The 121896-nt window shown below is 41.3% G+C and overlaps 1 protein-coding gene across 1 annotated transcript; it reads right to left on the reverse strand.

Annotated features, from left to right (window-relative positions):
* Window positions 1-24196: 24196 nt before the first annotated feature.
* Window positions 24197-99163, reverse strand: PXYLP1 (2-phosphoxylose phosphatase 1). Its single transcript, XM_063132229.1, has 6 exons — window positions 99071-99163; window positions 73735-73867; window positions 50567-50728; window positions 45979-46105; window positions 28717-28856; window positions 24197-26695 (listed from the first exon to the last, which is right to left on the reverse strand). The coding sequence occupies exons 2-6, from the start codon at window positions 73811-73813 to the stop codon at window positions 25764-25766; spliced, it is 1440 nt and encodes a 479-aa protein (XP_062988299.1). The 5' UTR covers window positions 73814-73867; window positions 99071-99163; the 3' UTR covers window positions 24197-25763.
* Between the last annotated feature and the right edge of the window lie 22733 nt (window positions 99164-121896).

Genomic DNA, 121896 nt, shown 5'->3' on the forward strand with positions numbered 1-121896 from the left:
CATTATTTAATAGGAACATCACCTCCAAATCTTCTCAACTCACAGAAAACTACAGCCACCCCCACTACAAACATGCACATGCATTCATTCAGTCAAACAACCAGGCATCCCATTCAGACATCAATACACTCACACTGCCAGAACAGGTGTGCGTGCACACACACACAGACTCAGCATCACTCACTCCAAAAACACACATGCATGCACACGTGCATTCACTCAAAGACCCCATGCACCCCATTCACCAATACATTCATTCTCTCCCTCCCTCCCTCCTTCCCTCTCTCTCTCTCTCCCAAACACACAAACCTCAGTCTTACCTCCTACTCGCTTCTTCTCTTTCTTCTTCTCCTCCTCCTGCTTGCTGCTGCTTCTTGCTGCTGCTTCTTCCTTCTTCTTCTTCTTCTTCAGCGCTGGGGGTGGGTGGGTGCTGGAGGCTGCATTGCTGGAAGTTCCTGCACGCAGCCCCCAACCATTCACCTTGCTCTCACTGCCCATCCCTCGTGGCGGCCACCTTGAATCTCGCCCGAACTCACGCGAGACCTCAGCTGTTGGCTGGGTCTCGGGAGAGTTCCCAGCCAGCTGCCGAGATCTCACGTGACTTCGGGCGAGATTCAAGATGGCCGCCGCCACCCTCCGGGAAAACTTAGGCCCGGTAAGTTGGGGTTGTGGTTGCTGCAGGCCCAGTAACCACAACCCCAGTATTTTGGGCCCTAACTCCAGTTCCTCCGGACCCCCAGGTCTCCCAGGAGGTTTCCGGAATTTTCCGGAGGGTATGGGCAGCCTATGCACCACTGCTCAGCTCTGGTCAAAGGTAGGAGTTACAAGATGACCCATAAAAGCCATCTGCACACCTAAGAGACAGACAATGGTGTGAACCTTGACCTCGTGTATTTCTTTTTTAAGTGGGACAAATAGATGTCCAAAGAAAACTTGCCCTACAAAGAACTACTCTCAACTTTTTCCATGGAGGAAAAGGAAGGTCACAAAACAAGAAAGAGAGCACATGCTGTCAGGAAATATTCATGCAAGGTGGGGGGTTGGGGGTGGGGATGCCAGATTCTTCCATACTACCGTTTTTTATGGGTTCTCTGTAAGCCATTTATTTTTCCACAAATAACTTCTTTCCCAACTTTGGGAACTGCTCCATGGCTGTTCCATGAATTCAAGACACAACATTGTTATAATTTGGATCTGGAACCATATAGCCACAACAAAGGTTTCATGCAGAAAAGAAAAATATAAATAAGGAAATTAAAAACAACTTTAAAATGAAAATAGTGGACGCCATTATGGAGCAAACTGTGGTGAAGGAAAGAGTGACATTTCACCTCTGCCTTCTCGTCGCCAGACCATAACAATCCTCTGCCGTGCTCAGTGGGGTATTAAATTTTATAGCCATTCAGCTTTTATTTTTAGATATTGAAAACCCTCTTTGAATACATGGGCTCATGGTTTTCTTAATTTCTTTTGTATGTAATGTGTTTTGAGAGTTTGTAATGAGCTAAACAGCCTTATATTATCCCAGGCAGTGGAGGTCGTCAGAAAAATGTTGCCATTTAAAATCACCAGCATTCATAAAATGCTTTTATTACCCTTTCAAGGTTGGTGGAGCGGCTGGAAGCTCGTGCCTCTGACTTGGCACAGTCATCAGCATAATTTTGAAAGTCAGCGAGCCTCCCGACACCATCTTGTTTTAGACATTTGAAACAGAGAGGGGAATCAAAGTACACTCTTCCCATAGAGCGAGTGTTATTAGTGTCATAAAGTGTGTGTGAAAGAAAGCAGCAAAGCCATCACAGGGAATTTTTTATATGGAAGAATCACCATTGTTGAAGGTCAATTGATGCCTCTGACAGAAACATTACTACACACCTCCACATAATACACCGCGACTTCCAGGGACAGGAGGTTGTGCTGAGTGAGTGCTAAAGCCCCTGCAAAAGAGACAGTGTTACCACTCCCATAATGAATTGACTGATGAATTTTCATCTGACCTGCCAACCACAGAAACAGAAATTATTCCATCCACCAGAGCTTGTGATCCGTATCCAAGGATTCAGTCAGGGCCAGCGAGAATGGACAAAATTGTTTTATTAAAAGAGAGAGAGAGAAAGAGAGCTAATCTTATAATTTATGGGCCTATTTTAAACTGGGGATGAAGTTCTAAATCACTGTAATAGGCAGGATTTCATAGCCACCCGGGGAAAAAATTGGTACTGAGCCTTATTGAACTGAAGCCAGTGATGGGTTTCCTTGGGGTCAGATTTAGATAGGGTGAGAAAAGAGCCAAGACAAGGTAAGGCTAGTCCTGGGTGTTCAGCCTGGTCATTTGAGGGCTCAAAGGGAGATGGGACTTAGTGGGCTCATTGGCCCCACCCCCAGTGCCCTACCCTCTCAGGCCCCGACCTTCCCTTGTTGAGTGGGGAGGACTGAAGGGACACCTGAAGCAGGGTTCCCAATCTCACTGGGGCTTCTACCTCATTCAAGTGAGCGCAAGTACAAACTACTTCCGATCTTCCCCCTCAACACACAGTGGTCAGAGACTACACAGACACAGATGTGAGTGTTAGGAGCAGGGAGGTGCAGTCCTTGTGTGAGCAGGCTACATGCCTGCACAGGGCTTGTTGGTCTTCTGAGCCAAACATCCCATTACACTTTCAGCTCTCTAGAATTGTAGCACAGAATGGTCTCCAATACTTATTCTGTGTTTTCAGTACCCAAACAGTGGCATCTCATCCCACCCTCACCCCCAAACTACATATTGCCTTGATTGTAAAACAAGCTGAGTGCTCTGAAAAGAACTGTTGACAGAACAAAACCTGAAAAAGCAACTAATGATGTTTGCATGAACTGTCATGACAAGAAGAACTTTCTACTAGCTTCATGGCTACTGTCATTCTCTTCAAAGGAGGAGCTAGGGGCATCAGCTTTGCATCCTGCTGCTGTCTCACAATAACAATGAACAACTTCCTCTTTCTTCACATGGGGAAGAAAGAGGAAGCAAGCAATGATCACCTGACCCATTCAGTGTGTTTTATCACGCTGCTTCTCCTGCACACAGCAGGAAATGGCAGCCAATTTCACTATAGCCCCCAAAACTGGACTTTCTCTGTCTTATGTTATGATGGAAAAAAGACCAGAAGGAGCAGGAGACACATGGGAGGTGGATGTCATCGTCAAAGGAACCAGTGAAAAACTGTGAGGGGCCAGTAATGAGTGTGCTGTAAAATGCTTATCTGATCATGCCTGAGACAAACAGCCCATGCCAGAAGACCAAGAGGAGACTGGGCCCTCAGGGAAGATGGCTGCAGGTCCCTTCCCACAAGAAAAGGAGAACTCCACCTGGAGTTGGCACTGATGCCAACATCTGCAAATGAATCTACACATAATGCTAAACAGTTTTGCCTTAAGAAAGTAAAAACTTCTTCATACAGCACATAGTTAAAACTATGGAATTCGCTATCACAAGATGTAGTGATGACCACCAATTTGGGTGACTTTAACAACAGGGGGGTTAGATAAATTCCTGGAGAAGGCTATCAGCGGCTACTAGTCCTGGCAGCTATGTGCTACCTCCAGTAGCTGAGGCAGTAAGCCTATGTACACCAGTTGCTGGGGAACATGGGTGGGAGGCTGCTGTTCCACACATGTTCTTCTTGTGGGTTCCTAATCAACAGCTGGTTGGCCACTGTGTGAACAGAATGCTGGACTAGATGGACCCTTGGTCTGATCCAGCATGGCTCTTCTTATGTTCTTTATGTATAATGTAGATATCTGGGTTTATAAAACAGATATCACACACACACACACACACACACACACACACACACACACACACGGCAGAAAGCTTTGTATGCTTACACAGAATAGTTGTTCCATCCTTGCAATATTCCATTCACATGTACTTAAGACCACTGCTGAACTGGGAGAAATGACTGAACAAAACATTGAGTTTCCATTGAATGCCCTTTCACAAAAGATCCATACATGTTCACTGAATGTGGAGCAGGGTCCTGCTGGCTAGCCACCAGTCCCCTCTCAACATCAGTGTGACTCTCTGGCCATGACCCCCAGATGTCCAGTTGCATGTATGAAAGACGTCCCTGCAGGCACAGAACTGCACAATCCATGAGACTGAGAACGCTGCGTAATCAGCTTTACTGTCATTAAATTTGTCTTCTTTTGTACAATGCTCAAACTATATCCAGACAAGAAGCCATCTAAATATAGGTATTCATTTTCTGCCCTTTATAATGGAATAAGGAAAAAATGGCAAAGTGAACTATTTGATGGACAAATAGGTCACTTTATGAATTCTTCACAAATATATAAAAGTACATTATTGCACAACAACACAGAACAATAGGAAGGCTAAATAGGCTACGAGGGTATTTAAGACAGTCACAAGTTATTGGCACAGATAAGACACTGCATAATAGGATGGTCTGTGACATAAGTGGTCAGATTAAGATCCTCTTTCTGCAGTGAATTTGCAATTCATGTTGAATGCAATTGCTTTCAACCTGTCATTTCACATTAGAAGCAAATTTTCGTGCTATCGATTCTTTCTTGGCCTGTGCTCTTTTCATTTTTCAGTACCCCCAAGGATTTCCAAAGAAGAACAAGAAATGTTAACGGAGCGTCTGAATCACTGAGTACATAATGTTTGGCATGGAGCTCCTCCTAGACATGCTCTTCAAGATGCAATTCTTAACGATTCCATGTAAATTTCCTGTAATGCAGCAACATATTTTGGATGATGGGTCTGTGCCTGGAAAAAAAGGGCGAGGCTCTCCAATCCAAGAGGAAGTTTAACTGAAAGGGAATTAAAGATGATCAGATATGACTGTAGCCTAACAACTAGTACAGCAAAAATCCTATACTAAATGAACATGTTACAGTGCTACAACTAAGCCTGGGTGATCATATAGTTTAGTCACCCATACAAACAGAGCACATAGCTAGATGAGGCGAAATCCCAGGGCAATCCCCGGGATCGTCCCTGTGCACTCACATGACATACAGGGGATCCCGGGAGCAGGGAGGGATGATCACCCCGGGATCTTGCCCTCCCCTTTCAGCCTGCTTTTTCCACGGTCTCGGGATGATCCCAAGACTGTGGAACGTGTGGGTGGGCATCGTGGTTTGTCACGGTTTCTCATGGTTCCTCATGAGGAGCTGGGACCTGAGCACAGGGTGCAGAGCTCCTCAGGAGCTCTGCGCCCATCAGGGGTGGGAGAGCAGGGAAATTAATTTTACATTTTTTAAAAAAACACCTTTTGCACACGACTGTTTGTGTGCTCTTCTTCTTTAACAAAAAAAAATGGCGTCCGTGACGTCCTCTCCCTCTGGGGTTGTCACGCACTGTGTGTAAACAGAGGGGGAGATCTCACGATAAAAATATTCGAGATCCTCACCCCTCCGTCGCGCTAGACCCATAATTCACATGAATTAACTAGCTGCAATGATGCCCCCTTCCAGTAACCTCATTATCATCTTCATCATCATCATCATCATCATCATCATAAATATTTATATCTAACACAGATTCCAGAGCCATGAACATAGGTATAAACAGTAAAAGAAAGAAAATTTTAAAAGCAAATTAAAATTGTTCAATTTTAAAACAAGGGAACCAGAAAAATGGTGGCTAGTCAGTTGAGGAAGGCTTCTCAAAACAGAATTGTTTTCAGAAGATACTGGAAGCAGCCTAGTGTTGGTGCCTCAGGGGCAGAGAGTTCCACAGAGAAGGGGACACTACACTAAAGGCTCTTCCCCTGGTGGATTCTGATCGGGCCATTGGTCCACGTGGAACCACCAGGATGACCTCAGTGACCGGGCAGGATGGTAAGGGAGAAGGTGCTCCCTCAGGTATCCTGGTCCCAAGTACAAGAACCTTAAACCTGGCCTGGTAGCGAATAGGCAGCTAATGCAGTTCCCTCAGCACAGGAATTACATGCTGGAAAGGGGCAGCTCCAGACAACAGCCGAGCTGCAGCATTCTGCACTAGCTCCAGCTTCCGGAGCAACTTTAAGGGCAGCCCCACATAAAGCACATTGCAGTAATCCAATCTTGAGGTTACCAATGCCTGTACCACCGTGGTCAAGCTATCCCTGTCCAGGAGAGATCATAGCTGGCGAACCAGCCAAAGCTGGTAAAAGGCACTCCGAGCTGCTACAGGCACTTGTGCCTCCAGCAACAATGATGGATCTAGGAGTACACTCAAACTACAAACCTGATCTTTCAGAGGGAGTGCAACCCCATCCAGAACAGGCAATGGGCCTATTTCCCAGACTCAGGAACCAAGGCTTCCACCTTGCCAGGATTCAGACAATGTTGCAATTTCCCCCAAAATATGACCCTCCTTATGGACAAGAAAGTCTGAAGGCCAAGGGGGGGGGGCAAAATACATCCACAAAAAAGAACCCACCATATTGTAGCTTAATATGGTTCTTCTCCGTGAGCCCCTGCCAAAGGAAGTGAGGCAGGTGGCTACCAGGAGGAGGGCCTTCTCTGCTGTGGCACCCCGGCTGTGGAATGAGCTCCCTAAGGAGGTTCGCTTGGCACCTACGTTATATGCTGTATGAAGACCTTTTTATGCTCCCAGCATTTTAACAGTCTATAAACAATGTTAACTTGGTGTTTTAAATTTGTAATTTTGCATTGCTGCTGTTTTTATCTGGTTGAGCTTTTATATTGTATTTTATATTATGGTTTTATACTGTTGTTTTATACTTTGAATGTTTTTAATTTTTGTGAACCGGCCAGAGAGCTCCGGCTATTGGGCGGTATAGAAATGTAATAAATAAATAAAGCTCTTACTGACAGTAACTCAGCCTTAGGAGAGGCATTCCAAGCTTTTAGAATGGGGGGGGGGGATGCACGAAAGCTGGGAAACCACCCAATGATAGGTGAAAAGAGGTGGGGACCAGGGAAAGGGCCCATGACCATGTGGGGAATCCAGCAGGGCTAGATTTGGCCCCTGGGCCTGAAGTTGCCCATCCTTGGATTAAACAAAGGGACGAAAGCTCGGGATTCAGCAAAGACAGAGCTGATGAAAGTGGGGAGGCAACCTTTGGGTCAGATGAATGGCAGATTCAACAGGACAAATGCTTTTCCCAGACATTGCTCAATTTAATCAAGACATGGTTTCCTTGAGATTGCTTCGCGCTTGAGGGTGGGGAATCCCTGACTGGTTGGTGGGGAATCCCTGACTGATTGCTGTACTTATCAATAATTATGCAACACCCTGGAGGAATTATTCTTAACCTGAAGGTGTAGTCATATCTAATTTCCTATTTCTATGCCCGACATAATCGTGAAGCACTTAATCTAGTGCTACTTGAGTAAATTGTCGAGTTAAATCTCTGTCCTGGGTATGTAACCCAATCCTAATGACCTCATGGCTAAATCTCAGCTAAATGCTTTCCCCTTTGGCTGGTTCTGTACATTCACCAAGACTTAACTGACTCCATGCTAGGCTGAATTTCTTAAAGTGGCAGTACCATGTCACACACAATATTAGGGTAAAGTATATCTCAGGCATTATGGTCAAGTGGCCATGACCATCAATGCCCAAGACCATTTGTCATTTTATATGTAAGGGGGAGGAATGTTTCCTTAATCACTCCTAATTCAAGTATTCTCCCAGTACCAGGTGAAGTGACTAGGTCTTACACATGTGGAAGTAAATAGGGCTTCCACCTGTGTGTGTTGGGCCAGATCTACACCTTGTGGCAAATAATTATGGATGTGGAATAAAAAGCAGGATATAGCACTATGAAAGCAGTATATGGAATGTGGATTGTGTCCCAACAGTAAACTTCAATACTGTTATAAAGGAGTAGTATATATCTAGCCTCCACTTTGATGGAGAGTAGAAGTCTTATACTTCCTGGTTTCTTTCCCCCTGACTTTTCAGGAAATGAAGTCCTTCTTGGAGTGTTTTCTTAGGGGCATCCTCCTGTGGCATTCTTAAAATAATGAACTACATTTGCAATGGTGTGCCATCTATGCAAATTCATCAAGCTGTAACAGGGAGGGGGAAAGCATATTTAATAGGTTGTGATTTCTGTATTTCTTGATATTTGTAGGAGGCCAGGCTATCACCCAATTAAAAAAACCTTAGCTGATTAATAGTATGAATGTTAGCCAATTAATAGATAGATAGCTTGATTAAATCTGCATAAATTTGCACATGAATAAGATAATAGTTTGAAATGGAAAAGTTTCCTTTGTTTTCAGATCAACTTTGGCTAAGAATGGGGGAGAATTTCATTTGGTGTGCATTTTTAAGCTAACCAACCAAATTCACATCTCCTCAACTAATATGCAACTCAGAACACACTCATACTTAAGTTTGTGCACTTTTCCAGATTCTCTGATGCTGTTCTCGGCTCAAAGGTTGCATGAAAAAAATGCATGTTTTAGGAAAAGCTGCATTCAAAAATTTATATGTTAGACAATGTTGCATACAAACAATAGGGGAAATGGCATACAAACTGTGACTGTTATGGGAAAATGTGTGCAAAGATAAATGCTAAGTTTTGTATGGATTTAAAGGGGGGAAAACCCAGATTGATGCAGACATTAGTCAGAACTGTCCAATGGCTGAATGCATGTGAAGCTGACATGGACCAGAAATGGACTGATCCGTCCATCCCTAGTGATGGCACAGTAGATATGGAACACTGAACCATTTCAAGCTGAAAGGAAGATCCTACACTGAAACTCCGGATGATCAGCTTTGCTTCTCCTGGCAACAAGACTGCAAAATGCTTCAGATCAGGCATCTGGGGCATTGTGCTTTGCACTATCTAAGGTGGCTGAAAATTAGACACAGGGAATGATACACTGCTGGTTTTCTATTGTGTCTGGGACCTTAATTAGATCTCCTATATGCTCTTTTAATTAATTTTATGTATTTGGTTTATTGTATTGTTGTACTAATGTTGTTCCCACCTCAATCCAAAAGAAGAGGCAGGTAAGAAATAAATTATTATTATTATTATTATTATTATTATTATTATTATTATTATTATTTATTGAGAAGTGGGGGAACAGAGTCCCATCTCAACAAGGCCATGGATGTATTTCCATCATTTCAGAACACCTTTCTTAGCCTTGGCTTTCTTGTGTGGCAAGCCTCTAGTACAGTATAAACTGTCAGAGCTGAGGAGCGTCTCTCAGGATGCAGCATAAATGAGAACCATTCTGGGTGGGAAAGGAACCCAAACAGGCAAATTTATTTATTTATTTATTTATTTATTTATTTATTTATTTATTTATTTATTTATGTCATTCTTATACTGCCCAATAGCCGAAGCTCTCTGGGCAGTGCACAAAAAGCCCTGCCCAAAGCAAAGGGGGCTGCCTTCGTGGCACCGGGTTGCCACTGCCTCCTTTCTCAACCCCGCACTTTCACTCCCCTGGGGCTACCCGACACTGAGCAGGGAGCAAGGGGTTTCTAGGCGGCCATCCAAGCCCTCTTCCTGGTGGAAGGCAACCAGGTTGGTGCTGGACTGGCAACAGAGTGACATTACATGGGGGAAGCACCGTGTTGACGTTACTCTCTTTGAAAAAGTCGGGGTAAATCCCTGACTTCTTCAAAACACAGCATTGCTGGTAGCTGTGACCCTGCACCTCTGTCGTTTAACTGACAGGGCACAGATCCACAGCCACTGCAGGGCTTTCCCCATGTGTAGACAGAGTGCCCAGTCTGATCAAAAACATTTTATTCCTTACTGTTCAAGCAGCATTCATGTTCTCTATTTATGGAAAGAAAAGCTGAATGGAGGAGTCTGTAGGCGAGTCCTGTTTGAATTGCTACAAGGAAGGTAGAAAAATGTTGTCTTCTCTCCCTTCACTCATAACCTAAATGATCAGCCTTTCCCAATCTGGTGCCAGGGAGGCTGGTGGTTCCGGGGCCAGTGGGGTGCTGAATTCTAGGCATGTGCTCCGCTCCGATTAGAGGAGGAGAATCAGAAGCGAATTGGCCTGCTTCGCCTTGCCCAGAGGCGGAGTAGAAGCGGACCGCGGGTCCCTAGAAGCAAGGCGAAGAGAAGCGGCCATTTTCGGAGCGATCCTCTTTCCGCGGACCGATCCGATCACCATTTTGAAACATTTCGCCCATAGGATTGCATTGTGGAAAAGAAAAGGGGATAATTGTGTTGTTTTTGAAGCTATCTTTCTGAAACTTCTTGTGCTTAGAGAGTCATGGATGGGGGTCATTTTGAGCCTACTCTCAGCTCTCTGCGTGCTGCGATTCGCTTGCTAGAATTTTTTAAAAAGTACGGTAAAGGTGAGAAAAATATTACCTTTTCGATTGCTGAGGGGCAGAGTCAACTCCCGGTCATGATCACATGATCCCAAAGTTGGAGGAGGGGATAGGCAAAACGGGTAACTTGGGATTCTGGGAACTTCTCTTTCTTAGTCTGAACGGACTTTTCCCAGTGTTTTTTGAAACAGTAGCCCCACCAAATGCACAAACACAACCTGAAATCATATACTAAGCCAATAATAAGAGATAGAAAAAACACAGCACGACCCACCCTAACTTTGGGGAAAAACTGAATAGATGTGGTGCAAGGGGATGAGCTCCCCTAGGGCATGTGGACGTGCCCTCACTCTCCTGTACTTGGAGGGCCATCAGAGCCCTCCAAAGAGTAACCCAGTGGAGCAATGCCTATCATGAGTTGAAGTGATTGTTTGCTTCTTAAAGACTTGTACCTAGACAGGAACAGTCAAATTGGCAGATGATTCCCTCTTTGAGCACGTCCACCACCACCCCTCTTACTGATAAAAGACATAGCCTTTTTAAAAAAGTTCTTCTTGTTGTTTATTCAGCAACACTGCTGCTTTTAATTCCACCCCTCCTTTGTTTATTTATTTATTTATTTATTTATTTATTCCATTTTATATGCATTACTGGCTTATCCTTGGCTCACTTCCTTATGCCCCCAGAAATGTCTGCTGCCTGCCTGCCTTCCCTCCCTCCTCCCCTGCCCGCCTCGCAGGGTTGGTTTGTGTCTGGCTTTGACTCAGGGGAGAAGTCCTTCCTGCGCTCAATTAGACTTTTGGAAGTTCCAAATCCATTTTTCAAGTGTGGAAGAAAATTCATATTTAGGTTGATCTCTACTCCCCAATTCATGGCATCTTGGGATTTCCTTTGAAATGGCCCCATTGAGCTGTCTGCAGGTTTAAGCTCCGCCAAAAATCAGGGGATGATGGGATTGCCTTATACCTTGGCATGATTGTGGGACTAGATGGCATCTGTGAGTGTGCCCACTTCCCTTTTTTTTATCTGTCCAAATGTCAGAGAACAGTCCAGGTCTGCAAATGGGGCGCCCGATTTTCATAAATTCCCCCAAAATCAGGGGATGATGGGACTGCCTTGAGTCTTGGCATGCATGTGTATCCCTGGATAAGCTATCATGGTGGTGAGTTTGAGGTTTCTAACGTGCAAATTGACAGAGCTATCAAAAGGGGTGTGAATGGGGTGTTGGATTTTCATAAATTCCCCCAAAATCAGGGGATGATGGGACTGCCTTGAGTCTTGGTGTGCATGTGTATCCCTGGATAAGCTGTCATGGTGGTGAGTTTGATGTTTCTAACATGCAAATTGACGGAGCTATCGAAAGGGGTGTGAATGGGGTGCCCGATTTTCATAAATTCCCCCAAAATCAGGGGATGATGGGACTACCTTGAGTCTTGGCGTGCATTTGTATCCCTGGATAAGCTATCATGGTGGTGAGTTTGAGGTTTCTAACATGCAAATTGACGGAGCTATCAAAAGGGGTATGAATGGGGTGCCAGATTTTCATAAATTCTCCCAAAATCAGGGGATGATGGGATTGCCTTGAGTTTTGGCATGCGTGTGTATGGCTCCTCTAATAGGATTGGTGTAGCAGTCAGAATAATTTCATGAAGACGTCAATTTAAGCTTATTTCGGAATGTGCATACATGATGTGCGTCAGTGAACAAGCACCTTAGCCCTGCTTTCCCTCTGGCGTTTTGAGTACAAATGCCTTTTTCTTCTTTCTTTCTTTAGCTTCTCAGTAGATCACTCAGGAAAATATGTGGTTTTGATCAAGCATGAATGTCTCAAGAAAAACTCCATTTTACGTCTGAACGTGCGGCACCTCTAGCATACATTTTACTCACACACCGCAAACTGTCACCGGCTTAACAGGAAATCTCTCTCAACCTCTTTGGGAAAGTGTGAGAGAGGAAATCATGAAAAATAGCAGGTTCAGCCAGCCTTGATTTTTCCCTAAAGAGATCTCTGGCAAGAACCCATGGAAGAAACACAGACTTGCATGCCCCTGAGGATCCTGAGGCTGGAGGGAAACCTCAAGGCTGCCAAAAGCTGGGCCTTGGTTTTGACAGATGAAAAATCTGCATGGAGCTGTCTATGACTCCCTGTTGTCCACTCTGCAAGCTTTGAAGAGCCGGCACCTTTGTGAAAATGAACAAGTGCCCTGCCAGTGGACCGTTACAAAGGCCTCAGAGCTGCATTTTATGCTACATTACAGTGACCCTATGAAAAGGAGGAAAGGGCTCCAGAATCTTTACCAGTTGTATAGAAAAGGGAATTTCAGCAGGTGTCATTTTTATGCATGCAACAACTGGTGAAATTCCCTCTTCATCACAACAGGTAAAGCTGCAGGAGCCCTGCCCTCTTGTTTGTCTGTTTGTTTGTTATAACCACCCTAAATAATATACTGTCATCAGCTAACTTGGCCACTTCACTGCTCACTCCTAATTCCAGATCGTTTATGAATAAGTTGAAAAGCATTGTTCCCAATACAGATACCTGCAGGACCTCAGTTTACATCGCTATTTACCCGTTTACATTCATCCATTGGGAGAATTTACCTTTTATTCCTACTCTCTACTTTCTGTTCTCATGTTATTCCATGATGGTTAATTTTGCTTCAGGAGTCTTTGTTGAGGGACTTTGTCAAAAGCCTTTTGGAAGCCCAATTCCACCCCCTCCCCAATGCATGTTTTCATTTTTTTGCCTCTGGGAGAAATGCACAATTTTGGGCATTTGTGTGTGTGTGTGTGTGTGTGTGTGTGTATTTTTGTAGGGTGCCATCCTAAATGGATGATACCAACATGGACCATGACCACTGACTCCACTCCAGCAATATCTACAAAGCTATCTAGATGGCATGTGAGATCCGCAACCTTCACACCAGGCACGCAATTTTCCATGCAGTCTACGTGCTCATCACAAACCCTCTATGTGTCCAATGATAGAATTTCCCACTACCACAAGCCCCCTGCCCCCTGAAGGCAGAGGACACAGCTATTAGGTCCCCAAAGTTTTTGTCCATCATCCTCTCTGCCTCTCTTAGCTTCTCCAAGTCTGGACTTGGATTGGAGCCAATTGTGTCACTTTCTTTTGATTTTGTTGTCTGCTGATTAAACTCAGTTGCAACCATGTATTACTAGAATCATAGCAGATAGTTTTAGTAATTGAGGACTGTTAATTCAATATATCTACTTTCCATTTATTTATTTATTTATTTATTTATTTATTACATTTTTATACCGCCCAATAGCCGAAGCTCTCTGGGCGGTTCACAAAAATTAAAACCACAGTAAAACACCCAGAAAACACTCATTTCTTTGCAGAATTGAGATCTGAGCACTACATGATGAACATTTCCCTTAATACTTTCCTGCTACATAACCTCTAGATGGTGCTGTGCTATAGCACAATCACACATGGGGAAATTTTTTTTTCTCACTTTCACGAATAATCCCATATTTCCCCAGCTCTAAAAAAAAAAAAAAAAAACTCACTGAAACTACTATTAAAAACAGAAGTGAAACTGAAGGGTCAAGATGTCATCTAAAGAACCTGTAAACAACTATGAGTAAGGAATGAGGAGCACACAACAAATGCCTTGCGTAGAAAAGCACAAGATAACCAGATACAGATGTATATGTAACACAGCACCAGATAGAAGTGAGGTTCTGCTAGGGTGTCTATGTACCCTACATTACAGAGGGCAGTCCTCTATTTGAAGGACTGCCAGAAGACACTTCAAGCTGCTCCTCCATGTGCTGGCCAAATGATTCTTTGTGTGCTGCTCACCGTCTCATGGGAAGTGCACGAAGGAGGCATTCCACTTGGCCAGCACTGAGAGGAGCTATTCTTCCAGGCACCATCTGAATCCCTTTCTCATGCTGAGAGAGGCACACAGCTCCATTGTTCTTTTAGCACAAAATACAATGTCATCTGGCCTGCTGGATTGGTCCAGGAGAATAATTCAGCTCCTGGATCAAAAACAGTTCACTACCCCACAGTAAAGGCAGCATGTTTCTCTTGAAGTTATTTAAGGGTATATTTCAAGAGAGGGAGAGTTCTGCATCTGCAGTATCTGCATACACGAGGTTTGTCACCCATACTGAAAGTGTTCTGTGTACACATTGTACTAAGGTTACATTGGTCCAGATTTTTTTCTTTAATTACATTATTTGTTTGCTTGCCCTTGTTAGAGTATGTGTGTGTGTGTGTGTGTGTGTGTGTAGTAGTAGCAGTAGTAGCCCTCATGCAGAACAATAAGAACATTTCAAGCCTTGTTTGCTTTATAGTGTAAATTAATTTAATTTTCCCCCTCAATGCCAATCTGCCCTAGGAAAAAGAAGAAGCAATTAACAGATTTTTACGTCAAGGACAACTATTCAAACTAGACTGTTTATCAAATTAGTTTATCTGCTTTTCATGTTTGCAAATTATCCATAAGGAGACTTGGGCTTTAATAGGCTTGCTTTTTTGCAAATATTTAGGAGGACAGATGTTAGCCCAAGGCTTCCATGCACACAGCTCATTGTTCTTCTTGCCTTGAATTGACACTGTTTCTAATTGGTACTTTTTGTCAACTAAATCACATGGCAGAGCTAGTTTTGCATGCTATCAGACTCAATCCTGAAAGAATGTTAAGGACAACCATTTGAACTTTCTTCAACGGCCAATCTCCATAGCGATGTGAGGGAAATCTTCGGCAGAGTGAAATGATTTCAGATTCTGTGAATCCAACCTGTGCAGTCTGCAGAGGACTGGTGTTTTCTGCATTGCATGGATTCCATAGACTTGTGGACTGGCTCTTTATGTTTGGGGGGGGGGGGTTGCGCTAATGCATGCTAGCTAGGGTGACCATATGGAAAGGAGGACAGGGCTCCTGTATCTTTAACAGTTGCATAGAAAAGGGAATTTCAGCAGATGTCATTTGTATGCATGCAGCAACTGGTGAAATTCCCTCTTCATCGCAACAGTTAAAACTGCAGGAGCCTTGCCCTCTTTTGTATCTGGTCATGCTAGTAAAGCTCCTGCAGCTTTAACTGTTGTGATGAAGAAGGAATTTCACCAGGTGCTGCAGGCATACAAATGACACCTGCTGAAATTTCATTTTCTATACCACGGTTAAAGATACAAGATCCCTGTCCTCCTTTCCATATGGTCACCCTAACACTAGTGCTAATGCACATTAGCACAAGTTGAACAAAATTGTAATAATGTCCTTTTAAAAATCCAATTAGATAAATGAGCAAACAAAAGAATGAAAGTTGCCTGAAAATCTACAAAACACAGATGGATCCGATTTCACAAATTCCGCACATCCCTACATCTTCATATTATGCTCCCTATAACGATTGAACAGCCATTTCACATGAAGTGAAGAAACTGTTCAGCAAACTCTCTTTTGGACAGACTTGCTTCCACAATAGTTGAGCTGAGGCAATTGGGAAATACAGCTGACAAAAAAGCACACTGTTCCAAACACAACTGATGCAACTGTTAAGTGTTTGACTTTCTGGGATTCTTTTTTTGATCTGTGCCATATGAGGGGTTGATAAATAACCACAAGGCAAAGTGAAGACACTGTGCATGTGGTCCTCCATGTGGTTCAGCTATATACTGGTGTCTTTAGTTCCATGATGGCAGTCAGTTTTTTGAGCTGTCCCATCACTAAAATCAGAAAGGGTTGTTGACAACCTTCCAAATTGCCTTCTCCTGCATTGTAAAGCCCAGCCAGTTCCTGGATTTACTAGATAATTGGAAGCAATGAATGAAGCAGGACAGTTACCAGAACAAAGATGGAGCAAGTCTCATAGACCAGAGACCACCTTCTCATGCCTACTTTGTGGCAAGGAAGATGGCGTAGCAATTTTTTTTCTGCCTCCCTTGCATCCTCATGTAGCCATCGAGCAGAACTCTTTCAAGCTCTAGGCACTTTTAGGGTGAAGTTACTCATCTTCACTCTGATCTAGCCATCATCTTTGATACAGTTCAAGGAAAGGTATCTACAGCACCATCTGGTCTGGTGTTGGAGGATCTTTTTCAATTGTTGCAGCCTGAGGATATGGATAAGATACTAGGATAGATTCACCCAGCCATCTGTATATCTTGGCTTCTTACATTGAGGTGAAGGGGATTGGGTGGACAGCTCTAGGAGGCTATTAATACCTCATTGATACAGGAAATATTCCTAGCTGCCTTGAAAGAGAAAAAAGAAACACACTTAAGAAATCCTCATTGAACCCAGAAGATTCTAACATCTATCAGCCACTTCGTAAGAAATCCTCACTGGACAAGGAAGATTATCACCTAGTTGCAAACAACCCTTTTTGGGATGATTCTTAAGAAGGTGGTGGCAGCCCAATTTCAGGCACTGCAGGATGAAATGGATTATCTAGCCCCATTTCAATTTGGGTTTAGGCCAGACTTTGGCACTGAAAATTAATCACCCCAATGTATGACCTCTGTTAGGAGAGAGTCAAGGTGAGTGTGTTCTGTTTTCTTGATCTCTCAGGGGTTTTTAATATCACCCATGGTACCTCACTGGTTTGGCTCTGTGGATTGAGAGACACGATGATTCTACTCTTACTTCCAGGGTTGTTTTCAGAGAGTGATATTGGGGAATTTCTGCTTGAACTTGTGGCATTTGATCTGTGGACTCCTGCAATGTTCCATCTTATCAGCCATGCCTTTTAATAACTACCACATGAACTCACCCATTTATGAGAAGCCACTGGATGAGGTCATCCAGGAATTTGGAGTGAGGGGTCATCATATTATGCTGAAGACACCCAACTCTATTTTTCTTTGTAACTGGAGTGAAGTTGGACAGCGGTGGTGCTGAACTGAAGCTAAATCCTGACAAGACAGAGGCACTGCGGATAGGTGGTTTCCACATCCAAAAGGTTCGTTATTACCTATTAGCATACGCAAACTTCTCCTTTTTTAAAGATTTTATTTGTTTCCAAAACAAAATCAACAGAGAAAAGAAGAAGAAAACAAGAACAAATTGAAAATAAATTAATATATAAATTTAATTTAAATCAAACTATTGACAAAGGCTAGTAGTTATGCAAACCTTCCTTCTTCTTCTTCTTCTTCTTCTTCTTCTTCTTCTTCTTCTTCTTCTTCTTCTTCTTCTTCTTCTTCTTCTTCTTCTTGTCTTTTGTACCTTTGTGGTAATGGATACATGAACAAACCTGCACTTTATCATGCTTTTGATCTTACATATTATTGATAAACTCATATTTTGCTCTCTCTTTTTTTATAAGTGAAATTGAGGCAACCCCACATGCCGAGGAAAGTTAGGAGTGGCCAAAACAAGGATGTAAAGTCCTGTACCTGCCTGAACCTATTTGCATAAGCCAAAAAGATGTGGACCAATAAGAAGGAGTTAAAGATGATTTTGAATGTTTCTGGGAACAGGATGAGGCTATAAATTAAACATGCTAATAAAAGAAGCCTTGCTTCCTCCCCACAAATCTCTTCGCAACCTGTATGGAGAACTACAAGAACAAAAATGGATGGTGAAAAGACCCCCCATGTTCAGATTTAAGATGAATAACTTTCTCTTTTCATAAATTCACCTTCCTGACACCCTAAGGAGATAGCCAACTGTCACAGAGAGCATACTAACACCTGGGCCCAAGGTATCTGCCATGGGTATCTACCATGGGTAGCAAAGACAGACGGAATTTCCTTTGTTGATAAGTTTCCCGCCCTCTTCTGCACCCTCCTTTTGCCATTAGGATCTGTCGAATAATTTCTCCTATCAATAAGTTTGCCCCCTATGGGCTGTACCTGCCTAGACTTATTTGCATAAACCTAAAAGTTGTGGGCCAGCAACTATGAGAACAATCAAGTTTCTTTGGTAAATACAGGATAGGAGTCGCAACTCTGCCTCTAAACAACTATTAAGAATTCTTTGGAAGCTTCTCTTTCTCACCTTCTCCCAGGATAGATTTGAAATTCTTCAGACGAAGCAAGAGGGTGAGTTGTTGCCAGAAGAAAAGATTGCACCTCCTCTATGGGAGCAAAAGCTAGGGACCCACCTAGATCTGCTATCTAAAATTTAGATAGGTGAGCTAGACAAATTGTTCGTTTTTCTTTTATGCCATCTGCCACTTCTTTTTAATCCTGTATCCTGATCTTAAATAACCCTACCAAATTGTTTCCTTCTGAGTTTGCAATCTAAGGACCTTTGCTTCCCATGAGCCTTTTGGGGGCACAAGAGTAGAAGAGATGGAAGCAAAACCTCAACCAGCCACGGACTGAGAAAAGTTTAGTCTCACTTGCAGCACCCATTGCTCCCAAAAGGTACTTCCTATGCAAATGCAGTATCTATCAGTTTCGGGAAAATGTAAGGGGATCCAGTTAAGAGAACATGGAACAATGCTGGTCCACAATTTTATCCACTGGAAGAGTTTTAAAATCTCTTCCATTTGTGCCTTTCACAGAATACAACAATTGCATACAATGCATAAACTTTCAGGCAAATATTGTCCCAAACTGGGTTCTCTAAACAGAAGAACATTAAGAATCTGCTCATTTAGAGCAATCTGTTAAGAGAGGAATACTCATTTCCTGCCTTTCCTTCTTGGTAAGAGAATTAATACAATTACTTGCTAAATAACTGTTTTATTATGTTTGGCCACTAGAGGGGAGTCTAAGCCTTCCCTTTGCAGTTTAGGGGAACCAGAAAACTAAAAGTAAAACCATTCTTCTATTGCCATGGTAGTGCCATTGTGCTTTACTTGCTTGCGGGGAATGGACACACTTCCTAGAAAGTGGATCTGAGTCAGAATAGCGTAAATGTGCAGCCTGATAGCAATGATGATAATGGTGGTGGTTCAGAGACAGCTGAAAGAAACTGTAAGAAGAAAAGCATAAGTCTTGCTGTCTTTTCTCCAGAGTACTCGAAGCTGCATCTGAAAATGTTTAAGGACAGAAAAGAACTGCTGCTGATTAGTGGTACAGTATGGACCCAAAATAACAATATACCAATATAATGTGTGCCTAATTTCCTTTTCTTTTTAACCATAACTGTGGGTTTATAATCCACTAGACATACAAATAGCATATCCCCTAACAGGAGTATATTCTTATGTTCTCCCATTTGTGTGCTCCCCAACCAGTCTGTCCAATGTGGATACACCCATGTTTGTTTATTTATTTATTAAATTTATATACCGCCCCATAGCTGAAGTTCTCTGGGCGATTTACAAAAGTTTAAACAGTGAACATTAAAAAATACACAAATTTTAAACCATCAAATATATATAAAAAACAACAGTGTAAAACAGTATCCATTTTAAACAATGACAGTTCTGGGGTCCATTAAGAAACAAACAAACTTAGCATATGTTGTTAAATGCTGTTAAATGCCTGGGAGAAGAGAAAGGTCTTGACCTGGCACCAAAAAGATAACAATGTTGGCGCCAGGTGAGCCTCATCGGGGAGATCATTCCATAATTGGGGGGCCACCACTGAAAAGGCCCTCTCCCTTGTTGCCTTCCTCTGAGCTTCCCTCGGAGTAGGCACTTGGAGGAGGACCTTAGATGTTGAGCGCAGTGTATGGGTAAGTTTATGTCAGGAGAGGCATTCCGTTAGGTATTGTGGTCCCAAGCTGTGTAAGGCTTTATAGGTTAAAACTAGCACCTTGAATTGGGCTCAGGAACGTAAAGGCAGCCAATGCAAGCTGGCCAGAATCTGTGTTATAAGTTCGAACCTTCTGGTTCCAGTTATCAATCTGGCCGCTGCATTTTGCACAAGTTGCAGCTTCCAAACCGTCTTCAAAGGCTGCCCCACATTGCTGCAGCCATGATAAATAAATAAAATATCCCATGAATGCATTTTAACATGGAGCAGTGCTACGTTCTCAGTTCTGTAAGGCAATAGGTAGGTTTCAGCTTTGGCATTAAAGTGTGCAACTTACTTAACTGTAGACAAGTGATGGCAAGGAGGATCATATGCAGCCAATTCATTAGAAACTGTCGCAAAGGATAATTAAAAATTAGTCACACTATATTTACAATCTCACTTTTCACTGGGATGAAATGGTTATGTTGGAACTGGAGTGCTACCTAACAAGCATGCAGAAGTAACAGCATATAAGTAGCATTGCTAGTTACTGGAAATTCTGTTCTCCTTGAATTTATCCTCCTCCAAAGGTGTCACTGCTGTCCCTCCCCATATTCTGTTGCATATTCTAATGCAAGTCTCTTGCCAGGATGTGTAATCTTTTGTATCAAACACAGATCTTTATGCAAAAGTTTGCAGGAGTGACAGACAGAAGCTTTCATTTGACTATGCTTTCTTTGAACACACTGCTGTTTGTAATGGGAACTGCCTGAATGGCAGTGATCTAGCATTATACCTGCCCAAGGTGAATCCTTATTCTTCAGGTTCCGAAAATAGGCCATTGCACCATAGTGGGGTTTGTGATGATTTGGTTTCTCCATCAGCCTCTGTGCTTTACTTGATAGATCCCATTCATTTTGCTTTGGGATATGTTCGTTTCTTCCAACAAGGAAAATGTCTTTCTCTAGGGGTGAACGGTGCTGAGGGAACCGTGTCTGTCATAATTCAGTCACTTGTGGGTGTAGGCCTAGAACAGAGATGAGAAACCTCTGGCCTGAGGAGGTTCTCCATCCAGTCCTTCTGGAGTTTACCAGGCTTGTAGAGATGGGGAAAGCAACCCCTAGTTATCTCCAATCCCACCCCTGCCATGAATTATAATGGTGGGAATCCCCTTATTTAGCTTAATCATCTCCAATTGGGAGAAGGGGCAGGTGAAACTGGGTGGAGGACCTTGCCAAGAGGAAAGAGGTCTGCTTCACTGTGGGTGGAGAGGTGAGCTGTCTCAGTACCTGTCATGTCTAGCCCTGCTCCCCTTTTTGGAAGAAGGTGTTTCAGCTAATCAGAATCGGACTCTGAAGTGGAGGAGTCGGCACCAGACCAGCCTGTATCAGTGGGGGAGATACCTCTCATGGTTGCTCCTCCAGCTGGTGATCTCTCTCCAGAGCTTATCTCCTCAAGGGCAAATCCTACACGTTCAGTGGGAAGTGATGGCTCTTCTGGAGGAGAGCGCCCCGACAGGCTGGCTGATGCTAGGCTGCGCCGCAGGATAATGTGCGTGGAGCAAAAGGAGGGCGTGAGAAAGTCGGCTCGGCACGCATTGCGCCAGAAGCCGCCTCTGAATCAGCCTCTCTGATGGGCTTTGGGAAAAGGCTTTCTGTTCTCCTTGATAGGACACTTGTCTTGCTTAATTTGCATAATTTTGCCTAGGGGGGGGGGTTCCAAGAGGCTAGACTCTCTTCAGGTGGGAAGAGATGTTAATTGCTTAATAAAGGCTTTGTGGACTACTTAGCAGGCCTCGTCATTTGTCTCCCATCGAAAGCAGGAGTTCCTGAGAAACACGACAGTACCCTTCACTCCTGTTGACAGAGGACTGGAGGAGACTGATTTGGCTTGGGTTCCACTGGCCCTCCATCCTTCCCCAAAAGGGAAGGAATGGGACACGCAAAGGTGCCCTGGCCAAGGGGCTGGCTTGAGGAATGCTCCTCCACCCGGTGCTTTGGCCAGGGAGACTTGAGCACATACTGAAGTCCGGTCTCTAGCCAAAGTATCAGCTGGAGGAGGTCCAGCTGGCACTTTGGCTAGGGACCACGATGTCAGGGAGTGTGGCCACAATATGTCAGGCTTGTGGAACACTGGGTAGGTGGGTTTTTTCAGCCTCCCACCTGATTTCTATTTTTCCCCTCTGCCATAGTGTACATCTGCCATTTGTCCTAAGGGGTTGTGTACTAACTCTTGAGGAAATTTACACTAAACATATTTTCTGGATTTAGCATTACAGCATGAGAACAGGCCAGATCTTGGAGTAGACCACAGTTAATCCTACCAATTCTTCCTTCTTCATACTTTCTCTACCTGTTACTTGGCCACACAGAATCACTTACAATCCCTGAAGTGCTTCAACGTTTAGCCCTTTAGCTGCATTTGTTCAATCCAGTGACTAACTGAATTTTGTTAACCCAAGACTACCTGTGTACAGTTTCATACATTTTGCAACTTCAGCTCACACAGATACTATCCAGTAGAGGTGCATACCAAATACAAGATTTGGTTGGGATCCTACTTCAGAAAGTGGGCCAATTTGACTCAGACCACTTCAAATGATGTCCACTTCAACTTGGGTCAGAATCAGAACCTCACGTTGGAAAATCTGAGGATTTATATTTCTTCCCATTGACTTACATAGGGAAATGAACAAACAACTTTAATCTTTTATACTTTTTGGCAAAATTAGCTGAATTTGAAGAGCTGATTGCCCTATTTTGAGAAAACAATGCCTGCAAAATTTCAGAAAATGGCACAGAGGTGCCCCTATATGTAAGAAACCTGCATAGTGTCAGGATAGGTGCAGTGGTTAGGGAATTAGTGTTTCTTTTTTCTGCTCAATTGACATCAAAGTCACAGAAAGTGCTTCATTGTTGATGTAGTGGATGGATGACACTTCAAGAAAATATACGGAAGTGTACACTGTAGAACCTGTGTGCATTATATAGTGCAGGGGGAGGCTTTACATTTAGAGTATCCATAAATGGGATTCCCGTACACACACACACACACACACACACACACACACACACACACACACACACACGTAAAAGTGGGCCCCTGCTATAAATTGCCAGTAGGGTACCATATTTAGCAGGAAGGAATGCTGTACCAGGTAGCCAGTGAGAAAATGCTGAGGGTTTCCAGTTGTGGGGTCTTGATTGAACCCACATACCTGATTCCCTTAGAGTTGCTGTCAGCTAGCCACTGAACAGGCAGCAGGAGAGGGACACCAAGCAGATATCTCCAAGTAGTGCTGCTTCTCAAGCCATTTTTGTAAGCTCTATGTTCAGTGTCACAAAATGCAGTGAAAAACAAAAGAACCACCTCTGGTAAATTCCTTCTATATCCCTCTCAAAACCATTGTGACTGGAAGCAAAAACAAAATCCCTGTTCAATTTATTCCCTGGTTGGAAGCTAGATCTGTCAGTTAAAGAACAAAAGCTCTTCCTCTTCCCTTACCCATTTCCCCACATGGGCATTTTCTACATGGAGAAAATGTATCGATTTTCACTGACACGGTCTGGATTCCTCAAATCAATCCAAAGTTTCAGAAAATACTGATTTGCTTCAAGATGCTTCGGGGGGATATCTACATTGCCTTTGGCAAGCCCCAAATCTATATGAAAGAAGACTTCCATATAGAATTATTTCAAAGTGATTGGTGCTACGTTTTCCCTTTGTTCATTTCTTGCCCTCCTTTATAGTGGAAAACCACCCCAGGTATAAAACTTAGAACCAATGCACAGAATTCTCCTTTCCGTGGCTGCTTTTTTCTTCTTCTTTAATCCCTGCCCTTCAGGAACAGGTAGTCTGACTGGTTTACCCCAAATGAAATCACCTCAATGCACCGAAGAGCATTGAGGTTTTACAGGGTTGTCTAACTGTACCACAAATATTGTAGTAAACAAGCTTTATATTTGAAGTTTCCAGCTTTTGTGAAGTTACTTTTTTTCTTAAGCTGGGTAGCTGGGTTCCCCAAGGCAGACTTAATAAATTCCTTGCGAGATCTGTGGTTACTCTAGGACTTACTTCAGTACAAACTGTTTTGGTTGTAGATCTAATGTGATAAAATACCAACATTTTAATATTCTTGCAATGACTCCCAGCATCTCTACTTAAAACCAATTAAATTATAACAAGCATTATGTAACAAGGGAAATTTAACACAATCAGTTAAGCAAAGATCAATTTTACAAATAGTATTTTCAACACCAGACATCAAAAGATTAACGTTGAACCACCACTAGCACAATAATTCTTCAAAACTTTATTTATAGAAACATTCAAATGCATATTTTTTTAAAAGGGGGCTGAAGTACCAATAAAGTTAGAACACAAATCACAGCTCCTTTTAATTGCTAGCACCATTTCAACTTGTCACACGCTAAATTATGGTGTTTGGGTGTGTAAAAACTCCAACATTACAAAATGTAGCATTCCAACAGTAACAAAAATTTCTCCCAAGCTGTCTAAAAATACCATATGAAGAAAACATTTTAAAATTGAATTAATATGCATTATTAGTTTATCCAGTAAAATTAATCATAAGATCTCCCCCACCCCCATAGACCTATGTACCATGGTTAAAGGAGAACTGTCTGAAAACGGCTTTTGGCATCTCTTTACAAAGAAGGTAAAAAACACTTAATACACTATAGTACAATCACATACTGTAAAAAACAAGACTGAGCTTATAAAATGTCTTCCTAGTCTATAAAAGTACTAAATGGACTACAAAATTAAGCATTAAGTCAAGTTCTCTTTTGGCCACATGCAGCCATTATAACAAACTGCTAAACACATTGCCAGCACAAATGGATTGAACACATATACAGAAAGATCCTAAAGAAGTGTATTAAAAGTCAGATTTGAAGTTTTCTACTTCCTATGTAACTCCTCTACATTTAGTTCTGAATCCTTTTCTAGCATCTGGCACAACTTGGAATTTGTGTTCAAAGTACACATAAAGTGCTAAAAGTGCAAAGAACAGAACTAGGGGTTGCTTTGTATATGATATGGTGGTTTGGTTTCTAACAAAACCCAAAATGCTTCCACATAATAGGGGATCCACAAGGAGGCTGTAATCCTTGTAAATGTCTTCCTATATGGATTGGCCCACAATGGCATTTCTGACAATGCTGATACTTCCCAGGAAGTCAGTGCATGCCGGCATAGAGATTTTCTACATGCTCCAACCAAACAATGCGAGAAGCCATGTGAAATACTACAGCCTGCACTAAACAGTAGTAGACTTCACACTATCAACATCATATATGAAGTAACTCCTGTATAGTAGCGAAAGGCCAAGTGTTCCAGAGTCTTGGGCGCAGAAAGCATTTGAATGCAGGCACCTCGGAGGGGGAAAAAGAGAGTGGTTATAATTTACTTTCGATCAAAGAAAAAGACCTGACAGTTCAAGAATATTTCAATTGTAAGAATGGACCTGTGGAATGAAGAAATACTTTCTGTTATGGCAGCTATTAGAACTGTTTGTGTTGGCTTTATGTTGGCAACCTTTGTAGTGGAATAACAACGAACCAGAATATTTCCATTCAGTTCTTCAAGCAATATCCATTTTTACAGCAGCTAAGAGACAAATCAAGTTGAGCACAAAGAAAATAATTCCTGTCCTGCCAGCACTGACAGTCGTTATACATTTATGACATTTTAAATCAATCCAGAATGAGGTTTGGCAAAAAAAAAAAAAAAAAACATTTCAAGCTATATTCATTTGCACTTAGACACACTAGAATTTTACAGTGTCAAGATTTCTCAGAGACAGACTCTGACAAAATGTAACATTTTATTTTATTTCTCCCTCATTTAGAATGGTCTCCTGCGACATGCATTGTAATAATTGGTGCTATTAAAAGGTGAAAACATGTCCTTCTTAACAAAATGAACAAATTTCTCCAAAGGGCACATCAGCTTGCTGTAATGTTTGTTATAATCCCGGCAGAAGGAAGTCTGGAATGTGACATCAACACCATTATAAAGGATGCGAATAAAGTGTTCCTTATATTTCTTTCCATCTTTCCATAGCTCAAAGACTAGTCTAGCTGCAAATCTTGGAAACCGGGCCTCAGTAATGCCTAAGGCACTAAGAACAGGTGACAAGGTGACATCATGAGCAGAGTAAAGGACGAATAATTCTTCTCTCTTGCCTTCTGCAATGCGCTGCATACGATTAACAGTCTGGTTAAGAATAGGATGAGTGGCCAGTAGGGCATACAAGTAGTAATATTTCTTCTCCTGCCTCTCCTTTTCATCTTCAAGTTGATGTGTCTTGATTACTTTAAAGTGCTCAATGTTGATGCAGCCATTCTTAGTACATGGGAAACTGACGTTATGGCAAAAATGGCACAACAAAGAATCTGTAGGGTTAGAAGCCCTTAACTGCCTTGTGGGTATGCCAACTATTCTTGCCATATCTGCATATGTTTTCTCCAAATTTATGTTTTTCACCCGTAGGCTATACTGACGCCGTTGCTCTTCCTCTAGGTAATGGTTTCTTATTGGGCAATCACAATTTCCAGAACAAAAAATTGTGCTCCATTGGTTCCTAAAGTTAATTTTCTTCCAGTCAAATTCTGGCAGGAAGGAATAGAGTAATGCTAGCCCACTCTGTAACGTTCGACTCTTTACAGTTGTTTCTAAATACAAATGTTTACTGGTCCAATCACTTGGTACCAAGTTATGCTTCTTTATATAAATATCCCGTAGCAGTTGTCCATTTTGCAAATGTTGTACAATCCCTTTAAAAAAAAGGGAGGGTTGGGGAGAGAGAAAGAAGGGGAAAAGTTAATCATAACAGTATCTAAGAGAGTGTTCGCCCCATCAGGTCCAAGGTAGCTAGGTATGAACGATCAAATTTTGGCTCCACTTTGCTTTTATGCAGGACAGCATAAATAGGGACACATTGCTAAGCATATATTAACAAGCCCCAAATTAGATGTTAGCATTTCATATTGCTCAGTAGAGTAAGAAAATGGAACAGCTGCTTCAATAACTTCATCATAAATAGCTTAGGCATGAACAGAATTTTAAGAGGTATTAAAAGGGGAAGTCAATTCTGACAAGCTATGAAAAAATACAGTAAGCTATTTTCTCCAAAGCTGATCAGCTATCAGTTGTGAGATCTCAGTTTAGTTTCTAAGAAATAATTCTGTTAACACTGTGCTGCCCACAGAAATAAACAAAGACACAGAAACGGCAACTTAAATTTCTTGATTGATACTGTATCTTTTGAATACCCATTGGGCACTTTCCAATAATAAATCAAAACCCAAACTCATGCAAGTTACATGACAAGCCATATTGGCTCTTCCTATTTATTTTTATTCATTGCGAATGAAGCTGGTTGAGGCAGGGCTACTACTGTCAATTCATATGACATGGTACCCATAAGACTGCTGTTCATTCCCAAGTAACTTTATTGGAAAGGTAGTATTGCTAGCTGGCTGGGCCTCCCATTAGGCAGACTGAGGCAAACGGTTCACATGGCGGATCGTGGAAAGATGGTGGATTGTGGCTAATCCCTCCTTCCATCCCACCGCATCCATTTCTGCTTGCCTAGTATGGTGCTGCTACAGGAGTTGGATTGAGCGGGAGCAGTGAAAATTTGTGGCCCTTGCCTGCCACCTGCTTGCCAGTTCATCATCTGCTGATACTGCCAATCTTCTGCTCCCACTCCTGAAAGATGAGCCCCTGACAAGGAAGAGGCTGGCACAGCAACAACTCTTTTTTTTTTCATGGATTGAAGCTACAGCAGCCACCTCACTGGACTGGAGAGTCCACTGTGCCTGGTTCTCTACACATCCCTGGCCATTTCACTGACGCACCACTGATATGATTTTCTCTTGCCAAAAGAGCATGCTTCATCCATGTCTTATTTTGAAAGAATGTCTTTCTAAAACTTAGGATGACCTAGTGAATTTGATGTAGCAGAGCGAGGATAGACAAAAAGAAAGTTCTTCTTTACATACAAAACATTCATTTATGTGCAATTTATTGTCACCAGATGTTATGACCACTGGTTCAGATGGCATTAAAAGGGAATTAAATCATGGAGGAGTTTAGCAGATATGAGTCATGAAAGACAAACGAAATCTCCAGATGCCAGTAGATGGTGGGGAGATACAGCAGGGGGCAGATATTGCCTAGGTGACTACTGTGAGAAGCAGGAGGATGCTGGACCAAATGGATCCTTTGGTATGATCCAGCACAGAAATTTTATAGTCCCTACAGTATCCCTTCCTTTCCCTGCCCAGCCAGTTTTAAGAGCAAGGAGCTGAGCTGAGCCATTAAGTTGACATAAGAGGCTGCTTTGGTGCTTCTGTTAAGCAGGCATTTAAATGCACTTCAGGGCAGACTAGTATTCCCTTCCTGGCATTCTTGCTTGAATGAGGCTGTTGTGATACTCCACTTCAGGCAGCAAAATATCTTGGGCCAGCTTGGATATCAGAGAGAGTAATATGAAAAAGCAGGGCAGAGGTGGGCAGAAAGTAAAATCTTTTTTTTTTATTATTGAATGAAAGCTGCACAAGGCTTAAACATCTGTACAGGCAAGGAGAAAAAATGTATTTTTTCCCCTCACAAAAACAGCAAATTGGAGTACTGCTATTATTCTTTAGAAAGCGCCAACATGCCCCCTGGCAAAATCATTTTTTAACTACTTAGTGAGCACCTATGAAGTTTCAATTAAAAGACGACTAAAGAACCCCCTGGTATACCAGTCTTTGCTGGAGAAGAAAATAAAATGGCTGCACACACTCACCTGTCTGTGTGAGTTCTCCCATTTCACACAGTGAATGGCTGGGGTAACGAGGCATGCTGCCCAGAATGCCATCCATTTGGGCTTCCTCTCCTTTAGACATATGGCTAATAAAAGCTTCAAGCTGAGAATGGGAAGGCTTTCTAAAAGAGACAAACCAAAACACAAAAACTCTTAAGTGCATGAAAAAACTGTAAAGATTAAAGTCCTCCAAGTATGTCAATTCACATAATTGTATGAGAAAGGCATACGTCCTGCTGGGGGTGGAAAACTGCTCTTAAAAATGAAATATGCAGCCATGTGAATACACACTAATGCCTGAAAAAATGGTGGGGGGGGGGATGATGGGGGACAAACAAGAGCTAAAAATATTCAGGACAGCCCTGAGAGACATAGTTAGATATCATTCTAAAGTCCATGTGGCTGCTGCTCTGATTAGCCACTTTGATGGCAAGTCAATATTAGCTTTCTAAGTATTTTTTTATGTATAAGTGTATGTACATCAGATGACAGAGAAGCACCATACTACCATGCATTGGTGGGATTAGTCAACGTACAGTTCAAGTCCAATTGCGGTACTGAACAACAGTTAATACCATTTAGTAAACACGACATCTCTGCACCCTCCAGATGTTTTGAACTACAACTCCTATAATCCTTACCATTAACCACACTGTCTGGTGTGGTAGTCCAAAGCATCTGGAGGGTACAAGGTTGCCTACTCCTTAATCCTTCAAAGATTGTATCAAACCATCCCCTAGAGTCAGTGTTGGTATGTAACTACCATGTGCTCTGTTCAAAAGTCAACATCCTAACTTCTGGAAGTCAGGGGAAATATTTAAAAAAATCTCTACAAACATGCCTTTTTCAAATGCATGTGTTCAATAAGCATGAACTTTCAAACCAGAACAATCAAGATGATTTTAGTTTGTGACAGTTCTGGCTGGATCAGAAACACCTGGTATTTCTCAAATACATATGTCTATTATTGTATATTTAAGGCTATCACCAATTTTTATAAGCACTTATATTAAAAATATTTTTTCCTAAAAAGACCCAGTAAGTTGCCAAATTAATCAGAGCATTTTAGTTGATCAAAAAATAATTGGTTTAACTAATGAATTAAACATTGCAGCCTTTGAGATATTTTATTTCAGTAATTCTAGAATATTTCAAACCTATTCTGACTAAAACAAGTATCATTGACTGAGCATACATACAACTGCAAATGGGTTTTTAACAGCAGTCTAAGAATTAAATTCAGAAAAATTAAACGATTATTTGATGAAAGGTACAAAATAAGGCCACATTACCACATCAAAAGTTAAGGTAATAAAGTCAAAGGAAGTTTATCACATCAGTTTCAGATGATAAGTATTTCCATTCAAGGGGCTGTCTACATGCATGCGAAGCCCCGCAGTGCCTGTGGATCTGTGCCCCGCCGGTTAGACAATGCAGGCGCAGGTTTGCAGCCACCATGGGGCTTCCCCATGATGCTGCATTTTGAAAGTCAGGGATTTACTTTCATTCTGTCGCCAATCCAGTCATAAAGTCATTCTGTCGCCAATCCAGGGATGGAGCCTGGTGTAAGAGGGCAGGGGCGGCTCCAGAACCAGATGGCCACCCAGAAACCCCATGCTCCCTCCTTGGTGTCAGGTAGCCCCGGGAGAGGGAAAACGCAGAGTTGAGGAAGGAGGCGGCACCAACTCGGCACCATGAAAACAGCTCCCCTGTATGCTCTTGTATGCTGATTGGAGAAGCACCAGCAAAAGTTCCAGTTTTCAATAGCTTATGCTACTGATATGATAAAATAACCAGATGATATTACCATGTCAAAAAGTAATACAAGACTTGGGCTTAAACAACACATGAAAGTATTTCTTCAAACAATGTTGACCTTCTAGATTTAGGGGAGCTATCTAGTTTCTGGGATCTCATAAAATGGTAAAAGCAAATTACCAATCCCTAAAAACAATATACTGGCTTGCCAATACTTCCTTTGGCATGGTCTGTCTGTCTATCTAGTATGTCCTTTAGCCTTTAGGAAAAGTTATACTTTGTATATTGTCAAAGTAATTTTGATGGCTATAATATACATCATACAAAAAAGCCAAATGAGACACAAGCAGAAATATTCTAGCATGAAACAAGGAGAGCAAATGATCAATGTTAACTAAATCACTGCTAATCTTTCTGTATGAAGTTTAGGCCCAATTTCTATGACCTTGTTTGATGTAGCAAAATCTTTTTGGCGTAACATTACATTTTACATATTACTTTGAGCCTCAAGTTGGTTAATAATAATGGGTTATATCCATAACACCTTAGACATGTTTCAGGAAATAATCCTAAGGCCCCTAGACAGCAACTAAGGGGCCATAGGATAGCTTGAATTCCCAGATCCGAGGTTGGAGACAGCACTCTGACCTCAGAGCTGGGAATCAGAGCTCCACTCTCCGTCCCTGCTGGTGCAGGAAGAACTATGCTAGCTGCCTCTCCAAGGTTGAGAGCACACCCTTTGTTCCATTGATGATCACGGATCCAAACCAAAGTACATCAATTTGCATTATTTAAATCACACTTATTTATTTGAGATTAATATCCCACTTAAATTTCTAAAACAGATTTTATCAGTAAAAACAAAATTAAATTTAGTAAGTTAGCACAGATACTGGCTACCATTCAGAGGGCGGCAGGAAAACTTAGTGATTTGTTTTTTTAGAGTGAAACACAGTTGGGTGATTGCTTTCATTTTCACCCCCAAAGCTCCCCACTAAACTGCAAACTACATTCTAAACTGGAGGTAGGTTAAGGCCTGCTTTTGGACAAATCAGAGGAGAGCAAGTTGCTGGAGTGAAAATTGGAAACAAAAACACCAAGCAATACATGTGGTGGGGCCTCATTGTATCAGTTTCCATTAATAGATTTGCCCTTTCATGCTGCTTTCCCATTACTTATAGAAGTGTTTGTTCTTACCATTGCAGCCTGAACATCTTGGTTAATATCATAACACCACAAGGCACTTCACAAAACTTAAATAGTTCAATACTCTGTTTTGTTTTGGGGTTTTTTAAACAACAACAACAACAACATACAACCACAGTGTAAATCAATTACTGACATCAGGAATAATCTTGATCTTTCTGACACGACTTCCAGGTAAAAGGTGAAAATATGAACAATGTCTGCATATTTATTGAGAGGGGTAGGAAATTTAATATTCTTAAGCTCTTAAATTTACTGTTTTGTACTTCCACTCATGTATAAGATGTGTAGCCAATTCCTAATTCATCTGCGGTATCTTGTGCCCCCTTTAAACTGAAACGACTCTTTAATTACATACAACAACGATACAAAGTTACAGAAATCGGCATGAATTACTTAGTGGAAGTGGTTAGGAGGCCAACATGAATATAATACAAGATGTCCAGATAGGCTCAAGTCCTACAAGCTTCAAGATATGAACAATCGCACCTGGATATCTGGAGTATGACTGGCACTCAAATATAAAAAATGGTTTTGAATGGCTCTGAACAAGATCTTCAAACTATCAGGAAAGTACAATTATTACAAAAAGTTGGCTATTAAGTCTTACATTTTAACAGAGGATTTAAAAAACATTTTTAAAAGGCAATTTAGGTCTAGTCTTGTGGCTAAAGACTAATTTATTACAATGAAAGCTTTCCTGGACTTCAGTCCACTTCATCAGATGCATCCTAAGCTGACAGAGGGTTGTGTGTATGCAGGCAGGCAGGCAGGCAGGCAGGCAGGCAGGCAGGCAGGCAGGCAGGCAAAAGGGGTTTGTAACCAGGGTGGTCTTAGGGAAATGAAATGCAAAATTCACAGAGTGATAATTCTGTTAAAGCTTAACAGTAACCATACACAAATAAATAAGTGTGGGTGCTAACATGAACATTCTGGCACTGGTATGATGCTTATGTTAACATTGACATGAATATATCTGTGAATAGCCAACATTAAACTTTATTGTAATTGTCACACTGTGGTTTTTGCCTTTCTTTTTCCTCTTTCCTCAGTGACTACAATCCCTCAAACTGTGTGTGTTTGCATGTGTATGTCAACTGAGGACAACACTTTAGGTCTTGTAATTAAGTGGATTCTAGTCCACAAAAGTTTATGCCATAATAAATCTGTTAGTCTTTAAGGTGCCCAAAGGCTTTACTATTTTTTCTGCAACAAACTAACTAGCACTCCGGAAAAATGTCCATTCTGACTTTTGAAACTCTTCCAAATGAACTGGCTCTTTGGATGCAGCTGTGTAGAGTAAATAACATTCACACAACACATCCAAGAATGCAGGCATTGCTTCCCAGTGGCAATGTGCTTACTCACGCAAATTCCCACTGGTGCCTGCATATGTGGACATGCCAAGTCAGACAGTGCTTCCTTGATGCAATGCTTTGTGGGGATGAGTTTCAAGCAACTAATTTGACCCATGTGGATATACAATTTGTAGATTTAATGGTTCAGTTTACTCAGTATCTTTATCTCTGCCAATATAATACAGTCAAGATAATATAGACATATCTCATTGATCCTTTCGATTAACAATTTTTCAAATTCTGATTGAGATCTATTAATTTTGCTTAATGGACTATGACTTAATTTGACAACAAAAGTTCTGCTCTGTTCATGGTACTGTCTACAAGTTAATTTGTGCAACAAACTTTTAAATTTTAAAAGGAAAATAATCATCACCATGTTTTAAAATAAAATGCTCTTATGTTTTTATCTGTGCACTAGGCAATACAGCCAAGGAATCTTAAAAAAAGGTTATATAGGTTCTGTTCAATGTCTTCCACAAATGAATTCCACATCTGTCAAATACAGACAATGTCATGGCTTCAGAATGCCTATAATATCTACCTGATAGTATTCTGAAATGTGGAAATAACAAGCACTCAAAAGAAGCCTATCAAAGAAAAGGCAACTGTTGATACTTTGTTCCGAACTTCTCAAAGCTACGTAAACCACTAGGGGGCACTAAACAACCACTGCAATATAAACATATTACTAAACTTTTAGGAATGATCACCTCTCACTATATGAGTAATCAAAGGATCTCCTGAAATACAAAAGAGTTGTCTTTGTGAAAACTAACTTCACAAAAAATACAGAAAAATCAAGAAATGATAGTTTTGCAGGCCTACAAGATCTTGTCAGAAAAATAGAAAAAGAAGTATTTCATTAATAGACTTAAATCTCAAAAGTAGTTTTCAAATTAGTCATCTGTGGACTTCAGTATGGACAGCTGAAAAATCATTCAGGCTTTTCTTGTTATACCAATCTGTCCCATACACCACACAGCTTCATTACTTATTCATCCAATACATTTATATCTCACTTCTCAGATCTTTATCCTCACAAAGGGGCTGGACACAGGCGCACAGATGAGGAAATTAAGCCGACTGAGGTTGTTGAGAGCAGAACTACCTACTCAGGAAAGGGCAGTGTGCTTATATGAATGTATACATTTGAAACAGATGTTCCAAATCCTTTCTTCCCTCTTTTTCTATTAATGGTGTTGTAAATGATTATTGTGTATGGGTACGATTTATGTTATATTCTTCCTTTTCTTCTTCTTTTTCTTCTGTGGCTTCTACATGCCAATTCTGTTGTTATTGTTACATCTGCAAATTTTAAAAAATCTGGATGTACACTTACAGCACAATTCTATGCATATTTAACTGGAAATAAGTCCCACTCTGTTCAATGGGGCTTAGTCACTGGTAAATGTGTACAGGATTGCAGCCTTGGTGTTCTTGTTATATTATTACAGTTTTTAAAAAACAACAACCCAAAGATGATTGTCCCATTTTACATAAGTTTGCCATATACATTTCCTTTTTTTTTCTTTCCAGCACAATAGCTGCAGCGATTCTGGGGTACATGTGCTGTCTTGCAGCCAATACACAATTTCATACTTTGTGTTCACATATATTTGTTGACAGTTATTGATATCTTTAATTCAGTCAAAGCAGAGTTATGTCCCTCACACCCAAAAACTGGCTGCAATACAGAGACCGCAGAGACCTTTCTACATGTGCACACAACTGACTGATTCCTATATAGTAAGCAATAACCTAATTCTGTCAAGCTTCATGCTCACTAACTGCAAAGCAAATGTCAACTTTACCATCACACGAAAAAGGTAACTATTTCCAGAAATGGTTAAGTACAAATACTTACCAAAAGTGCCATAACAATTCATAAGATTTGGGATACAAGGCAAACGCTAAAGCTATGCTAAGTCTCAGCATCCTTGACCTTGGGCCATACTGGCTGGGCCTGCTGTGTGTCAAAGTCCAAAACACCCAGAGGGCATCAGGTTGGGACTGCACTAAAAGAACGAAAGTAATCTAATTTATTGTTAAGAGAAAGCAGCTTCCATGACTCTTCCATGACTCTTACCTCCCAAATAAGTGAACATGATAGCCACAATAGACAAGTTTCCTCCTCTACAGTTTTAATACTAATACTATTTAGGAGCTTCTTTTCCAAATAAAAAGAAATATATGCAGTTTCTTCAAAAGCAGAGCTAATCTGAATAGATAATCTGAATAGATGTTTGAAAAAAACATTCAAGCGCATAACTCAAGATTCTATAGTAATGCTACTTTTGACCAGTGGACTGAAGAAGAACCTCAATGAATTGAAGGATATGGATGGTGGTGTTCTATCAGGAATATCTGGAGATATGCATGAATTTAAGTATATCATGTTGGTCTCTGGTTCTTTCTTTAGCATTCAGTTTCCATTTCATCTTTCCTTTTCCAAGAACACTAGGCATGATATAGTTGATTGGCTTCTGTTTGAAAATCTCCGTGTGGGTCTGGGAATGGGACTTTGGAGGCAATCCATTACCACACACAAACATGTGCAAGGATGGCCAAAACCAAAGAAAACAACAACCCTATTTCACTTATAGGAAATGGCTATTTCCCTTATAGGCAATGGTGCTAGAAAAGCAGGAAAGTGCTGTTGTTGTTAACAGAATTTGAATGAAATCATGGTGATACTCTATCAGTTCAAGCTATCTGCAAGTGTAAGTACAGATTCCATTTGTTAAGAAAAGTAGATTTGGAAGCTGCAATTTTGAGTGGAAAGGCTGGGGGAAATGCTCTGGTCTAGCTATGTGTCCACCTGGCAGTAATGTCACATTTTGGATAAATGCTGGGTGGCACAATTTTATATCTTCCAAAACTGAATGCAAAATAATGATGTCATGTGTTTTGAAAACTGTAAGATGGCATCTGCTCAGCTCTCATTCTAAAGAGCCGCTGCCACCAGTTGAGTGAATGCAGAGTTTAATGGCTTGCGAGGGGCCCAAGTGCCAGTGGCTGCAGGCAGCAATGCTGGGTTTGGGGCTCGATGAAGGCAAAGGCCTAATGGGGCTGGGGTGCCAGGCCACAGGGAGGGGTATCAGAGGCACTATGCTGAGGGCTCCTGCAAGTCTGACATTTGCTCTGGAGGTGCTTAACCTGCTCCACCCACCGTTTTCCATTTTAAGCAGCATCCTCAAGCTGCTTTCCCACAGTAAGTTTCCATATACAGCCTTACCCATGAAAACATGCAGCTAGAACCCCAAGAGGAAAAGCAGCTAAGGGGCCATTTTGGGCATGAAAGGGATTAACCACACCTCTCCCTGATGCTTCTCTACTCACAACAATGAATCTGGCTTTCTTAACAAAACAACAACAACAAAGCCTGTGGAATATTGTTACATTCATACAGGTTTAATGTTTAGTTGCGCCCTAAGAGAATTTTTCCTCCATGCTTTCTCTCAGTTCCTACACAGTATTACATATACACTCACACCACTACCACTGCCTTTCAGTTGCCTTGTATTTCTCACCCCAGAATCCCTTCTCTTGTGAATAGTAATGTCCAAATGGTTGTCCATGTCCATATGTTTATTATTATTATTATTATTATTTATTTATATAGCACCATCGATGTACATGGTGCTGTACAGATAACACAGTGATGCTAGCAAGCAGTAGTTTAGCATGTATTAAAATATAATTTCCTGGGCTTCCATCCATTTCGACAATCTTTGGGATACAGCAAGTGTATTGCATCCCAAGCAATACTGTGTAAAAATCTACAAATATTTTAAGTGTTTCTGTTACATCCCTGAGCATTGGCATTTACAACAAACTCTGGGAATGTATATTTTGAAAACTCACTATTGTAGAGATAGAAAGCTTCCTGTCTGCCTGTCAACAGCCAAAAACTGTACAGCCAATAAAATCTGTTCTCAAAATCCAAATGTGAAGGTGTTTGCACTTTTAAGGAAAATCTCCTGCATGCATGTATTCATTCACATTTTATTCTTTATAGCCAATAGCCATTACTGGTATTCTACAGGTTGCACTGTGAACCATACTATTCACAAGAGAAGGGATTTGGGAGAGAAATACAAGGCAGCTAAAGGCAGTAGTATTTAGATTCTGGGTTGGCAAAATACTTTTCCCAAGGATTTTTTAAAATTCAGTTTTAGCAATTTTGCTGTTGAATTGGCCAATTTACAGATGCCGCAGGAGACCTAGTATCCAGGCAACACATTGGAGGTTGCTGGGACTGTGCAGAATGAAAGAAATTACACTGTTTAGTTTGATAGATTAAGCCTTGAGAGAGATTCTTAATTTCCATAAAATCATGGAAGAATAAAATGCAAATTATGCAACTTGGTCCTTTTTTGATAACTCTGTGACATAGGAATGTGGCCAGGGCTAACTTTTCACATGTTTAAAAATAAAAACAAAATCTTATTTCATAAATTGCCAGTATGAAGTGCATTATTTCCAAATAATGCTATAACTTCATGTTTTTATTAAAGGATGCTTCTTTTTTAACTAATTGAGCAATATGTTTACTTTTTCATTTTAGAGGATTTCCAATGCATTGAAAGTGTTGAAACTGATCAAATAGAACAGAAAAACCTCCATCAGAATCTTCTACCAATTAAAGTCAACAGGTCTTTGAGAATAAATTGTTAGGAGCCTGCTGCTCTATTTCCCATTTCTTGTCAGAATTACTGCTTGGCTTTTATGCTTCTCTAAATGCATGGAATAATGTGTAAATTCATATGAAACCATCAGTTTCTCTCACTAGGGATGGATGGACCAATCAAAATCTGGTTCATGTAATTTTGCACGTGTTCATAATGAAGTCTATTCCATCCTGTTTCTGAATTAAATGTTCACTTTTCTAAAAAAAAAAAAAAAAAAAATCTGCATGAAATTATCTGCCTAAGGGTTGCCTTTTAATGTAATTTACCTTCTTATTTTTTTTCTTTATAAGTAATAGACATTCCAAATGGCTAGAAAACCTGAGTGCTGGTCCAACTGTACACACTGAAAATGGGACCACAAATGCCAAAAGCAATGGGGCATGAAGATTTTATTATTATTATTATTATTATTATTATTATTTATTTATTTATATAGCACCATCAATGTACATGGTGCTGTACAGAGTAAAACAGTAAATAGCAAGGCCCTGCCGCATAGGCTTACAATCTAATAAAATCATAATAAAACCCCTCTCTGAGACACTGGACTGGTTCACACAATTATCTAAGCCATGTTGGCCTGTGGTGGATGCTGGTAGCCATTTTAAATAATCAAGCCATAGCTGGAGTTTGTTGTGTCTTTTGAACTGAAGGTTTAACACTTCTTGTATAACCCAACAACAGATCATGAGTTATGCCCACAATCCCCAGGTTTGGATGACATAATAAGCCATGGCTATTATGGCTTAAATATAACCCAATGCCCAGCGCATGTCAGCATGCACTGGAGCTCACCATGGCTTTTTTTCTTTGTACGGAAATAATATATCACCCCTATGGACCCATCTACACAGATTGCTGATATTCACTTTTGTGTCTATACACACACGTGCACGCACACACACACACGTCTCAATAGGACTAACTAGGACTCAACTTCATAGGATTGAAATATGACAGAAGAAATCTCCAAGGTCTTCGTTTATTTCCTTACCTTCATTCTACACTATTTATATTGCCACAATTCCTAATTCACAAATATTTTTTCACGCCTGTGGCAATTCATTCCACATGCTGTTAGACGTTCTACAATAATATTTTTAACCTAGAAATGAATAGTGGATGTTTTCTACGAATTTAATCATATGCCATTAATGCCCCAGAACGTATCTGTCAATGTTTACTGCTTAGTAATGCAATATGGCTCTGACTACTGCATCACCATACTAAGGCCTGATCCAAAAAGAGTTTGATGGCTATTCACAGCACTTTTGTGTTCCAATCAGGGCTTCCTTGTTTCTTTTTCTGACTGCAAATTTATGTACTGCAGGCCAGTCTCAAAAGCAGGAGCTCTTTTCAAAGCTCTTTGGGAACTTGTTGATAAAGCTCAGCCCCACATTCATCTCTGATCATCTTGCAGCCACATCTGCTTACCTATTTTCTGTTCCCCTTTTGCTGCCTAGAATTTTCTGATGCCTTTAGCCAGAAGGGATCTTTACATTTTTAGCCTTCTCTACCTTGAGTGCTCAGGGCACATAGTATCACCCACTGCAGCAAATGGACAAGTGCCACTTTGTATCATTTTTGACAGGACCTTTGGGCAAGCACCCTATAGCTGCCAACTTCCTGCCTTCTGTAGCAGCAGCAGCAGCAGCAGCAGCAGCAGCAGTTTCTCTCTTCTGTACAGGCTAAGAGTCTTTCTGGTTTATACAAGATGGACTGGGAGAGTAGTTGTTAAGAACAACATACATGGGAAAGCGGGAGCGCAAGGGGAGTTTAATACTATCTCTTATGAAACTCAGTTATGGGAATCTAAACAGATTGTAATCACACACTATATTTGTTACATTTGAAACTAGCATAAAGCCAAGGTATTATGTACTTGAATTCTAAAAAACCCCACCAGCCACTGCAATAGAAAGTTAATTATGCAAGTGAACAATTACAAAAACAAGTTTTCTCTATGGAAATCTACCATTATTTGAAAATGTTAATTGAAATTTGACAGGAGAAATCTCCAAGGACTTGGTCTATTTCCTCACCTTCATTCTACACTATTTAAATGCTACATTTCTTAATTCACAAAACCCAAGCAGGACCCCCTAAGCTATCTTGCATTCCTATTAGAAGTCCATAGGGCTGCAGCATAATCTGCGTAATTAATGAACTCCATCTGTGGAATACTAAATGAAACAGAGAATGGGACTGAATACAAATGAGATACTTATCACAAAACCAAGTCCAAACAGCTTCTACAAATACGAATTTCGATGGGGAAATAATTAAAACCTAAATAGCTGCCAATCTATATTTAAAAAATGTGCGGCAGTTCTTCTATGTTTTAATTCTCATTACAAGCAACTGCACTTCCATAGAAGCCACATCATCACTATTAACAGAACATTACTGCATTGCAAGCCCAACTAAAAAGGATTCCTAAAATAGCCATACAATTATTTAGGGACATATTCTACTCAATTTGCTTGTACAGCTGCTGATCCCCTCTTTCCCATTCTACACATACAACTCTGCCTCTCTCTCTTCTAGCCTTAGAGAACCAGGATGATCACGGGTCTGGAGACAAAGCCCTATGAAGAGAGACTGAAACAACTGGGCATGTTTAGCCTGGAGAAGAGAAGACTGAGGGGAGACATGATAGCCCTCTTCAAATACTTAAAAAGTTGTCACACAGAGGAGGGCCAGGATCTCTTCTCAATCCTCCCAGAGTGCAGGACACGGAATAAGGGGCTCAAGTTAAAGGAAGCCAGATTCCAGCTGGACATCAGGAAAAACTTCCTGACTGTTAGAGCAGTACGACAATGGAACCAGTTACCTAGGGAGGTTGTGGGCTCTCCCACACTAGAGGCATTCAAGAGGCAGCTGTACAACCATCTGTCAGGGATGCTTTAGGGTGGATTCCTGCATTGAGCAGGGGGTTGGACTTGATGGCCTTATAGGCCCCTTCCAACTCTACTATTCTATGATTCTATGTTAAAGAGACAGAACGGTGTATGCAGCCATCATAGTACTTCATTAATGCAGTGCAGATCTTTACAACCAGTATGCAAGTATGCAAGGATATCCAAAGAGAGCCTCCTGTCTGTGGCAGGTACAGTTTGCTACCTGGATGCTTGTCCACTAACTATTACCAGAAGGCTAGCTGTGTTAGTTTGTTGCAGAAATGCTGGCAAAAAGTATTGCAACACCTTCAAGACAAACAAATTTATTATGGACTAGAGTTTACTTCACCAGAGGCATGAAGTGTGCAGGGTTATATATAAATGGATGAAGTTGGGGGAGGGATTTGTGAATAGAAGTGAAAACAATATTGAAACGCAGTAGTAGTAGAACGGAGAGAACTATATAGTAATTCATTAATGTCTATGACAACTGGCTTAAAGCCAATAAGTGGTGTTTCAGTATGTATTTGTATGTGTACACACACATTTAAACACACACATGCAGGTATAATTGCCTACTGAGGATAACATTTTGTGCATCAAATGAAGTGACCTTAATGCTACAAAGACATGCCACCATTATTAATTTTTCATCTTTAAGGTGCTATATTTTTGTTGTTTCTGTGAACATTTAATATGTGTGGATATTTATGTATCTATATATACAGTCGTGTGAAAAAGAATTATTTTACATATCAGGACATAATAACAATCATCTGTTCCTTAGCAGGTCTAAAAATTAGGTAAATACAACCTCAGATGAACAACAACACATGACATATTACACCATGTCATGATTTATTTAACAGAAATAAAGCCAAAATGGAGAAACCATGTGTGAAAAAGTAAGTACACCCTTACTGCTTCCATAGGAATTAAGATGCTAAGTAGCAGACAGGTGCTGCTAATCAAATGCCTGTGATTAATTGATCAGTAAGTATGACCACCTCTATAAAAGCCAAAGTTTTTTCAGTTTGCTGGTCTGGAGCATCCAGGTGTGTGTTAACACAATGCCAAAGAGGAAAGACATCAGCAATGATCTTAGAGAAGCAATTGCTGCTGCCCATCAATCTGGGAAGGGTTATAAGGCCATTTCCAAACAATTTAAAGAACATCATTCTACAGTGAGAAAGATTATTCAAAAGTGGAAAACATTCAAGACTGTTGCCAATCTTCCCAGGAGAGGACGTCCCAGCAAAATCACCCCAAGGTCAGACCATGCAATGCTCAGAGAAATTGCAAAAAACCCAAGAGTTACATCTCAGACTCTACAGGCCTCAGTGAGCATGTTAAATGTGAAAGTTCATGACAATACAATTAGAAAAAGACTGAACAAGTATGGTTTGTTTGGAAGGGTTGCCAGGAGAAAACCTCTTCTCTCTAAAAAGAACGTGGCAGCATGGCTTAGGTTTGCAAAGTTGCATCTGAACAAACCACAAGACTTCTGGAACAATGTCCTTTGGACAGACGAGACCAAAGTGGAGAAGTTTGGCCATAATGCACAGCGCCACGTTTGGTGAAAACCAAACACAGCTTATCAGCACAAACACCTCATACCAACTGTCAAGCACAGTGGTGGAGGGATGATGATTTGGGCTTGTTTTGCAGCCACAGGACCTGGGAACCTTGCAGTCATTGAGTCGACCATGAACTCCTCTGTATACCAAAGTATTCTAGAGTCAAATGTGAGGCCATCTGTCCGACAGCTAAAGCTTGGCCAAAATTGGGTCATGCAACAGGACAATGATCCCAAGCACACCAGCAAATCTACAACAGAATGGCTGAAAAAGAAAAGAATCAAGGTGGTTCAATGGCCCAGTCAAGGTCCATACCTCAATCCGATTGAAATGTTGTGGCGGGACCTTAAGAGAGCTGTGCATAAACAAATGCCCTCAAACCTCAATGAACTGAAGCAACATTGTAAAGAGGAGTGGGCCAAAATTCCTCCACAACAATGTGAGAGACTGATAAAGTAATACAAAAAACTATTACTTCAAGTTATTGCTGCTAAAGGTGGTTCTACAAGCTATTGAATCATAAGGTGTACTTACTTTTTCACACATGGCTTCTCCATTTTGGCTTTATTTCTGTTAAATAAATCATGACACGGTGCAATATGTCATGTGTTGTTGTTCATCTGAGGTTGTATTTACCTAATTTTTAGACCTGCTAAGGAACAGATGATTGTTATTATGTCCTGATATGTAAAATCATACAATTCCAAGAGGGTGTACTTTCTTTTTCACACGACTGTATGTGCATATGTATTATATACACACAGAGAGATATGTACATGCATATACATATTTTTCTCACACTAAGCATTTGTTTTATTTCTATTTCCCCCTTTCCTTCCTCCAATATATTCCTATCAATACACATTCCTTTGTCTATGAGAAAGATGTGCAGTAGAGCAAAGACAATTAATTGCAAATGATTTTTCTGCCTAAGTGTATATATTCATATGGATCTTTTTGTAATTGCAGGAAGAGTTGCATGCAATCTGCAGCCTCCAGTTGTTGTAACTAGAAAAGGTTGTCTTCAGTCCATCAGATATGAACAACCTCTTGAAGGAGTCTTGTTCACTGACAACTATACCAAGTTTGTTTCTTTCCTAAGAACTCTAGTTTTTCCGCTTAAAAGACCTATAAGGGCACACTCCTATTCATGTTTAGATTGGGGGGGGACCCTACAACTCCCAAAATTCCTCAGGTGAACCTTCCTGAGAAGGCAATTCAAAAGACTAAATATCTCTGCCACAAGTCACCTTACTTCAGGTGGTATGAAGCAGGGCCTCTGAGGCAATCTCAGCAGCAACATAAATTTTTTTTAAACAAGAATGGCATAGCTGGGATTGAGTTTGGCTTTTTTAAAAAACAACAACAACAACACAGTTCTCCAGGCTCTGGGCTGAATACATGGAATCCCATCCAGCCTCCTCCTCATTCACTGAAATGTTAGGTGTCATTCATGAGAGTTTAATGAATACGTTGAAGCACCCTCATGTACAAGGTACCTCTAGAATTGATGGGATTTTAATATATTACACATTATAAGAATTGCACCCTACTCAGCTCAGAAAATTTCATGGTTGAGTCCCATTTGCTGGGAAGAGCAGCTAAGGAAGGAGGATCTGAACAAATGTTCACTAGGAATTTCCTTGGACTTATCCAGAAAGTTCTACCAAGTGCAGTTCATGGTGGCGATCTCTTTACAGTGTAATTAGCTGATTTTGCTTACAAATTTTAAGGGGTGAAAAATAGTTATTTAATTACCACCATCCACACTTGCCAACTCTGCAAAATGTTTTCTTTAATGCTACACTCTATACATTTTTAAGCTTAAATTGTCAACCCCTGTAGGATTACCAAATAGCTTTGAATTATCTCTCTTCAATTAATGTTTCATTCCCTGGAGTAAGTTCATTAAAAATCCTATCATTGCAATTAGCAAATTACTCATTGCTTATCTTATTATAGAATTTAATTGCTTACTGCAGCCAGTGAAATTTGGTAGCACTCAGTAAGTGCAATTTAGAAACTTTTAATATGCCCTGCTTCAGCATACTAACAATTTGTTTGTGAAAATGTATTCATTACCACAATCTGCTGTTGGTTGCCCTATTCTCCCCTTGTCCCCCAAACAGTAATTCCATTATATATTTATCCATTGTAATAGTAAAAAGATAAGAGGCTTACATGACTGAATCATGTTAAATTCCTGACCTTTATAGAATTCTGTACATTCACTACAGGGAGTTAAAATCAGATTTGGTCTTAAGTGGTACCTTTACACATTATGACACAACATAATACAACATTTCACTTGCCCTGCTTTGGTAATTCTACTTAACCTTTAAACAGTAATTCTGCACCATTTAGTTCTGTTCTTTCTTGTTTTTTAACCTCCAAACATTAATTTTTGTTTTCTGGTAGGCTAATTTGATAAAACTATATTGGGTAAGAAATCTAGACTCTAACTGTAAAACCAGCAAGCAATTTATGGTGAATCTCTTTGCTATTATGTTTCATGAATGTATTATTTTAACAACTCTACAGAATTATTAAGCAGCACTAACAGCAACCACCCATACTAAAGTTGCATAATGCCTTGTACTAGCATCTCAGAGAAGCTTTGCAGCTAAGGAAGAGCTACACAAAGTAAGAATTCAAAAAATGGGGGAAATGCAACTATCCTCAAATCAAGACAGTCACTGAATCTAACATTTGCTACAGACAAACAGAGCAATAAACCAAACTATCCTTAATCAGTTCTTAGGTTAACTTTGGGTTGTTTAACCCATGAATAACCCATGGTTCCAGGTTCACATGAACAGATCCAGTATGAGAAGGTAAATCAGAGGGTGAGGAGATGTGATTCTGCCTTTCTCAACACACTTATATTTATGTAGTGTTTCCTGCCATAGTTTTCACATTCTTCTGATAAGATAAAAGAACATTTCCTCCATTCACCCAACTGTCAACACACCCAGCAGGATAGGGATGGGAATGATTCTAGAGAGCAATTCCACTAGAATAGGGATGGGAGTGATTGGAGGGAGAGTGGGCAGGGACCTCTGCTCTAATGAGGAAGTTTCTGGACCTTTGTGCGGGGCTGGGGTGGAAGCAGGGGGGATAAGGTTGCCTTAATTATCTGTGCCCCTCCTGGAAGTTCTAGCAATTCCTGCTGAGAGATGGAATCAAAAGGGAGCAGAAAACAACCAGTATTTTGTATGAACAAAGAGGCTGAATGCTTTAGGTGTAAAAATAAGAAGAATCCCTTAGTGAACACCTTTGGGTTTCTACTTGAGCATATGGAAACCCAATACGTAATGTCCATGGACTATTGACTACTCACACTCCACTGAACTTCTATTTATTATTAGCATAATGACATTTGGAGAACAGCCACCATCTTTGTAAGCTAGCTGAGTTTGTTTGCAGCATTTGCATTTAATAAGATTGCCCATGACAAAAAATGCCCAATCTCTGGTAAGTGTTAGGCTTAAATAAACAAGTTTCACTTGGGCACCTCTGAGAACTCATTCTCTTCTTGCTTTCTGTTCATCCTGGGTGCCTCCCTTTTGGGCTTTTTTTTATCATTTATATACCACCTTATCTGCTAAAAAGCCATCAAAGTGGTATACAATCATTTAAAGCAATATAGCTGAAAAACAATAAAACAAGGACATTAAAAATGATAAAATGATTTATACTGGCAGTGCACAAGTAACAGCTAGAAAGAAATGGTAAAAAGCAAACATGTTACCTGTTAGGGACTAATGTACAGTCAATGTCTGGCCTTTTCGTTTTGGGAATGGCATAAAGAGGATATCGGTCCCCATGGCGAATCAGCACATGAAGAGAAATCAGCTTAAAATAATGAGGTGCATGACCTAAAAAATAAAAATTGCTATTATGAATCAATCAGTTTTAGAACTTTAATTCAATCCATGTTCATAATAACCCATACATTCAGCCACATGCAAAAAATAGACAAAGTGACTGGTCCAAGATTATACACATTGCTCTGATATGTATGCCACAATTAAATTCTACATGGATTGAAAGATACAAACACTAAATTAACAGTAATGGGTCTCGCAGGTATTGTGTTCACTGTATTGGCTTCTTTGCCACAAATAAATATTGATGTTACTTAAATCTCCCTTCCCTTCTCTGTCCTGTTTTCTTAGAAAATTACTAAGTTAATCATGCATCTCAATGACAGGTTTTATAATTCACCTGTCCATGATGCTGCAAGCATATTTTAGGCAGTTTATTAAGATTTATCAGTTCAGTGCCAAGAAAATAGGGTACTGATAAACAATATAAAGTTATTTCAGAAATTGTCTTTTTTCAATTGCAGCAGCATTTGCATTGGAAAAGAATGTGACGAGACTCTGATCATTTCTCATAACATTGCTGAGCCTCCAAACTATTGTGCATTTGGCTCCCGGATGTGGTCTGCAAATGTGGTTTGGAGACTAGGCACAAATCATAGCTTAGCAATTCAGATTTAGTAACAAATATGCTTCATGCTATGTAATCATTTAAAGAACCTAAAAAGCAGCCCTACCAGATCAGACCAAATGGTCTATCTAGTTCAGTTTTCTAATTCCAAAACTGACCAGTAAGTGACTTTGGAAATGCACATGTAGGACAGGGGGCAATAGCTCTTCGCTGCTGTTCATCCCCAGCAATTGGTATTTAGTAAAGATGGGTGAGAATGTTGTTCTGTTTGCATTTTGGTGCAAACTTACTTCATTTTCACTACCCAGACTTCTCCATCAACTAGAACGCAGTTGTGCTCTGAAAACTGAACATTTCTGAACATTAAAATCATCTTTGCCAATTAAAAAATGCACCCTAAACTGTGTGCATTGGGAGGCGGGAAAGTATGCACTATTTACTATGGGGAAAGTGTGTATATTTGAAAAAGTCCATGCAAAATATTGGGGGAATCAAGTCCCACCCTCTGCTCATGCAAGAAATCCAAAGAGAGAGCATCCACAGCAGATGGGTATCCAGCTTCTGCTTGAAGGCTTTCATCAAGCAAGAGAGCTAACAAACTTTCTAGGTAACAGATTCCATTGTCAAATCATGCGAAGTACTGGCTCCCCTCTATTCAGCACTGGTTAGGACTCATCTTGAGTATTCAAGTTGGGATGCAGACAAGCTGGAGGGGGTTCAGAGGAGGGTAATGATCAGGAAACAAAGCTCTATGAGAAGAGACTGAAAGAACTGGGCATGTTTAGCCTTGAGAAGAAAGGATTGAAGGGAAACATGATAGCACTCTTCAGATACTTGAAAGGTTGTCACACAAAGGAGGGACAGGTTCTCTTCTCAATCATCCCAGAATGCAGGACACGGAATAAACGCCTCCTAAAAAACTACTTCACTCAGATTTTCCCTGGACGGTAAGATTTGATTTTATATTGCACTTTTACCTTTTAACGTTTAATTTGTTGCATACTTATTGTATTTTTATGGTTTCTGTGCACTGCCCGGACAGCTTCAGCTATCGGGCAGTATAAAAATGTAATAAATAAACAAAACAAAACAAAATAAATAAATAAATAAATAAATGGTTCAAGTTACAGGAAGCCAGATTCCAGTTGGACATCAGGAAAAACTTCCTGATTGTTAGAGCAGTACAACAATGGAACCAATTACCTAGGGAGGCGGTGGGCTCTCCCACACTAGAGTCATTCAGGAGGCAGCTGGACAGGCATCTGTCAGGGATGCTTTAAGGTGGATTCCTGCACTGAGCAGGGAGTTGGACTTGATGGCCCTTCCAACTCTACTAATCTATGATTCTATGCTCTTACCATTAAGACGTTTCCCTTAATGTACAACCAAAATTTATCCTATACCTTAGATGTTTTAAATTCAGTCCTGCCCTTTGGAGCAGCAGAGGACAACTGACTACATGAGACCTTTTGCCACCTTGAAGGAGATTGCAGCAGGTCATGAAAATGTGTGTATGGGGGGGAGGGGGCTGGCAGTAGACCTGCCACAGAAAGGAGCAGCACCAAAGGGGGGTTGCCCCTTTGGGGGTGAATGATGAAGACCATTCTGACTGTTGGGACCCAAGGAAGAAGGGAATGGCCTGCCTGTGCATTTGCCTGCTTGTTGTACATACAGTGTTATTATGCCTAGAATTACTGCCTACTGGCAGGAGAGATGTGTTTTTAAAAGGTTCAGAGAGGTGGAAGGATACAGAAAGCAGTCGCTGAAACTGTAGAGAGCAGAGGGAGATATGGTATCAAGCTGGGTTGTTATGGGTGTGGAGAGCACAATAGGGTGTTGGATGCCCCCAAGCTGTCTCCCATATTAGAGAGCCTGAGTAGCCAGGGTGACAGTCGCCCTGGGCTGAAGGTACTGCTGCTGCTGAATGCTGGGTCAGTGAAATGTGAAACAAACAGCCATCCAGGACTTGTTAAGTGTGCTGATCTGGCCTTTATCACAGAGACCTGGTTGAGAAAGGCTGGGCAAATCAATCTCTCCCAGCTTTGCACACCTGGGCTCTCCATGTTGCAGCAGGCAAGACCTGGGAGTGGAATTTCAGCGTTTTATCCCTCTGTCCAGGTTCCCCATCCTGCAGTCTTCCATTTTTGAATATACGTATCTGAAAGGTGGGTGTTTAGGACAAAACAGGGATTCTATTGGTCTACTGCCCCATCCTGCTACCCAATGGTTTCCCATCCTGAGCTAGCTGAGGTGGTCTTGAGATTAATACTGAAGTCTCCTCGGCTTGTTGTACTAGATTTCAACAAACAATCTGAGGCCACCTTGTGACAAGTGTGTCAAGACTTCATGACTTCCATGGCAAAAATGTGTCTGTCCTAATTAATATCTAGCCTTCCTGGTGTATAAAAGCAGCAGGGGCAAGGGGGGGGGAGAATTTGCTGAGAGGGTAAGGGTAGCGGTGAACATCTCTTTACAGCAACGTGTGGTTCCATCCTGCCTAAAAAAATGGTGGTAAGACCTCTGTGTTTTGTTTTTGTTTGTTTGTTGTTGTTGTTTTAAAAAACTTCCCTGAACCCAACTCTATTGAATAGTTTCTGGTCCATCTCCAATATTGCATACTTGGGCAAGATGGTGGAGCATGTGGTGGGTTCTCAGCTCAAGAGATTTCTAAATGAGGCAGATTATCTAGATCCACTTCAATGTGGCTTCAGGCCTGGTTATGGGAGAGAGACTGGTTTGGTTGTCTTGGTGGACAATCTACATCAGGAACTGAATGTTTGCGCAGTTGAGGCTAGCGTGCCGACTGCATTCATTCCTAGAGATGGCCATGGTCATGCATGCCTTAGTTACATTCCATTTGAACTACTGTAACATATTCTACATGTGGCTGCCTTTGAAAACAGTTCACAAACTCCAGCTGGTACAGAACCTTACAGCTAGACTGTTGACCAGGGTTGTTTACAGGGAACATGTGACTCCCTTGTTACAACAGCTTCACTGGCTACTGGCTTATTTCTGGACACAATTCAAAGCACTGTTTATTACCTATAAAGCCCTATTTGGCTTAGGACCAGACTACATAAACAAACACCTTCTCCTATATGAATCTGTCCAGGTCTTAAGATCTTTGGAAGAGGCCCATACCACCACCTTCAGAAGTGTGTTTGTTGGTGACATTAGAACAGCCAATATGGCACAGATTAGAAAAGGAACAAACAAAATCAACAGGACACCAACGTGATTAAACTAGCAGGGTCAAATAAACTATAAAAAGCAAGAGAACTTCCTTACTCACATGGAAAAAATCTAAATTGACACAAACTCTGGCAAATGTAATTATAAGACAAGCAAAAAAACAAACCACAAACATTTCTTTAAACTCATCAGAAACACGAAACCAGCCAGTTAGAAGGTCAGACCTTTAGAAGTGAAAAGAGTAACAAAGAGGCCAGGAAGACTACAAAGAAGCTAATGATTTATTTATTTATTTTGCATCTGTCCACTGAAGGAGCTGTTGGGCAAATAGCTACACCTGAACCAGTTTTTCCTGGAGAAGGTGTCTGAAGAACTTTATTAAACAGCGATAACAACAGATGAATTTCTATGACTAAGTGACAAGTTAAGCATTACCAAATCACTGGGTACAGATGACATAAAACTGAACTATGTATTGTTGACTTTCTAAAGTAAATATTCAATTTGTCACTAAATATCAGCCTGCTCAAGGGGAGGGTTGAGTTTTGAATTTTTTAAATTACTATTTCAACTTTATTGTATTTGGTAATTTTCTGAGAGCACTCTGTATTGGGAAAGCTAGAATTTAAAGATGGAACACCATTGATTACATAGAAATAAGACAGACGTGAACAAAATAATATCATTACCTTCCATACTGCGTTCAGGTACGTTGGGAATATTACAGTAAAACTGTGCTTCATAAATGGGATCTATGGCAGGCGGTTCTGTCAGTGGATTAGGCATTATTCTTTTTCGATTCTTGGAATTCAGACCATCTTCTTTAACCGGATTAACAGGGATCAAGTGTACTAAAAATATGAATAAACAATATTCATGGTAGGTTGGTTTTGCTGGATTATTTTAATGTTATATCATTTATTAGAATAACTCAAAGCACATAAATAAATATAAATAACCCTGATTCTTGTTATAAAATCTATTTCAACCAGTGATTCTACTTGTATTCATCTAGTAATTTCTCGACATTTTACTATACTACATATGGTAAAAATTACATATGGTTAAAATTACAGAACTATGAAATACATAACATACAGTACTGAAATGATAGAAAAATAGGAGCATGTGTTGCAATGATCTGTGAACTGAGCAATAAACGTATTGTAGTAGTAATTTCTCAATGTCTTTCAAGAAGAGTGCCAATCGAACAAGTCTTTAGTAAAAAATCCTACTTATACTAAAAATACAAGATTGTAATTAAAAATTGGTTGAACTGCTATCTACAATTGCACTGATTATTTCTTGAAGCTACTTTAGTCCTTCATAAAAAGAATATCCTTCAACGTTTCCTTAATTGTAGCTTCTATTTGCTCAGTTTCTCCCAGACAAAATCTATTTGATCTTGTTCCTCTAACAGAAGATATTCATAAAGCACACACTTACACACACACACAATCTTTTTGAGGACATTCCTATTATACACAGCATATCATAAGACATGCAACATAACAAGGGTAGAAATCAGTAACAAGGACAAAACAGACACATGCAGAATCTCCACTATCCACATCCTGTCCCCCACAAATTCCCCCCCCACTAGAATATTTAAGACTGCTGTTTTCAGCGGTGCACTTCAAACTATCTGTATATTTCAAAACATATCTTGTATTTCTCCCCATCTATTCCACAGCCTTATAATAATAATTAAAAACATGCTAGGTAATAGGCTACACATTCTAGAAAAGTCACATAAAAATTTCTGCGCTTTTAACAATAAATGTTCATATATCAATATTAAGAATATACACACTACAGCAGATAGGATAAAAAGAAACCCTCTTCTGAAGAAGGAAAGACCCAATGCAAGAAACCAAATCAATGTTAGAAATGGTTGGATTTTATTATCTCTAGCTCTTCAATATATTTTCAGTGGACTGCAAAATGTTAAAATAAAATATATTTTCTTTTTGTTTGGAGCATTGGTATTAGAATAGCAAGCATTACAAAATAAACAAAAGAAAAGTGCTGCAGCAAAATCACCAAGTTCAGACCATCATAAGCATTTACCTAGAATTAGAAGGAAAGAAAGCAAATCCATTTCCCTTTTTCTTTTTCCTTTAGAACCCCAAAGAATACCCAAAGAGTATGTAACGAGAGTGGCCATTTTAGCTGGAATTTTTTTCTGAATGTTAGCCTTAAACACAGACAGTTCTTTCAGCTCCATGCAACCAAACTATTTAGAACTGTTTTCACTGACATGGGAAGTAGGTCATACAGCCAACAATTTTTTTTAAAAAAAAGGTTACGTGGCAAATTTTCTTCACCTTGAAAAACAAGATACACACACTATGAACTATTCAAAGTTAATTACCCCTCTTCTCACAAAAAAGGGGTACTGTGATCTCTAAAATCTTTAAAATAGTTGTCACGTAAAGTACAACATACAAGTAAGGGACTGATAAATATGGAAACACAGCAAAAGGCTGAAATATGTTGTATAAGGAGAGGGTGAAAACATGGAATGGTTAAGAAAATCCACTGACATGTACAAAAACCAGCTTGGAAGAGGCAGTTAAGTTGCATGTGGAGTTGTTAGTGTATAATTTTGCCAATCCATAAGCAAGGAAACGAACTGCAAGAAATCTTGCCATCTGCAATGCCTATTTAAGAGATGCTGCCTTCGTAGACCCATTTTTAAGGTGATATCTTCATGATTGTTTAACATCTTCCATGTTGATTGTAAGTATAATATAACATACAACTTTAAGTCTTGCAGTTAGTACTAGTTATGGAGTATGGTCAGCTCCAAACTCACACTATGCTCCTGAAAGAGTATGAGCATTAGGGAAAACCTATTTGTGCATATGGACTACATAGCACATTTCATTAGGGTGTGCCCCCAGGGATTTTTTTTAAGGGTAAATATTTATTGAATATTTAATCATAAAGAACTTTATTTTCATTCATCAAACCAACTAAAGAAACTTATTAGTCTGGCAGGAGGCGAGAGGGAATTACTCACTTTCCAATTGGAGTGAAGGAGGGGATATCACACTTTCCCGCCCTCCCTGCTTCAATCAAGGCCTTTCCCACCTACATGCCCCCCCACACAGATTGGAGCAGTAGGGGGTGGAAAAGCAGGTCAGTCTTTCCCCACAACACTAATGGCCCTGACTGGGCTTGGATCAGAGAAAGGGAAAGGGGGGGTTGCGGAAGAGCGTTTTCCATCCAGGGCCTCTGGAAATGGCCCCCTCCCCTGTGCCCTCTCCCTCCGCAATCTCCTCCCCCCCTTCCTTGCACACCCATTGCCCAAGAAAGATACAGCCACTGAAAGCAGGCATCACGCCTTTTCTCGCCTTCCGAGTCCCGACCCTGCCTGCCCACTGCCAGGCAACTTACTTTCCCACTGTGTGCCTGTCCAGCGAGTGGTGCCTTTCAAGGGCCTGTTTCAGACACACTCACACAAGACCTGCTCAGGCTGCCTTATCCAGAAGAAGCGCAGGGCAAAGCAAAGACCCCTTGTGCCCTTCCGCGAGCCAGGTCCTTGGGAATAAGAGGGCTTCCTTGTGAGGAGACATGCCCAGGGGAGGGCAGCAGCGGTGTGTGGCTGGGAAGCCCCCTGACTCACTTCAGGCCTCTCTGTGGGATAGCCACAGCTTCCCATCTCCGCTTTCCCATCTGCAGCACAAAAGATGGGGAAGAGAGCACTGGGCATTTCTTGGTGGCACCCCTGGGACAGAGCCATCCTCGGCCCCCTGTTGCTCCCATGGTCCCGATAGGCCAAAGTCCAGTGAGAAGGAAACGTCCCTCTTGCCCACCCACTCAGCATCCTTTGCCAGGGTGGCTGTTTGAGGTACCAGGCCCATGGCAGCAGGAGGTAAAGGCATGCTGGCAGGTATGGGAGCAGGAGGTGCTGCACATGGTTTAATTTTGGAAAGCGCTCAGGCTATCGCCAATGGGAGCAGTGGGGGTGGGTGGGAAAGTGGAGCCCCCTGAAGATATTAGGGTGTGCCTGGGCACCCTAGGCACACTCCATGCACATGCCTATGGTGGACTACAACCAGATATTATGTAGCCTATCACTACATTGTTTCAAAGGCTGGATAAACCTAAACTCTCTTAAATGTTATCATTACAAAGCTGAAAAGGGAATCCCAGCAAATATTAACTGAATATTGTAGTCTGTATTCATTAGAATAGTGAGAAACACAAGATATGGACAATATATTATTATGTCAGATAGTAACACAGCATACTCTTCTCGGAACAGCTGCATAATTTTTAATTCCACCTCCAGTATGGCTTCTACATAATTCCTACCTAATATATTAAACCTTATTTAGCCCATATTGACAAACTGAAAACAAACAAATCACTAAGTCCAGATGGTATCCATCAGAGAGTTCTTAAAGAACTCAAAGTGAAATTACTGATCTTCTAACAAAAATATGTTACATGTCCCTAACATTGACCTCTGTACCAGAAGACTGGAAAGCTGCCAATGTAATGCTCATTTTTAAGAAGTGACCTGGGAATTTGCAGACTAGCTAGCTTAACATCTGTTCCACGTAAATTGGTCGAAAGCATTATTACATATAAAATTGTCAAGCATATTGAAGGACAAATTTCGCTGAAAAATAATCAACATGATTTCTGCAAAGTTAAGTCCTATTTAAATGTTAATAAGCACATAGATTTGGACTTTTAATTGGCTTTTGACAAAAAAATTCACCAAAGACTTGTGAGCAAATTTAGCAGCCATGAGATAAGAGGATCAGTGTTAGATAAGTGTTAAAGAAAGAAAGTAAATAATAGGACTAAATGGTCAATTCTCGCAATGGAGTGATGTAAACAGTGGATTTGCAAGGATCTAAAATTCTTCATAAATGATCAGGAGTTTAGGATGAACAATGAGGTGACAGTTTGCTGATGACACCAAATTATTTAGGGTAGCAAAAATAAATATGGACAATGAACAACTCCAAAAGCGTGTTTCCAAACTGGGGAAATGAGCATCAAAATAGCAAATGTGATTCAATGTAAGTAAATGTAAAGTGTTAATACATTGGAGCAAAGAATACATGTATGCTGATGGGGTCTGAGCTGGTGATGACCAACCATGAAAAGGCTCTTGGGAGTTATAGTTGATAGCTCAATGAAAACATCAACCCAATGCATAGTGTCTGTGAAAAAGGGGGACACCATTCAGGGGATCATAAGGAAATGAATGAAAAATAAAACTGCCAGTATGCAAATCTATGGTGCAACCAGACTTGGAATTAGGCATGTTTAAGATATTTGTTTCAGTTCATTCTTGATCAGGATTTACCTAGTTCACACCTTCTAAATTAAACAGAGAATGTGATTGTTTGAGCAAGTTATGAAATTTATGAGATTGCAGAGTAAATTATTACTAGTAAAACAAATACCTATAGTTACACATTTGAGAGTATATTGAACAGACATTCTTAACAAAACAGTGCTTTTAGGCAACAAATGTATACTAATAGCTTTAAATAGAGGCCTTTAACTTTACAGTAACTAGTTACAAATACCGCAATATTATGACAACATAAAAGTGCTTCTGTATTGTAGCAAAATCAAAAAATTCTGATATCGTCTGTAAAAATAAAAAATACAATTATATTAAAACTAAATCATCAACATCTTTCAGGAGTTTGAAAAGCAGCTTTGTAATCCTATCCTTAAGCAACTAGCACTGTTGCTGACAGTCTAGTATTAATAATTTGTACATGCTCGAGTATTCTTATTCTTAGAATATTTCTAGACAGTTTTGAGTAAAACATTCCTAGAAAGCTTTCTGTATTTCTAGCTAAAATCATTCAATTCCTGCATGATTTATCTGTTTCTGAAATATGAAGCAGCCTAAAGAGAATGATGGTCCATCTAGTCCAATGTGGTCTATTCTGCCTGGTGGGCTTATTTCCCAAACCTAAGAGAGGGCTGTTTGACAACCATACCAAGATCCTTTTAACTGGAGATGTCAGGGATTGAATGCTGGACTTTCTGCATGCAAAGCATGAACTCTGCTTTCTGCCAGGCATGGGAATAGCCAAAGAACTGTCCACTTATACTCCATTCCCTGGCTAATGGATAGACACACGCATCACATTCTGAGTTTTCTGCAGGCACTGTTCATGTACTTCAAGATCTGATGTAGGACATCAGATTTTCTAAAATGGAAAACTTCCCAAGAGATGTTTCAGTGCTTTATTTTTCCATGGAGGAAAAAATCCATTTCCTAAGTTCGTTTGCCAAACTATATTTCCCAAATGCAAATATAGTATTTCTTGTAATTAATGTTTTTCAGATTTTTCATCCATAGGAAGTATGTAAGAGAATACAAATATGTCAATGATATATATATATATATGTGTGTGTGTGTGTGAGAGAGAGAGAGAGAGAGAGAGAGAGAGAGAAATGGAATTAATAAGTAGTGACAAGCAAAACTGAAGGTGCTCCAACAGCCTCAGGCCTTTGCTAGACCTACCAGAAATTCTGCGCTGGATGAGGGGAGACCCCACGATGCAAGTATCATGGGATGTTGCCCTAGTCTACACGTCAGGCACGACGAGCTCAAGGAGAGACCCATCGTGTCCGCCATATTTTTTTTTTAAAGGAACGGAGCACATGAACGCTCATGCGCCAAGGTAAGTGGGTTGGTTTTTTTTTTAAAAGGGTTTCTCCGCTCCCCCCACCCTGCCCCTGATGGGCGCAGCTCCCGGCTCCATGGCTTTTCTCATGTGGAGCCAGGAAAAGCTAAGAAAATGGGCCACACGTTCGCGGTCTCAGGCCAAGACCGCAGGAAAAAGCGGGCCCAAAGGGGTAGGCTATATCCCGGGGCCAGGTAGGGTTTATCCCTGCCTGAGCTCGGGATCCCCTCTGTGTCATCTGGACGCACAGGGATGATCCCGGGTATCACCCCGGGATATAGCCAGGTCTAACAAAGGCCTCAGTGGAAGAGAGTTGAACTCTGTTAAAATAGATGAGTGGTTTTCAACGTATCATGCACAATTCTTTGAGTTGCTAAAATTAATCAGTGCAACCTTCTCCAGCCTGATGTCTCCCATGCTTAGTGAAGGATGCTAGGAGTTGTAATCCAGCATATCTGTAGGGCACCAGGTTGGGGAAGGCTGAATTGGTGCATCAACAGTCTTCATTACCTTTGTTTCTTTCTCACATTTAAATTAGGGAAATACAATGGCGAGAACCCATTAGGATTGTCACATATTTCCAACCTGAAATGTTTAGATCTTAATCTAACCCCTTAATCCTAGATAAATAGATAACCTGACTAAACAAATGACAAACTCAATTGTTTTTCAATATTGAATGAGTCAACATTCAATATCAATGTGAAAAGGTATATGAACTTTAGATTCAGTACTGGTGGCACCCCCCTGAACAGCAATGACTTCCAGGTAAGTGTTCCCTGTAATAGTTGGTCAGTCTTTCACATTGGTTTGAGGAATTTTGGCCCATTCCTCCCTATAGAAATGCTTCAACTCAGTGACATTTGAGGGCTTCCATGCATGAACAGCTCGCTTCAGGTGCTGCCACAATATTTCGACTTTGACTAGGGCAGGATCTACACTACTGCTTTAAAGCGCTTTATAACAGTTTTGACAACTGTTTGGGCCCAGGACACACTCCATATACAGTTGTCAAAACTGATATAAAGTGCTTTAAAGCAGTAGTGTAGATCTGGCATAGGTCATTCTAAAACATGGAATTTCTTCTTCCATAGACATTCCTTTGTAGATGTGCTTGTACGTTTAGGATCACTGTCTTGTTGCATGTCCAACTTCCTATTCTGCTCACAGACGGATGGCCTGACATTCCCCCCTAGAATATTCTGATACACTGCAGAATTCACATTTGAGTCAATGATGGCAAGCCGTTCAGTTCCTGAGGCAGCAAAGCAAGCCCAAACTATCACATTCCCACCACCACATTTGATGGTTAGGGTGACATTCTTTTGTTTGAACTCGCCAAATATGTTTCTCATTGAGGCCCAAAAGTTCAACCTTTGATTTGTCTGTCCAGAGAACATGGTTCCAGAAGACTTGGGGACTTCTTTTTGTAAACCGCCCAGAGAGCTTCAGCTATGGGGCAGTATATAAAATTAATAAATAATAAATAATCATCTATGTGATCTTTAGTGAACTTCAGATGAGAAGCAATGTTCTTTTTAGATAGCAGCAGTTTCCTCCTGGCTATCCTCCCATGAACACCATTTTTCAAGTGCAAATTGAATATGATCTGATGCAAACAGAAAAAAATCCAATACAAACGGCCCTATGCAAATAAGCCTAATTTGCACTGGAAATTTTTCCAATTTGGCACCGTGGGCTGGCACCTTCTTGAAAATATTATTCTGGGTTGGCACTAAGTGGCTCTTTAGGTACCTGATTCCATATCTATGGCAGCCTTTTCCCACAAGGGAGAAAGAGGAACAAGTGGGATCTGGGAGATGGCAAGGAGCCAGGTAACACCATGGGGAGGATATAGCCCAAAGTGCATATGGGATTGAGAAGAAAAGGCTGTAGCAAAAAGAAAAAAAGAGAAAAGGATGAAGACAAAGATCCAGTGGCTCCCATCGACCTCACCATACCCAATGAAGTTTCACAGGCCTTCTGCTGGTTAAGGATACAGAAGAGAAAGAGACAAGATAGAAAGTGATTTTTTCAAATAGACACAAGTAAATCTAATGTTTTACACTAATACATGGTTGCTGCTTTTTGAAGTTCAAAGTCAAAAAGTTATTATCATTTATATTGAGATCTATTCATAAAAAACATAGCCAGACAGAGGAATAACAATTTTCATCGAACAAACATGTCTTATGGAATAAAGAATTATGCTTAGCACAGGAACTACTGAACCACTTTCCAGCCAATTGTGTTTAATTACCTCAATAAACATTTGCCCAGAAGTCTAAAGATAAAGTTACCAACAGTCATAACTAGATTTAATGATTTTAATCCTCCTTTGGAAAGGCATTAGCTACATCCATGTGTACTAATGAAGCAGATCATACCATGTTAAGACAGAATAGTACGATTGCTTTCACAACATACATTGCTGTGCTAAGAAACACTGGGGCTATCATTATACTTTTGGAGAACATAAGGCAGACAGATACACTGTAGCATACACCAGTAAATTATGAGTTCTGCTATTCTTTCCTGTTTATCTAAAATACAGCCAAAGACTAGCATCTAATTACACAGAAAAGAAAACTCAGAAAGACGGAGCCTTAAGGATGAATGATTATCTATCATGCCACAGCTGTACTTGGTTTACGGTTTCAATAGTAAGTCCATACAAAGCTGATTTACAGGGAATTGAGGTGTTTGGAATCCTTCAATGTAAACAGCAATAATGTGAAGCAGTTCAACTTCCTTGCTATACTTTGCAAAGTCACTGCCCAGCCAGTTAATATAAGATGGTAACTTTAAACTGGCCAATCCAGAGAGCTGGTGGGAAATATGGCCCAATTCTGAAATGAATCCACCCATTAGACTGATCAACAGCTTAGACACCACCTGGGAACCCCTCATGATACCTTTTGTTTTATATAACAGTAGCTAATTAACTTCTACTGTAGAGCTCTTGTCATATATAGCCAATTAGATTTAAAATCAAGCTAACCGTAAAGAAATTCTGAGGTATTTTTCATTCCCCAGAGACAAACGTATTTTCCTTTGATTTGACCATCCTGAGTCCAACGTCAGAGCTATCGGGTCCTTTGTATCATTTGTTTTGAAGCCCCTACTCTAGTGCCTATCCCATGTTTCCAGGGCTGGAGTCCTCAATTTCTTGCTTTGAACCACCTTGTTGCCTCTGCTTGCCTTGTATACACAGAGAGAAATCATTTCCCCCTGGTAAAGCACCCATCGAGCCTCCATCATCATCTGGTATCCTGAGATTTATAGTTCTACTTCCTCCCAACTGAACAAATTGACTTTTCAGCAGGGAAGGACTTTTATTCAAGGCACTTTCTGCAAATCAACACAGATTTCTTTTCTATGTTTTTCTATGGAAACTTACATTACAGTGGGCAGTACGGAATGCTGTGCAAGCACTGCTATACTAGCCTTAAGTTCAAGACCGGCCATCTGGCTAAAGTACATTAGTCTTTGTAAAGCTTATTCCACAAGGCAGGAGGGAAATTAAGTCTGTGATGAGTTTATCTCTACATATTTCTTTCTATGCATTCTCTTAAAGCAAGATAATGCAGGCATTATTTATTCCACCTACTCATTTTCCTATGTGTGAGAGGAAGGGGAGGAGGAGACCACGGAGGGAGAGGGCAGAGGGGAGGGTGCAAAGTACTCTATCAACAATCCCACCTGCTTTTCATACATTAAATAAAACCAGAAGAAAACGTAATTGCATCTCAATAACACCCAATGCATTAATACAGGTCTTAAAATCAACAGACATGTGAAGCCAATAGTCAAATCGTACAATGTAACTTTAATGCATTTGTGCTTTGTCATTTTGAATTTTGAATCAAGATTCATAACCTTAACATGCACTGTTAGACATTTCCATTTGCCAAAAATGCAGCTGAAACAAATGTGAAGATTAGCACTATACTAGAGAAACATGCATGCTAAAATCAGAGTTAGACACAAGTGGTTTGTTCCACGCCTTAAATATTTATTTATTTATTTAGAGTATTTTTTATCCCGCACCTCAGCCAAAAGGCTCTTGGAGCGGCTTACAATGTATCAGTAAAGAAGACAGTCCCTACCCTCAGGCTTACATTCTAAAAAAAAAAGACATGACACACAAGGAAAAGTGGATGGGGAGGGAAGAGGGAGAAAATAAAAAGAAATTAAGGAGACTGTTTAGGCTGGTGGGAAGGCCCTGCTCCGTCCTCTCATCTCCCAATGGAGGGGCAAACCAACAGCTCCTTCTTCCCCACAAGGTGAAGATGTTAGCCCTGTGGGGTGGGTGGGTGGGGGGTTCCAACTGAAGCAGGCTCTGATGGTCCATGCCTGCTCCAGTCTCCGACTGCAAATGCTACCACTGGAAATCAAAGAATTATCAGTAGACCTTGAACAGCCCAAATACTAAAGAATAAAGTACCAGTAACCAATAAGTGAGCTAAATAGAACTATGGTAGTTCTATTTAATGAGATTTTTCTGCTAGCAATAGCTAACTAGGTTAGCACATTATTAATGTAAATTACACATGTCAACCAGATTCTTCCCTAGTCTAGGGCCTAATGAGTATGAGCACTAAACCTCATTTTGGAACAGGAGGCAACTATTACTGAAGTGGCACAATGAGGTACTGCAGCTTTGCTAAATGGAAAACTAAATGAAATACAGGCATTTAAAGGCTCCCGCAAACTAAAGATCACTTGCCATGAATTAGACTGCCAACCGCCTTACAAATTACTATTAGTCTTTTCACCCTGTCATTATGATACCGGATTTCCCTTGGGAGCCCAGAACCTCCAAAGAACTATCTCAAACTAAGTAAGATTTCACTTGTTTGCTAGTTATTTTCCACATGATTAGCTTTAAGCCATTTAACCAAATGATATGTCAACTGCTGTTTGCAAGAATAAATCAACGGTTTATTCTAGCAGCTTGCAAGTCCATACTAGCAGCTGGCAAGTCCAGACATTTTTGTTCTATACCCTTAAAAAGGAATAATGCTGTGAGTATTATTATTATTATTATTTACTGTTTCCCCAGAAGCTCACATAATATTTCCATAAGATGGTTGTATAACATGCTGGCAAAATGTATCTATATGCATGTTAAACTTGCCTTGGCCTTATCTTAAAGAAATCTATCAAAACTGACATTAGAAAGCTTATGCCACAAATATGTTAATCTGTTCAGTCTTTAACACTGTGATCTTAGTTCTATGTGATTTACATCAAATAGCTCATTATAATAATGAGGTAATAAAATAACAACAAGAAGAATAGTTGGAACCTCATCTATCTCCTTACACTCCGGACAGTGTATCAGTTTGACAAAGGGAACATAGTTGCAGAAAGGGAAGCCCAATGTCCATCAACCCCAAAATGCAAGTTATCTAGCGGAGGAAAGTGCAAACATAGCTATTTTTGTGGTGAAAAGCAAACACTACATTACACCTCTTGATATCTCTGGCCAAACATTTATGGTGTATTCATCCTTATACATCAGAGCCAAATGCAGATAGAATAATAGTTCCAGTGCAACTCCTATATTACCGTATTTCTCCGATTGTAAGACGCCATCGATTGTAAGCCGCACACTAATTTCAGTACCACCAACAGAAAAAAAAACCTAAGACACACCCGCGATTCTAAGACGCACCCCATTTTTAGAGATGTTTATATGGGGGGAAAAGTGCATCTTAGAATCGAAGAAATAGGGTATGTGGGTGAGTGTTTTCACAATAGTATTATCTTGCCCCCGAATCCCAAAATGCAGACCCCCCAAAGGGAAACAATAATAGATGAGGAGCTGAACTGAGTATGTGGAATAGAAGACCACTTAGATCTGGGCTGGCCTAGTTACATGAGACTTCACCTAGCTCTCCAGATGCTGCAGTCCCACTGTAGATCTCCCAACTGGAAATCATTTGCATTTCTTCTTTGTTATCTTCAAAAAACCTTAGCAGGTCTCCTGTATCTCATTCAGGGCTTTCTCACTTGTGGGGTGGGGAAGGCTCCAATACTTTAATGTCTCCCCCAGTTATTACTGCTGGTATACCCAGCTAAGCAGAAATCTGCATGAGGTGGGGAAGGGGCAAAGAACAGCAGGAACCAACAAGTCAACCAGAAAAAGCATGAGAGAAGTGTTGATGGATAAGATGAAGAGGGGTGAGCAAAATTAGAAGGCATCCTGGGGTATAGGTGGGCCTCACAGTTATCCAAATGAAGCCAATAGTTCTTGTGCTACTCCCTCTGATTGATTCTATCACTCCTTTGTGCCTGGGGTATTCCTAGCCCATTTCCCCATGTGGCCATGGCCAGGAATTGAATCTGGCTCTCCTTGTACACTAAACCTATACTGCGTTATCAGGCTACCTCTTACATTATGATTTAATTCAAGTGGTACCTGGGCAGTGTGCCTACTCTCATCTTTTTTGCACCCAAGGTCACTGCTGCTGGCAGAACATCCAAATGATAAACTTTTCCTTGATAAAGTCACTTCAACAACTCCCTGTGGTAAGATTAGCACATCTTCTGCAGTGCTATTTTCCTCTGAGGTACCAGGAAACTCCTGGTGCTGCCCCCTGTAAGTTTCCACCTAACTCAGTGCTGTATGTAGAATGGCATTCCTTCTTTCTCTAGCTACTCAAGCTATTAGCCCGAAAAATACCATCCGTTAACCAGGCAGTCTGTACTGCCTGCACATTTGAACCCATCTATGGCCATAGGTGTCTGTTTCTCTTGCCTGCTGTGACATGGTGGGACTGCACTGGGATTTTATTTATTTATTTATTACATTTTTATACCGCCCAATAGCAGAAGCTCTCTGGACGGGTTCACAAAAATTAAAACCATGAAGAACCTAATAAAACAACCAACAATCTAAACACACAAATACAAAATACAGTATAAAAAGCATCTCTGATCCCTGGAAAAAGTGAAGCAGAAGTTGAGGGGGCAGGATTGCAGTTTGAGATTGATAAACAAATGGTCAAAGAACACCTAATTTCCTTGAATGAGTTCAAATCTCCAGGGCCCAATGAACTGCATCCTAGAGTAATGAAGGAGCTAGCGGAAGAACTCTCAGAACCTTTGTCTATTATCTTTGCAAAATCATGGAAGACGGGTGAGGTGCCGGACGACTGGAGGAGGTCTAACTTTGTCCCTATCTTCAAAAAGGGCAAAAAGGAGGAACCTGGGAACTACAGACTAGTCAATCTGACATCCATCCCTGGGAAAATTCTGGAGCAGATTATAAAGAAGTCAATCTGTAAACACCTTGAAATCAATGCAGTGATTACTAGAAGCCAACATGGATTTGTCAGGAACAAATCCTGTCAGACTAATTTGATCTCATTTTTAGATAGGATAACCTCCCTTGTGGAGTGTGGGAATGCTGTGGACATCATATATCTTGACTTCAGCAAAGCTTTTGACAAAGTGCCCCGTGATATTCTGATTAACAAACTAGCTAAAAGTGGGCTAGATGGAACAACTATTAGGTGGATTCACAGTTGGCTACAGAATTGGACTCAAAGAGTACTTATCAATGGAACCTTCTCAAACTGGGGAGAGGCAACGAGTGGGGTACCGCAGGGCTCAGTCTTGGGCCCAGTGCTCTTCAACATTTTTATTAATGATTTGGACGAGGAGGTGCAGGGAACGCTGATCAAATTTGCAGACGACACAAAATTGGGTGGGATAGCTAATACCCTGGAAGACAGAAACAAACTTCAAAGTGATCTTGATAGGCTGGAGTGCTAGGCTGAAAACAACAGAATGAAATTTAATAGGGATAAATGCCAAGTTCTACATTTAGGAAATAGAAACCAAAGGCACAGTTACAAGATGGGGGATACATGGCTCAGCAATACTACGAATGAGAAGGATCTTGGAATTGTTGTGGATCGCAAGCTGAATATGAGCCAACAGTGCGATATGGCTGCAAGAAAGGCAAATGCTATTTTGGGCTGCATTAATAGAAGTATAGCTTCCAAATCACGTGAGGTACTGGTTCCTCTCTATTCGGCCCAGGTTAGGCCTCATCTAGAATATTGAGTCCAGTTCTGGGCTCCACAATACAAGAAGGATGCAGACAAGCTGGAGCGTGTTCAGAGGAGGGCAACCAGGATGATCACGGGTCTGGAAACAAAGCCCTATGAAGAGAAACTGAAAGAACTGGGCATGTTTAGCCTGGAGAAGAGAAGATTGAGGGGAGACATGATAGCACTCTTCAAATACTTAAAAGGTTGTCACACAGAGGAGGGCCAGGATCTCTTCTCGATCCTCCCAGAGTCCAGGACAAGGAATAATGGGCTCAAAATAAAGGAAGCCAGATTCCAGCTGGACATCAGGAAAAACTTCCTGACTTTTAGAGCAGTACGACAATGGAATCAGTTACCTAGGGAGGTTGTGGGCTCTCCCACACTAGAGGCATTCAAGAGGCAGCTGGACAACCATCTGTCAGGGATGCTTTAGGGTGGATTCCTGCATTGTGCAGGGGGTTGGACTCGATGGCCTTGTAGGCCCCTTCCAACTCTGCTATTCTATGATTCTATGATTCTTTCTGGCTGCCCACTTACATGTTGTGTGAGTGGAGAGGAGAAATTTTATTGTGACACTGGTAACTTGATTGATATCTGTAGGGTAACTTTGGGGTGACATTCTTTTAGTGCTTATTTATGCAACTATTTTGTTTTTGAACCACAGGAAAAAAAAACAGTATTAACCATGTGTGTGTAAAAATGCACAGCCAAAAGTGTGTGTGTGCATGCACATATCTTGGTTTTGGGGTGCTGGGGTGCAAATAAAGGGTAGGAGTAACTGGTGGTAAAACTAAACTTAAGGAGCATTATGTACTAATCAAAATTAAAATTATGAACCTCTATAAAACCTGACAGTCCCAGTATTGGGGAAAAGGTGGGATATAAATAATGATTATGATTATGAGTATTATGGGGGGGGGGGTTAAAGATTTTTTAGTAAAATTAAAAAGCTCTAATATCATAATTCTAAGAATACCTGGAGTAACATAAACAAAAGCTTGCATTATTATTGAGGAGACACCAAATGCAATAATTTTCTTCAAAGGGCCTTTTTTCTGACTTCTTCAACTACACAGCATTTAATTGGAGGAAAGTCTGCAGGAAAACATTTAGCAATCTTGCACAGACTACAATTTTACAAGAATGCACATGTGCACACAACAAAAAGTGCATTTATCCTATTTATCCTAGGAAGAGTTATATTGACTAATAGTTTGGAGGCAAACTATGGTCAACATAGCACCATAGATTGTACAACTAAAATATCACACAATCTATAGGAAGGGACACCAGGAAAGCATGAGGGAAGATGGAGGCAGCATGCAATCCCATGGCACTTTTCCATTCTTCCAAATCATGTTTTTGTTCATTACTAATGTGATGTTTGAATTGAGCCTATGTTTACTTTCAGAGGGTTCATATAAACCATAATAAATACAAAACATCTTTAACCATCAACTGTGGTGTAGATGTTTTCTCAAATTTCTTTTTTATTTTGGCATTCATCTCCTTCATTATGAGTAATCTTTGACTACATTAAAAATGGTTCCTGAAATAGCACTGAAATCTAGCATTTGTGGGTTTTGTGGCACGATAGAGAGTTTGTGTCTTTAATACATATACCTACAAGACCCTTTTCTGTCAAATATACAATTTTAGCCTAAATGTTTGCTTTATATCATCATAAAAGGCAACTACTATGACATAAAGACAAATTTTCATTAAAAAGTTTCATTAAAAAGAAACTTCCCTCTCCCTATCTCCTCCTTTTGAAAAATCATCACGTAAAACAGAGGAGTTTTAATATGGTTATGATACATTTCCAGCAATCTAAAGATCTGAGAATATTCTAAGGCCATAGCTAGACAAGGGGTGTAGTAGGGTGATGATCTTGTGATTTTATGATTGCAAGTTCGTCACCCTGGTCTACAAACGGCACGTGATATTGCGGGCACCATTTTGTTTTGTTTTTTAAAGGGAACTGAGTGCAGGAGCGCTCAAACACCAATTTAAAAAAAATGCCCTCGCGCTCTCCCCACCCCACTCCCGATGGGCACAGAACTCCTGAGGAGCTCTGTGCCCCGTGCCCAGGTCCCAGCTCCTCGCGGTTACTCATGAGAAGCCAGGACAACCCGCGATGCCCTACCACATGTTCCGTGGTCTCGGGATTATCCCAAAACCGCAGAAAAAGTGGGATTAAAGGGTAGGGTGAAATCCCAGGCCAAGGGAGGGATCATCTCTCTCTGCTCCCGGGATCCCCTGTGCATCATGTGGATGCACAGGGATGATCCCAGGACGATCCCGGGATATAGGCCTGGTCTATCCATGGCCTAAGACATACATATAAAAATCTGTTCTAATTCTAGGCTTTGAAACATCTACTAGTATGATCCAGCACAGAAGGAGGACAAAAACTGGACATAGTCAAGCAGAAGGAACAGATATCATTTGAGATAGATATCAAACATGGGATAGTCATAAAGAACTGAATGAGGACAAAAAGTTAAAACATGAATGCAGGAAGAGAAAAGTAAAGGCTTAAAACACTGCTACAAGTCAAGAATTTGGTTGCTTGGCAACTGGCAGATTAGCACAGGAGCCAGGTGAGTAAATTAAAGTTCAGCAAATGTAAGAACATTCATTACCAAGGGGTGGGAGGAAAAGCATGGGGGGATTTTAAGAAAGAAGAAAACCTGAAGCTTGGGGAAAATGTGGGACCTGTAATAAAATACTGCTGTGTGCAATGCGCCCTGCTCAGGATTCCAGCCACTCCATGCCAGTCCTCCTCCCCACTCTTTTCTATTTCTCCATCAGTCCTTATTGGTCTATTTGGGAGACACACACACAAGAGTTTGTTCACTAAAGGTGTTGTGGGGGGTACTACTATATAACACCCCCCCCCAAATCTGCTGATAACTCCCTTTGTGCATGGGTAGTGTCACCTTGGCTACATAAGGGCTGGCCTATGGAAAATTGAAACTGCTCTTAGCATTTATCACTTGTGTCAGAACTATACATTGCAGTTCCAACATGGGGGTATACCACCTTGCGTTTGTCTTCTAACATTATTGTGGAGCAGACATTTGCATAACAAAATTGGCAGGCAGAAGTGAACTACTTAATCTTTTAGAAAACACACATTTGCTGAGGTTCTCCATTCTCACAGAAAGAATTCATACAGCAATACCATCTCCGACCATCAACAAAACCTACAGTTATTGCTGTAGGATGTGTTTCGTTGTTGTTGTTGTTGTTGTTGTTGTTCCTGTCTCCACCCCACCTCCCCAGCAGTTTTGGTATAACATGCGCATCTGAAGTATGGCTCCTGGAGCACATATATTTCAATTATAAATGGTGATCTAAGATACATTCAGCTGAAAAATGTTTTGCTTGAATTAATCAATACAATTTGCTTGCAGACCATCTCATGAGCTGAATTCCTAGACAGCTGCAGCTCAGAGGTCATCTTTGAGTATGGTCTGTGAATGATTCATGTGGAATTGCTTTCATCTGTATATTTACTGGAATCTTTACAAGAACCCAACCATGGACACAAATTGTTAGGTTGGAGCTATAATTTGTAGCATTTGCTACAGAGCAAGAAAGCAGCACATCATGTAAATGACCTCTGAGTCAAGCCTCCCAACCTAATACTCTGTTACGGATCATTTTCCTTTCCCATATTACTCAACTTCTAGAGGTGAAAACAAATGCCTGCCTGTCATCCTGGTGGGTAGTTTCCTAGTTAAATAACAGGCAGTTCTGGCAAGAGATTGTGAAAAGAGAATTGAAAAGAAATAAGTTCTGTAGCAACCTTCATCCCAAGTAAACATGAAATATAAATAAAAGTGGACAAGAGCAGCATGTATAAAAACCGTCTGAAGTAGATTCCACCAGAAACAACCAAAATGGACGTGCAAAACTTCCACAGAAGCCAACAGCTGAGGGATGATGCTGAAGCCACTCCATACAGTATCAAGGCATATGCTGAACATAAAGCAACAGGCATTCTGCCAATGTAAACATCAAAGCAGTCAAAAAGCACCAAGGGAGGAAAAACCCTGCCACACTGCAGCAAAACTTGCCTAGTTGCACAGGAAACGTGATTGACTGATTTTTTTTGCCCATCACATAGGAGAAGTAACTGAACTTGTTTCCATTTACTGATTCTCATTATTTTGTCTGCATTTTTATGGTTTAGATAATGAAGTAGGAGACATGCAAACTGGTTTGGGTAAACAAATGCACCTCTAGTGCTCACTAAGAATTAAACGTACATGAGTTCTTGATTCATAATATATCCATAAATATATAGATGACATGGAATATAATAAATTAGCACTCCTTCTCTCATAATAAGGAAGATTTTCAGAAGTAATACATCATAGCATAGAACTGTTATGTAACATGTAATGGATTGGATCCAGAGTGGAGTGAGCAGGCTGTTTGTACAACAAGGCTTTCCTATTTCCTCCTCACTATAGACCCCAGAAGTTTGGGGAAGTATCCAAAATAGTGTAGGTAAAAAGTCTGCTCTCTAGAGAGAGTGTTTAGAGAGCACAGGGAGTTGCAGTAAGGAGGACAGGGGAAATTACGTTGCCTTCTGCTCATACAACTCTGGATTCAAATCAGTGACTTAGGATGCAATCCCATGTATGTTTAGACAGAAGAAAGACCTACAACTCCCAGCAATTAATGCTGGGAGGTGTAGGACTTATTTCTGTCTAAACATGAATAGGATTGCGCCATTAATCATGTTTAGAGTAGACCAATTTAAATAATGACTAAAATAACTTATTTCAATCTGTCTACTCTAAGCATGGCTATGTCTGGATCCACCCTAACACATTTTACAGAATTTATTAGAAACTTTGTGACTCTCTTCTAAATAAGCACTGTGTTCTATTTAACAAGAGTACCCAACTCAACTTTGCAGCAGAGTGAACAATGAAGTCCACAAGCTGCAGAATCAACACTGATTTTAGATTATGAGCGGACAACCTTGGCCTCATTTCAAAAGAAAGAGAAAGTAATGCACTTTTCGCTCTGACCATGCTCACCATTGGCATTGGCCCTGAACAATGCAGCCACTCAGCCACAGATTACCAGTGAAGAATCTGGCATGACAGAAAAAGGTTACGGGGTTGTTAAGGTAACACCTAAACTCAATGGTTGAGTGTGGGTTGTTTGTTGAACCGTGGGTTATCATGTTGTCTGAATATCCACAGCGTAGCTTGTTAATCATGTACTGTGGCTTATTTTCTCGAAAAAGCCAGCCTGAGAAGCCACACTGTATGATACAAGCCATCATGCGGACGTTAAGACAGCATGCTAACCCATGGTTCAAAAAACAACCCATGGTTCAAAAACAATCCACACTCAACCACTGATAGCAGGTTAACGTGTTGTCTGAACGTGTCTTAGATGAACATGCTATTTTGTTTCAATTAATTTTCTGCACACACAATTCCTTTTTATGTATATTCTTATTTAGGATTTGAGGACAGCTATTATGTTTCCAAACGAGAATTGTTTTTTGAGTTGCTGAAAATGAGCCTCACATGTACATTCAGCCTCAAATATGTACACTGGCTTATTAATGACCTTCCTAAATTGTGCTTCTCTGCCTTCTTCAAGGGACTGGGAGGCAGGGGATTACACACTGTTTAGGCATTAAGGTAAAGCCTTGAGACATGCACAGGTCACCTTGCATACTTTTTTGAACTGACTGTTCAATGACAGCTAGAAATTGAACTCTAGATTTCATATGATATTATTTACGTAGATAGTGAGATACATACACATACATACATACACAAATTGGAAATGCTTATATTAAGGACAGCATATCAATTCTTAAATTAAATACTAAATAAAAAATTAAATATGAAGTTGAAAGGTGTTTACAAATCAATTTTAAACCACTTATTTAAATAATGTTATGCAATCCATAGCAGCATGGAAAAATACAGTACCATGTCTTCTGTACAGGCATTTGAATTTCCTGTCACACAACTATATGGCGCAATTTGTGCCTCCCATTCAGAGACAAGTGGCAAAGGTAAAAGTTGCTCTTTCCCAAAGTAGTCAAAATACTACATAGTTAGCAAGAAATTACCCATATGATCATGAGCAAAACTTTCTCCATGAACTACTGTTACAGCAACTGACTTCAGAGTTAATCGATTTCACTTAGGAAGGCCAACTCAACAGTTTTTCTAAGCCAACCTTCCCCAACCTTCTGCCCTCCAGTTGCTTTGAATTCCCATCAGCCCTGGCCAGCATGACCAAGAATATTGATAATTGTTGTCCAAAACACCTGGAGGGCACCAGGTTGAGGAAGGCTTGTCTACACTTTTACAGCCATGCCCCTTATAAAACCCCTCTCCAAACCCACCACATGGTCCATATGGACAAGGATAAGTATAGGCCCAAATTAAGACAGGGTCACATTAAGAGGACTCAGCATGGAGCTGCAGGAGAAGCAAAATAGGAAAGGATTTTATTGGCCCTAAACATATATTCCCCACCCCTGTTCAGTTGGTCAAAGTACTGTTATAGACAGAGTAATGTTTTCTGGTTAGAACTTCCCTGTATAATAGGAAACAGATTTAAATACAACAGCTCAAAAAGGATATATTAAGGACAGCTTTAGTTTTCCACAGTTGCAGCATTTATCAACTCAGGTATCATGCATTCAGAATTTATTCACCCTATTTTATGGCTCAGATGATTTCAGTTTAACAGCATATGCCTTGTCAGTAAGAATACATCTGGTTTCCAGTCCTTTCCTTAAACATTAGACCTCACCAATATAGGAAGTAATTATTTTTGAATTGATAAAACCAATACTATGAAAGCTTTTATGTATTATGATCTAATGTAAACATTTGTTACTGCAAAATGATTCCAAGTAAAAGCCAAAATAATGATGTTTAGAATGATTTATCCAATTGATTTTAATGGAACTGTATCAGTAAATGCAAGCATGTTAAGTTTATATGAGTGTACAGGTAGTGAAGTTACTGTAAGGAGTAAGCAATGTTGAGTTTCAGACATTATAGTGCCCAATTGCCAAACCAGAGTTTGGCAGATCGGAAATGCCCTATGGACTCCTTATTCATTATTCTTTTGCCAACTACAAACCATGGCTTCTGTCTGTGGTTTGTAGCTGTTTAACAAGCCATGGTTGTTTGCAGGGATTGGTTCTGGCACAACAAACCAGATTGCAACAAACCACACCATGGCTTAGTGTTATGTGTGAACCAAACTACTCTCTCTGAACGTGAGAGCTATTTGCAGGTTATGTAGAAGAAACTTTTTACAGCCCATAATCCAAAGAACAGAGGTAGTGGAACTTTTAAGCAATTTTGTTGCAAGAGACAAATCTGACAAACCAGACCAACAACATTCACCACTATTTTAACTAGCTCTGTGAAAATCTTCTTGAGATCAGTTGTTCCAGAGACACATATGCACATACAAGAGGAACTCACTCTTGTTGGAAACCGTATATGCTAAAGACTTACTGTATAACATGCCAACCCTGGAAAATGAGGCTGTGTTGGAAGTATAAACAGTAATTTCCATATCTAGGTTCCAATATAAATATGCATAGAACATTTTCCCTTTGTCTCCAGCTTGTTACAAAACTCTTGTATTTGAGAATCATCCTGACAACTCATGTTTTACTAGGGATATTAGTAACATTATGTCTTCTAAAATGTAAATAGTTGTATTTAATGCATTTCTACTTATAGAAAACATTTGAAAAAACCATTCAAGAGGATTTATTACAACAGTGTATGCTGTAGAACAGGATAAGAAATATGTGGCACTGGGGCACCCCCCAGACATCTTTCTGGGTGTCTGCCGAGGTGTCTTATCCCTCCAACTTATATAAAAAGGTGCCCTACTGATAGCTTTACTGCTTCAAAACAAAGCAAGAGGTTCCGTTTGCTGCTATCTTCATTTCCCATTAATGCCTCTGGACCACCTGTGGGGCTCTGAGACATTCTTAGGAAATGAAGATGCCAGGTGGCTGCAAGCCAATGCTTTCCTCTGCAAGCACACCCAGCCACCGGGAAGATGATGGGGGTGGGGAGAGCTGGGGAAAAGGGACTCATGTTGTCACTTCTATTTGGTAAGCTAGGGTGGTAGTGATAAAAACTAGGGAAGGCAGTTGTAAGCAGGAAAGCCAGCTGTGAACAACCTAGTTATTTGGGGAGAGTTGTGTTTGCATGTCTGTACGGGTAGGAGTTGCATGTTTATGAAAAAGTGTTTAGGGGGATTTTGGAAGGATCCTAAAAAATATAGTGAGTTTGTTTTCGTGAGCTTGCAATGAGGAGGAGAAGGAAGGGACATGTGTATGCATACATGTATGCATGATACACGGAGTGTGTGCCTGCGAGAATGGATGGAGGATGGCTGGCTGGGAGAAAATGTGTGACACACACACACACACACAGAATATGTGTGGTGACTCAGAATGAGATAGAAAAAGAGACATGGAGAAAAGTTTGACTTCTGTGAAAATGTTTTCTGTTGGCACTGAACGATTCAAATTAGTTGTTTAGTGTCCTCTGCTTAGTAATTCTTTGATTTGTACTCAATCTTTTTGACTAGCCACACCTGCCATGGCAACCATTTTTGTGTGGTGCGCAGGACAGTTTCTCAAATTGCCAAATGTGCCCACAGGCCAAAAAGATGTTAGAACCTTGGGCCAGGGAGTGATAGGAGAAATCTTTTTGTCTAGGAACCACACTGACTGTTAAGTATGCAAATAGATCATATTTAACATCCATAATCAGCACTAATTTAATTGAAGCCTGTACAGAATTCATGATCGGAACAGATTCTGAAACTGGAAAGAAGGGGACCTGATTCCCCATATTACTTACACACAAACACACACACACACACACACACACATACACACACTTGATATCGACTTCCTTTGTTCTAGCTCCCTATATTTGACCTATGAAGAAAAGTTGGGTCCAAACACAGTAGGCCAAATTAACAGAATCCACGTAGCAGTTGCAAGGAACTCAGTGCAAAGAGGGTGGGCTTTACAATTCTCACCTATATTGTAAACAGATGAGTTATACTTACAGAATTGTAGGCTAAGACTCAGAAAGGCTAATAAGGCTGCCAAGGCCAACAAGAACAGAAAACGATTTCGGAAAAACATTATTATTCTTCCTGCTACTTCTTCATGGTTTCACCTCCATAGTCAAGATACTTCCTGTCAATACAAATGTAAAACATTCATTAGAGATAACTCTCAGTAAATTACTCGCTCTGAGAAACAGCAAAGCCCTGAGATAAGGAAGAACAGCAAGATTTTCAGGGGTGAAACTAGCATATTTTCCTCTGTGCATGATTTTGATTGTGTTGCCGAATCTCTGTTTTTGCTTTGTTTTTCAACACATTTTTAAAAAAATGGTTTTTAAGCTGATGTTTGTAAGCCACTTTGGGGGCTTTCTGGCAAATATTTATACCTCTGAAAGTTGAGGTATAAATATTTGAGTATATAACATTCTGCAACAATCAATGGATTAATTTAAGTTTTATTTTGTTATTTAAATCACATCAATTATATGTAATTGAGACTAACGTTCTAAAATCCTAGAAAGTTATGCAACAAACACAGCCATTTCCAAATCTCGCTTTGTATAAGGTAATTTTGAGCGCACTATTATTGGATAATTGTTGTTAAAATGTTTTTATATATGCTAAGAGTTTCTCAGAAAAGGAAACACTCTGCAATTTTAGATTCTGTTGTAGAATTTTTCAGTAGGAACACTGATGACATGAAAAATCAACCTAAAGTAGAAATCATGCAGAAAGCCAGATAGGCACAATTATGTGGCTGAAGAACTTACACTGACAGGAAGGAAAGTAGAAATGTCATTCATGTTTTCTCCCCCCCCCCCTTTTTTTAATGTCTTTAAATTTGAAGAAAAAACAACAACTGGCCAATAAAAAATAAGAGGAAAAATGCCACCCTACACACGCCTTCTGCCCTGCATGAGTCATGCAGGGCCTTCCACTTCAGATTCTCTCCTTCCCATCCTCAAAGAACTGCTTTGTAAATTAAGTGGTTGATAGAAAAGAAGACAAAAGTATGGAAACCAACCAGATAAGATAGATTATGAAAGAAGAATTGAAATAAATAGAACTAAAGGGCCAAGCCACTAACAAAACATTGAGTAAAAATGCTAAGTTAGATACATCCAAAAGGACAGAAAGGAAATGAATTTATAAAAATAAGAAAGTAAAGTGGACTTTACTTTGTTAAAAGGTTAGTCTGAACTTTTGTTTTCATATAATTGCTTAAAATGGCTTTAAAGTACTAGAGCAAGGCAGAAATTAAATTTTGAATAAAATTATGGCATGTAATAAACAGAAGTAATTATACTATGCATGATTGATATGGAATTGTTCCCAACATACAACTGTGCTCAATAGAAGCTGCCAATACAATTTGTTTTCAAATGTCATTTGGTAGGGTCTTTCATGGGATCAGGTGCATGTAGTACATCAATATGAAATAACTGATGAATTATATTGTAATGAGTAATTACTTATATTAATAAACAACAGAAATCAAAATGACACACTGACTGGGCTTTCACATTGGCTCTTTCAAGCTCATCCAGAAAAAAAATGTACATGCAAAAAAAAATTAAAGGAAAAAAAGTAACTGCCATGCTATTAAGAAGTAGAAATGTTAAGAGAAATGTAATCATTATCTCTTAACCACGTCTTAGGACCAAATGCAACATCACAGGATCAATCATTCTCTCTAATGACCTCCCCTCCACTGACCGTAAGCATAATTAATGGTAATGATGGTCTTGATTAAAATTAACCAGGAATCACTCCTAAACCAGGATTTGAACCTATTCAGAAAGCAGAAGGGTAAATCCTGGTTAGTGTTAACCATGGTAAATTTCCTTAACCGTATGATAAAGCTGAATGATCGAATAGCTTGGCCACATGGGTAAAGGTGCAATTAACCTCAAGACTGGATTACTGCAATGCACTCTATGTGGGGCTGCCCTTAAGGCTGTTCCAGAAGCTGGAGCTAGTGCATAACACAGCTCGGCTGTTATTGGGAGCTGCCCCTTTTCAGCATGCAACTCTTTTGCTGAGGGAATGGCACTGGCTGCATATTTGCTACTGGGCTAGGTTTAAGGTTTTGGTACTAGTGTACAAAGCCCTGAACAACTTGGTACCAGAATACCTGAGAGAGCGCCTTCACCCTTATCAACCTGCCAGGTAACTGCAGTAATCAGAAAGCATGCTCCTGATGGTTCCACATGAACCTATGGCCTGACTAGAGCCCACTCAGAGAACAGCTTTCAGTGTGGTGGCCCCCTTCCTATGGAACTCCCTGCCTCTGGACATCTCGCTGTTCACCGCTCTGGAATCTGTTTAAATATGGAGCAGTATACAAATCTTGTAAATAAATAAATATCAAAAAGAAAGGTAAGAATGGAGAAATAAGCATACAATATCTTATTCCATAGTTAACCATAGTTTAGGTATTTGCAGCAGTACATCTGCACTGCAAAGGGGAGTATCCGAAGCATGTGAAACTTCAGCAGCAGGAAGTTTACAATTTTGGAGGGCAACAGCTATTTGATACTTATTGATCTTTATTCGCATTAGACTTCCCCAACCTGGTGCTGTCGAAATGTATTGGACTACAAGTCCCATCAAGCTCCCAATAAAAGACAGCCTGATCCATCAGCTTCAAAGATGGTACTATAATGAGTGGTACTGACGTCAGTACTGAATTGATCATTAGTATCAAAGAAAACATTTGGGGTGGCACTCGGATCAAGATTGATATCAGAGGTGTTGGTTCCAAAGGTACAATGGCCCAGCTGAGGGAGGTGGATGCAAAGGTAGAGATGCTGCTGGAACTGCAGGAGGTGCAGCTGCTAAATGAAGGGGCACAACGGACTGCGGGCATTGATACCAAGACTACTGCTGAGGCCAGTACTTCTGAAGCCAAAACAGACTGTGTGACAATTGACTCTGGGTTGGGAGGTCTCAAAACCACAGAATTGGTCCTTTGTCAGTTACGATAAATGGTCAAACGGGAAGGTGACTGTCTCTCTCTTGGCTGCGCAGTTCACAGGCTCAGCCCAACGCCTGCCGAGCACCCACTGGAGGAGGTGGGGACACAGCAGTTGATCCTCCTGGAGGTGGTGAGGGGAGAGCAATGCAATCCATTGCTCCTCTTGCTGTGCAGCCTGATGCCCCATCTAATGGTAGGGCAGGCCCTGTCTTTTTAGATTTTCAGTACTATACATGGAAGTATCCTCCTAGACTGTGCAGCACAGGAATGGAGAATCCCCATGGTAAGCCACGTGATTAGCAGTTTTCACCTTCATCCACCATACAAAAACAGCATTTAGTCATATCTATAAAGGAGCTGTATCATTTGAAATTGCTCATTTTTCCAAGACTTTAGTGCCTTCCAGATGTGTTAGACTACCAGGTGCCCTCCAGATGTGTTAGACTACTACTCTCATCATCCCCAGACAATATGGCTTTGGCGCCTGGCTGGGGAAGGCTGTTTCAGAACATCAGCCTTCTGTCTCACACAGAGCATAAACTCATTATTACACTGAATTACTGCGACAGCTTAAATAGATTGATTAAAATGGCTTGTCTCCATAATAATCAATAGCACTCTTCAAAGTCTGTCTCCATAAAATTACTGTACTTATCTGGTGTGAGAGATCAAAATGTTTGCAAACTGCCACAACATGAGGGAGTACAATCACCATAAGGAAGAAAGCCAAAGATATAAACAGAGGGCCAGATACAGTATAACCCAATGTGTTCCAATTACTGGAAAAGTGAAATCACAACTTCCCCCCAGTGATGCACATTCCACCAGAGAATTGCACTGTGGGAACATTTCTTCCTTCTCACAGCCTTGGAATCAGCAGATTCCAACACGTCTCCATGTCACCATTGTCTTTCAGGACTTTATGCATACATGCTTTCCTGATAACAACCTACAGAAAGAAAAATGTGGATGCTTCCCCAAATTTAACTGAAATGACTTTCATATTAATAAAAGTAGGAAATGTGGCTGGCTTATCATGGTGTTAATAGTCATAGCTACATTCAAACATGTGAACATACATGGTGTTGGAATTAGTCCAGATATGTTATTACAGAATCCAGCGGCACAAGACAAAGGTTTTGAGGGAGGTGGGAATGACAAGCAGGGCCAGAGGCAGCACTTGGCATCTCTGGACAGTTGTTGGGAGCTCATCATCTGAGGAGGGCCTACCAATGCTGATGCCTAGGCTTCTGCTTGGGGTCAATCTCACGAAACAATAGCAGCAGGAGGTTCTGAAAGACACCATTTTAAAGTGCTGACAATGCCCCTTGAGTGACACTTTGCTGGGATGCTGTGTGTAGTTACAGTGGTGAGTGACACTGTCATTTGCTGCTGCCATTGCAAGATCACTAGGGGGAAGGCAGAAAGTACCAATGCCAGTGGGGGATGCAGAGGGCACTTTGCCAGAATGCCCCTGACACCTGGAGCTAATCTTGTTTGTTAGTACTTCTTTTGTCCAAAGGAAGCATAGCACAAGTCAGGTATCAACAGCAATGCTGCCAAGCCAAACTTTCACTTATCGTAATATACCAACCTATTGCCCAAGAACTGCTTTAACTGAAATTCAAGCATCCTTATGTGAAAAATTAAAAATGTTTTGTAACAAAGTTTTTCAACATATTAACTGAGTAAGTCTTATCTGTGAACTGTTCTTTTCTGCAGACTGCTATTTTATTATCAGCTAGAAGGAGAAATGCAACACATTCGGAAATACCAATATCTTATATGAAGGTGGCTTTTATCTATATCATTTCACATCAGTGACAACTATTGCTTTAACGAGGGCTCTTTCTAGTTTCATCAGCACTCATTAGAGCAAACTATTCAACACAACAGTATCAGTGATCTCACCAGGCAAATATCCAACTGCAGCATGGAGAACGATTTTATATCACGCAATTCCATATATGCAGGATATGTGTGAATTCAGAAGTCCTGTCCTTCTCTTGCAAATAAAATTCAGCAATCACGTAACATCTAGAATAGTGGGTGCATCGACTGTGAACACAGTCATACACTAATTTCCATACTTACAAGAATAAAAAAAATGTATGCCACTGACAAATACATTAGTAATCCTCAGATTTTATGGTAAGCACCTTTGTGATACCTCTCACAGCCCAAAATGAGAAACAGGTCTGAGCTCTTTTAAAGCAGCTAGTTGTCTCACTGATCGCCTCCAAAGCTCAGCACAAGTGCAGAATGAGTCCCTGCTGTTCACCCACTCCAAAAAGAGGCACGACAGATTCCTGAAGTCCATTAAGCTTTAGAGGCACTTCAAAACAACAAGACTAAATGCTGCTTTCAACTAACTCCAAAGCTCAGACAAAGATCAGAAACAAGACACTACTCTTCTCCTAAGTCATGGGAAGCAATCAGCAGTAATCACAAATTTTACCACCTACCAAGGCCAACCAAAAATGGTGTACTCCAGAAATTACTTGCAATAGCCATTTTGCTCATATGGTTTGTGTTTGCTGGTCTCTATGTAATAATTTACTTGAATTTTGAGGGACTAGGAGAAAAACTTCCTTGAGATTATGTTATTCCATAATGGCAGAAAACCTGCCCAAAATCTGAAGAACATTTCCAATGCAAAATGTTAAGATGCCATTTAGAAGTGCCAATTGTTTCTTGAGTTCCAAATGCCTCTTTAAAATCTGGTCTACACACTTCAGTAAGGGCCCAAAGAACTAACAGCCTTGTGAGGAACCACAGAAATGCTTACTTAAGGGATATTCCAATGCTCTTCCTTCATCTCTCACCCAAATAACCTGAGGTAACTTCACATCACACATGACTTCCACCTCACAAGTAGTGAACAATGTCATTTCTTTCTTCTGTACCCTGACAAGTTCAAACCAACTTTGCTTCCTAGAGTTTTCTCCCATGTCTCTTTTCTACAGCCCAGTGCAAGTGTGTTTGATATTTTAAAAACTTTAAGACAAGCTTTATGTGTCATGCCCAATGAAAGCTTTTCAGTAATCACAGGATCTTGCACTAGGACTGCCAGCAAATTAGGTCCAACTTGGTGCATTAGCCATGAGGGAAGGAGTTTTCTGTAAACATAAGCATTTTTAATGGGAATTATATAATTGCATGTTGTTCTGAGAACATTCTCTCCTCCCCTTATCATCTGCCCAAATACATTCTTGCTCATCTGTTGTCCTTGCTCCCTGATTCCTGTCTTTAAAGTTAAAATAAAATGGGATTTCACTTCACAGTTGTGGAGTTCAGTGAAAAGTGAAAACCTTTGAAAAAAAGAAGGCTATGCTTCATAGTCTGTCATGGCAACCAAAAGCAGTTCTCATCTCTGTATATGAATAATCCAGAATCCAGAAGAGGTTTTACACAAATTAGTTGCTTGGTGCCCCCAGTAAGGCTCGTTATTTAGATTCTGCAGTCAATTTCTATTGCTTTCAAAGATTTTCACTCACTGAACAGAACCAAGCAGTTCAATAAGTCCATGCTTCATCAATATCACAGGCAACTAAATTGAGTTTGACCAACACATTTTAAAGACTGTTCAAGAACAGTAGATGACAGCTAAACAAACGGGGCTAAAGGGTATATTACAATCTCCTTACTATGAAAAAATTAAAGCAAGGATGGCCTCCGTTTTCTTGTTCTCTGTTCTCCATATAATAATTTGGATCCCAGAAAAATATTTTGCCCAAACACTAACCATTTTGCATCCACATATTAAAGAAATAAAAGAGTTGCAACATCTAACCATGAATTCTCTTTCTGTTGCAAATGTCATCCTATTCCTGATGAGTGTGGGCAAATGTTTTAATATGGCTGGGCTGCTATGAGTCAATAAACTGCCTCAGATACCAGATGTAGCCTGTTTTAGAGAATTGAAAAGTTATACAAAGAATCAACCTCTTGCAGCTGCACAGATGTCTGAGCAAAGTGTTCCAGCTAATAGAAAATTACAGGGGTAATGTCAAAGCCCAACCCAGACCATTGAACTTACCCTAGATTAAGTAGTGAAATGGTCCATGGCTCAAGAGATATAAGATCCAGAAGGAACCCTTAGAGTTTCCTTAATTCCTGAAGCACATTCTATAAAACGAAGTCTTGGGGCTCGTCTACATGGGCGCTTTGCCCCTGGATTGCTTTGGACTGGCAGCAAGGGATCTACATGACGCAGCTGCCACGCCAAAGCAATCCAGGGGCAAAGCCCTGAAGCTCCATACTAAAAAAGTCAGGTACTTGCTTCGATTGGAGCAAGGCTCCACACCTCTGTTATGAAAAAATAAATAAAATTTAAAGGGAAGGTTGAAATTCCGCCTGGGAGGGAGCACCCTGTTCCTCCCCCCCTTGTTTCCCCCGTCCCCCAGTTAGCTGTAAAAACAAAAACAAAACACACGGCACTCCCCTTTTTTCCTTAAAAACCGCACTAACCATAGAAGAGGGGGCGCTGATACTCCCAGGTGGGAGGGTGCGGCAGCGCCGCCGCCTGGAAAGCCCTCAACTGTGCTCCTTCCAATGTAGATAGTTGGAAGGAGCATCAATGTGGTGGCGGCGTGCCTCGCACCACCACACACGGCATTATCGTCGTCATCAAGATGAGGGCTAGGGTGACTAAGGATTTGCCTGTTCCTTTCAACTTCACTTCATTTGTGCTAAGAAAACCTTGAAATTACAAATGCTATTCCTTTTCTTGTCTTCTTTCATGTGTTTCCCTGAATATCTGATAAAGAGAATAGTCTATCCCTAGCAAGGTAAGAAACACTTAATCAGTTACAAGATTGCTAACAGCAAACTACCCACCCACCACTACTTTATTCTTCTCAAATATGAGAACTGTTAAGTGTCACAACGATATACCCCTTCTCTCCATCACTACCAAAAAGAAATTCAGTATCAAATCATCTTTTAATTCATTAGTCCAAATACCCTACTATTAATGAAACACATCACATTTATGTATTTAAATTTTTTCTTTGCTGTGTTTTCACACATTCAAGGCAGCATGCAAAAAAAGAAGTATTAACACTAAGGAAACCACTGCCCAAAAAATGCGCGCGCACACACACACAAAGAATAAAAAGAACTACACAAATAACAACTAGCCAGTTGAACTGAAGGCCAATAACGAGGAAGAGTTATAAATTTGGATGATGGGGGGAGTTAATTCTATAGCCTTAGGATAGTTGATGTAAATGCCTTAATTCTCACCATGACACAAAGGTGGCACATAAAGCAGGAACTGAAAGAAGAACCAAATATAAAAGAGGGTCAATATAAATTACTACCTGAGCCATGTGGGATACAGGCCATTAAGGGTTTTATAGGTAAGCATCAGGCACCTTTAATTGACCCTGGAAGCACATTGGCAGTCATTTGGAAGAAAACCAAGTGAATGTGTTTTTTAAAAAGCTGCTCAACAAAATCAACACAGCCGATCCACCAAGGCAGCCAATGTGGTCCTTGATCCTAAACCATGACAGAAACCAGATTGAAATAGATGAGGATAGGATAGATAATCAAACCATGTGCAAACTTGCCCTGCTAGCAAGTGCTCTATCACTTTAGGAAGAAATGGAAGCTTGGCTGTCCTCCCTGTATATCAATGACTTCTTGAAAAGGGGACAAATCACCAACTTAATAAGAAATTATGGAACATTTATTATTATTATTATTATTATTATTTTATTGCATTTCTATACCGCCCAATAGCAGAAGCTCCCTGGGCAGATCAAGCTATACAGATCAAAAGATCCAAAAGTTGTATCTGGCTTCTCTTTTACCAGACATGAGGTGCAAAGGTCCAAACTGCATAAGATAGCCATCTCAAATTGAGGTATCTATTATTATTATTATTATTATTATTATTTATTTATATAGCACCATCTAGTGAAGTTTACGCAGAATTACATATTTCATTGTGGTTAATAGAGCACTACATAATTGTAGCTATTTAGTTGGGAGTTGTTTCCCACAAATGCCACCAATTCTGTGTATCTCACTGGAATCAATATTACAGGAGTCTTATTTTATGGTAATGGAAAAATATTCCTATTTACTAAGGAAGATTCAAAGTATAAGAAGTTCAAGAAAAATATTATGATGGTAAAAGAACATAAAGACTGCAGTTTCTTCTACAAGTGTCTGAATAGCAGCCATGTTTTTAATGAAAAAGCAGTAGTGAGGATTATGTAATAGCTTGAAAGGATTATTTAGTAATTGGATTCTTGCAAATAGTGAGCTTCTAATCTTTCTCTCTCTATCCCCTTCTGTCTTCTTTGTCAACTACCGATATACTTGTTAGTCATGCCTACGATCAGGGAATTATGTTCAACATGGCCTTTTACCCTACTTTCCCACATCTGATATTCTGAATCTTGGTTGTTGTTTTCCCTGCACATAACCTCCAAGAACAGCATTCACTCTACATCGACATAATTACCACTCTCCTTTTCCACAGCAGCCCCTCTTATCTCCTGAAAAACTGCTCCTGGGAGCTGGTGAACCACTGTGTATGTGGGAGGGGTGGTGGGAAAATGGGTATAAATTAGTGACATGCATCCTTGCACAAGTTTAATGGAAACTTTAGATCAAAACCGTTGAAACTTAATTTTTCATTTTTGTTTCTAAAGTCTCCATTTCATTTCCCCTGCGATTTTGCTTCTTTTTCAGTGTAAAAGATCAATTATAGTAGTATTTCATCGTACCACTAAGAAATACCTTTCCTCAGTGAATTTAAGTAGCCAATATCACAATGGGCTTGGTCTAAAAGTTTTCTACAATACTTCCAGTTTTTGTCAGGAAGCATTTAAGGCCATCAGGTTGGATGTTTCTAGAGCCTGCTGCTTTAACAGCTTGAAACTATAATTTTTACTTGTTTTGTCTAATTTAGTGACAAAAGGGCTAAAGTAACTGGAGACATTAGGAAAAAGCATTGAAAAATGGGAGTATTTTCATATATGCTATACTGATTTTGCACTAACAGATACTTTTGTTTTCAGATTTCACTTATCACTAAATTCATATACATCGTTATGGGTAATTAAATCTTATTCTTAAAAAGATCTTATTGAACCTTACTAACTTCTTCTAAGTACCTCCTTAAATTTCTTGGTGTAATACCAATTGTAAAGTTGGTGATTTCAGAAGACTGATGTGCTGTGTTTGCTATACCTACTGTATTTAGCATAGCTGCATGTGATTTCCTGGTGCTTTATACCTCTCTGTCTAACAATCATTTATTTCACAAGCTTTTGCTTCCCTGCAGATAACTCAAAGTATGTTGTGAATTTATGGTGCCATGTTATTTTGAATCTCTTGCTTTTCCTCTCATCCACTTTGCACACATCCAAGTACTACCTAAGCAGCAGGTTTACAAACATAGAAAATAAGATAAACACTGTTTTGAACAGACATGCTATAATTATATATAGTGAGATTATAGGCCATCCGCTAATCAGTGCCCCCTGGGACTAACTAAACACATGAAATCAGACAACAGCAAGGTTCTAGATTGAAGCACAGGAAATTAGAAACAGAAAATGATGAGTTGCAGTGGCTCATTCAACTTTTAAAAAAACAATCTTAAAAATAAATGTTTGGCGTACAGTGAAGAAGGAATGGGTGGCAAGCTTACCATAGCAGAAGTATAATAGGTGGCCAGCCTACCAAGTAGGGAATTTGTGTTTCGTAGATATTCATCCTGTGATTATATCATAGAATCATAGAATAGCAGAGTTGGAAGGGGCCTACAAAGCCATCGAGTCCAACCCCCTGCTCAATGCAGGAATCCACCCTAAAGCATCCCTGACAGATGGTTGTCCAGCTGCCTCTTGAATGCCTCTAGTGTGGGAGAGCCCACAACCTCCCCAGGTAGCTGATTCCATTGTCGCACTGCTCTAACAGTCAGGAAGTTTTTCCTGATGTCCAGCCGGAATCTGGCTTCCTTTAACTTGAGCCCGTTATTCCGTGTCCTGCACTCTGGGAGGATCGAGAAGAGATCCTGGCCCTCCTCTGTGTGACAACCTTTTAAGTATTTGAAGAGTGCTATCATGTCTCCCCTCAATCTTCTCTTCTCCAGGCTAAACATGCCCAGTTCTTTCAGTCTCTCTTCATAGGGCTTTGTTTCTAGACCTCTGATCATCCTGGTTGCCCTCTTCTGAACACGCTCCAGCTTGTCTGCATCCTTCTTGAATTGTGGAGCCCAGAACTGGACGCAATACTCTAGATGAGGCCTAACCAGGGCCGAATAGAGAGGAACCAGTACCTCACGTGATTTGGAAGCTATACTTCTATTAATGCAGCCCAAAATAGCATTTGCCTTTCTTGCAGCCATATCGCACTGTTGGCTCATATTCAGCTTGTGATCTACAACAATTCCAAGATCTTTCTCATTTGTAGTATTGCTGAGCCAAGTGTCCCCCATCTTGTAACTGTGCAATTGGTTTCTATTCCCTAAATGTAGAACTTGGCATTTATCCCTATTAAATTTCATTCTGTTGTTTTCAGCCCAGCACTCCAGCCTATCAAGATCACTTTGAAGTTTGTTTCTGTCTTCCAGGGTATTAGCTATCCCACCCAATTTGGTGTCATCTGCAAATTTGATCAGCGTTCCCTGCACCTCCTCGTCCAAATCATTAATAAAAATGTTGAAGAGCACTGGTCCCAGGACTGAGCCCTGCGGCACCCCACTCGTTGCCTCTCCCCAGTTTGAGAAGGTTCCATTGATAAGTACTCTTTAAGTCCGATTCTGTAGCCAACTGTGGATCCACCTAATAGTTGTTCCATCTAGCCCACTTTTAGCTAGTTTGTTAATCAGAATGTCATGTGGTACTTTGTCAAAAGCTTTGCTGAAGTCAAGATATATGATGTCCTTCTTTTGTTCAGCGTCTTTGCTTTTTATTGTGTTATTTTTATGGGCACTGTAAGAGCAGCCACTGGAAAAGCCATGTGCAGGCTGATGAAAGCTACAGTTTTCATTCAAAGTAATATGAAGTTGTTCTTGCACCCCTCAAGAATTTCCTAAACCAATCTGTTTAGCAGGAAAGACATCTCCCTTATGCCCATTCCTCCAACTGCCACATGAGATATGTTGGCACTAACCAAAACTATGGCATAGTTAACCCAGTCAAGCAGCTGATAAAGAAACTGAGGTCAGTCTCAATGCATTTTGTCCACTTATATTTATAGGTACATTTATATTCTACCTTCAACCCTGATGGTTCCCAAAACAGCTAACTATTAAAAACACTTCAAAACAACTAATCAATCATAAAATCTTAACAAACAGGGGTAGGTGTTAAAACCACCTAAGTCCAGAGCAGCAAAAAGGGGAAGGGCTGGAACTCAGTGGTAGAGCACATCCACAGCATGCAAAGCCCTACCCTGGCAACTCCAGGTAGGGCTTGGAAAGACCTCTGTCTTAAACCCTGGAGAGTTACTGCCGATCAGTGTAAACAATACTGAGCTAGATGGACCAATGGTCTGACTCAGAATAAGGCAGCTTTCTATGTTCCACCAAACACACATAACAGCAGCTTAAGGACCTGGGCAAATCAAAATATTTGTTTACCTGGTGTCAACTATCAGCACCAGCTGAGCCTCTCTAGAGATGGCATTCTAAAAGCACCATCCTAGATCATCATCCACCTCACTTCAGACCAGGCAAGGTTGGCAGCAGCAGGGGAAATCTAACAAAGAGCATCCAAAGACATACTAAGAGCCCCATTATGTGGGTCTCAATGGCCTTTGAAGTATACTGGTCCCAAGCTGTTTAGGCCTTCAAAGGTCAAAAACACACATGTATACTGTAATTTAGTATACCATAATGACTAGAGCAATATATATGAACTGTAGCTATAGGACTTCTGTCTATACAGTTTGATATGTGATAATTGTTTTTATACACCTTAGGATTCAATCCCATAGTAACAACATATTCCGTTATTTGTAAAATTATTCCATTTTTCAGCATCTTACTGTTGCAAAGGCGAATTTTTGAGCAAGTAACCAGTCACTTCAAAATCACTTTTATGAGCAGCTTCTTAGAATCAACTTGAATATACTGAAGAAGTGGTATGTGAGTATATTCTGACCCTAAATTGGGCAAGACAAATCTTCCTGTTTCAAATGAGACTTGAAAGCCTGGGCAGAAGTCAATCTTGCTTACTTTCTCACTGTCTAGACCATTTTAAGCAAGACCACAGGAGCAGAACTACTGCAGGACTGTAAAGTGCAGCCTGTCTTTTAAAAAATAAACCCTCACACACATGTCAAAACCCTACAATTTCAACTGTCTCTCATAAACAGCAAGTATTTTTTGAGGATTGCTCATGGAAAAATCCCCATCTTATATGTCTCATTATTTGTTTATGCATTTTTCCTCATAGTGTTCTTTCATGTTCAAAAATCTTTGCCATAAATTATTTCATTCATTGATATAAAAGAAAACACATTTAAGCACATGCAAGCCCTAAGAAATTCATTGGAGGTGGTGGTATCCCTGATCATACTACCTAACATTAATGAAATGCTACTTGTCAACTGTTGTCATGGGAAGACCGAGCACAGGTTTCTCTAGCACATGATATATTTAGACATTCCATTAGTAACGTTTTTCCATACTTGGTGAGAAAATTACTTTAGGGTGCAGCTATATCTAAAATGAAACTATTGTATATGCGCCACTGAGGAGCAGGGACAAGACTGAGCAGCAGCATTTGCTCAATAGACTGAAAGCTATATTTACTCTACTATCCATGTACTGAATACTTGGGAATATTCACTATAGCTGAATATAAGCACGCTCACCCTTTGAATTCTTCAATTAGAAACATAAATTTTCTATTTATGTACTCCCACCAAAAAAAATGATTGTTGACCTGAAAGCAGGATGGAAGCAATTTGAGTAATGTCAGAAATTCAAGATAAAGCAGGTATAATGATGGAAAACAACACACTGCACAGACAGCAGCACATGGAGGCCCAGGCAGCGATAGTACAATAAATCACAAGGTGAAGAAGTATTTGGTTACTTTATCATCATTAACAGAGAATAAAAGTCAATAGTCCACACAGGTAGCAGAGAAGAATGTCAACAAGAAAGCACAGCACTACAGACAACAGACAATTTACATTATCAAAAGACTGACAAAATTCTGCATGGTTTGATTTCCTAGACAAGCATAATGAGTAAGAACATTTTTTGTTGTGGTAATCTCATTCCTTTATATCAGCTGATCAGATATTTCTTCTCAAAACTGCATTAAATAAGAGTTTACTGAGCTGGTTTCTTGACATGGTGGATTGACTACTACATTTATACCCCACCTTTATTCCTTTTGCAAGGAACCTCTTCCTCTCCATTTTAGCTTCACAGCAACACTCTGAGGTAGGTTAGGCTGGGAGTGACTGGCCCAGTCACCCAGTCAGCTTCATGGCCAAGTAGGGAATTGATTTGATCTCCTGAGTCCCAGTCCAATGCTCTAACCACTACACTGGCTCTCATTGATTTGTTTCCCACTTTAAAATGCATGAACTTCCTACGTAAGGTATCTATACTAAACTAGCACCAACACCTTTTATTCCATTACAGCTCCATGCTATAACAACCATCCCTAATGAGCCAAAGCCTTCTTAGTGTCACACATTACAACCATGGGTTGTTTAAACCATGAATTGTTGGGGCTCCACAGCAACAGGCAAGCACTCAACCTCCCACCCACTTCTACTTTGCATCTGCTTCTACTTTGCATCTGTTTTTTCTATCAACCCAGGAATGCCCTATACCTAGATTATTTGATGTGATGTCCAAATCCAGAACTCTGGGTTTTTGAGGAGCAAACAACCCACAGTTTGTACCCATGGTTTGCTGTCAGGTTTAAACTCTGAATTGTTTGTCCCTCAACAATACAGAGTTCCAGGTTTGGACATCACATCAAACAACCCAGGAACAATTCCTGGGTTGTTTGAGACTGGATTCAAAGTGTTGGCGAAAAGGGAGGATACTGCTCATTCCTGTTCAGACCTCAACAATTCATAGGTTAAACAACCCCTGAGTCACCATTACATGCAAAACAGATTAATGGGTAAATATTTACTCACAATGACTCGTAAGAACTTCTTGGGTATAGTGATTTACCCAGAAACAGCTAGCCATTTACTGAAGAAATTATGACAAAGGATGCCTTTTTGAGTGCATTTTGGAGTGTGTCACCCCAAAAGAACTAGACAGTTGGAACTGTTGTTTACTGATGCTTGTTATGTTCCCTGTAATAGGATATGGTAATTTTCAGTCTTCATTATAGTACCAGGTTTGTCAAGTCAGAATTCCCACAGAGGGTGTAGTTATTGAAGACATAACTATTATATTATGTTTATGTTTGTTGACCCATTGTAGTTATTTTTTCTATCTCATGTCTTGAGTTTCTAGTTTGCCTAGTAAGCTGCTACATGTCTGACAATGGGAAAAAGAAAGCAAGAAAATTAATGTCTCCCCAATAAGGGAAGAAAAATATATGTTATTGAGAGGGTTGTCATATGAAGGAAAGATGATTTACAACATTAAAACCTGTCCTCCTTTCCAATCTCTCTTATCATGGGTAACTAGGGGAGAAAGCCTTGAAACTCACTAGCCTTTGCGGTATACTGTCACAGAGAGCCAGTGTGGTGTAGTGGCTAAAGTGGTGGCCTGGGAGTCAGGAGAACCGGGTTCTAGTTCCCACTCGGCCATGGAAATCCACTGAGTGACTTTGGGCCAGTCACAGACTCTCAGCACAACCTACCTCACAGGGTTGTTGTTGTGAGGATAACATGGAGGGGAGAAGGATTATGTATGCCATCTTGGGTTCTTTGGAGGAAAAAAGGTGGGATATAAACCCAATAATAAATAATAAATAAAAATAAATAAAAGACCCACCACCCACCATCGATGTTGGAACTAGGTGTGACAATGTCTACACCTAGTACAGATCACCAATTAGTGATCTGCACATAATAATGACCTTCCTGACCTCACAGAACATCATCCACCTGTTTGGTACAGAGCACTAAATCCAGTCTAAGTTATGCTAAATATGTTAGACATAGCCCCCATGGTTGTCATGGCAGACATGAAATCCTGAACTATCTCTGACAAGAGACTTTGATGTGTCTCCCTACACTAACAAATTTGTTCACTTCTTAACAACTCAGACAGGGGAGTCTGCTATCAGTGGAGTGATTGATATGCTAGAAAAATCTCATTCTGGTATGAGGACCAAAACTAGTTCATCCTTTCACGTACTTGACAATACAGATGGTTTTCTTGTGCATCCAGGCATTAAGACAGAATCACAAAAGCTAATGAGTTTGAAGATGTTTCTAGGAGGACTATTAATTGTCTTTACTGGCTATCTTACTGAAACCCAAGAATGTAGACCTCATTTGGGCAGCCAATATAATAGTTCTGAGGTGCCCACTCCCATGGGCTAGAGTTCACCTATCTCAATATTCCAGAGAGTGGCTTGAGCGATGGTGGCAGACAACAAGCGATGAATCCAACTGAGCCTACTCTGTTGCGGTAAAGAAATCATAATTTCATCACCATCTCATAAATGTGGTGCAATCAAGTGGAGTTTCTCCATGTAGTTACATACTGGCCAGAACTGTAAAAAAATTGACCCCACCGAGACAGATATGCTGGGCATTTTGCAGATAAATTTCTCCCATCGGGTCCTCCAGATTCTACCTTGAACGTAAAACCTATGCAATATGCAAGAGAGTACATAACCAACAGTAGTCATGTTTGCTTGGACACATTTCAGTTGATTTTAACAGAGAATACATAGGGTTTTTTGAGATGTACAGCCAACCATACATGCACTTGCCCTTTCCTTGATGGTTGTTGTCAGGTAGGCTGGCTTGCTGGCGTGGTCCAGGGTATAATCAATGCCTCCCTTTAGGACAGGGCAGTTTCTGCCTTCCAAAAGGAGGATATTGTGAAACCACTACAGGCAAGAAGAAGAAGAAACTGCCCATCATTAGATTCCCTGGACTTGAAAAATACTGGCCAGGGTCTAGTTTACCTTTGTGGGAAAGATGATGGGAGAGAAGACACAGCTCCCTCTACTTCTGGATGACATTAACTACATACTTTGATAATCTTTAGGTTCTATTGTAACACGCCACTGGGCCAGTCCACATGATTGCAGCAAGTGAAATAAACCACGATGGCTTATTTCCCGCACTACACATGCTGGTCAGATTTCCTAATTACCCCTATTGGCACAGCTTGCTGTGTTGTCCAAACCCAGGCAGCATGGCTTGTATGGAGGGAGGGGCAGGGGAGCAAACCTCAAATACAAGCCATGGGTTATTTGAAGTTATTTGAACAAACCTCCATACAAGCCATGGGTTTTTTGAGGTTTGCTAACCAGTCAAACAAGCCATGCCATCCAAGTTTAGAAGATACGACAATCCACACCAGCACAGTGTGTTAACAAACCACTGTGACTTGTTAGCTATGCTGTGATCATGCAAACTGGGCCAGTATAAACATGTCTCAATGTGCACTTCTCTAAAGTTACAGACTAGCTTTTAAAACTCAGATTTAAGTTGATCTTAAGTCTCTTCCCATATGATACCTGCACTTAACCTTTCAAAACCTTAGTTTTCAGAGTTACAACAGTGAATGCTTTTCATAATGTATCTTATTCAATAAATACTTTTCTAGAATAGAATTACTCATCTTAAATTGGAATTAAAACTGGAATTAATACTTCTATTCTGTCCTTTTACACATGTATCTCAATCACCTATTTTTAATTGGAAATTTAGTTAATTCAGCCCAACACATTGTCACCATTTGATTATGGAATGAGCTAGCAGGAGTGTATTATACCTGTACTATAACTGAATTTGTTCCATACTCAATTCCAAAGAAATATACTCAAGGTCATATGAGGAAATACCGTTCCATGTTCACCTTCCTTTGTACCTTCAGGAAAGGTTCTGCTTGTCTGAAATTAGACGAGAGGTGGATAAACTTTTTTTCTATGAAAGGCCACTTATCCATGGAAAAGATTAATCAAGGAATGCACCTAATAGTGGGTGGAGCCAGAGTCAGTAGTGTATGGAATCATCCCATTCTTTCCCCATTCTTTTCTGTCTCTCCTCCCACCCAGCCAGCACTAGACCCATCCCTTCAAACTACTCTTCTCTCCCTGTTTGGCAGGAAATTGACACCTTCTCAGACTGTACTCTTACTGCACAGAGAGCAAAAGGGCTGGGATGCCGTGGGTGGGGATGCCATGGGCCGTGCATTCTGCGTAGATTGCTATTAATTTACTGCATTTCTATACTACCCCAAAATTAAATCCATAAGGTACAGCATTAAATATAAAATATGGAAGCTTTAAACAATATAAAAGTACAACCACAATAAAGCCAAGCAGCAATGCAGAGATTTAAAATACTGATTTAAAACAAAGCTAAAAGACTAGGATGCTAACATTCATGGGAAAATAAAAAGTTCTTCACCTGGTGCCAAAAGGGTACAATGTAGGTGCCAGGTGAATCTCTCAAGGAAGCTCATTCTGCAGCCTAGGTGCCATAGCAGAAAAGCCCCTCTTCCTGGTAGCTGCCCACCCCACTTCCTTTGGCAGGAGTTCCTGGAGAAGGAATGCTGAAGATGACCTTAGAGTCCAGGCAGGTACATATGGGAGGTGGTGATCCTGGCCCCAAGCTGTTTACGGCTTTGAATGTTAATGCCAGCACTTTGAATTGCGGCTGGAAATGGACTGACAGCCAGTGCAGACAGAAAAGTACTGGCATGATACGATCATGTTGGCCAGTCCTTTTAATAATCTTGCAGCCCTGTTTTGGGCCAGCTGAACTTCATGATTCTTTGTGCTTCATTTTGTTGATGGCTCTGAGAGGGTCAGTCTAACTGCACGGCTAACATGCTGCTTTGCAGCTAGGTCCAGATGTTGACTTAAAAACCATGGTCTGAGCTGACCATAGATAAGAACTACATGATAGTTCATGGGGTGTGGGAAGGGATGCTGCCAATGAGGGATTTCTTCCCAATCTGCATTGCATCTTAAAAGGAGAGATTTTCCTCAGGATCTCATGTGAAGAAGAAAGGCTTAAACAGCCACCATCTCTTTCCCTATTTTATTACCGATCCATTTTCAAAGGTAGCCCCATGGATAACCCATAATCCAAATGAGAGGTTATCAGAGTATGGATAACTGTAGCTAGACTATCTCTGTCCAGATAAGGGAGTAGTTGGTGTATCAACCTAAGCTGAGGTGCATCGGATGAGACAATATTTAGATAAGCAACACATTTATTTCAAAGCAAAAACAGCACAACATCTATATAACCTATCTCTACAAAGCCTTTAGTAATAGATCCAATGTGCCTTCTGCACATCAGTGTTGTGTGTGTGAGGATGTAAGATTTCTGTTTGACTTCCTTTGTACACAGGCAAGGATGTTAAGATCACATAGTTGAAAGCTTGGTATCCAGAACTTTCCAGAAGCTTCCAGAACATGGAAAGTAAAGTAAACGCCCAAGTTGGTTGGTAGAGCCATAAATATTCTTAATTTGAAACTGAACAACATTGCAAAGCATGAAACAAGTATAGATGTTGACTGCTATTGGCTCCATGGATGACCGTGATACAGTGTAGGAAAGCACTTCCTCAATCCTCACACTTCTGAGGACTTCTTAGAGCCTGGGTCCAGTAGAAACTCACAACAGTAAATGCAAAACATGATTTATTGTACCATTCCTAATGCTTAACCTAAGAAATCAGGTATTTTCCCTTGTGGCTCTTTGTTTTCTAGAACACCAGCCTTTACTCTGCAGTGGGAAATATGTGATCCTCCAGATGTTGCTGGACTGCAACGCTTATCAACCCTAGCTAGCATAGCCAATGGTGTAGTATAATGGGAATTGCAATCTAGTAACATCTGGAAGACCACATGTTCCTGGACCAATGTTCTTAACAGATTATCACAATTTAATTTTAACTGATTACATGTGGATTTAATATAAATAAACATGTAAAAATCTTTATTTCCTTTTAACCCAAGTTATTTTGTAAAAAGAGACACTTCTTTAAATTGTAATTTTTAAAAAGATGAAAAAATCCAATTAGTTATCTATTATTGTCCACTTCTTTGATATTTATATTTGATAGTCAGCCTTTTAAAATGACAAAACAGAATTAGAAATATTAATAACACTCCAACACATATTTTAAATAACTTTCTACATAATAACTTTTTTAAAGTTACTATGTGACTGATTGGAAGAGATGTCATTTTGCGTATCTTCTCAATAAATTTCTGCAGTTTAAGAGTAGCAGCAACATATTGCATCTGAAGTATATAGTATATATGAAGCATACACATTATGATTAATATGAAACAACCTAGTCTGTCTTTGACTAATTTTATGTAACTGGCCAAAATCAATGAAGCGGGTAGAAGGTAGATTGGAATCTACTATTTCTACGTCATTTGCAGTAGATCTGAAAGTATTTCTATTTCCCAGTTGTTTAAGAACTGTAAATTAGACTGCTGAAATGAACCTGGAGTTCTGATACTAAAAACAAGTTATTAGGCTAAGCCATGTACTCACAGACAACCTTGTTTCTTAATTCTAGGAGTATATCTTCCCTGAGCCAATATTTTCCACCTGTCTCCAGTTGGTGGACCTCGAGGTTCTTGTACAGCCATGGGGAAATTCCAGTCTGCAGGTCTAACCCAGCCTATGAAGCAGTTCCTGTAGGCCCTAGATCTAAGGCATGTTCCCTTTCAAAAGCCACATCTCCATGACCTTTGATCTCAGGAGCATTGGAGATTAGAACACTCCACTGTTGCATTGACAGAGAAACGGAATGTTTGACAACTAAGAGTACTTCTGTTGACAACTGATTGTGCTTCCAGTGGTTCAAAGTGGCGGTTCTTAAAGACTGAGTCACCCTTGCCACTCCTATCAGGAAAGGTGAGGGGCATACAGTGTGTGTGTGTCGGGGGAGACTACCTACTGCTAACATGCAGTCTCTGACATCCATTGCGACTGCAAAATGTGGCTTTCAGGCCAAAACAAGTTCCCCAATCCTTACTAGAAAATTTTAAGTTAATCCCAGCAGCCTATCGGCTACCCTCCCCTAAGTAATTACACCATTGCAATCTATGAAAAAACATATACAATTCTCCCCGCACAGAAATTAGACTAAATCTACCACAATCGTAATTAATAGGTTCTACAAGAACATAAAGGCATCCAGTATTGGCACCACAACAGAAATATGAAAATTATTTACATTGAAGTTAATGGTAATGCCATCAAACCAATGCCTATGGGAAGAAGTGTGTGGCAGAAGCAGCCCAAACCTCCTGACCAGGGCACCATTGTCACTGTTAGATTTGGTCTGGGTAAGTGCTTTTGGAGAGAGGTTTTTCTTTGCCCCATTGCAAAGGCCAAGAAAGCCACAACCTGAGCAAACAGTAGACATAGGGTGAGGGGATCTAGCCCTTGGTTCTAGAATGGAAACCGCCACTCCTGAGAAGTAAATAACTTTATTCAAGCATGCTTGTATTGTACCATATAAACTGCTCTGAGAAGTTTTTGTTGAAAAGTAGTAAATATTCTGAAGAAATACAATTTTAAAATAATAAAAAGCAGAGCTAACAAGATAACTCAGATGGAAGTGAACGAGCCAAGATTCAAAGAAATTTTATTTTGAACGTGAGGGAGGAAGAGGGGGCACATGTGTCATAAGAAAGTATAGCACCAGTCTACCCCCTTTGGGAAGATTTTTGCTACCCCCATTTCTACTTCTTCAAGTACTAAATAACTAGAAGCGAAACGAATTTTAGAAAATAACTTTAATCATGCAGTGACTAGTGAATAGTTCTGAGATTAATTCTGCTTTAGAACAGAAATGATTCACACTGTTCACATAAATATACTTGTTGGAAATATTAAAAGGGTGTGCTCAGTCTATTTTTGACTAATCAATGAAGCAAATATTTTCAGAGTTTGTAGAGTAGGAAAACTTTACAGCTAAACAGCTATTACAATGCAAACAACCATCCTGTAATCCAAAATCTAAGTACATTTACACGAAAGTGGTGGACAGCTCAATGAAAACGTCAACCCAGAGGCATCTGCTGTGAAAAAGGCAAATTCCATGTTAGGCAATAAGGAAAGGAATCGAAACTAAAACTGCCGATATCATACTGGCCTCATACAAATCTAATGGACAACCACACTTGGAATACTGCATACAGTTTTGGTCACTGCATCTAAATAAATGTGTGTATGTGTTGGAAAAGGTGCAACTAAAATAATTAAAGGGATGGAGCATCTCCCCTATGATGAAAGGTTACAACATTTGGGGCTGTATAGCTTTGAGAAGTGGAGAGTGAGGGGAGGTGTGAAGGTGGTGTACAAAATTATGCATGTACAAGTAGACAAGGAGATATTCTCTCTCTCTCATTGGTCTGATCCAGCATGGCTTGTCAAGGCATCTAACATCAGAGGCATGACCCTACTCCTTGCTGATGCATTGCTCTGCACAGTAACTATAACTTCTGAGTAAAGCCTTGCTGTTCTGATCCAATTATTCTTTAATGTGCTATGTGTACCAAATCCTCCTAGACACCCAGTTAGTCCAGTAATCCATTCAGGGCTAAGAACATATCCCTATATAAATGTTCAGCATTATAAAATTAGAACGACTGCATTTAGAATTAGAAGATCACATTTAACCATTCAGATGAAGTATACCTGTGATCTGATTATCTGAGCTAGTGGCTCCAGTCACCTGTTTTTAAAACGGATTGAAACTAACAAGTTTTGCTTGGCATCTCACTCACACACCCTCTCACCAAAAATTCTGCCTTTTCTAATCCCCTTTGATAAATGTCAATATGGGACATGGGTGTAAGTGATGTTCCTTTCTGGGTCTACACATACAGGGGAATGAGACAGGAAGTTGTACCACTTCATACTACAGATTGGTCAATACCATTTTTAATGTTTTTAAGTACTTTAGAGTATTATTACATACAAATAGAAAATTAGCACATCAAGTGGAAAACCTTTTCTTCCTGTGCTGGTTTTCTACTTGTAGGGAGCTTTCGACTGCAGAAGTCCACTGTACTACTTCCAGCCATGTACATTGATGGTGCTATATAAATAAATAATAATAATAATAATAATAGCCAAGAACGAGGTGGTATAATTCTTGAGCGTACCACTTCAGATTAGAAGAAGAAAAATTGAATGCTAAATCACTGAACACCCTGCGTATAAAAACTTAATAATCAAAAGAGGCACAGTATTGTCCTCTCTGTGATGTGATAGCTTTGAGCTTACTATATTCACTGAACGTTTTATGTGGGGTACATTCAAAATATAAATACATCGACCTGAAGTGGCACAGTCCAGAATTCTACCACCTTAGTCAGCATAAAAGTGTGGAGTGTCTCTACTCATACTATCAGCACAATGGGTTTTTTTTATCAATAGCAATACTTTTTGTAGTCCTTCATTACTACATCCACTTAGTTCATTGATTTCTTCCACAGAAGCCTAATAAATATTTTGAAAGGTGAAGCAAAGCTAGTTTCAACGTAGGCGCCAGCCTAGATAAAAGCACATACAATATCATTCAGTCTCTTTTCTAAGAAGATTGACACAGTAAAGTTGAACTACATAACTTCATTTTAAATGAACTACAAAAGAGCTGAATTTCAAACACTTGTAAAACCTTTAGCACACCAAAGTCAATTTGGAATAATAGAGGTGTAATTCGTATAGATAGCATTCATGGCATGAGTGGATTTTGGGATGATTCAAGAATAATTGAAGCTTTAATCGATTGTTACAGGGCCCCCTGGCAAAGAAAAAATATGTGTTAAATTCAGCTGCATTTATTGATGGCAAGGGAGAGTTCTGCAGGCTTAGTTCTGCATTTTCCCCAGGCAGGAGAGAGATGGGCACTAGATTACTAAGCTACCCCCAATATGCTATTTCCCATAGCAGACTGATCAAGTAAAGGCAGGAGAAACCTCTATTATTCTTCAAACACTCCCCCTCAGTTCACCTCCCTTTCTTTACACAAAGCAAAGATGTGCACCAGATGGTCATATGAATTGCTTAGATACTGCCAGCTTGGGAGAACAAGGAAAGGAAATCACCCAGGTGTAAGAAGCAAATATAAGCACTGCACAGCTCAGAGTTACAGAAGAAGTGTATTACAAAAGAGTTGTCCCATTTAAAGGTCTCTCCAGGATAGATATGAAGTTCACCATCAGCAAAATTATGATACTATTACTGAGAAACCCGCACTATCATCAGAAGTCACACCATTACAGTACAAGACAACTGAGCACTGAACTGGAAACAATAGCAAACATCTCTGGATACCATTATAGAAATGGGCGTCCAAGAATCAACGTGAAGAATAGCAGAAGAGTTCAAAACTGGAAAGAGGGGAAAGAGATCGAGAGAAAACAAAGACTTTTACATGATATCTTGTTAGGGCAATAACATAGGCAATATGGGATAGACGGGCAAAAGGATAAGCTTTCCAACCCTAAACTGCCCTGGACCCCTATTGATAGGGAAATACATCTATTCAAAAGTGGAATGTGGGTGGGAGGAGGGAGGGAGAGGAGAGAGATAAAGGTTTCCATTGCTCTTTTCCCGTCCTTCTCTCCCCCAACGTAAACTGCGATACCTGTGGAAAGAGATCGTCCACGAGAGAAGGGATGAGAAAGATTTAAAGGGAAGAGCAGAGCTTGTCCTAATAAGTGGGGAAGAAATTGCGGCTGGGTGGAGCGGGGAAAATAGGGGGCTCCTCACTAGCAAGGGAGGAAACGGGGTTACCCAGAGGCACACATGCCCCAACTACCGATCTATTCAGGGGACACGAAGCCCGAAGAGCCTCGCCAGCGTCGCGTGGGAACGCGGGTAGCAGCGGCTGGGCAGGGCGCGCACGGGCGCCAGCAGCGTGAGAATAAGGAAAGGTGCCGCCGCCGCCACCACCACCATCGCCACGCCAGAGCCGAAGCGGCGGTATGTGCGCTGGGCTGAGGCGGGCGGCGCGGGGGAAGGAGGGCTGTCCCAGCTCAGGGCTGTAGCGGGGAAGGGGTAGAAAGGGGAGGTCGAGGGACCGGGGGGGGCAAGTGGGGCGCGGGGGCTGCCCCGTCGGCGAATACAACCCCCCCCTCACTCGCTCCGAAGGGCCAAAGGGGCTACAGGACTCCCCGAGCGAGGCTGAGGTGTGTGAATATATATACAGGCAGCGGCTCCTACCTGTCTTCTTCCCTGCCCAGCCAGCCAGCCAAGCTGGGAACGGCCGAGGCCAACGTCGCCCAAGCGGCGCAACCGCATCCGTCAGGCAGCTGCTCGCACCGCCGCCGCTCTTCCCCTCCGCGCACTCTCTGCCTCTCTATGCCGCCGTCGCGGCGCGCGAACCAACTTGAGCCGACTCTGGCTGGCTCGCTCGCTCTTTCGTAAGCTCCGCCTCCTCCTTCCTTTCCCATTGGCCGCCCGACAGAGGTCCGGATAGCGCCACCTGCCGCCCTAACTTACGTACTCGCAGGGACGGCGACCCCCCCCTACCCACACACACCGTTCTGTCGCGCGCGTTCTCTCCCGCCCACTTCTGTGAGCGAAACACATCGGCTGGTTGTTACGCGGTCACTGCTCCGCACGGGCACACCGCTCGCAACGCGAAGGTTCCTTGCTCCGGAGGACGCGTCGCTGCCGGAGATGGCGCCCTCTTGCCAGCGGGGCTTCTGCCGTCCTGCCCAGTCTTTGACTTGAGCTGCCATGGTGTAGAAGCGGAGAAAGAGAGAGAGAGAGAATGTGTGCCAAAAAAAGGGAACATGATGTGAGAGGGTTGCTACAGGCTTCACCTCCCCTTTCCTTTCTAATACAATGAAGTCTCTTTCTCCTAACAGGCGCTGTGCACCGCCTATCGTCTCTCAAATTGAACTAAGCTGCACAAACAGGGCTATCTCTGCTTAGAGGCGCCTTATTTCAAAGACTGGCTGTGGGTTCTGCCTACATACACATCGTATAATTCCTGGTCTTTATATCAAATGAAGATTCCCAGTTTTCTGTTTTGGTCCAACAAGATTACTGGCAGAAATTGAGGGGCAGGGAGGTGATATTTTGGGAATTTAACGTACAGAAAAGGTACCTCTGTTTCAAGGTATCTTTTCCCTGCAACCTACCATAAAACAACTAGTTGGCACATTGTAGCTTTCCAAATAAACCTCTCCTAGCGCTAACGGGAAAGTATTGTGCAGTTCTTCCGTCCTTCCCTCTTCAATTGATTTCTATTTTTCTGGTAAGAAAAAAGACAGAAGAAATGGGGAAAACAGGAGGGCTATAAGTGAAAGAGGACACCCGCGAAACAGAGGGTGGAAGCTGCTAGAGAGAGCCCCACTGGCCGCTCCGTCGCTAAGGCATTTGCCACAGCAGGAGTGTGGGACCAGCAGGGCTCCCCCGAAGACCCATTAGCATTGCCAAGTGGTCAACTGCTCTGAAGAGCCCTGCTGACCCCACTCTCCTGCCGTGGCAAATGCCACGGCAGGAGAGCAGCTGGCATGTCTCTCCAGAGCGAGGCTAGGGAAGAGCGGCACAATTTACCCCATCTTGTGGGTGGGCCGGCCAACCCTGGATGACATTATCTGGAGCATAGCCACACATAACATTCCATGAATGAACTAGGGTGATTGCACAATAAAAGCCTAGTCTGGAAGCACCAATACGCAGACTTAATGGGTCTGACATGCATTTTTTAAATTTAGATTTGGGCCTTAATTATTGCATATGATCCTATTTTATATCTAAGCATGAGTCAGCCTTTCCCTCACCCTTTCTTTTTAAGGGGAAATCTAGGGCAGAGAAACCTTTAAGGAAAAAGAATTTCCGAGTGTAGTGTGCAGGTTTCGAGGGTTTGTTTGTAGACAAAGAGTTTGTTTGAAGGTTTGTTTTGTACTCACACAAAAGTGGGTATCTTGAGGCAGGAGGTAGGACCACTGGCAAATTATTTTGGGCTCACCCTGAAATGACCAATCTGTTGTTGATTATACCTAAACTTTAAGGTTAAGCAGTGAACAATTTGTAGCAATTTTGGCAGGTATTGAGATAAATATTTGTTTAATGCTGTTACAATAAAATATGGTATACTGTTTTTTTCAAAGCCTCTATTTAACTTTGGTGTGGTTTGGCCACTACCAATGAATGTTAATTACAGTAGCAGTTATCCTCAGCCATTTGTGTGATCAGTCACACTCCCCTGCATGGTGGAAATAAGCTGTTAAACTGGTTTGCCCTGTATAAGTATAGTAGTGGGCCAAGAAACCTAATTAAGAAGGAATAAGCCTGAATTTGGACAAAGAGGAAAAAAAACATAACAGGGGAATCAATCTTATGGCCCCTAGGCAGCAACTGAGAGGCCATGGAGTACTTCAGACTCCCAGCTCCAAAGTCAGAGGCAACACTCTGACCTTGGAGGGGAGAATTGTTGCTCCACACACACCCTCCCCTTCCCAGCCGACACAGAAAGAACCAAGCTGGGTGCTCTCTGAGGTCTGGAACTCAACCTCAGAGCAGGGAAGAAAGGGGCATTCCTGTGGGTGAGATGGGGAGGGAACTGGAGAGATCAGGATATGACCTATTCTGAGGCCTCTCCAGGGTCTTTCCCTCCCCTCCGAAATGCCCCAGCTAGACGTGCAAAAAAAAGCCTCTCTAGCATAAAATGCAGGGTGGGGGGTGCATAAAATGTAGGGGAGGGGACTTTGCCCCTCCTTCTGGTCTGCATAGGATTACCATAAGCTTATGAGTTAGGACACAATAAGATTGTGCCCCCAAGGCTGCAGTCCTATGCACAGTTATGTAGGAGTAAGTCTAATTGAACTTAATGAGGCTGACTTCTGAGTCGATGTTACAGGATTGCACTGAAACTTTTAAAGAATATGTTCAGGAGAAATCTTGGAAACCCCAGCTGCTACTGATTATTATTATTATTATTATTATTATTATTATTATTATTATTATACTCAAATGTCACTTCAGGAGAGCATAATGCCCATATGCCAGTTTGCTTATGGTATATGGCATAGTGGTGTTCCCAGGCAAGAATCCTGAACAATTTTAGGATCAGTGTAGGAGTTAAGGAGTTATGCTGAATGGAAAACAATTTAAGACTTTTTTTCTGCTCTATTGTTACCCATCACAGACAATGGGACAAAGGTGGATGATAGATGTGGAACATGCAGTGGCAGAGGCAGATGAACTCGAATTTCCAACATTTTACAAGGAAGCCCCCAATGCTACATTCTCCCAGATCCCATAGACTCCACCAAACCTCTTTTACAGGGGCTTCCTATGAATGTCACCAGTTCCTGGGAGAGAGAACTAGCAAAGAGCACTGAACACAGGATCAGTCTTGCAATATCTAACTTCAACATCTTTCCCCCCAAAGCAGTGGGATTGGAGAGCAGTGGTAAAACCATTCACTGATGTTAGAAGCTAGAGTTGTCAGTCCCCAAACTATACCTTGGGTGTTTTCCTTATATGGAAAGCTTGGGAGAAATGTATCAAGTTTTGCAATACACAAGACTGTGGGCTCATCTACACCAAGCAGGATATTCCACTATGAAAGTGGTATATAAAAGGCAGGAGCCACGCTACTGCTTGATAATGGTATTGAAGTGCACTACAGGATCTACATTACTGCTTTATAGTGGCAATGAAGTACAATGACAACTGTTGGGGCCCGTGACACATCTACACCAAGCAGGATATAGCACTATGCAAGTAGTATGAAAGAAGTATATGGTATGTGTCAGTGCACTTCAATACCACAATAATGTAGTAGTGTGGCTCCTGCCTTTTATATACCACTTTCATACTGCTTTCATAATGGAATATCCTGCTTGGTGTAGATGAGCCCATAGTCTCTGTGTTGCTCCAAAACCCAAATCTTTTTGAGTGTTCAGATTCAGATCCAGACCACTACCAAGGAGCCCCACTTTGATTTGGACATCTCCCAAATCTGTCCAAATCAGCCCATTTGGGGATTCAGCTGAATCTGAAACACATCCCTAATGCTCTCCATCCTCCAAGCAGATAGAAGTCTATGGCCACAGCTAGACCTAAGGTTTATCCTGGGATCATCCAGGGTTCGCCCCTGCCTGAGCACTGGATCCCCTGTGTGTCACCTAGATGAACAGGTTTGACCCCTGGATGATCCAGGGATAAATCTTAGGTCTAGCTATGGCCTATGAGAAGGATAGCACTAAGATACAGGATTATGGTATCTTGGCAAAATTTGTTTTAATTTATAATATTTTCTGTACCATCCATCTTGCTGGCCAACAATCTCCCTAACTGAGCATGGTGTTGGAGAGCCCCAGGACTTTGGTCCTAGGAGACTTCAGTATTAACACCAAGATGGCCTTGACTGGGCCAGCTCAAGACTTCATGGCCTCCATGATAATGATGAGTCTGTCTCAATTTGTCATCAGGCCATTGCATAGGGCAGGGCAGAGTCAGGTGGTACTGACTGAAGTTACACCACTGTCATGGTCAGACCACTGTCTGGGAAAGTTTGGGTTTATGGTACCAATCTCCCCCTACAGGATCCTCCCAATCTGGATTTGGGACTGAAAGACCCAGGAAAAGTTTCGTGCATGGAGGGTAAGTTGTAAGCAAGCACAATTTGTGACATTGCACACTATCATGACTGATCATGAGGCATGCCAGATAAGGCATCAGCCTTAGCTTCCAATTTCCTGGCTTTGTGGAGTTTGGACCAAGGTGAGAAAGCCTTGTCTTCTGGTCTTTTAAAGCAGCAGGGTTTTTTGATGGTTGTATATATTGAGCTTGTCTAAAATATTGGCTGCTTTCCCAGTATGAAAACAAGCCTATTATTATGATTCCAAGATAGCAGAAGTCATAGAATCATAGAATAGCAGAGTTGGAAGGGGCCTACAAGGCCATCGAGTCCAACCCCCTGCTCAATGCAGGAATCAACTACCTCAAAGAGGGCATTGCCCATGTGTGGTTCTTAAAGAACTTTTCCCCATAACTTAATTATTAATCCTGATTCTACAGGATCACACACACCATAAAAGTCACTCCATGAAGTCTTGTAGCTGTCTTTACTTGTGAGTGAGTGGTATCATTTACAGAAAATCATTTACAGAGTACTAACTAAAACAAGGTCTTGGCATTTAAATAAATGGGAAAGTACAGCTTGCTCTCTAAACTCTGGTTCAAGAAGAACTCTTCAATGAGCAGAAAAGATGCCAAAGACTGTGTTAAGACACAGCCATGTTTCACTGTGTCCTTGACTGGAAAACTATCAAGTTTGAGTCCAGCAAACTGCACAGAGTTATGAATATTGTTGCAGAAAGGGAAAGGCCAAAAGGAAGCTTAGGTAGATCTCTCACTGGAAGACTCTTTTGATGTCTTAGCAAGCTTTGCCAATGTGATTGCATTTCTCTTACTAGCATCAGAAAATCATATCCATCGTCAAACGTTCTAAAATTGCATTGTGCTTCAGGATACATTTGAATTGTAAGATGGTAAAGTCTCCTCACGATCACTCTGGCAAATTAGTGAGTCACTAATGAGAAAGGTTTCCCTCACACAGTTGCCTTCGTCTTTTAACAGTATATGTACCAGGATCATTCATGTCTTGCCTTACTGCTTCTTTCCTCCAACAGTGTACAATATGCAACCATGGAGGCATAATAAGCACCTCAACTGGAATGTTGCCTGGCCAGGTGCGTACTCAACTGTGAAGGAGCACATGCCTTGGCTATGCTCTACCACCTCCACACCAGCTCAATCATAACTCTATTAAAGCATCAGCTACTGTCTATGAGAAATTTGATTTTACTATACTATATGTATACAGTGTGACATCTGCTTATTTCTCTTGGGTTAAAGCTTATTTTATCATTTTAAAAAAATATAAACTATGCTCATGGAACTGACATTGTGAAACTCCCAATCTGTTCTGTCCTAATTAAGTCAGTTCAATTTCATTAACAGAATCCCTTCATTCTTGTTAATATTACAAGTGCCCATATAAAACACACCAACCTCTTTAATTTTACTGATTTGTTAAAGATAAAAAAGGATTAGTATTTTTGGCATAGCACATGTATGAAAGCTTTTTCCCAGTGCAACCATTTTTTTTCTGTGGGGCACCCAGTACATTTGGGTAGTTAGGAGAAGCAGAAGTGCTCATTACATAGAATTATGATTAATGGGACATTTGCAAAATATACAATACATTTGGATAAATTAACAGTATAATCCTATACACCAATAACACCACAGGAGGAGATTCGCCACCACTATGCTGGTGGAGTGGACACCATATTATACTCACCCAGTATGAGAGAGGAGAAGACAATCAAACACTGCTCATTAAGTTTCAAAATGGCAGACATGCTCCAAGCACTTCTGGAAACATTGCCAGCCACATCCCCATTAGAGACAGAGCTGGAGATTATACCTGCATAACATCCATCAATTAAGGGAACCAATCTGAACAAGCTCAACTGGTGGCGAGGTTGTCACTAGTGCTGTGCTGAAAATTTTTGGCAATTTAATTTTTGGCTTTTCATTGGTGGGGGGGATGAAAACGGGAGAGGTAAGAATTTCAGAGAATTTTCTACTTGGGGAGGGGAACAGGTTTCCCACATACCTTTTAAAATGTAGCCAGTTGTTGAGGTGTTTTCTTTCTTTTTATTTATTTTTTTAAACACCTCTGGCATTTTCAGGAGCCCAGGATTGCTTATTGGAGAGGGTGAGGTCACATGGTCTCCAATAAGTATTCACTTAGAACTGCTGGGCTCATCCAAATGCTGGAGGAAGGAGGTGTTGTTGCTTTTAAAAACTAAAAAGTAGGAAGAAGGCCCCTCAGCAACACACTACACTTTGTAAAGGTATCTAGAAATCTTGTCTCCCTCCACAAGGAGAAAATTTTCTGAATTCCCCCCCTCCCTGTGAAAGGCAGAAAAAACAATGCTTTTTTTCTTTCTTTTTTTTTGCAGGGAGAGAGAAAGTTCCCAAAAATAGGGGACAGATTTTGGCCCTGCACTAGTTGTCACATCACCACCACCTCAACACAGAAGAAACAGAGGTTTATTTCATGTGCTTTGCATGTCTTCAGGTATGCATTGCATGATGGAAGTTTTCTTTCATTGACATCAGCCAGCCTTTCTTTCCTAGAGTGTCGATTTGTTAGGACTTAGAACCAAAGTACACATTATGCTGTGCTTGGCTGCCCCAAGATATTTTGCTGCCTGAGACAAAGAACAAGATGGTGCCCTCTACAAAAGCTGACTGGAGTGTTTCTTCAATATTGACAATAGGATGGCATTCTCCTCTGCACCTAGCTTCGGGGTCACAGGGCAGGCCGCTTGGCATTCAGCTCTCTCCTCCAACACCTTGCTGCTGGTCCCAGCATCTGCTGCCTGAGGTGACCACCTCATTCTGCCTTATGTTAGGGCTGGCCCTTGTTCCATGACATTTTTTAAAAAAACAAAAAACACCTAAATGCTAATTAGGGGCTGCTAATTTGATCCAGGAAGGAACATATACAACCAGCACAGGAAATGGAGCCCTGTTGTGCTGTCTCCTAAAGCATGCACAAACATGTTCAATAAACATTTTACCCTCCCTCTACCTCCCCCTCCCCCAAATGGAAGAAAGGCATAAAACGAGACAGCAGTAACAAGCCAGAGTACTATGTGATGCTCTCTGCTCCAACAAGCACAGGCACATATCTAAGTAGTCCAAATCCACACACCAAAGTTTCCCTTTCTTGGCTTTAAGTGTGCACAACATGAACCAAAGAGATATAGACCTATGCCATGAATCCTATCACCTGTGTTACATAATATCCCATGCTCTCTTGTGGCAAGGCAACATAGATAGCTATTCCCCCTCTCAGTGAAGGCAACGGGAAGAGGAAAAATTATGCCACGTCAGGGGCTTCTGTAAAGTTGCACTGTCAAGAAAGGCATGACTGTGGTTTGGCAAACTATAGGATATACTGTGTAAGTATGCTCCTCCTGTATACTGTCCACATCTGGCTCAAAGTCTGACTCACAATTCTGCCCTATTTTTGCCATTCTGCTAATGGCAGTGGCATATTTGGACAGTTTAAGCAATATGACTTTCATTCGGGCAGCACATCAAGTTATGCAGAGAAAAGAGGGGGAAAGCACTATGATACAGATGTGAAAAGTGAGACACGCTCTGGTGCTGCAGCACGAGGAGGAGTATTTTTGAGAGCACAGTTCTCGACGAAGACGCCCAAAAGAAAATGCTGAGGAATTTTTAGTTATTGCTACTTATTTTAACAACTCATGTTTTCCTTCAGCTACTGAAGGAGGATTTGTGTTGAAGTAATGTGTTGAATTAATTAAAGAAGGATTTTTAAAAAACAAATCTATGGTAAGACCACACTTAGAATACTGTGTACAGTTCTGGTCACCACACCTAAAAAGGGATATTATAGAGTGGGGGAAAGTGCAGAAAAGGGCAACTAAAATGATTAAGGAGCTGGAGCAACTCCCCTAAAGGTTATATCAACTGGGTTTGTTTAGCTTGGAAAAAAAGAGGCTAAGGGGAGACATGATAGAGATGTACAAAATTATGCATGCTATGGAGAATGTGGATAGGGAGACATTCTGCTCCCTCTCTCAAAATACTAGAACCAGGGGTCATCCTATGAAGCTGATTGGTGCGAGATCCAGGACAAATAAAAGGCAGTACTTCTTCACACAGTGCATAGTTAAATTATGGAACTCTCTACCACAAGATGAAGTGATGGCCACCAATTTGGATGGCTTTAAAAGGGGGTTGGATAACTTTCTGGAGGAGAAGGCTATCAAGGGCTACTAGCCCTGATGGTTGTGTGCTATCTCCAGTATTTGAGACAGTAAGCCTGTGTGCACCAGTTGCTGGGGATCATGGGTGGGAGGGTGCTGTTGCACCATGTCCTGCTTGTTCATCCCTGGCCAATGTCTGGTTGGCCACTGTGTGAACAGAGTGCTGGACTAGATGGACCCTTGGTCTGATCCAGCAGGGCACTTCTTGTGTTCTTATGAAAGAAAGGATTGTTTTTACCAGCACCAGAGCTTGTCTCTCTTTCTGCATCTGCACATCAAGTTATACCAACATAGTGTGGCTTCTGCTTAATCCTATGGCCCCTCAGCCAGGTATAGGGTTGCTATTTAAGAGTAGAGGATCACTAAGTAAAAGGTTGCTATTTAAAAGTAGAGGATAACCAAGATTTATGTGATAAAAATTGTTGTGTATACCAAAAGATTAAGTTTGCATAAACATTTATAAACTCAGAGTCTGAATATATAATTTCACTGTATACACTGGATTTACATAATGCTTGAATAGCCTCATCTTATAAAGTTGTAATGCAAAGTGAACTATATTGATGTAGCTTGAAAAAAGAAACATGCTTGTATCAGTACATGCAATAAGGAGGAGAACATATTGTGGTATTGTTACCCACTTACACCTCACTTTTAAACAGTGAGACATTTCAGGGTTTCCAGCAGTTACCCAAGATTCTGTTTCCATAGAAGCAGGTCACTGGAGACTTATGACATTTCTGTGATATAAGGTTTATTTATACAGATACACACACACGAGCTGAGCATTAACACAGCATTAACACTCCAGCAATTCCTGTTTCCCATTAGATTCATAGGGGAACCTAATTGGCATAGGACTTCCTGCCAAAAGCAAAGTCACCTCTCTGCCTCCTTTTCAGATCCAGTTCTAGCACAGGTTGACTTCTTGCTACACACAGAGATCTCCCTCAATACTTCCTTTTGAGGGAATAAAAATTAGTAACCTCTGCCCTTCTTGTGCCATCCTAGCACCCATTGTAACACATCACCAGAATGTTACCGGTGCTGCCTTAAGAGTATTGCCTCAAGGCATCCCACACAGATTGCTCTGCTTGCAAAAATCTTAGCGTCAAGATTTACAGATTTGGAAGTGATCCTTAATCTCTTTGCAGTCATAAGCACTAGGCTGTAAAGGAGAATGAAAGGTCATTCGGCTCAACCCCAAAGTTATACGGGTATTGCAGGCAGTACAGGATTTGCTTTTGCAAATTTGCCAAGTGAGTCTGTGTAAAAATTCCCCTCACATAGCAAACAATAATCCATTCAAAAAAATGGCAAATGTTTAATTGCAGGAATAATTAAAGAAAAATGTTATTTGCAGTCTTGCTAAAATCTGTATGAATGCTTACCCTGCCCATGCATTATTGACAGTCTTCTCGGTCCATCAGGGAAAATCCATGCCAAGAAATGGACTGGGCCAGGACTTTTCACACCCAGCAAGGAGCTATGCATAGAGATTCTTCAGCCTGATTGCCTGCTTCAAATAATCAAGGCACAACATGTAGTTCATGAGTGACCCTGGATCAGGTACTGTGTATCCAGCAGAGGAGGATATAGATGAGTGACCCTGGATCAGGTACTGTGTGTACAGCAGAAGAGGACTGGATGTAGATGTACATTCACAGATGCACTCTAGTACACTTGATTCCCATCAGTGTTGAATGGTGTGGATAGAATGCACCTGTCCATCTTGCAATGGCAATGAAAATTTAGACATGTTCTGCTATGTACAGTCATTACATTACTAATCACACGCAGTGCCTTGGTGCATGCAGCTGTTCTCTGGGTCTGGACCACTATCTACTGGTGTGGTGGAGGGGACCTCGAAAAGGGAAAAAAGGATATGCCAGCAAGCTTATCTATATTAGGGCTGTGCATGGACCCCCCGATCCACTTCATGGCCCGATCTGGAAAATCTGGATCAGGCCCGATCCGCGCTGCTCTGTCGGTTCCCTGCTCCACAGAACAGAGCGAGATCTGGTTTCGCCGCTGTCGCCGCATGGACAGCGGTGGCGCCGGCGCCAGGTAAGCCACTCCCACCCCCTTACCTGCGTCCATCGTCGCAGGCTTGAATTGAGGCCTCAGCTTGAAGCCAGAAGAGGCCTCAGCCTTCACTTCCATCTTCAACCGGGGCCTCAATTGAAGCCCGCGACAGACGCAGGTAAGCCTCCCTTCTCCCTGCCCCCTTACCTGGCTCTGCCATCACCATATGGATGGCAGCACCGGCAGTGCCAGGTAGGCCAACCCCACCCCACCCCCTTACTTGCGTCCATCGCGAGCTTCAATTAAGGCGCTGGCTTGAAGCCGGAAGAGGCCTATGCCTTCACTTCCGGCTTCAATGGGGACCTCAATTGACGCCCGCGACGGATGCAGGTAAACCTCCCTCCTCCCTACCCCCTTACCTGGCACCGGTGCCAGCGCATGGATAGTGGCACCAGGTAGGCCAACCCCCCCGCCCCCTTACCTGCATCCATCGTGGGCTTCAATTGAGGCCCTGGCTTGAAGCCAGAAGAGGCCTCGGCCTTCACTTCTGGCTTCAACCAGGGCATCAATTGAAGCCTGCGACAGACACAGGTAAACCTGCCCCCTTATCTAGCTCCATCACCTCAGGGACTGCGGCGGCAGCACCAGATGAGTCCCCCTCCCCCCCACTTACCTGCATCTGGAGCTCCAGATTGAGGCGATCCTCTTCGCCTCGATCCTCAGCCCCCCTGACTCTCTTCGCCTCCACCTTTTCCAGAGGCGAATCAGGCCGCCTCGCTCCTGCTTCTCCAAACCGAAGAGAAGCGGGAGCACAGCCCTAATCTATATTACTGTTCCCCCTTTTTAACTGTTTTATTGGTCAATGATTTTACTGTATTTTCATGGTTTTGTACCCTGCTTTCGAATTATTTCATAATGTAAAGGAGTTAATGTATTTCAAAAACCACCTAGGTTTTATGTTGTAAACTGCCTAAGAAGGCTATGGGTTAACTCCAACACTATGCAAGCAGACTTCCACTTGCACAACAGGAGTTTTTCTTCCCCTCCTTCCTGCTGCAGCCTCCCAAATCTGCTCTGAAGTGTCACACAGCAGTGTAGAATCGGCTGGTGAAACAACACCATCAGTTATAACCCCGTGGTCTTGAAAGACAGCTGAAAAATTGATTAAATAAATTGTTGTCTTTCTAAAAGCCATGTGCTATAACTGCCTCATAAATATAATGCAATATATATAAGCCTGTGCAACAACACTGAATGGCTCACGTTTTTCAGATGCCATTCTATGTCCACCCAACCCCCAAATATGCATCTTTTCTATACTCTGCAAAGAGTCCTAAAACATGCTTTGGCTCTCATGCTGCAAGACTGTCTGTCACTAAAACTGCTGGTTAGTGGTTAACCTCTCCCACACTGTTTGCTTCCTGCTTCATTGCTGTCTTCAAATGTATTATCTCACATCAAAGTTCTGACACTTGAGTCTCCCAGGGTGTGACATCAACTGTAACTGCTTCTTGGATGATTTGACAACCCATACTGAACCTTGCAAGAAAAAAGTAAAATGCTAGAATATGCTCAAATGTTTCTTTGTTAGGATGACTAGATGCTAAGACAAGGGGCTTTGCTAGACCTGCCGGGATAAGCCGGCAGGGAGGCGGGGCTACGGCGCGCTAAGTTTAACGCGCGCCGCCCAGCCTCCTAGACGGCCGACCCGCAGGGACGACGGAAGCCCTGCAGCGTCGGCCATGTTTTTTTTTTTTTTTAAAGGGGCCATGTGGGGCCCGAAGCCGCCGGAGAAGGTAAGGGTTTTTTTATTTAATCCCCCCATCCGCCCCCTCACCGTCTCCTTCGTCGCCCTCCGCCCCCCTCACCATCTCCTTCGTCGCCCTCCGCCATCCCCTCACCATCTCCTTCGTCGCCCTCCGCCATCCCCTCACCATCTCCTTCGTCGCCCTCTGCCATCCCCTCACCATCTCCTTCGTCGCCTTCTGCCATCTCCCCCCCCCCCCCGGGTCACCCACCCCCTGGCACGATGGGCACAGCGCTCGTATGAGCGCTGTGCCAGGTCCGTGGCTTTTCGCGGCTACTCGCGAGTAAGCGAGTAGCCGCAAAAAGCCGCGGACCTTCCCACACGTTTCGCAGCTCCGGCCTGAGGCTGGGGCTGCGAAAAAGGCGCGCCATAAGCGACTTTGCTTATGGCGCGTTGGAGGAGGCTTCACTGCGGCCTGGGCCCGGATTCCCCTATGCGTCATCTGGACGCACAGCAGGAAACCAGGTCTCAAGGCGCGCTAAGGCCTCATCTAGGAAGGCCCAAGGAGTCACCCAGCATTTTTAAGACTATGTAGTCAAGTTCCTCACAACAGAATTTCTTACTACTGGAGGTTAAGCTGCTAATATTCCCTTTTCTGTACAACTATTAAAGGCACAAATGCTGCCTCCTCCTTTGCATTCAAGTCTGGATCTTTACACAATAAGAAAGCAATGATGATGATGATGATGATGATGATGATGATGATGATGATGAAGAAGAAGAAGAAGAAGAAGAAGAAGATATTGTAAGATAGTATGCATGCTGAGTCAAGAGTTGCCCCCATATTTCATGTTGGTTAAGCATCTCTGGGTGTCTGCTTCTGTGCCTTCTCTGTACCTGAAGATCAAGCTGCCTATATTCCTATAGCAGTGAAGGGGTTATCACCCTAAGTGCTGACTAACAGAAAGTTGGGATATAGAGAGAAAGCCAGTGACCAGCAGTACAAGGGTTAACAGTTTGGGCTACACCACTACTAAAGGGGTTTAACAGCCGCTATAGCCTATGCCTCCTGTCTCCCCTCCCTGTATTTCTGAGCTCTCTCAATCTTGTGCCGACAGCAGAAGCTGCTAGCAGCATATGGTATTGCAGGGGCAGTACTCTTAGTAGCTAAGCGAGGCTTCAGCAATCGGTTGATACATTTTACCTGAAAATGCATCCCTAGCTAATTACAAGCCACTACAAATGTATCCTCAGCCACTAATATCCTATTAACATCAACAGTGAGGTGATGCCATTTGTAGCTAATGACTGGCACTGCCTGAAATTTATTCCTATATGCAGGCAGAAGTGGGGTTGAGGCTAGGGGAGGGGGTATCTTGCCCAAGGACCCTCAAAAACCTGGAGCCAGCACTGATAAACAATAACCGAATGTCACTGGCTCCATTGTGAAAGAGTAACTACTACCATTTCACCCCTTTCTTTATTATTCTAGAACTGATAGGAAGCATTTCTAGGGCTTTTCAAACTACCACTTTTCCTTCTTCTTGAATAAATCAAGAATAATTTGCTTCCAAGTGGTTTGAAGCATTTGGGGATAAGCAAGAGCTTCTGAACAGCAGGAACAATGAAAAAGCTCATTGTAAACAGAAGTCACAGAAAGTAAAAACAGCATAAAGCTAATACAGATTAAAGGGCCTGGGAAACGTCTTCAGCTCAGGCCAAACTGACACTAAGGTGAAGACCTTTCGTAAGGGAGACTCTCTGGAGAGGGCATTCCATCCTCTTCACCTTATTTGGTGGGGCCTCTCCAAGGAGGGTCTCCAAAGAAAATCTCAACATCCACGTGGAGAGAGGTTACCCACAGTGGAGGTGTATCTGCTGTCTGATGAGGGTAGTAATTGGGAATAGAAATATCACCTTTCATGTCATACAAGGTCCATGTGCCTGCAACAATTATGTGTTGCTCAGTTATTCATTTATGGGGATGCCTATACAGTGCAAGTTACCACCGCGATAAGCAAAACACTGCACTTTTGCTGCTTCGGGGTGGTGGTGGCTAATCCTGGCACTGCAGCAAAAGCATAGGGTTTCCAGCAGCTGGGCCTGCTGGCTGCCTCAGCCTGGGTGGACGGGGAACAATCTGGGGTCACCATCCACCTGGCTGTGCCTCCGCTGCAACTCCAGACCAAGGATAGATAGCAGATGCTCCGTACTCACCTTGCTCCGGAGAAAAAAGTCGAGGTAAGTTCCCAACTTTTTTGCTTCACAGAAAAGCCCTGGGGTGGCTGCCGCATCATATAATAGATGCAGCAACATTGTGCACCCACCTTGGGGCTTCCCCTGTGTATAGACAGACCCTTGGTGTGGGGCTTTTCCCTCAGCTTGGCAATGCAGTGATGGAGGTGGTCTGCCTTTTGCGCAGAATCAAGCTGCTTGTGTAGTAGCAGGGCTGTCCTTTTGCTAAATCTGAGATATATGTTGAATAAATGGCACATTTTTGTGTATGATGACAATTAGGAAGAGAAATCAAGCTTCATTTTGAAAACTACCTCTTAAATCTAACAAAAGAGCCCATGGTTCTTTTTTGCACCATAATTGGAAGGTTTAAAGACTTCCTTTCAGCCATACCATTTGATTGCGCTTCCTCCAAATGCTTCCCTGAATGCTTTGTTAAAATCCTTAGTCCTTCTTTAGCAAGAGGTCACTAACCATTTCTGATAGCATCTCATTTCTAGCAAACACTGCTTTAAGCCTGCTAATTACAGACTTGAATGCCTTGTCATTCTCTTTCTCAACACATCCCAATACTTAAAGAACCAGACTACAATCAGGAAAGAAGAATGCCCCTTCATAATCAGAACAGTGTGACCACTTTGCACCACAATGTGCATGGAATATAATGGGATCATGGGACATTACCCCTGCTTCTTTGGTTTATAGTTCAGAAAGTTCCTATAGAATACCAAATGCCATAGAAGACATCTAGTCCAAACTTTTCTGGGCTAGTTCTGTCTGGCTTTGATTTATTTTATCTGTATTCCACCCTTCGGGAAGCTCAGGGTGTCCTTTTATCTTGGGTGACCATATGAAAAGGAGGACAGGGCTCCTGTCTCTTTTAACAGTTGTATTGAAAGGGGAATTTCAGCAGGTGTCATTTGTACGCATGCAGCACCTGGTTAAATTCCCTCTTCATCACAACAGTTAAAGCTGCAGAAACTATACTAGAGTGACCAGATACAAAAGAGGGCAGGGCTACTGCAGCTTTAACTGTTGTGATGAAGAGGAAGTTTCACCAGGTGCTGCAGGCAATCAATCAAATCAAATAGTTTATTTGTGTAGCAGAAGCCATTACAAGAGTGGCTTACCCAAACCCATCCTGTAAGCAGGGTGCAGAACCTCTGTCAGGCCAAGAGCCAAATTCCATTTTGGAGAAACTTTCAGGAGCTGCATTTCAGTGTTGACCAGGGCAAAGACAAATGGAGTGAAGCTAAGGGCAAAAGGGATGGGGCAAAAAGTACCATATATACTGAAACCAGCAGCATAAAGCTCTGTCAGCAACTACATATTAGGCGAAGCATTTCTACCATTTAGAATGGGGTGGGGTGGGGAGAGACTGCACAAAGGCCAGAAAACCACAAAACAATGCCCAGGTGGACCGGCTTGTCCCCCGGGTGGCCTGGATGTTTGTTTTGTTTTGCAGTCCTTAAGGTCCAACTCTATTGAGATGGGGAAGATCACACAAATTATTTTGTTGTGTTTTATGATTTAAAAAATTCACAGAGACATAACATGAAATTCTATAATGCAGCCTTCCCCAACCTGCTGCCTTCCAGATATTATACAGTGGTGATAAAAGTTTGTGAACCTCTAAGGACTGTTACATATTTCTAACTTGAAATGTTATTAATCTAAATTTAACCCATAATCCTAGTCAAAGAACAATAGATAACTGATTAATGAAATGAAACACAAATACGATACAGGAACCCTGTCCTCCTTTTCATATGGTCACCCTACTATTGGTCAGTCTCTCTCATTGGTTTTGAGGAATTTTGACCCATTTCTCCTTACAGAACTGCTCCAACTCAGTGACATTTGAGGGCTTCCATGCATGAACAGCTCACTTCGGGTGCAACCACAACATTTTGGTGGGGTTGAGGTTTGGACTTTGATGAGGCCATTCTGAAACATGGAATTTCTTCTTCTGCAGTCATTATTTTGTAGATCTACTTGTATGTTTAGGATCATTGTCTTGTTGCATGAGCGAGAGGGAATCTACACGTCGTACTGAAGGCACACACAAGCGCCTTCAGTGCGACCCGAAAGCTCGTGTGTAGATCCTGCTGGAAGAGGCGCAGGAAGAGGCGGAGAAGGAGGCGGCTGGGGTATCCGGCCGCATCCTTGCCGCTGCCGCCACCTCCCCGCCGGCCTCCTGCTGCCGGCAACCATCCCGGCTTCTTCCCTCCTCACCGTGAGTAGCCGGGGTCAGCAGAGGCTCTTTCGCCGGCAGCAGGAGGCCGGCGGGGAGGTGGTGGGTGGCGGTGGCGGCAAGGATGCGGCCGGATTCCCCAGCCACCTCTTCCTGCGCCTCTTCCAGGGCAGGATCTACACACACGCTTTCGGGTCACACTGAAGGAGCTTGCGTGCGCCTTGCGTGCATGTAGATTCCCTCCCAGTTTCGATTCAGCTCATGGATGGATGGCCTGACATTCTCCTCTTGAATCTTCTGCAGTATTCATGGTTGTGTCAACAATGGCAGGTCCTGAGGCAGCAAAGCAGGTCTAAACTAACAGATCCCCACACCATGCTTGATCTTTGGGATGAGGTTCTTCTGTTTGAACTCAGTATTTGTTTTTTGCCAAACGTAATGTGTTTCATTAAGGTTATAAAGTTCTGCATTTGACTTGTCTGTCCAGGCCCAGAGAACATTGTTCCAGAAGTCTTGGGGGTCATCTATGTGATCTTTAGTGAACTTCAGATGAGAAGCAAAGTTCTTTTCTTTTTTTTTTAGAGAGGAGTAGTTTCCTCCTGGTTATCCTCTCATGAACACTATTCTTGCTCAGTCTTCGTCATGAATACTCACATTAGCCAAGGTGACAGTGGCCTCCTTGGATGTTGCTCTGGGGATCTTTTTGACTTCCTGGATGATGCAGAAGTTTGTTCTTAGAGAGATTTTGGTAAGATGACTGCTCCTTAGTAGAGTGACTGTGGTCTTGCACCTTCTCCATTTGTAGACGGTCTGATGGTGGATTGGTGGAGCCCCAAATCCTTAGAAATGGCTTTGTAATCCTTTTTAGACTGATGAGCAGCAATAACTGCTTTTCTGAGGTCCTCAAAGATGTCTTTTGATCATGGCATGACATGTTTCTACATAAGCACATGGGTGGGGCCTCCCAAACTCACTCCTTCAGGAGTTGTCTAATTACTTAAACACCTGATTCTAATTATTCCCTTTAATTGAACTGATGCTCAATTAAAGAGAATTCACTTACATTTGTACATACCCCTTTTCTCACTACTATTCCCATGACCTCTGTCCATTAACATGATCCCTGACTACTGGCCATGCTGGCTGGAGCGTAGGTAAGTTGTGGTCCAAAACATCTGAAGGTGACCTGGTTGCTTACTGCTCCTCTACAGCATGTTTGCCCAGAATTTGCTGTTGCACTATACATTTTGGTGGCACAAGGGGACTTAGCAGCACGTACCACACCATTCCCTCATATACATGCAATGCACATACACATGTTTTACAAGAATGTTTGTGCAGGAGCTCTGCTCAAGCCTTTTGATATGTGTTAAGGTTGGATTACACCCTGGTCTATCTGTCACAATCCAGTAAGTATGTAGGCAAAAATATGCTATCTCTCAAATGATGCATTGTCTTTTCTTGCTCATCAGCATTAACTTTCTCAAAATGCTAAGATTAGCCTCATCAACTGCAACAATAATCAAGCAAACAGTTTTACTGTAAGTTATACATTCCCAAAATATAATCAAGTGCTCCAATTATTTATTTCCCAAATGGTAATAATTTTCAATGGTTGATTTATTTTAATCTTGACAGCCATGAAACATGCATGGTTTCTCCTATGAGTTGCTGAATAGACAAAGATGTCCAATAATATGCCAGATTTCATCGTTCTAATGAATGGTCTTATTTATTCAGCTGTACAATGCAGCTGTTGGAGAATGGTTTCATCTAACTGCGGTCTGTACTTGTTCCCTGTGGTATAGGATTTCAAGGCATGGACCCATGATCTTGTCCTGTTTAACTCAGTTCAAGAAGCCCATCTGAAGCAGCTGCACTTATTAGAATGGTGAGGAAGATTCAAATCCAGCTATGTGGGAGGGCAGAGCCTTTCCGAGCCTGGACAGATCTCTGCCCAGTAGAGCTCACTTAGGAAATGCTGTTGTCTCAGTAACATGCAGAGGCCTATGAAGGCTGGCAAGTCTGGTGTTACTGTTAACTCCACCCTCTCTGATTCACTATATGTTTCTTAAAGGACCATTATCTAATTCTGCAGCTGCTGGATCCAACAGCATGGAGGAGTCCACCCTAATTTCAAGATGTCTGATAAAACCAAATCCTCTGGTCCCAGCATAGCAGATGATAGATTTGGATGAAGCCTCTTCCACCTGAGACCTCCTCTGAGCCAGAGGGGGATCAAGAGTGGAGAACATGGCTACTTTCATGGCAGTGATGTTTTAAGGATATCGGTGTTTGAATTACAGAGGCTAGAGGGGCCTTTTTTCTTTACATTTTGTGCCACCCCCACCCCCTAAAATTACTCTTTTTAGAAAGCTGCAGAGGAGCTAGAATGATCTGGCTAAAATTGGGAGGGAAGACAGGGGGGATTGTGGGTTTTGTTATGGGAACCCCATCTTTTCCCAAATAATTAAAACACTGACAGTTATGGAACTGTGGGAGCACTGTCAAATGTCTTAAAACCTATGCCAGCAGCACTGACAAGCAAGAGGATCATCCAATCTAAACATGCAACGATGAGTATACAGGAGCTATCAGTGCTCCTCTGTGAATTAGAGGATGTTCCATGTGTGCAGATTGTTCTGACAGACAAAAGAGAATAAGAAAGCTCTGACACTCACTTCTATGGGCTTATTGGTGTTTTAAATCATGATAATAGTATTGGAAGCCAGCAGTCAGTTCCACTAACCTGTAGAGTCTGAACACCTGTTTTTAATTCCTTACATCAGCTAAGGACTTAAAAAAAAAAAAAACTCTCCCAGGATAAATTTAAAAAGCTTTACAAGAGCACACACAGGTGTTATAAGTTGTGCAGGAATACAAATATGCTGCTTACTTGGAAATGGTCCCATCCATTAAATTTAACTAGATAGTAGTAAAAGGCCATGCAGCTGGTGTACTCAGGCTTCTCTTTTCCTTTGGCCTCATACTTGGCTTACATTCATCTTGTATCTGTTGCTGATGTCATAAAGCCCTTTGTGCCCAAGAGTTTTCAGTATGCGGTTATAAAATGTCAACCACAAAAAGCGTTCTTAAACGATGCCACAAAATATAATTAATAACCTGCGTCACTGTGGACAGGGGGAAAATATAAAGGTGTTTTATGCCATTTTTCCAATTACAATAAGCATCTTACGCATCTGTTTTGCTGAGGTACCTTCCAGCTTTAGAACAGGGGGGAAAATAAATAAACTTCCAGTGTGTCTCTCTCTAAACTAGACCCAATATATCACACATAATACCATTTGCTTGACCCCACAGAAAGTAGAATCTGGTGTTTTGATTGAATTTCCCGTCTTCCTCTGTACTCACAAAACCATACTTACCATTCATTGGGAAGAAGTGAGACGGTATTATTCCCTCTGTGTTTCCTCTGGCTTGAGTGGTGATTCTTAATAAAGCATCGCTATTCACTATTTAATATTAGAGGATTTATGTGGCTCTACTTACTACATTCCATTTAATAAAAGCAGAAAGAAATGACTCGGTTGCTTCCCTTATCTTGTTTTGAAAGCTGCCTGCCTGCTCTGTATGCTGGTGATGAGTCAAGAGACTAATAATTACACATGGCTGATTCAAACGCAGGTGTCTTAATATTTGAATGCTATTCAGACCATCACCTCCCATTCTATGTTCTATTGTTATTGCTTCCATGTGACTTCAGAAAATCTGCATCTAAGTAAATTGTCTTTATGCAGCCTGAAAGCCTCCTCTTCCCATTTAGTTTCAAGGGGATTGCAGCAAGGTGAAGCTACTGTTCACCCTCCTGGGGGGATTCCACACGTCGTACTGAGGCCGCTTCCATGCGGCCCCAGTGCGACCCCAAAGCGATCGTGTAACTTGCCTGGCGAAGAGACGAGGAAGAGGCGTCCTTGCCGCCGCCGCCACCCATCTACCTCCTCGCTGGCCGGCTCAGAGAGCTTCGCTCTCCACCCCGCCTTCTTCCGCCAAGCTCTCCGTCCCGGCTGGCGAGGAGGTAGGTGGGTGGCGGCGGCGGCGGCAAGGACGCCTCTTCCTCGTCTCTTTGCCAGGCAAGTTACACGATCGCTTTGGGGTCGCACTGGGGCCGCATGGAAGCGGCCTCAGTACGACGTGTGGAATCCCCCCTGTTCATGACTAAATAAATAAAATAGGGAAATAGATGATGGCTGTTTAAGTCTTTCTTCTTCACATGAGATCCTGAGGAAAATCTCTTAAGGTGCAATTTACATTGGGAGGAAATTCCCCATTGGCAGCATCCCTATCCCACACCCCACAAATTATTATGTAGTTCTTATCTATGGTCAGCTCAAACCATGGTTCCAAGTCAACATCTAGACCTAGCTGCAAAGCAGCATGTTAGCCTTGCAGTTAGACTGCCCCTCTCAGAGTCATCAACACAAAGTATCATGAACTTCAGTGGCCCAAAACAGGGCTGCAAGACTGTTATGAGGACTGGCCATCATGATCGTATCATGCCAATACTTTTCTGTCTGCACTGGCTGTCAGTCCATTTCCAGGCCCAATTCAAAGTGCTGGCATTAACATTCAAAGCTGTAAACAGCTTAGGGTGAGCATAGCTGATGGATCGCTTTCTCCCATATGTACCTGCCCAGACCATAAGATCATCTTCAGTTGTCCTTCTCCAGGAGCCCTGTCAAAGAAAATGAGCAGGTAGCTACCAGGAAGAGGGGCTTTTCTGCTATGGCACCCGAGTTGTGGAATGAGCTTCCCAGAAAGCCTCACCTGGGGTCTACATTGTGCTCTTTCCAGTGCCAGGTGAAGTCCTTTCCATTTTCCCATGCATTTTAGTCTTTTTGCTCTGTTGTTTTAAATCTATTATTGTATTTTAAAACTCTGCATTGCTGCTAGGTTTTATTGTAGTTTTTACTTATACATTGTGGTTTTAAGCTCTTACATTTTATATTGTATTATATGATGCATTTGTGGTTTTAATTGTTGTCAGTTGCCCAGAGAGCTTCGGCTATTGGGTTGAATAAAAAAACAATAAATAAACAACCCCAATTCTGAATTTTAAATCAAGAAGATACTTATCCAGGACAAGAGCTGGGAATTACATAAGTAAATGAAAGATAAATTATCCAATCATTAGCAAAAACTCTGGGGAGTTTCTGGATACTTTGGAAAGATTCCTGCATACAGAGATTCAGTGCTGTCACCTTGTAGATTTTACTCACTCTCTGAACTAGTTACAGAAGCCTCAATTTTTTCCCATACCTTACAAGATAATGTTTCTATTTTTAGTATGGGTTGGGACTCAAAAATGGCAGTTTCCTTCTTTGATCTATAAATCACTGGGAGAAGTGTTTGTTCTCCCAAAATATACATGACCTATGAGCTTCTTGGAGATAAGAAAGAAAGTCCTGGAGAGGAGAGAGACCCATAGCTATGCACGCCTCTTAATTGCCTGTCTAAAATTTATCTGCACCCCTACAAGCCACAGGTTTTCATTTGTATCAGTGACAGCTAGATACAGAGACAGGTTGCTCATCCAATCTTTTTCAGCCAGTGTGTTAATTCAGTGTGGTCTATCAGCATCTGCATTTTAAAGACTCATACTGTTTCAGCTGCAGTGGCTTCTTAGCAAAACACTGTATTCTGGAGCTGATTGATATTTAAACTTATTTAAGCGTTTTGCTAGAACATGCACAGAAGTTTCTCCTCCTTTCTTTACAAGCACAAGCTGGGAATTGGGACAACTTCATAGGAATATGACCAAACACAAATAAGAGGCATATATATATATATATATATATATATATATATATATCCTGAAAGACCGCATTCTCCCATATGAGCCTGCCTAGGTTTTAAGTTCTTCTGGAGAGACTCTTCTTAGTCTTGCTGCCAGCAGAGTCATGTTTGGTGGAGACACAATAGAGGGTCTTCTTAGTGGCTGCTCCTGGACTCTGAAAGGAGGTGGGCTCCTTCTCTGCTATCCTTCCTC

Source organism: Elgaria multicarinata, chromosome 8, assembly GCF_023053635.1.
Source record: "Elgaria multicarinata webbii isolate HBS135686 ecotype San Diego chromosome 8, rElgMul1.1.pri, whole genome shotgun sequence".
Classification (NCBI taxonomy): Eukaryota; Metazoa; Chordata; class Lepidosauria; order Squamata; family Anguidae; genus Elgaria; species Elgaria multicarinata.

Bases quoted from the DNA above. Each gene is read 5' to 3' on its own strand.
- PXYLP1 (XM_063132229.1), bottom strand. From the start codon at position 73,813: ATGTTTTTCCGAAATCGTTTTCTGTTCTTGTTGGCCTTGGCAGCCTTA. The intron at 50,729-73,734 runs GTAAGTATAACT...TCATATTTTTAG, and splicing joins GAGTCTTAGCCTACAATTCT to TACACTTGATCCCTGTTAAT. The intron at 26,696-28,716 runs GTGAGTGTGTGC...TTTTTTTTAAAG, and splicing joins GGGAGAACTCACACAGACAG to GGATTGTACAACATTTGCAA.